The following is a 108,054-nucleotide window of genomic DNA, read 5'->3' on the forward strand; positions in this document are numbered from 1 at the left end:
TGAAGCTTTACGTCGCCTGACATTATGTTGTCATTCAGCTGACTGTATGTCGCCTGAATGACAACAAACTCCATCTGTTAGGGAATAATTATAAAACTGACTTTCACGTTAAAGGGGAAAGAAAATGCAGTGTTTTCAGTTTTGTGTATTTTGTGTTCAGTTTAATTAAGTTCAATTCTTATTTAAATAACGCCAATTCACTATACATGTCATCTGAAGGCACTTAACAAAAAGGGACAAAAAGTCCAATCAATCCCGTCATGCAGACAGTTTGCAAGTCAAGTACATCCATTTCAATTGATCCTAGTTAGCAAACAAGGAGTACTCACTTGCTAATCCATTCACTGAACTAGACCATCCTAACTCAACGTACATCTCATTGCTCAGAAATCAACTCCGTTTCTCCACTCTGCAAATTCCTACAGGCTCAATATGCCACAGGCAAACCTTCACACCATGGGCTCTGCTGCGCCTCGTCTGCAGAGCTCTCTTCCCAAACCACCTGATGACTCTCTACTGAAAGCTTTAAGAAAGGACTGAAGATAATTGTAGCATTTTGAGAATGAAAAATCTGAAGTATGTAACAAATTCAATAAATTATCAGCATCATCGGTTTAGTTTATTATTCAAACTGGTTAAAAAGGTTTTATATAAACCCCCACCCAAAAAATGCGGACTGTTGCTTGCATTGTCTTGTTGACTTTGCAACAGTCCCTCATAGTGAACATGCATGACAGAAATAAGGAAATAAGAAACCTCCAACAGGTCAAGAATAGATTCAATTTTAGGCTAGGTCCAATGTTTTCTAAAATATTAGATTCATTTTTATGAATTTAATAAAATACATTTGTGTCAGAAATACATTTCTTTGTTGAATGAAAATTATTTCCTGTTTTGATCTTTTGTTATTGTCCTGGACTTCATGTAATGAGAAAACAGCCACACAATATTTTATTTTAGATTTATTTGTTTATTTTTTATTCATTCATTTACAGTTTAAAATTGACATGAACAAAAGTTTTGAATGAAAATAATTACTTGCAGAGAAAAAAAATCTTTCGTTTGGTTATTTCAACACCCATTTAAGTCCATGTAAAAATTAGGTTTAAAAAAAAGTCATTTAAATCAGACACAACGAATTGGTTGTTTCTATACTGAACCATTTTTCTTTTTCAGGAAGGAAATATTGTCATACATTTGGGTAAAACATCACAGCAGATTCTTTATGAATGAATGCATCAAAGTCTCATCAAAACAGCGCTGAAGTTTTTGTAACAGTGTTGAATCATTGTGAATGAAAACATCTTTCCAGTCTAGAAACATCAGTGCTGTACTTTGTTCTACTTAAAGTGAAGGGATGTTTAGGTCAGATGCTTAAGCAGCATGTATGATAAGCTCTTTAAAAGCTACCAGACAGCTGTTGTCCGGCTTACAACTTCACCAGTAGCTGCCATTGTAGGACTTTGGTTGATCCCAACTCAACAGATCCTTGGAATCTAAGCCCAGCAAGATTTCCTCACTCTCATCATTTCCACATGATATTTAGGAGAATCCAGTTGCCTTGTAGGGTAAATATGGATGCACGGTGAAATTCAGTGGCTCCCCCTTTGCCAGTATTTCACCAGTATTGATAATTATGTGCTCTATTATCAGGCAAATTGCACTGAAAACCTGCCTGCAGCTTAAATCTGGGCTTGGCTGAAGACTTGATGATCTGATTTTTTGGTGTTGTTTGGGTGAATTGATAATTTACTCTGAATACATTCCAGAAACAATAGGTAAAGGTAAAGGTAATTTTATTTATATAGCACATTTTCAGCAACATGATAATACAAAGTGCTTTACAGGATTTAAAAGGAAATACAAACAAAATAACAAACCAAAAGAAAGAGCAACAGGAGGGGGTGAGGTGGAAAGGAGTGTTATGTTTACATATCTTCAAGGAGATTGGAAACATGCAGCCCTTCCAAAGCAACATGGGGAAAGCCAATTCAGATACAGAATGTCTTAGGTCGGGTAGATTCTAAATTTCAATCTTCCCTAAAGTCTCTCCGATACATCTCCGTTCCCAATCATTCAAATTAGTTTGGTCACTCCACTGAGCCGAAACTAGCAACTTCTCCAAGATCGATTCCATTCTGTTAGTGAGTTTTGGAGTCCTCAGCTGGGCTGCTAGTCGCAGCAAGACTGACATCCAACTTGCCTCGCAGGACAAGAGGGCTGTCCTGTGCCCAGTCTTCTCGTTGAAAAAATTTGATCAATTGCATTGTGAGACCAGTTGACCAGATCCATAATTTGTAGATTTGGAAGATGTGCAAAGAAAGGCTCCAAAAATATAGAAAAAGACAGGATAAAAAAACGGCAGATTCAGTGAATCTTCAAAAATGTTTGACCAAAACTAAATATATTTTTTAGAACATTCAACAGAAATGTGCTACAGTTTGCACTCCACAATCAACACTTTTTTTCTAGCCTTTTTTGATTGGTGGCTGAGTATAAATGCTGGTAGCTGTAAATGGTCATGATTTATTTCTTTGGATAATAAATAATGGTAAGATGTTTTGCTTTCAATCAGTACTGGAAAAACATCATTTGAAAAGTCTCCTGCAAATGCATAGAGAAAGAAGGATCAGTGTTTGTGTTTGATTGTATTCATCTTTCATTTGTCTTTTCATTTGTTTAGTATGTCATCGAATGAATATAGCGGTTTGAGAGCTGCACTGATCACTATCAGTTACTGTTTCTCTGCTCAAAGTTGCATTTGTGTGCTTTGGTTTGTGAGGCCCAACTGAAGTGGACTATGAAAGTCAAGGCTAAAAATGTACACACACAGAGAGAGACAGGTGCAAAACAAACTGTCAGACAGGTTTCACTCCACGGATCTTTGTCCAGGGCAAATATTTGTGATTTCTGTCCACCTGTACATGTGGGTGAACACCCGAAATTCACTGTTACGTTTTGCTAAGAGAACACATGCAATTCTTCCTTTACTGAAAATACTGCATTAAAGTGCATGCTTTCATAGATTAAAAATGGAGGAAGGTGCCAGTCTGCATTTAAGGATCAGTAAAAAATATATCCAATTTGAGCTGATGATTGCCAAACAAGAAAAATTGTCTGACTCTGCAGCACATTTGTTTTTCTTTCTGGAACATTGGTTTATATTTAATTCACATAACTTCTACTAAAAAGATCCTAGTTTGCCATCAAGGCTAGCTAGCAGGTTAACGTTACTGAAACGTCCCCAGAGTTGTTTTTAAACAAAGGATGACAGCTTTATAGGTCAAGGTCATTTATTCTGGATGTGCCATGAGTTAGTCAAGTTTTGATGTCTGTTTTGTTTTTTTAAATTTCAGCCACTGTTTTATTTCTACCTAATTGCTCGTGTGCAATTATTTCCTTGTGAAATGGTTTTAGTCATATGTTTTACCTGATTCTTTAGTTTTTTTGTGATTTACCCTCTTCCCACTCTTTAATCATCCTTCTCCAAGTATTTGGAGTCCATGTTTTACCAGTCCTTGATGGATTCTCTTGACCAGTTTTGTGCCATGATGTTTTCTCCTTCATATTGTTTGCTATTTGTAAATTTGCTTTTCATGCTGTCCTCCTCCTTGTACTTGCGTCCTTCTAGTCTACACCAAAGTACATGACAGGCCTGTGTGTCTGTCAAGCAGAAGTTAATCTCCAAATTCCATTTATCTACTGCTTGCTAAACCACATTTTCTAGTTTGTCATCTCTTATTGTGTTACCTAAAGACGTGTGGAATTTTTCAACTTATCTTTAACAAAGCTGGACTGACTAACAACATTAACCAACTGGTGATGTGACATTTTTTGGGGGGTAATTTGTTTATCAGGGTAATTACTTTCAAACTTTGTTAAGCAACTTGATAAACAGTTTTAGACAGCCAGAGAAGAAGTCAAAGTTTCCCCAAGATCTTTCCACTGTTTATATTTCAGTGCAATCCTTGGTGTCAAACCAAACCAGCCCTAAAACTCGGACACTGTCCGGTGAGCCAAGGTTTCGATGTACGAGTGGCCTCTCTCTCCGCTTCTGAGAATGACTGGTCAGTCCACGCCCTCTCCTCATTCTCTCTCCCTCTTCCTACTTAAATACTTTTAGCATAAAGAGAGAGAAGGAGGGGAGGGGGATGGGAGATCCATGGGGGATGGGAGCGAAGTGCTACCTCTGTTGTCACTGGCCAGAGAGAGAAGCAGAGAGAGAGTGGGAGAGAGAGACAGGGAGGGAGGGAAAGAGCAGAGTTGTGTCCCATATGTGGAAAAAAAGCATAGCAGTGCACACACGAGTCCGGTCAGCTCCAGGGATTATCCTAGTGCTCTCAGATCTGATGGAGGACATGCAGGCATGAATAGGTAAGGCCGCTTGTCTTCTCTGCATCTCTATGTCGATCTGCTGTCACGGCCAGCTGCTCTCCCTGCTGTTTGCCTGAAATCGAGCTCTTTTGAAGCAGCTCTCTCCTCTCTTCGGCCACTGACCATTTGATGTTTCTTTCCCCCCTGCAAACAAAATCTCTTTCCTGCAAAGAGGTTCTGTTTGTTTGAAGTGGAAGCTGTGGTTTGCTGCTGCGGTGCAGATTGTTATTCTGGGCTGCGAGTGGTAAAAGTTGGCTGTCAGTTTAAAGTGGAGGGTGTTGTTGTTGCTGGAGTGAAGCCTGTTGGCGTCCAGAGACAAACCGAGGGGGTCATTGCGTAATATCTCCTTCATGTGAATGAAGGAATGTAAATAAATGTCTTTTTTGTTGCTATAAGCTGGGTGTCTCTGCATCGATGACAACACTGTTACTTTACTGTGAATTATTGTGGCCTGATAAAGTTCTTTGAATTTAGGGAATAAATAGTGTGAAAATTCCTAAAATGTTCTATAGAAATAAAATGTTTTGTCTGTTCTTTTAATTTTTGATGTGATAAATGCATCTTTTTGCTGTGCATAAATAATTAAGCAAGCATTCCCAAAGCTCTTGTAGTTTATAGAAGAATGAAGCAATAAACACTGAAAGATTAATCTGCCGTTTCATCTATGTATGCTAAAATGATCAAAACCAAAATGGATATTTCCTACAGTATATGCTGACTTGGCTCTTAAAGTCAATTAAAGTAAAATTTGTTTCCCATTTTTAAAATGTATAATTCTACCCTGTCAACAAAATTAACTGAGGATCTTTTATTTACCAGATTGGTTGTTACGTGAAACTTGAAAGGAGAGATCTCTTGGCTTATGAACCTCCAAAAGTATTTGCTGTCTCAAGAATGCAGTCTTTATTGCCCCAGTGCGCGGAGCAATGGTATGCATGAGTCTTTTTGTAAGGCAGATTTAGAAAACCCTCTTTAGAGGCTGGACACAGCTCCACAATCAGCTTAATGCCTGCCTGTAATGAATGCCCTTGTGTGTCTGAATTTGGCTGACTGAGTGTGTGAGTGAGACAGAGTGTGAATTCTGGTTTTGTTACACCGATACGGCTCTCAGGTTGGTCTGTAACTCTATCGTCCTCTGTTTCAGTGTGTTCGGGCTCATCTGAAAGTGTTGGTTAACATTTGTCAAAGCTTTTCACAGCAGCCTCCAACAGCCTCATCTATTTCTATTTTCTATTTTTCTCTGTCTTTCTCAGGGTTGTCCTGTTGTCAGTGCGCGCTCATGCCAGTGATGGACCACAGCCGGACCTGCGCTATCCTTAGCTGGCATTCATGAAACAGCATTCCTCCTTACTGAGACCAGCTCCACAGAATGCTGAGTCCTATTGTCCCTTATAGTGAGTAGGACACTCTCTTTTTTTCCCCTCCTCTCTAAACTACACACCACAGAGGCTTGACTTAGTTGGACTTTGCCTGAATCAATGAGCTCTCACAGAAAAAAATAAGTGGGAGTGGACGTGTGCAAACAGAACGAGAGATGCACCGGTGGCTAAAAGTCGGGCTCAGCGCAGAGACTGGACTTTTCTTTGATACGCAGAGTGGAAACGCTAAACCTTGAGCACTGAATGTTTCATCAGCAGGCGGTAGAAAACAGCTGTGGCACAGAAGAGGAACAGAGGAAGGATGGAGGGATGATGGGTTAAGCTGCACAAACCCCTTAGCTAGGCAAGTGTAATTTTACCGATACACCAATGCAAGACTTACCACCGCACACACTTCCTCCTGCTTCCCCTCTCCTTTTCTCACTTTTCTTCCCGCAACGGTGACCTAATAACTGACATGCCCAGTTCCATTTCTCCCCTGTGGGCACCCTCACACCGGGCCTCTTAGGAGTCCAGTGCTTGGGCTCTCCAAAACAGCATTGTTTGGTGGCCAGCAGGGGCCAGCCTCTGTGGCCTCGTCCTCAAGAGCCTCTTTTTCCCAGCTCTTTAACTCGCCTCAATGGACCATTATTGGCATGACAGTTACAAGAAAGGAGGGAGAATCAAACAGAATAGTTAATTTAAAAAGTATTACTTTATAATTGATGACAGAAACTTCTGTTTGTGCACCGGCATGTAAAAAAGCGTCGCAATGGCAGAGTAGGCAGATGTGCGGCTGTTCTGAGTTAAAAATGCTTGACTGGAACATAAGCTGATGTTTGATGTTTACTTTTATTAGAGATGCACCAGTCAGTCCACTTGAAAATAAACATGCATGTCAAGTATGTCGATATGTCTCAGATGTTCAGCAGATCGAATACTAAACAGGCTGATCTTTTTTGTTCATAAAGCAAGTAAAAGACAAGAACTCCCACCTTAAAGACCTCAAAGAAAATAAAAATGTGACACTGACCAGGAAAAGGTTTGTCGTTACATGTCTAAAATATCTGGTCATACTTCAATGCCTTCCCTTTCAATGGGTTTGGAAGGATGCCGTAGGAAAATAATACTCCAGCATCACCTTACTATACATTTAACACTAAGTCATACACAACTTGATCACCGGGCTGATAAGTACTTTTTATCCATGTTGGAAAAATTTGGCCACATCAGCATCATGTCCAACTCTGACTCAAATATTATAGCAATGACCCAATAGAAACATTATCTGATCTCACACCGTCCTATGCACATGCAATCCCTCACCTTGAAGATGAACTTGAAACTGACAGCATGACCTACTTTCTGATTAATTCAGTTAAAAATTATCTGACCACTTGGGGGGATTTGCAGAACATTTGTATAGATAAAAATGGTCTTTAATCGTTTTTGTGATGCAACATGTTGATGGTTATTAATTCTGTTACAGAACTTGGTCATCATTAAATCCATGATGACCATGGATTTAATGATGCACAATTAAACTATTTCTGAGTTTTGGCTGTGTAAGAGCTGTAAAGTGTAAGCAGCATGAAAAAGGCTCTGAAATTACAGCTTCGTCTTTGACTTTTGGAAAAAAATCTCCTAAAAGGATTGTTTATCTAAGACAACGTTTTATTTCTGTCTTCAAAGCAAAAACAAATTTTTGTGTTTTGCCTACAATTTTTTTGTTTAGAGGCAATATAGTAAATCTCTGACTAAGTAAAACAAAGCATGATAATATAATTCTAATTTACTTCACTAAGTGATTCTTCTCCAGTAACTGAACATTTTTGGGCAATATAAAATAGATTTATGCAAATTGCTAAATATCAGAAAGTGTCTTAAGAATAATACAAACATTTGTGTTGTTACTTCCCTGATCCTTTAATATGAAAACTAGATAAACATAACTGAAATAATGTTCTTGTTCCTGATACAGCAGGACACTGTGAATTCCTCACGGTTAATTCTGCTTCAGTTTTTCACTTGAATACGTCCATACCATGTTTTTCAGTGCACTTTACATACATGCAAAATTGGAAACAGAGCAACAGTAGCTTGTTTGTTTGCTTTTTGCAAATTTCATCCTTTTGATAGGCGCCATATCTATATGGTAGATCTTTCATTCTGAATAAGAAAGCAAGAGGTCTGGAAGTATGTTCACACAAATAAGGTTGACATGTTTGGATCACGCTGAGGATTCCTTTTAGATTGCAACACCAACTTATTTTAACTTATCCAGTGACAAACCTTACTGGTCCACCTTGACGGACTAAGTTGAGTTCTCCTGGAGACGGTAGCTCTAAGAATGTCACAGACGGATGGCTAAAAAGTTAGTCTGCTACCAAACGTCTCTGCTGGTTAATAGGGATCTTCTGAACCTTTGGGGGTGGGGGGAGGCTCATTTTACGACTGGGTGCAGTGGTTTTCTCTGTTCGACAGCTTGGTAGGTTCCCATGTACAGCGTAGCTCTGTTGTCGAGGTCATTTAAGAACAGCCTTCTAGTGTGTGTTTGCAGAAAGGAGCTTCGTATGGTTACACACAGCAGTGTGAGGTAGTCACACTGTTTACTCTCAGACCGGTGACACACAAGCTCACCCATGTGCTTGCTGGTGATACTGCAGCTCTCAGTTAAAGACTGGAGTCATAATTGAGAAAGATTTTGTATGTGTGCAGAGAATGCGAAGACTCTCACCTCCATGTTGGAATGCCACTTTATGGGAATGTGGAGCATTCCGGTTTCCTTCTGCTACTTCTCACTCCTGTAGTTGACTTTTCTGTTTCTGCGCATAGAGAATAGATGCACCCATGGTTACATGACATGACAACAACTTGTATACACAACATGCTGTTGGTCCTCGTCTGTGGCCAGTCCAGAATAGCTCAAGCTGGGTGAAACCACAATCGCCGGACCTGAGACGAAACCTGAGAGAGATTCCAGGGGCCATGGATACTCCTGGAGGGATTTGGTGCAAAAATCTGTAATCTGCACTTCAAACACACTCTTAAATCAGTCCCAGGCCGCCAACCCAGGAGTGCCCTAACTCTTGTTGCTGGGGGCCCCCGCTGGTGGAGGGATACCTTCTCTTTTAAAGCAGCACACATGCTCAGAGAATGACTACACACAAGAGTCCAGTCTGGCCGTTTTTACTGCTCTCCTCTGAGTGACCCCTGTCTTCTCTCTCTCTCTCTCTCTGCCTTTCTGGCTCTGTTTTTATGTTTTACTCTAAGTTTTAGAGCAGTGGATCTCATCCCACGGCCCCTCAAACATTGGCTGGAGGGCCACAACAGCATCTTTCCCCATTGTACGCAGAGTGGTATGAGTGTTGCCGTGGAGGGCCCTGTGAGGTCGTTGAGTAAACACACAGCCTGCTAAACTGTGTGTGAATAAGAGCAAGGATCATTAGTGTGGGTGTGAATTGGCTCTAATTAGCCTCCAGTGTGTGAGTGTGTGCATGTTGTTTTGTGCATGTATTGCAGGGGGGGGGGCGAAAAAAGATGTTTTTAGGGACCCGGGCTCCTGTGAGTCCACGGGCCCGGTGCTTTATTTCTCAAGGGGTTTATCAGCTCATTAAGAAGACCTCCGCTCCCATTAATGGTCCAATTAAGAAGCAAGGGGGTTGAGGCTCACTTGGATGGCTGCACTTCACTGGATTCCTGAGGCAGCAGAAATTCAGGGCTCGACAGTGTGACACGTTTTTCCACACAAACACGGCTAATTAGTAAATTAATGCACCCGAGAAAATACTTTAATGCTATTAGATGCTTGTAGTGTGGAGGATCAAAACTTTGCCAGGGCAGCATGTGTGTTGAATGTATTGAGATTTGCTTAATTTGTCTGCACAAAGTAAGAGCTGGATGCAGAGAAGGTCCAGGCGATTTGGTTAGAAATGAGAGTAAAGAGAAAGGCGAGGAAGATTGGATGGAAATGATGGAGCCGTAGACTGGAAGATTGGTTGGGTTAGACAGATGGAGGGGGCGATTGGTCATCACTGAGCCTTAAGGACAGCTGTTCTTTGATATATTGGTGGACACAATGACCTAAAGCCAGCCTGCAGCCACAGAAAATAGGGACCCTGTGTTTTTTTGCTCTTGAAGAGAACAGGGGATAGGGGGTGGGTGGGCTGGACTCGGCTTCTGCCATTTGTGGATGTGCGCTAGCAGGCTCGGGGGATGGGGGGAGTTGTTTCTAAAATTACGAGCATGAAGTGACGCATCCAGCAATTATTCCTGAGGCTTTCTACTTTTGGAGAGTGCTGAGAAAAGTGCTGTTAAAATGAGCACGCTCTCAGATGAGACCTAGCCTTCCCGCTGCATCATCGTTAGCAATTCCAAACACGTTTGTCAATGAATCAATTGTTAACAAATGCCACCAAGTAGTTTGGCCGCTCTTCTTGTTCGTCCAGTTCAGAGAAAAACAAGCTGTGGTGACAATAACTATTTGTTACTTTCCACTCGTAAAATAACAAATAGTAAAATAATTGTTAAATTTATAACAGTAAAGAGTATTTTAATTTCGCTGTTTATTTTCTAAGCACTTTCTCATCTTTTGTTCTTCCTCTATTAAGTGGTATGATCTCCACACTGACAAAACTCTTCTGACAGCTGGCCTGGAACATTCCCAGCGGAGGTCGAAGCATAAAATAGACTAACTCCAACTGTCATCGTGAGGCACGAAACAAAGATCTCAAGTACAGAGATAGGAAGGAGAAGAGACACACAGAGGACGCCCCTCAAAGCCACTGTAGGAGAGAGAGTTGTTTTTTTCCTCCTGGGACAGGACTCATGATCCATGTTTAAACTCAGGGCAGCAGGTGTGAAAACTCCTCACCAGATCTCTGTTATTACATCTTTTTATGGCCAGTGAAAGAGATCCAGACTGAGGCAGAGCGAGAGTGTGGGATTGTGCTTTCTTTGCGTGATAGTAGGCCTGTGAGTAGTGCTTAGATTCATTAGAATTTTCCTCACTCTTTTATGTGATATGTACCTGTCTTAATGTCATTTAAAAATGCTCTCAAGAACTCACCTTGCACTTCTCTTTGCAGATATTTAGCAGCGCCTCACACAATATTTTAGTATCTTTTGATTAAAATCATTTAGCATATTTGACATTGATTTATATTAACATAAAACTGTAATATAATTGAATATTGTACCATAGCTGTTTTGTAATAATGCAGATGAAAAAGTGTATTTCATACCACAGTGGAAGATTACCGTAAGACAATTTTGTACCGTCTCCTCCAGCCATGTTGTAAAATGCAGTTGGCCTCTCAGGTTGGTGCTTTTACGACTGGCTGGCAGTATGTCACGGCGTACAGCCCAGAAAGAATGTCCTGTTTGATATTAGTATCATAAATCACTGTGAACTTGAAAACAAAGGACTCAGGGGCCTTCTAATGACAAATCAAGATCTAAAACATAAATAATGGATTGTCGGATGTTCTTTATGTGCACGCTAAACTTGTGATGGCAGAGGTTTTTTAAAAAGTTTTGAAAGATTGTTTGCCTGACTTGCTTGTGAACATTACACTTGATTTTTTTTCTAATTGACTAGTTTTATGCAAGCTGATAACATAAAAGCAGGTTCAGTTATTAGATAAATAACATTGCTTTATTGTCTTATGTCTCCTTAAGTCTGTTATTCCCAACTTGCTTTCACAGATGCTCTTAGGATGAAGGATGCCCAGCCAAACTGAGCTTGCAATCAAAAACAGACAATTCTCACAGCTAAGCCCAAAGTTATTCATTTCAAGTAATAAGTTAAGTATTTCAAGTGATATTGACGTTTTGAAGTGGCTAAGTCAGAGTCCCCATTTGAAACTGATCTGTGGAAGGAGCTGAAGGTTAGGGCGATGGTAATCATGCTTCCCAATTTCAAAGCCCATCGCAAAAAATAAATCAAGTTACCACTGGCAATTGTAGCAAATATTTTTCCGTTGAACATTTAGAGGTGTATAAATACTTAAATAAACTAAAATGTAAATCAAAATGTAAATTAGAAACATACCTTTTTTCAAACTAATACTCCTTTTACATTGTTTTATTATTATTTTGAGATGCCTGCCTCATTTCCTGTCGGGCACAAACCAGTTGAAACAAACAGTTTTAAATTTAAATCCAAATCTATGAATAATTTTAGGCTCCACTTTGTGATCATTGGTGATCAGATTGTGAGAACTTCTAAAATCAGATATTTCTGATCAATGGATGCACAATACTTGCACTACCACTTTGCAACACTAAAACACTTTAAGGTGTAGAAAGTGAGTAAGAAAGCTCAAAGCTAGCCATTTTCTTTATCAGTGACGTTTTAAGAACTGTAGCTAGAGGAAGCACATATCCTGATACGTCCGATGTTTATTCAGGCTGTGAGACGGTGAGAGAAAGCAAGACATTCGAGTGAACATGTTACACTGAAGTATCTCTGTTTTATCGTTTTCAGACTCTGTGTTATAAAACTTGCTAGATTTGGTAATGTCGGCTACTGTTTGAAAAGTCAAGGTAACGATCTACAATCTCCAGGGACAAAGACTGATGATTACAGTTACTAATCCTACCTGTGCTAATCACAACTAATATACTAAAGGCCATTTAAATTGTTTACAGCCTAATCATTTTCACTTAGTTTTAAAACAATATTAAAATCAAGACTATGTCTTGCTACATCTTCATATGTTTTACTTTTGAATCAGAATGGGCTTAAAATGGTATCAATAATCAAAAATATCCCGGACTGATTGTTGTTCACAAACAACACTTTTGCTATCTTTACGATAAATACTAGAAAATATTGTTATAAAATTGGTGAGGTTAACATGTGCCAATGATGCACAGTGAAGATGTGTGAGCTTGTTTTGTTGCTAGTCATTTTTCTATTAGCTTTTGTCGCAGCAATAGTTTGAGTTTTACTGAGAATGGGCTTCTTTACGATTTTTGTACAACTGAATTTCCGAAATATTGCAAAAATACTCAAACTGACCATCTGTTTACATTTTTGTAACATTGAAAGAATTTTAGCAAAATGGTTGGTTTTCTGTGATGAGATTGTTTTACCATGGTCAATTTTCAGATAGACCCTTTTTCTTGGATTTAAACAGAAAGATTCAGCTTTCCGCTTTTTCCAAAGATGAATTTCCAGATTTTCATATTCTGCTGAAGCATCCTGTCCTAAAATTGCATCTTGTTTTTCTAACACGTTTGACTCCTGCCTCATTGCGGAGGTGTGTGATGTCGAGTTGTTAGGTTTATCAGTGGACAGAGGTGTAGCTCAACGCCGAACAGACCCTGATTGAATTGATCCAAAATGCTGCTGTTTACAAGCAGCCCCCTTCACAATCTGCACATTTTAATAGCACAAAGTCCCAGAAGGCTTGTTACATCCGTGTATGTTTTGTTCCTCGAGGCATGGAAAATAAAAGAGCCGGGAATGAAGAAGGGGAACGCAACCTCTGGGGAGCAATGAAACGCCGCTGGGTCCCTCCATCTCAGGGCTTCATGCCAAGCTAACTTTTCACCTCGAACCTATAATATTTTTATGACAAACCACAACAGAGCTGGAAGTAATACCTACTTTATGGAACAAAAACTGCTGTTGTGTTCTCCAATAAGCACTGGATGAGGGGACTTTATAGATAGCAGATCTGAGGATGTTAAGGCTATAAAAAAACTCCCTCCTAAAAGTGAAAATTGCTGAAGAAAGCCATGCCGCTGTCTTCTTCTCATACTCCTGCCATAGGATGCAGCTCACACAGGTCCCTCAATAAATCCCAGGCTGACACAAAAGCTGTCAGTGAACTGCTCCTGAATAGATTAATAAGATTTCCATAATTAGACAGGCCCCTGACAATAGGATCCCTTCGGCTTTGTCTCAGGGCCAACTGGATTGTTCGATCCATGCACGTCTGCTGGATGGTTGTCCACCACAAAGGCCGCACAGACAGTAAGGCGGTCAGCAGAGGAACATCTGTCTCTCCTGGGGCCGAGAAAACACACACAAAGAGTGGGAAATTTCACATGCACGGACAGAAGGTTCTTATCAGCCTCCTCACAGCCAAAGAAGTCCATCAGTCAACATAGGAAAGACCTGTTCAATATTAAATCGAAAAAAATATATATGCATATTCAGTGTTTTTTCAGTGTGATCACAGTATGAAAATAGCTTCAAAAATAATCAAGTCTGGATTAAAACTTTTCAAGCATAATAATGTCTCTGCCTACTCCTGGTACAGGTTTTAAATCTATAATCCCCCCATGTGTACGTGAGGGTTGATTTGTTTGAGGCTGGAAAACAGAAAGTAACGGAAGCACAACAGAAAAATGAATTTTTACCTTTAATATTTACACTTTTAACCAGCTCTGTACTCGCCTTTCTTGATGTCTTAAATAATTTGCAATCTAAGCTGACACTCAAGCCTTTACTGAGGTTGATCTAATGATTTTACTGTCGTCACACATTGTCCTGATTTCCTGCTTCTAATCTTAGCTTTCTTACCGGCCCTCCAATGAATTAATCTGTGTGATGGCTCCGATTTAGGCAGAACCGTAGATTAGAGCTCGCTCAAACTGTTACTGCTCTAAAAACCACAATCCAGCAGAAGGCAGCATTTAATTACACAGAAAGGGCTAAACTCTGCTGAAACGCTGCCGCTTTCTTCACAGACGAATGATTCAGAGTCACGTTTTTACAAATAATGACAGTGAATTTGCTTCTATGTAAGCAGCACAATCAGCTGGTGGGATGGGAGAGGTGAGGTGTAGTTTTCTGTATTAGTGCTGATGATGGAGTGGACAGCAGTCAGCCCGTCTCACAGGGTCCTCTAATGTCTGCTACAGTCCCCTCAGAAAGCGCCTGCTGTCCACTCACTCTCTTTTCCCTCCCTCCCTCCGTCTCTGCCTTCTTCCATCCCTCCCTCCCTGCTGCAGGTTTTATGAGCTCCCCTGGGCTCTCATCCATCTTTGTCACACACAGGCCCCATTATTGGGGCTGCTCGCAAACTGGTCCGGCTGCAGATGGGAAGGGCCTGCAGGACATGTACGGTTTCTGTGGCCCGGACAAAGACCAGTCCGCAACAAAACAAAACAAAACCGAAAAACAAAAAAAATGTGGTCATCTGGGTGTGGACAAGTCTGTATTCTGCAAGTGAAGATATGTGAGAATGTCACAGTTTGCTGCAGTGGGTGTGCAGCCGTGTGTGCCGTCTGAAGCTTAGCGAAGCACTTGAACTGGTTTGGCCATTGGGAACTTAAGGCAGTCTATTTGAATATGAAGGACATGATAATCCAACGGCCATCTGGTCTGCTGGTCTCATCTGACTGAATAAACAGGCATAATCTGAAAACACACACGGGGAGGTTTGGAAAGACGCAGGTCAAAGTTTAGCAGCGAGATAGTAGAAGCAGAATCTCGTGCTGTGGATATTGAGATTTGATTTAAACAGCAATAAGAGTCCTGGCTCCACACCTACAGACAGCCATGAATAATGAATCATCAGGCGGCTGCTGGAGGAAAAGGCAAAGAGCTGCAGCAATGACGGCTTCTGCTATATTCCTTTTTACCTCGCCGCTCCTGGCCGGAGTATTTCTCACCTCGGGGTAAATTGTGACAGTTCGATAATGCCAAGCTATGTGTGGAATGTCAAGCTAATGCCTGAGCAGGAGGCAGGGCTAATATATCCTACATCTTATGCTAATAACATTAAAATATTAGCATTGAGCATTTATAGGATGTTTTTGACTTTGTGTTTTTAGGCATATTTAATAAAGAGGCGTGGAGTGAAAACGTTATTTATAGAACATTATTTATTTGTTTTTTCCAAGCTGTTTCGACCTCGCTGAAGTCAGCTAGAGGAGCAGACATTCCCCCATCCCTATGTTCCATAGGACCCTGTGCTGATGAATAGCTCACTATGCTGCACTTCCAGTACACCCCCTTTTTCTTTCTCACTCTCTCTAAACCACTGTCCACACACGCCCACACCCTCACACACACACGTACTCCCTCCTTTTCCTTCCCTCCTTGTGTCCAGCAAGCCATTCTGAGCAGTGGTGTACGGTGGGTGGGTGGATCCGTGGGTGGTAGGTGGGGGTGTGGGGCGGAGAGAGCAGGCATTCACAGCAACATGCACAGGGAGATAACAATAGCTCCTCTGGGAGACCTGCAGATGCTACTAGTAGGGCGAACAGTGGAGGGGTCTTATCGCTCCGCCAACATGAGCTGGGAAACTACAAAACAACACATGCATCCCACTGATTTGCTTTCACTCTTTCTTTCTGCTGCTTTCCATGTTTTTCTGTGCCTCCCTTTCATCTACCCCTCCCTGTTTAAGAAATTTGACACTGTTCTGTTGCCAAACTTGGCAGCAGCACTGAGAAAAGATGCCTTTCCTGACAGAGGAAGTTCACTTCTTGGCAGAGGAGGTGTCCTTGATCACGTCACTTTATACACAATAGTCAAAGTAATGGAGATCCACCAGTTTCTAAGTTATGTTTTTTTGTTAAACATCAACCTGCTGATTCTGTATTCTGTTTAAGAACTACATATAATCATTGAAATTAAAATATTTTTAATAATTGAGATTTATTAATATTTTTTGCCTTCTTGCCAAAACCAGTCATTCATTTGCTCAGCAGGGCTGCAAGATAAAATGAATACACATAGCTGCAATATTTTTGCTTTACAGTACAAACTTGGGGTCAACTCAGGGTTTCTTTGCATGTAAAATTGTATTGTATGTAAAATTTGAAAGTATTTTCCAGATCTGGATAAGACTGGACAAAAGAGTGAGGAAAATATTTCTATTTCAAGACTTATTTCCCATTCCATTACCTGAAAGATCCATCCATTACTTAATGGCAACCAATACTTTAAAATATTTCTAAAATTGAACTTTTAATCAGGAAAACAAAAAAAATGTAAGTGTAGGACATATAATATGTTGGTATATTTGAAAAGGAAATCTGTGATATGAGAAAGCAATTGTACAATTCAGTACAGTTAATAAATTTGAGGATGTCAATAATTAATAAAGAATATTTTCTATTTTCTATTTTCAACATAGAATACATCTACTCCAGAAACAGCATTAGTCTAAAGTTTTTTGGCATAGTTGTATGTAAAATAATTTGATGTTGTTTTGTGACTGTCTTGTCAGGCCTGTTAAAGATGCACTGGAACCCAGAGCATGCCCAGCCCCTCAGCCAGTGGCCCGAGCAGCACCTGGATGTCTCCTCCACCACCTCCTCTCCAGCCCACAAGGGGGATCTCTACTCCGGCCGCGGACGCAGCTCCTACAACTACGCCTGGGCCAACGACGACATCTCTGCCCTCACAGCCTCAAACCTCCTGAAGCGCTATGCTGAAAAGTACGCAGGCGTGTTGGACTCACCATACGACCGACCTCCTACTGTGGGAACGTACCCAGAGCCGGGGGCTTTTGGGGGCCTTAATGGGCAGAAGACAGAGCTGGAACCTTGGCCGCTGACACACAACGCTGATGGCTCTTATCCTTTGGTTCCTCCTGGAGGCCATGAGAGTCTTTCGAGCTCTAAGACTGTTGCTACATCTGCGGGTCCCCCTGGGGTGAGCAGCGTGTCAGTAGTCAACAGTAATCTGTCAGACTCGGCCTACAGTGGCAGCAGCTCCTGCAGCGGTTCAGGCGAGTATCCCTCCAGCTACAACGGCACCTATCTCTCCTCAGGGTTCTGTCCTCAGCCCAGTGCAGCACTTCCCCCCACCTCCCTTCACACTCTGCAACCCACACCCACTCTGGTGCCCAGCTACAGCCCCAACACAGCAGTTTATAACTACCCACCCAGCACATACCCACCCCAGACCAGCCTTGCTCCCAGCTACAGTCATCCTTCCACAACATACCTTCCCTCAGGTCTACCAGCTCCTACACCCATCCCCTCTAGGCCCACAGTGGTTGGAGGCTCATATAGCTACCAGAGCGCCAACCTTGGAGCATCTGAGTCTGGAGGGACATTAAAGAGAAAGGCCTTTGAAATGGGTGTAGAGGAGGATGACAATGGGGACCGGTCACGGTACAGGAAGTACAGCTATGATTCCCTGAAGGCTGGAGGAACCTCTCCCTATGGAGTGAGTGAGAAAACAGAGTGCAGGGGAAATGGATTCAGCAGCTCAGGCAGCTCAGACCCTCAAACCTTTAAGCCCAGCAAGCCCTCCTCTCAGCCCCTGGTGTCTCCTCAGTTTGGGGCTGGAGGGGAGTACAGTCCTCCTGCAGGCATGACGGGGGAAAATGGGGTGACGGAGCAGGGCTTCACCCAGCAACAGCACCGCCCCCAGTCACTCAAACGCCCTCCGTTGTGTTCTGCACCTGTTGAAGCTATGAAGAGCCCAGACCCCCAACTGCTGGAGCTCATCAACGGAGAGTTGTTAGACTGCAGCCCGGCACTGCTCTGGACCGAACTGTTTGGGCTCACTCATGTCAAGGCTGCCCTGGAAGAGGACCTGCTGTGGCCTGTGTTAAGGCCCAGCCCATTGGCGCGGCCGCCAAGAACCGTCCTGCTGTTTGGTCCTAGAGGAGGGGGGAAGACGACACTGATTCGTTCATTGGCCTCGCAGATGGGGGCTTCCTTCTACCGTGTGAGCGGACCTATGTTGGCATCTAAAGGAAAGCTCGAAGCAGAACACATTCTGGGTTCTCTGCTGCAGGTGGCAGGGGCTCGGCAACCCGCCGTGATTCTGCTCAGTCAGGTGGAAGCAATGGAGGAGGAGGAGGGGCTGAGGCAGATACTGCTAACAATCCTGGAGAAAATCCAGGTGGGGCCCACAGGTTTGGTTATTCTTGTGTGTGCCACTGGTAGGCCAGATCTCCTGCAGGACGCGGTCCACCGGAGCTTTGCCAAGAAGTATTATGTGAGCCTCCCAGACATGGGGATCCGTCAGCATGTCCTGCTGCAGGCGCTGACGCCTCAGGGTTGCACCCTGAGTGAGAGGGAGATGACCGCTGTGCTGCAGCGCACTGAGGGCTTCTCTGTGTGGGAGCTGCTGCAGCTGAGCCAGCAGGTGCTCTCCTCAGCATCTTCCCCAGCCGGAGCCATGCACGGCCTCGCCACGTCCCCCAAAACTCCAGACTTTACAGATTTTGAGAATGCCTTTTGCAAGGTGCGCCCACACACCACCACAAAGGACCTGGTCACTTGTATAGAGTGGAGCAAAATGTACAGCCACTGAGAAAGCAGCTAGTCACCGTACTCGGACTGCACTACGACCCTGGTTTTGCTTTGGCATTTAAAGCCTTGGGGATGTTTTGTTGTTGTTTCCTAATTACTGATTATGCAGCCAAAAGAGCCAGAGAATCTCGACGGTAGGGGCAGCGCTGATAAAGTTATTTCACTGGCAGGAACCTGACACGGTATACTGTTTGTTTTGCCCAGAACACTGATAATATTTGATGTTTTCCCAAAGAAAAAGTGAGGTGAACGGGTTTTAGTCATTTGGCCAACAGGGGAAATCAGAGGGGTGTCTCGATTAGCCTGGGTCCAGGACAAAATCAGTTATTTGTTGCTGGGCGATGTGGTCCAACATTATGGATAATCAGGGTTTGGAAAATCCACCCTTTGGCTGCTACTCTCAGGATCCTATTTATTACCAATCCACTTCCATGTTATCCTACAGTCAATGTAGTCATAGGATTGTCGCTCAAAGGGCTTGGGATCAGCAACACTTCAGCAAATTTTTTTTTTTTTACCAAAAACTTGACAAACCAAATACATAATAAAAAAAGCACTGATAATTTCTCAAAACTGACCAGTAGTAACAAAGTAAAAATCACAGCATGTTGATATTCACAATAGCTTTTTACCAAACTATGACACAAAAACCTTCTCGGAGAAAACAAGTGCAGAATAAGTGAAGCTGGGCCTCCTTTGTCCTGGAATACAGCTGTTTAAGTGGAGTGTTTTTATGTTTCGTTGCAAAACCACTTCTCATGCTTCACCCATCTGACTGTGCTGTGCTTACAGTAAATATAGTACGACGAACCCAAAACCTGCTTCACGATTCACATTCCACATCAGGTTCAGTTTCTCACCTGCAGAATAACACCTGCGCATTCAGCTTGTCCCACATCGTGTTGGTTTTCCTGCCTCCGTTCCTCCTTTTTTTTTTTTCTTGTATTATGTGATATTGTTTGAAATGCTCAGGAAGAATTTCTTTACCTCAGAAATATGAAATAAAGAATGTATGTAATCTTAGGGTCTTAGATGAGAGTGAGATAGAAGAGCGAGGAGGACCGTGACAGTCTCGTGAAAAACCCACTGCGGCTGGGCTAGTACCTCAGCAGAGAAACTTGAATATTCTACAAAGAGTAACATTGAATGTAATTCAGGTATTTCAAAGGATATTTGATGCCATAAATCCATGTATTATTATATATGAATATATAAACACATTTTTTTTTGTTTGTTTCAGTTCTTTTACCATTTATTTTTAATGTAGTTTATGGTGAAGTGATGATTGTCTTTGAGAAATGTAGAAAACAGAAAATATTTCTTCTTTTGTTGGACAAACTGCTGGGAAATGCACCGCTTGGTGTTTTCCTCACATATCTACACACAGAGATCCTTTATCAGCAAACCTTGGTAAATGTGTAAAAACCCTTAAAATAAGTTATTCTACTAGCTTAAAGTCGCAGAAATATATTTAGAAAGATCCAATCTAAAAATCTCCCAATTTTGTCAACTTTTTAAAGTTGGTCTGAGTTTTTATGAAGTTCGAGATAAAACTCTTTTAACCTGGAGTTGTCCTATATAAAACCTCTTTGGGCATGAGGTAACATTCCCATCAGTTGTCTGAGTTTCAGCTCATTTCCTGTCAATATGGGCTCCTTGTGTAAATATTAGCTGGGAGAATGACTTAATAAAGGGGCCCATTTTTAACATCTTTATTTTTATTATTGGCCTCTTGGGTTGATGATGTATGTTGCCACCATGGCCAAAGAGCAGAATGATGTGGGAGGTAAAACATCTCCACAGGTCAAAGTTAAAAACTGCAACAAATGTCACCAAGTATCCATAACAACAACTAGATGCTTCCCTCACACTAAATGGCTCCTTAGGAGGCCAGTAAACATGTGGACTTGTATTAACCCTTTAACTGGAACTGTGGCTTTTGGCAGATGAAACAAATATTGTGCTGTTAAGAAATAAACACTCTAGGTGGGACCGGTGTAAAAAAATATTAAGAGGCCTTAAAGTATGATAGAGGATCAGTGATGCTGTGGGTCTCTTGTTTGAGTGCATGGAAACACCAGGAGCCTGTAGTAAAATACTGATTTATTTTAAGGCTTTTTGCACATTTTTACCAGGCATGTCAAGGAATCTGACTGCAACTGTAAGCTTACTCTGTGTTGTGGTTCTAAATTGTATTTCTAAATTTAAAAAAATAAACACAGAACCAGCCCCAATGCACTTACAGTCGAAATCTGAACCCAAAACTTGATTAAAATGGCTTAGAATATCAATCCCAACTAGTAGTTCAGACCAAGGTGTTACATGTGGCTTTCACTACATCTCAAAGATTAAATATTTACAATTACTTTGTGCATAAGCCAGCATGTAGACAATCCAGCAATATATCTCCTTCTACAGCAGGTCCTTTTAGACGCTGGAAAAAACCCAGTCAACGTTCTGCAGGCAAAGCGACTCGTAAGTTTCAGGATGATGTAATATTTCCCTATCCTTCATCCCTCCCTCTGTCGCTCTGTCCTCATCATTCTTTTTTTTTTTCTCTTTTCCCAAATGCAATCTCATTAGACTGGATTGCCCCCGGCCACAGGCCCCAGTGACCATGTGGCGTCGAATCTCCTCCCCAACGTCCCTCCTCCTCCCCTTCTACTTCCCTTATTCTGATTTCTCCGGAGTGGAAGTGGACTGATTGATGCCCGGCAATCCTATATCTCAGAGCAGCCTTCCCTCACCAGCTGGTGGCTTCAGCCAGATCAATCAGAGTGACCCCCACTTGAAAACAATAAATAAATAAATAAACTTTTCCACAATTGCTCACATTAAATTACAGAAATGAAACCACTTCCTTCTCTCTGTCGACAGTTTGTCCACCAAAACAAGCTTTTATTTTGTCCACTTTTAATCTGCCCACCGCAGTAACTTTTTCTCTTGGTTATTGTACATTTTCTGTAACCATTTCTACCTCATTTTTGCAGCATATTGTACATGAAAATATTTATTTCATGTCGTTTTATTTGATGTCTGTTTTAAAAATGATAATGATGTTTCTTGAACTGTAATAGTCTACCTCAGAAAAGACTGTATTTTAAGAGAAGAGTATCACACAATATTAAACAGAATTTGTCAATATTGCAACACGGCTGTTTATTTAGTTCACACTCACATTTGCACAAATAACGAAGGTCTCTGCTTTTCTTAGGCTTACTTTACCTGGTTGTTTATGTTTCATTGATTGCTGTTTTAATTTTATCTATGATGTCCCATGCTGAAAACAAAACATTTTTGTTACACTTTTTTGTTTTATTTTTGCTTTCATCAAGCAAAAATGAATCAAAAAGTAGTTGTTTTTTTTTCATTTATAAACAAAAACAGCTATCCAAACCAACTTGGCCCTTTGTTTAATAGTAATCTATTTGACATCAAGTCTTTGCTATAACTGCTGCTGAATCTCTTATATTCCCTCTTGAGGAATTTTGCTCCACTCTGCTTTGCAGAATTGTATCAATTCAGCTTCAATAGGGGGTTTTCAAGCACGAACTGCCTCTTTAAAATCAGATCACAGCATCTCAATCAGATTTAAATCCAGACTTTGACTAAGCCACTCTAAAATTTTAATTTCTTAGTCATTCAAGGTGGACTTCCAGCTGAATAACCTAACAGTGCCTGAGCTTTGGGTCACAAACTGATGGCTGGTGATTCTCTGGTAAAGGGCAGAATTCATGGTTCTGTCAGAAACAGCATGTCGTCCAGTTCCTGAAGCAGGGAAACTGTCGTAGACCGTTACCACCATGACCCTGTTTAAACTTTTCATGAAGTTCTTTTTCTAAAATGTTGCTAGTTTTGAACCAGATGTAATGTATACCTACAGAAAGTTTCAGTTGATATTTTTTCCAAAAATCTTTGGCAGATTCAAGAAAATGTTTGGGAACTATTGACTGCCTTTTGTGTTCTTTTTGCTCTTCAGGGGTTTTCTTCTTGCAACTCTCACAAACATGCCATTTTTATCCAATTTCTTTTCTACTGATAAAAATGAACATTTATCGCAGTACTTTAGAAGTTACTCGGGTTTCTTGTATGACCTTCTGGCGTGAGTTCTCAATGTGCTCAAAGAGTAACATGGTAGAACTTCAGCACTCCTTTTGTACATGGACGCAGTCTCACTGTCGTTTGCTGGATTAATTAAAAATAGCTTTGTAACATGTTCAATAATAATGTTAGTGACTTTATTTCTCCTCTGTTCTTCAATTAATGCTTTTTGAGAAGTTTTAGCCTATTTCATGTTGTCAGGCCGGTTCTACTGAAGTAATATTTTAATTCTACAGATCAGATCTGGAATAAATCAGGTCTACGTGTGGCTAATGAAACTGAAACTAAGAATTGATATCATCCACTGAAAAGTGCTTTTTCATATTTATTCAGGTTATCTTTATCATATATAAACCAAAATATTTCAATATTTTAAATATTTAGGTTTGACAAAAGAAAACAAAAACTGCCAGCGTCTGTAGGATAAAAACATTAAAGCCCTAAAGTATTTTATTTTAGAGTTCTACATATGCCAACACTTATATATTTGGTGTAAATCAGTGTTGGATGAATTATAACAGGGCATTCATTGAATGATAAAGGTGCAGAGACAAAACTGTCTTGCTTCGTGCTTCTGTGTGCAAATCATTTTGCGTGGCTTGCGTGGACTTGCATTTCATGTTTGTATCTGTGCGTGTGTATGCGTGTCTGTGTATGTGTGCTAATGCTGGAGCTTCCAGAGCGGCCACGGAAGCAACACTGACGTGGCCCCCGAGGCTGCGGGGCCCGGCACCAGAACGCAGAGGTCCTTCGTCCCTGTCACTGTCTGTAAACAACAGCTCGTCCCAGCGGCCTGCCCTCTGCGCTATTTCTGCTCTTTCCTGACATCTTTCAAAGACTCAAAACTAACTGGGAGTTGTAAAATAAATCTAAGCAAAGAAGTGAAAGTTCAGGCGAAGCACGACACGGGATACATTGCTGCAGAGCTGCAGTTCGAAACATCTGCGCCTGCGAATCCCGGCAGAACAGTGGTGCTGAGGGTGCTAATGACAAAAGTAATTAATTGTCTAATAATGATGCATTGCTGTGGTATAATCACAACCTTGTGCAGCAGTTCCCCTTCATCCTCTAGTGAAGGATAATGGTTTTTGCAGCTGTTTGAGAATTTGTCCCATCTTTTCCTGCAGCTATTTACAGAATCGGTTGAACAGCAGACCCTTGTTTGGGCAAAAACGTGACAGACGACAAGGAAAAAATGTTTCAAATTATAGTTGCAGGTATTAAATGCAAGTAAGAAAATAAAAAATGCCAGTGCCAGTTTTATATACATTCATCAGAGGAAAAAAATGAAATAAATTTGGGGCTTTTAAATAACTCATTTGAGTTTTCCGAGATGGAACTTGAGTGAAATTTAATAACATGAACATGTTTTTTTTTTATGCCAAAGGTTTGTTTCCAACCATTTTTTCCAGTGCCTTTATTTTGTATTTAATGTGGATGCACAGAATTGAACGTATTGTGGATTTGATCTATTCTATCCAGAGTCAAGAAGCTTAAATGCATTGTTGCCTGTTAGGTGTTTTTTTTTGTTTCCAGACACATTTATCTTACATTTTTTCTATACTGTTTGATAATATTTAGAAAAGTGTCTCTTAGACCTTGCACAGTGTGCACATGCTGTTTAGCATGTGCACACATGCTATGATGCCAATAGGTTTTGGCATCATACTGACTAAATTAGGTTTAATTATAGTAGAGCTTGTTTAATTTTGCTGGTTTCCTGCCACAAATGTGAGTTTTTAGCTCAGGCTGTAAACCCATAGAGCTGTGTGGTCAGGGCAGTCAGTGTTTGGGATCACTGTCCTGTTCGCTGTTGGCTTTTGCATGGATGAAGCAGAGTAACCTTAAGATCCTGGTATTACCCTTACTGTAGAACTATTGAAATTTTTAGCTGGATCTGTGGCAGGAAATCAGCAAATATAAATAAACTCAACCAATTCCTCCAAGAAGAATGGTCAAATATCTAGTAAGACGTGGACAAGGACCTTCCTCATGGTAGAAAAGCTTGTTTGGTTTCTCTGCTATCTTTTATTTTTAAACCAGTATGAGCAATTTTGTGTGCATAAGAGAAAATTCTGAAAATAAGAAATAATTTCTGAAGAGACTTTAGTTTTTTAAAGTTGTTCAATACGTTTGAAAATAAAGGGTTCAAACGGATCCATTAAGGCCCAAAACTAGTAGAATGTTCATAATGCAAATGATGTAACTGTTTCACCAGCATTTTGCAGAGTTATTTTAATGATGAGGCAGCTGAAGTCTAACATTGGTTTAAAAACTGCAATTACCTTAAAATATTTATGAAAATGTCTTTAAAATACTTTGACAGTGTAACAGAAGCATCTGGATTGGTTTCACTTCCAGTAAATGACAAAAAACCCACTTTGTCCCTTTTTTGTCCCAAAGTGAGTCCTGTCCTCCAGGAAGTCAATCATTTTCTTCTCCCTGCTGATTGGAGGTAATTAGGCGAGCAGGGTTTGTAATTGGATAATAAAAGATGCTAATGAGTTGCCGTCCTATTTACTAGGACTGCGGCTCTGAATAGGAGGACACAGCTCAGTCACACTTTTACCTTGGTGAATATCAAAGGACACTTCCGTATAATTCAGCATTATTTACACACGTTGTCATTTGCTTGCTTGTGAGTGAATTTGCACCATATTTGCTCTCCTGGTTGCAGATATTCTTGATTGTGTCAAATGCCGCTCAGTTTAAACAGCTGTTAATAAGCACTCAACCTAAATATCTGCTGCTTACATTGAACACATGCAGGAAGTGTTTCTGTCAGTGACCAAAAAACCTGAAAGTTATTTATGGCAACAACCTTCACAAAGTAAAAAAAAAAAAAAAAGTCACTGTCTGAATCTCATTTCACAGCGACACAGTCCTCCTCTCTACCTTTGGCCTTCCATTGTGCGGGCCTTGACGCTGACAAGGTTGACATCAGAGGAGAGCTCTGACACCGGGTGAGTTAGGACTGCCAGCTGTTAGCAATCAAATCTATTTTGAAGTCAGGGACACACAGACCCCCAGGGCCAAAGTAGCAACCAGTCCGGCCCCTCACCCTCCGCTAACGCAGCCTGCAACCTCCCAGCCCCTGGTCCTGCAGATAGCAGGCACAGCTGTATTGGTTCCAGATGTAGGGAGGACTCTTTACATAGCAGCACACGGAAAATGGTGGGACTTCTGCACAGGTTTGCCTTAATGAAACAAAGACAACGATGTGAACATATAGCTGAAATTCTTCATAAATCACCTAAATAGATCTATCAATAAAAAATAAGTCTGACAAATATTGATAAATATCTATTAAGGCTTTATAAGGTTTTTCCTCTGGATTGTTTAAAAATTACATATTCCCTTCTGGTCTCCTTCCAGAATAATAAACCCATTTATGATCAACATAAAATAAGAAACTATAGTAAACATAATCTGTCTCAGACTGAGAGCTCCATCCCCTGCAGCTGCATTGTTTCTGCGCTGCTCCATCAAAACTCTCAGGAAATTAGATCTGACAGGTGGAATGTCCTTGCAGAAGGACTTGGGGCCGCCCCCCTCTCCCACATGACTAAAATGTGATCACAAAATAAATAAATAGTAAACAGATACACGGGAGAATAAACAGATAATGTCTAACAGCAATTAAAACTGTATTCTCAGGGGACGGCTGCAGCAGAGACAGATGTTGACCGAGGCAGTTCAAAAAACTGATCTGATTTCAGGTTTAACGCTGTTACGTCAAACTTACCATTTTTGATACAAGTTTATCTAAGACCTTGGCCTCCTTAAGAATGTTGGTACTTTCCTCAAAAACATTAAGGAACCACATTGGTGTAAAAAGTATTTGCTTCTGTTTTTGCCTTTTTCACACACTGAAAAGTTTCAGGTCATCAGATTGATTTGAATATCAGACAAACATAAACTTTTTTTGAATATGATTTATGCCAAGTATTGAGAGAAACAACAGCAGCAAAGCAGCCCAGACCATCACACTACCACCGCCATATTTGACTGTGAAAAGCTTTAAAGTTTGTGTTTGTTTGGCAAATGTAGCACAGGCCTTTCTGTTTCCTGGTCATCATTTGCTCTACTCTCGGGTCTCTGCCATGGAGGTCAACATTACCAAGCCTCCCTTTCTGATTGTTGAATCTTGAAAACTGACCTTAAGAGAGTTACGGGAGGTCTGCAGCGCAGTAGATGTTGTTGTGGATTCTTCTCTCATTTTCTGGATGAGTTGTCAATGTGGTCATTTTAAAGTTGTGGCTTACTGAACTCTCAAAACCATAGAAATTACCTTGTAAATCTTTCCAGTGGTAGATGTTGTTCTTCATCTACCACTGGCTTTCTTTAGGCCGTCGCATGAGGAGTTACACTTTAAAATCTACTTCACATTGTCACAGGTTCTAGTTAATTGATTTTTCTCCATCTCAGCAATGAACAGTTAAAAGAAAGAAAGAAAAAGGGTGTGAAATTAAGGATTAAAAGCCAGAACATTTTTTTGGCATTTACTCAAAATGCCATTTTACTACCAGAGTCTTGGTCTATTGGTAAAGTTTCTCTGAAACATTCAAGGTTAAGCAACCTGGTTTTCTCACACCACTGCATGTTGCTAAATACATTTATAGAAATTGATGTTAAAAAATAGTAAAGATAGAAAAACATTTGTTTTGGTGTTTTTAGAATGCATACAAGAGGTGTCAGTTTGTTTATAATAATTGAGAACAAAAGCATAAAGTGTCAACTATGACAACATAATTCAAGTGATCAATTCTTTACATGAGTTGGTCATGTTTCTAATTTAATCATTCTAAAGAAATGAAAACTTTCTGTTAATTATTTCCTGAATCAGGCTTCAGTGGCTAATTTATTGCATGCAAGGTAACCTGAAGATTACCATGTGTGTTGTTCAAACATATATCAAACACATGGTGAATACTACTATAATTCATCAAATCAAAGTAAAGATGGGTCTAGGAAGGATAAGACTTAAAAAAGTCCAAAAGATTAAAATGCAGGCTGCCAAATATAGATTCATATTTTTTTTAGTTTAGTCAAACTACTGTTTGCTGATTTGCAATGTGAATATTTTGAAAGTGCTAAGGACCCTCAATGAATCATGATTTGATTTTAAAACAACCAAAAACAGCAATATGATGCGCAATATTTACATTGATGCACACAGTTTGTAAACCTCAGCCAACACAGCAGGCTCAGCCATACAAGGGCAAAACGCAGGCTGAGGGCCTGAGGTGGCCCCTGAGGAATCCTCATCTGGCCTTCAAAACAACTTAAAATATGTCAGTCGAAGCTCAAGAAAAGCAAAGAGGAAAACAGTCGGTGTTTGTGCTGAAGAACATGAGAAAGGCTTCAAACATAGAGAAATGTATCAGAATTTCTTTGTTGATTTTTTACCCATGACAGGACGAATAAATAGAGTTTGTTTAGATGCAGTCTCTATGTGCTTAAATGGCCTAAACCAAACACAAAAGCTAAGCTATAAACTTTTCTTCATTGAAAAAGTACATCTGCTGGCAAGAATATCTTCTATGAGGTTTTTTAAAACAGCAGCTGCAGACAGTCCCATTATATGCTGTTCATTTTCCGATAAGACCTATTTTACTTGATAAGTTTTAACAGATAGTTTGACTTCTTATTAAGAGGAATAGAAGTCGGCAGTACCGTGTGTCCATGTTTTGGTTCAGTTCAGTTCTCGCTGATCTCGTTATTTTATCCATGAATGGATTCAGGGGGGAAAAGTTTTTCTTCCGCTTTTTCAGGAGGGGTTGTGTTCAAATGCAGCACGTCAGTGTCCCCTGGTGGCTACTTCAGGAAATCACGGGAAAAAAGGGAAACATCCTAAAAAAAGGTAGACATGGAAAAAGAAATAATTATACATAATAATCGTGTCAATAATGTATTCCCTTCATATTAGATTTTTTAGCCATAACATTAATACATTCTTTGGTCATCCTCATCCTGCGCAAGTTAAAATAAATGGTGTAATGTGGCTTTACTATGCAAGCAAACCAACCAGATGTTAGCAACAGCATTGCTAAGGAAGTTAGCTTTTCACATAGCGTTGAAGCACAGTAATGGAAAGTTGTGTGGAAGGAGGAAATGTAGTAGAAAAAGATGCAGAAGCAACAGGGAGAACCGAAGCCTTGAGAGGATTATGGAACAAATCCCACTGATAGTTTGATTTCATAATTGATCTCATAATTTCTTATGAGAAATTTGTAAGGCAATAATAATAATAATAATAATAATAAATATTTGCGAATCAAGGTCTCAAGGTCTGACAGAAGAGTAGAGATACAGAGAATCCAAGCTGTTTGTATACAGTAAGTTACTGCATGGTTCTTTTGCTGCTTTAATAGTTAAACTATATTGCTCTGTGTGCAATAAATCTATGATAGTTTTTTTCTTTTTCAAGCTATTCAACGTTTTTTTGTTGTTTTGTTTTTTTTTGATGACATCCTAATTAAAGGAGATCTACTTGTATTTGTAACATAGTATTTTGCACTTTTGAGGCAGCAAATGTTTTGGACCTTCAGTGGCTACAGTTGGGAAAAAACATCCGTCTCGCAGGCTCTGTCCTCTGCAGATATGGTATCATTTCCCTTACTGGAAGTTATACGGCGAGCGGCACAATGACTCAACAGTACTCCGCCTACGAGCAGTTCTGTGGAAGTCTACCAACCAAGCCCTCTTTAAACAGTTTCTGTTTCAACGGGAACATTTATTTAGTCCCTGCTGCGCTTCATGTCCTGTTTACTTTCTTTTTTTAGGGACTCATTAAATTAGAGGTGAGGTTTGTTGTATAAAAGAGGGGACAGGTGGAAACCGCTATAAACAAGGAGCTGTTAGATAAGTGTCTCTTAACGGACTCGTTACTTTGCTTCACGGCGGACGGGATGTTTGTAATGACAAGACGTTCAAGTGAGGGCTTGCTTTGAAAGTGAAGGCAGGAAATAACGCACGCAGCCCCGCTCAATGGCACATTGTGCGCAACAGGGAAGTGAACCTCGGCTGCTTTTCTGCACTGCTGAAAGTTCTCTACCCTGTTCTCGAAGTTAACTTTCTCTACGTCACAAATAAGGAAAGAAGGAAACCCGCCTTTACAGCTTTTAGAAGAAACGACGTCGGATCTTAAAGCGAGTTCTTGATGCAGAAGTGCTAGAAAAGGAGGATGGTCGGAGTGTAGGAGATCTTTTGAGAAGGGAGAGAAGGAAAAGGCGACGACGAAAACTGTTTCTACACCCAAGCTTTACGAAAGGTAAGCTCAAATGCGGAGAGGACGTGTTGTACCTGTGGCAGTTGTGCGTTAAAACGCGGGGCCTCGCAGCTGCGGGGGGCTCGTTATGTATGTGTGCTAAGCGTAATGAGGGATGCTGACTGCGTCTCTGCCATGTTGTGGTGACAAAACAACTACTTGTTGCAACAAGACCCTAAAAAACAAAGTGTCAGCGTGAAATACCTCTTTATATCCTTCGCATCTAATCAACTTCCCTCCCTTTAAACATGACCAAGTATTGTTTTTTCACAAATAAGTTGCTATGGCTAATTCAAGTTACGCTACACTTCCACCCGTGCCTTGCTCCATTCTGCTGCTCCACAGCTTAACGATGTTTATGTAACCTTAACACTGACATTAACCAGATTTGCTGCTAATGCACTTCATATCCCACCATAGCAGGTCTATTGTAATCCCGAGTAAACAACCGCTCACTATGAGCGCAGCTGCTCTAAATATGTGGAGTTATGAAACGAAGGCCGCCACCAGCTTGTTAGTCTGCCAAACATGAAATATAGTGTTTGCGTAATAAAACCAAGTCAAGCTGTAAAGCCACGTAAACATGATGGTGGGCATTAGCGGCTCTTACTGAGCCACTAAGATGCCTCAGAGTCCTGGAAGAATCTGGTGGGCTCCCCCCACAGCTGTTCCTGCTCTGCACTGCAGCAAAGAGGAAGACGGAAGTCTCTTGTTTTCTCTTTCAAATCTAATAAAATCTAATAAAACCACCCCTTTATTGACTGATCTGGATTATACGGAAGAGGATTAGGGCCACCGAAAAAAAAAAAAAAAAAAGAATTCTGAGATTAAAGTCAGAATTCTGACTTTCTGATTTTAATCTCAGAATTCTGACTTTAATCTCACCACGTTAAAGCGATGGTTTTACAACCAAAGATGTTTGTTGACATTTCCTTTATCTGCTATCATTTTTAGTCCCGTATATCTATCTAACAGAAGCCTCTATGTAGGCCTATGTAAATGGTATTTTTTTATTTTTTAGCTTCTGAGCTAAATTGTACATGTAATGTTCTCATTGTACAACATTGACTCCCTGCATGAAAATATCACACAATACCCCTTTGTAACATGGATCTAATTACCTGTTAGGTCATTCATTTTATATTTATGAACAGAAAGTGTGAATAGAAATGTAGAATGAAAACATGTTTGGTGCTTATTGTGCTGATTAATGCAACCTTTGTTGTTTAGTCCAATAAAACAGCTCGGTTTCTCATACTTGTAAGTGAGGTACATCTGAATGTAAAGCAGCCTACTTTCAGCCAGCTGACTAGGAGTGTGCAGCAACATGTAGGAGAGAGGATGAACTGTTCTTGTGCTATGCTTCATACATTCAGTAGCAAGTGGTGGTTTGTTAAATGGGCCATACGGCTCTCCACCCAGGGCGCCAGGGTGTCAACTGCATCAAGTTTACTGTTGCCAGATGACCAAAACTGCAAAGGTATAAAAAGATAAAGAGCCAAACAGTTGAGAGAACAACAAGGGTTGAATCCGTCAGGTTTGTTGGCCACATGGCCTTTCAGATTGGCCTATGCATTTTGTGATTGTCAATCCATTCACTTTCTTTCCTAAAGTCCACTAGTTTGGTAATATACTCAGGGTTACTACCCATTTGCAACCAAGTTGTAACTTCCTGGCTTATGTCTGGAGATGTTGTGTCAATATATCCACAGATTGTTATTTTGCTATTTTGTGATTTGCACCAGTTCCTCCTGTATCAAAACCCTCATCCACTCCCACAGCACCATGCTGTGAGAGTGGGTGCTTCTCATACTTTGTAGTTGAGAGGGTGTTCTTACAAGCTTCCCTTTTTCTTATATGTAAAAATGGTCATCATGACCAAATACTTTTACTTTGTAATTGGATCACAGGATATGTTTTAGAAATGTCTTTGTCCCACATTCATCTCTGGTACACGGTACCTACTTTACTTTCTGAATTATATGATGTCTGAAATTGCCATGCTGTTTATACTTGCCTGTTATTGTTTAAACATGGCAGCTTTAGGCATCTGGAAATAGTCCCCAAGGATGAAGAAAACTTGTGTAAGAAGTTCAAATTCTCGATATCTCTGCCAATTTTAGCTTTTTCCATGGTGTTACCCACTGAATCAGTGTGTGTAAGGTGTTGCCTCAACACGCTCCTGAACCTCTACAGTTTGATAATCACAAGTTGCAGCAAGCAGTCTTTATTCATATTTATCCATAGGTCTCACACAATGAATTATTATTAAATCACCTGTTTCAGAGACATGAGAGTTTAAATAACAGCCTCAACCCATTTGTTACAAAACTGTTCATTTAGTTAAAAATGATTTAACTGCAAGTGGAAATTAAATTATGTTGTAACTTATATTATCTAGGTTTTTTCAAAGAATTGCAAAGGATTCTGATGGCTGTGGCTATGAAGGATCTTTCATAGTGGAGTTACAGCGGCTCTGAGGAAGCCTCTGACTAAAGACGTTGTATAATAGTCTGATGAAGAGGATGTACACAGTTCATTTGATGAAGAATCCTTTTACCAGAGCAGTCCCCAAAACAGAGTCAACCTAATTGTTTTCATGTTTACAAAACTCTGGATTTCAATGTGAAAATTATTTCTAAAACAAAATATAGAAAAACTGTGTACAATTTGTAGAATAAATGATGTCCTGAGCACCGAACTTTTGTTTTCAGGAATAGCTGAAGCTTTATGTAATTGAATACTGAAAAAAACAACAATACAATCTGATAAATTACTAAAAGCCCCAAACTAGTGTGACATTCATGTCCATTTTGTATAAATGCATGTATATTTGACCTAAAGTATAATCCAGGAGGAGGAAGAAAAACATGACTGACATTGTTGTTGCCGTTGAACACCGTGTAGGATGTGGGGTTTGTTTTTCTAATTGTATAGTGAACAATTTTTTCTTGGCAGAACTTTTCTGAAAGGCAAAAACCTGTCTGGGCAGTTTTAGGAGCAGCACTTTTCATGTACCAACCTATTTTTAGTTCAAGTACGGACAACTCTTTATATATTTAAAGCGATAATAACAATACTGCAAAGCAACAGAGGCCATTTTTATGTTTGTTTCACCCTTTTAATTTATGTATGCAAAGCTGCATTGTCTACGTTTAACACATTTAACACCCTTGTGGAGAAAGCCACATGTTTCTGGCAATACATTCTGCTGGTTCAGATTTACACTTTATTTAGTATATATATAAAAACTGCTCACAAAATGTACACTTTAGTTTGTTTTAGCTTATTCATGCTTTTTTTAAATGGGCTGAGTTGACCCGTTCTTACATAATAATAATAAAATATTTATTCATTTATTTTAAAACAACTTTCAGGACACTCAAGGTCGCTGTGCAGTTAAAAACCAACAAACAAGAACAACAATTGGAACAAGAAGTGCAATAAAGACTATAAAACATAAAATAAGATAGAAAAATAATAAAACAATATCAGATATCCCATATCACGTAATGATGTTCAAACTGAGTGATGGAGATAATTTGGCATTATGCACGTCAGCGTGACATATGAGGTGAAATGTGTTTTTTATTCATCAATATGCTTTACCTGAATTTGACAAAATACAGGTTTAAAATATTTTCTTAAACAGAGGACAGTAAACTGGTACAGAGTAGATTAACATTTTAAAAAGTTATAATACATCAGTAATTTTATGCAATGCTGTTGCTTTAATTCAAAGTCTTATCAGTCAAAATGCTGAGATGTCCAGATTCTCCTCCAGCTAGTTAGTCATAATCTAATTCATGCTGATGTTCAAAGTCCAACAGATGACGCTGTAGTTGGCATTGTACTTTTGCTATTTAGTTTTTTTCAGCAGTTAATTCCATAAGAACCTCATTCATGCCCAATACATCTGAAAATATATATACCTGGTGTACTGAGGTGTATACGTCTGTCAGACAGGTAGTTATGAAAGCCGTCTGAGTTACTTGCTCTTTAAGGCAACAGCTGTGAGTCTGTTGAATGACGCAGACGCTCATGGAGACATCTGTCAGCACTGAGAACAACAGACAGGACAGGATTTTTTTTTTTCCGTGGAAAAATATCTTAAAACTGTATCTTTATTTCTCAAGTGTCACTTTCATCTATCGTCAAAGTGAGTAATTCAAATGCCACCCTTCTTTTTTTCTGTTCTCTGCACTGGTGTTTTCAGTGTAACCAGCAAGCTTTCACAACTCACCGGCTTTGAGGGAAATAAGGTGCACCTGGAAAGTATTTAAAACGCTTCACTTTTTCCACCTACCGTATTACGCTACAGCCTTATTCAGTGAACCATCAAAATCAGAAATCCTCTGTGAAAATACTTTATTGAGCCCAAAGGGAAATTAAATAACGTCATTTCCTCATTAAAAACATACCCCCCACTGTTGCTTTGGGTCACTTCCGCATTTTTCATAAGTCCTTGAATCTCCGGGGGCAAACATCTGGAGTGCCTAAACGCTTGCTCTCACAAAGTGCCGTCTATTTACTCAAAGGTCTGCTAAGAAACTTCAGTCCTCTGCCGAGCTTACAAAGCAAGATCACAGTTTTTAGCCATCTCTGTTCAACACTTGAAAACAACATTCAGTGTTGTAAAGAGCTTGCACAACTATGTGTAATTAATGTTAGTCATCTTGTGGAATGTGACTTAAGTGTTTGTGTCAGCATGTCACGAAACAAATCAATTTGTCTCAAGGTCTTGTCTTTAGTGAAGCCTTGTCAAAAGCACCTGAACAGAGGAAATTTCAATACTGTGTGGTGAACCTGCATGAGGTGGTAGTTGCGAATCTCATGAGACGACGTTTGAAGTTCTGATGACAACAATGTGTCATTTTATCTTCATTGTAAGCTGTAATATTTCATCAGCGTATTCACATTCGAAAGTGGAATCCTATGCCTGTAAGCGCAAAAACATTGTAAAAGTAGGTCTACTTCTGTTTATGAGAACTATAATGATAAGGTTAACTAGTTGCCTGGAAAATTAAGACAAGCTTCATGTCTCAACACACTTAACATGTGAATATGATAATACAGTAATTGGGAGGACAACGTTACTAGTTTTAATGATTTCCATGAAATAGTTTATGAATGTTTTACAGTTTTAAATTTAAAATTACAAATGTCAAATTTGTAATTGTCAAAAGCACCCTGAAACTTTAAGCATTGAACATTCAGTTACAAAAATGCTCAGAGTTGCCTGTTGAGCACTTGAAAACAAACACCCATTGCACAACGTTGTGCAATAAATGCCAATTGTTTTGTGGAATCTTGCATGGTCAAATTCCAGCGTGTTTGTGTTAGGACATCATGAAACATATAATTTGTCACAAGACAGGCGGATTGGCGCAGCGTCTGCAGTGAAGCGGGCGCTGTATCAATCTGTCATGGTGAAGAGAGACCTGAGTCAAAAAGTGGAGCTCTCGATTTACTGGTCAATCTACGTTCCTACCCTCATCTATGATCATGAGCTTTGGATCATGACCGAAAGAACGAGATCATGGATACAAGCGGCCGAAATGGGTTTTCCCCGTAGGGTGTCTGGGCTCTCCCTTAGAGATAGAGTGAGAAGCTCGGTCATCTGGGAAGGACTCAGAGTAGAGCCGCTGCTCCTTCACATCGAGAGGAGCCAGTTGAGGTGGCTCGGGCATCTGGTCAGAATGCCTCCTGGACGCCTCCCTGGTGAGGTGTTCCGGGCACGTCCCACCGGGAGGAGGCCCCAGGGAAGACCCAGGACACGCTGGAGGGACTACGTTTCTCGGCTGGCCTGGGAACGCCTCGGGATTCCCCCAGAGGAGCTGGAACAAGAGGCTGTGGAGAGGGAAGTCTGGGCCTCTGTAACAAGGCAGCCTTTTGCAGCCGGATTTTACAGTGAGGATAAAAAGTTGAGGCAGAGTCAGGTGGAAACAGCAGTGGTTTACACACAGCATCAACAATCATTTCACAGGTGAAACTGCAGCCTTAAATAGTCCCAGCTGTGACAGACCAAACCACCTTTAATACACAGGGGAATCTCAATTCACCAATCTCCACCTATTTAAATAAAATACCTTTTACTAAATACAAACATTTCCACTTACTTTTTATAAATATTTTATGTTTTATCTTACACCATAATGAAACACCACAAAACCCATAAACAATTCCCCCCCACACTTTTCAATGGCCTCTCCCAGAACCTATAAATAGTGTCTGGAGCGGAAGAAAATGGATGGATGGATAGATGGATTTAGTTCTGTTAGAACAGGGGTGTCAAACTCCAGTCCTCAAGTGCCGGTGTCCTGCAACTTTTAGATGTGCCCCTGTTGCACCACACCTGAATAGAATAATTAGGTCATTAGCAGGACTCTGGGGAACTGATCTACACAAGGAGGAGGTAATTAAGCCATTTCATTCCAGTGTGTTGTACCTGTTGTGGCCATTTATGCTAAATTTTTGTAGTTTGTAATTTCTACCAATTTAGTTTTGTTCTTTGGGTAGTGTTAAGGAAGAATAATTTATAAATTAACTTTGGAAAAAAAGTTTGTCTCTCTCTTCCTCTGGATCCCAAGTCCTCTCAGCGGGCGACGTGCGGCCACAAGGAAAACAACAATGCGTGTTGACGTCACAGAATTACAGAGTTTAATCCCATACAAAGCAACGTATGAATTAACAACAAAACCCGCAGAGGAACAGAGATATACATTCATTACCTGAGACAGGAAAAAAAAAAGAGAAAGAAAAGGCAAAGACGCGTCTTTGGAGAGAGCTGATGCAAAAAGCAAAATAGTGGCAGCTATCTGAATTATTACTCCTGTGCACAAACTCTTATACTGAAGGTGTGTCTTTCCTTTTTAATATATTCAATTAAGGCGTACCACTGGTTGACCAACTGGAAGCTACCTTGGACACTCAGAAAAACTTAGAACTCCCCCTAATTTACGCCAAAGATCAAAGGCCATTTGCTCTCTGGTTCGACAAAAGAGCAAACAGCTGCATCCTGGCCTCCTGGGTTCTACGGTCATTTGGGTAAAGAAAAACATAAGATAAGATTTCACAGATACCTGTGGAATCCGGAGTCTCTCCCGTTATCTCTCCTTACATAAATTCTCAGGACAAACTTAAATCCAGTAATTTGGTTCAAAGAGAGGTTATCTTCACAAAACACAGTTTTGCTCCTCTGCACCCAGCACCTCAAAAGATTGAGTCTTGCCAAAAATAACACATAAAATCAACAGAACAAAATGAGGTATAATTCCTTTTCTAACCTATGAAATATAATATTCAATCCTAAGTATACAGGTTAACACAATCATTTTCCAAAATCCCATTTAGCATAAATCCTGAGCAATTTTCTAATACTAAACAAAACATTTTCATTCAAACAATTTCCATTTGATTCTTTTATTGTCACAGATAGTACAATTTTCAAATACATTCATCATTTACTAGATTAGTAGTTCTAAAATTAGATAATACAATCTTCGTTAAAAACATGCTATTAGTCCTTAGAAAAATGTCTTAGAAATTAAATGTTAGTGGTTTCAACATTCTATGTTGTATTTAGTTTTACACCATCCCAGATGTTGGTTCTGGAAGACTTTTGATCTTCTGTGAACCAAACAGACTTCTCTCCTCCAGGCTCAAGTGATACTGCCCTCCAGGAGATGCTAATTTTATGGCCTCCTGTCCTCTGATAACACAGCAGGAGCCTCATTGAGAGATCCCCTTTGATCTGCATTTGGTTCCTGTACTTTGAATACTTACCCATCAATAGTTTAGTTTTAAATCCTTAACACAAACCTGTTCAAAATTAAGAAATTTGTTCAAAATAAGAATGTTCAATATACCTTTTACACATGCCGTAAGATTAACTGTATTAAGCACTAAAAATAATCATTTTTCCTCAACAGTAGTTAGAATATATTTAAATTAATTTAGAACCAAAATGTGTAATTAATTTTTATATTTGGAATTGTTTAGTTTTAGTTGTTAATTGTTAGACCTTCCCATTAATTTGAGTAATTAAGCACACACCGGGTGCTTGGTGGAGGTCTATAGTTTGGTAAATGTCTGGTGTGGATGGGACATTAAACATTAAATTGAGATTATTTTTCGTTTCGACTAAGTTACAAGAGATTTTAGTAATTATTTTGTCTCTACTTTTACAATAAATAAATCAATTCGGAAATGCGTACAAATCCAAAACCACCTGTTACCACCCACGGCCTTTATTGGAATTTTTGTGTTTTTGGAACAGAAGGCCATGACAGTACCTGTGGCACATCTTAAAACTGCAGGACACTGGCCCTTGAGGAATGGAGTTAGAAGAGCCTTGGGTTATGAATTTACCTGATGCCTTCATCTGTTCTTAATCCCTTATCTGTGAAACCAATCTGCTAGAGTCATCTGCATGGTGGAACTTGTGCTAGAGTTTTATTAATACAACTTGTCATGCCAGTACTATAAAATGCCCCATTTGCTGTTTACAAATTACCTGACATTTTGTATTTTCAGACCAGAGTGATCTGTGGCTGATCTAAACATTTTCCATTTGAATAAAAACAGTATATCACTTCAACTGTGGTTATCAGCCGAAGATAGTGCTGAACAGACCATGAGTAAGCAACCAACACAACCCGTCAACAGTGATGAGCTGAGAGATGGTCAAATCCTCTGCTATTGTAGCCAAATGTACAAATGCATCCCATGTTTAAATCTGGTGCATATTAAAGTTAGGGGGTGAAATTATCTCACTGCATTTTTGTTAATCTGATGCAACTCTTGCAAGGACTTGTTTATAAATAAGTATAACTTGGTCAGACCACCAAAGTATTAATGCTAATATTGGGCTTTGCTGAAGGAGGTTGTTCTCATTATATTTACAGAATTCAAACCACTTCCACATCTTTAAAGCTTTCCAACCTGTTTTGTGAACATTTTGTGGGTTATTCTACCTTCCTGCCCCATTTGGATCCACTTTCTCTTTATTTGGCACTTTGCTTAGTCAATATTGGATTAGATCAAATTGAGGACATATTGTTTTAGTAGTGTTGGTGCTGAGTGATATATGGTTGATTCTCTGGGTTTGTCTGCCAGACCTATCCACCCCAGTGACACAGAACAATCAAGCAATTTAGTAGGTGAAAAACAAACAAAACATGGTGCCAGGATTTGATTTAGAGTTGGTCCAGTTAGAACACAAGGACAAAGAAAAAGGTCTACATTCCAGCCTGTGGTATTTCTACTCTCCTCGAGATCAGCCTTAACTTTGAACCTGATGTTATGTTGCTGTATTGAAAGTGCAATATGGTAGTGGCCTACCTTAAAAGTATGTATCACACAGAGAACTATACTAAAATGTTGTGGAACTGTAATTTTTGAAGTTGTACTTGTTAACACAGAAGAGGTTACATATCGAGTTCTTTTGTAGCAATGCAAATAAATATTTCAACCCTTACAATTCTTCTGCTTTTGAAATTTTAGTGGATTTTATTCAACAGTAAATTGACATGCGTTATGAGGCAGTTATTAATAAGCAGTAAAACTGAGAACTATTTGGCTGGCATTGCCCTGTTGATCAGGTGCACTCAGCAATTCATAGCCAGGCCGACTTATTGTTGCACAACAACTCGAATTGCAGTCAGCAAATTAGCTCCAACTTCCGCTCTCTAACTCTAATGGGTTTCCTTGTCAGTGGAGCAGTAAACAGGGTATTATTGATGGGAAGCTTGGGATGATTTTCATTCTGAGTTCAACACAGAAAAGCCTATGATGAAACGTATGAAGTTAAAGATTTGCATGAGTGATTGAACTAACTTGATGTATGTTGGTAGCCATATTTTTCTATTGTATGTGGAAAAAATTCTTACACGCCTAAGGATATCCTGCAGTTCTGTAAGTAGTTAATTGTGCAACAAACAGGATAATATTATATGGTAGGTGGAAATACTGTCATCACCCTTCATTGTGTTGTGGAACGTTACCCAGAATGTTGTCTGATTGTCTTTAATGAGAAGGTAATGCCATGTTAATGATTTATCGAAAACGGTTAGAGCAGTTGAAGATAAAGAAAGCAGTCATTTTCATTTTTTTACGTGTAATAACTCAATCAAATTCTAAACGACCAAACAACTGACAGCTTACATTATAACGTCACATATGCTTTGCACTTTAGACACCAGTTTACGTAACAATACCAAGCACTGTTTGGTTGAAAATAACTAATCTTGTTTCATATAGCCAGAAGTGGATGGATCTTGTTTATCTTGTTTGTTTCTCACAGTCACTAACTCACGTCACCGTGACATTTGAAACTGACACTGATAGAAGTGGATAAAGTTAGTCCAAGCTTAAAACCTTGTAAAAGCAACAGCGTTCCTGAAAACGTACAACTTTTTTTAATACATTACACTAATTTGTTTTATTGGGATTTTAAGTCATAGACCAGCACAAAGTAGTTTGTGATTGTAGTAGTTTCCCCTTATATATATATACGTAAACCTGCTATGTTTCTTGGTTTCATGAGACATTGAAGTCACCCACAGGTTCATTTAAAAATTAGGTGATTTCCTAATTTGTAACAAGTGTAACAAATGTAACAAATGTAATTTGTTACACTGGATGCTATCTACTGGTGTCAGATTGCAGTTATTTGCCAGTGGCTGAAATCAATGCATGCTAGAGTCATATTTCTATGATGTTGTTGCTTGTAAAGGCACTTGATGTGTGAGGATTTCCTCCTTAAGCTTAACCGGAAATATGCAAACTGAGTAATACTTCATAGAAGACTTAGATTTTCACAACTTACTAAGTTGAAAAGAATGACAATGTGCTTATTCATTTACTCTGACTCAACACAAGCTGCATGCCAGATGCCTTGACAGCAGGGTTGGCTTTACGCCGATCCTTAAGTCCTAAAATTTTAAGAATAGGAGTTTTAATAATTATTCAGAATCGAGCATGTTTACCTTAAAAATAGAAAGGGATTGTTAATAAGATATTAGCAATTCTGATAGGATTGTTAATATACTATTAACAGTAGTTAGTTAATAGTATATTAACAATCCTATCAGAATGATTTAATTCTCAAATCATCCTGATTGTCACTAATCATCCTGATTTGAGAATGAATCATGACTTCACCCTGTGTTATCATAAATGGTTGTTAATAGGACGCCTTAAAGCAAAGAAGTGACACAGAGCAGTTCACCCCTCTTTGTTCAAAGCTGGTAAAGCTTACAGGATGTTCTGCACTGACATGTTGCCAGCAACAGATTGGCAACATCAGTGACTACATCTGCACTGGAATTTGGGATAAATACAAATTCAAAGCCAAAGAAATGAGCAAAATACTCATTAAACTAGTTTAATTGTAAAAATGTTCCACTTTTGTCTGTCCACAGCTAATTTTCCCAAACATTTTGGTGCGCATCAACACGTTTTGTTTTTTTTTAGGAAATGTGAATTGAATCTTTGTGCTTTTTTTCCTCAGAGGCCATTTTTCCCCAGTCTGTTATTTATTGTTGAATGATGAACTCTGACCTTAATTTAGGCAAATGAAGGCTGTAATGCTTTGGATGTTGTTCTGGGTTCTTCTTTGGCCTCCTGGATGAGTTACTGTTGTGCTCTTGGGGTAATTTTTGCAGACAGGCCAGTCTTTTGTAGATTTTCCACTGGTGGATAATGGCTCTCACACCCTTAGAAACGTCTTTTCAAGACTGATTTATGATAGTGAATTTGTTTCTTAGTTGTTCTTAAATGTATTTATATCGGGGCAAGATGTTGTGCTATTTGATATTTTTTTACTTCATGTTGTTAGACTCTGCTCAAGATTAGATTTGATTTCATGAGCCCAGTGGTCTGGCAGTAATTCGCCCTGTGTGGTGAAACTAAAGATGACTTTCAGAAATGTGGCTAATTAAGGCTAATTTGCTGTTGTTTTTGTTTCAGCCATTTATTGGTGATTTTTTCCCTTGTACATCCACCCAGAGTTACTTGTCTCAGTTTTTTCTGTAACTTCTGGATCTTTTTTTTTATTAAATACCTTTTTGACTCTACCTACTGCTTGCGGCTTGCAGTGGATCCCTCACAAAACAAAAGAACAAAAAATGTGAACAGATCTGTTCATAAGGTGAAAATATTTTTCATATGGAGGTAGTGTAGTATAAATAGATTTCTTTGTCTGAGAATTAAGCATAGACCTTCCAAGGAGGCCTATACAAACTGTTTAAGGGAGGAGTGAGAAATGGAGTCAGTTTAGTATCTTACTGTGTATAAGCGGCTGTAGGTAGCATTGCTGCCTTGCAGCAATTTTATCACTTCTGAAGATTTTAGTCTATGTTTTAAAACTAACTGTTTATTCCAAGTGAATCATCTAATCACATACTTATATGTGATTAACATTTAAGAGGTGACTAAACTTATAACACTTAATTTTGTTATATTCTGTTTTCCAGAACTGCCTAATTATGGCCCAGTGGTTGGAGATGAGTTATGTCCTGACTAACATGGACGATGAGCGAATCAACGCGCTCTATCCGCCAGACACCTTCCCGATTGAAATCAGGCATTATCTTTGCCAATGGATGGAAGAAAAAGATTGGTAAGACACTGATGCAGAGATGCATGCTCATAACAGCATATACAGTATGTACAGTATCTTGCAAAAGTACAACCTCTTGAACTTTCCCACATTTAACAACCACAAAGCTTCAATATATTTTTATAGAGTCAACCTGTTTGTTTATTTTTAATCTAAGTGCATCTGTTTTGTCAAGGCTTCAGAAGTTTCGGAAGTTTCTTCAGAGAATATCAATGAAGACCAAGCATAGCACCATACAGATCAGGGATAAAGTTATGGAGAAGCTTTAAAAAAAAAACCAGCAATTTTGAAAAACAGTAATCCAGCTCCTGAATTTCTCACTGAACGCCATAATCTGAGCATGTGAATAGAGTGGCGCCACAGCAAATCGAAAAAGACATGACCATCTACCTTAACCAATAGGCATGGCAAGTAGCTACAGAAATTATAGTAAAGTCCTGTTCATTTTAAAAAGGGCGTTTACTATGACACAGGAAAATACGGCAGAAAAACTTGAGTTAAAAAATCTAGAGGGTGACAAAAGAGAAACATTAGCTTCTTCGGAGCTAGCTGATTTTCACTTCATTGTTATGCACTACATTTTGTTGATGTATCACAATATCTAAAGAACAAAACACAATGAAATTCATGGTTGACAAAATGTGAAACAGTTGTAGGGGTAGGAATGCTTTTACAAGGAGCCGTACTGCAGTTTGCTTGTTGTCTGTGTGATAATGGATCCATTAGTGTGTGCTTACATTTTCTAAATGTACGTGTGTGGTTGCGTCCTCACAGGGAAGGCTTCAACCCAGACCAGTCGGACAAAGAGCAGCTCGCGCAGGCTTTACTGAGCGATTGTATCCTCCTTTTAGAATCTGTTGCTGAGCAGCAGAATATAGTGGAGAGGATGAAGCTGTTGCAGATAACGAAGAACTTGGTGGGTGGATAATCAGATTCTTTCTGTTAAAAAAACAAAACAAAAAAAGTTAAATATTTGATCAAATAAAAACAGTGGTAAGAAAAATGTTGTCATGTGATTTTCATACGGAAGGGTTGAACTAGACATTGCTGGATATGTCTGTAAACATTTCAGCAAAATGCTTAAAGATATGCGCCACATATCAGGTGGAGCTGATACATGGCACATTGAAAATCAGAGCTGCATTTACAGATGACTCGGCCAGCTATGGAGTTTGCTGTGAAGATCAGAAACATTCTCAGGCAGGAGAAGATGATACTCTGTGAGGTAAGAGACCTTTTATATTTCTTATTTAGAATAGTTGTGACGAGCCTTAAGATGATGCAAGATATCCCCCACTTTCCTTACAGTTTTTAATAATTAATTGAACAGTTCTCAATCTAATTTAAGTAGTCTGTATTCTCCTTTTCTTTGGCTAAGCAGTGTATATTCTCAAGTATAAATCAAATCACCATAAGCTGCCTGTTATTTGTCAAAGAAATTGACTTGCAATTTACCGTATTTTTCGGACTATAGAGCGCACCATACTATAAGCCGCAGCTACAAATTTTTTGAAAAAAACCAACAACAAACTGGAAACATACACATATATATAAGCAGGGCTATAAGCCGCTGGTAATTTCCACTGCTGTCTGTTTTCCATAAAGACGCAGCAGAGGGCTGCGTCCTAATAAATCTGCTTGACTTATTAAGGATGCAGCCCTCCGTCCTCAAAGCCGAACCATGGTTTCGTTCACGCGGAGCTTACGTGCAGCGGTTCTATTTCCCTCCTCAACTTAAAAGCTGCATCATGAGAATTTGAAGAAATTTCTCCGTCGTGCCTGCTGCTAGCACGTGCTTATTCTAAATGAAAATTAGCGCTTTCTTCTTTGATTTCCAATTTTGACTTCCAATGATTCACTTCCTGCTAAAGAGCCCCCTGGCGGTTGAAGAAAATCCACAGAAAAGCCGCACCGGGCTATAAGCCGCATGGTTCAAAGTGTAGGAAAAAAGTAGCGGCTTATAGTCCGAAAAATACGGTGCTTTTGATGCTCTCCAGTTCTCTGCAAGTTAAAATAACAATGTTCTGTGTTAGAGGCACACCCCAAAACGGACAGAAGGAAAGACTCCTGACTTTGAGGATTTGACTTTCATGAAGAGTATAGTGCTTCAGCTCCAGGACCGCAGAAAAAGAATCCACAGCTGTAAAGAGGATATGAACTGGGAGATGGTAAACTATGAAGCTTTGCAAGGTAAGTAGTATTTGCTTTTCAGCTGTGTGTTGGTGTATAATGCACCGAAGCACGGGGCTTTCATATTTTCATCATTTCTCTCAAAAACGTTGTATGAATCACTTTAATATTCTCATTATATCTACATAAAACATGTAATTAGCGAATTCATGAAGCATATCAAGTATTATAACCTACATATAATAACAATTATATTTGTGTGCCTTTGCATGTGTCTCTTTGATCTGCTTGAATTCAGTGGACCAAAATTTTCCCTCATTTCAGTAAATAATGTTAACGCTAAAAAACAAAACCAGGAGAAGTGCTCAGGGTCTTGCTTTTATTTTTATCCAAGAAATGTTATCTTGATGCCTATGTAAAGGGCACTGAAATGTATTTGACAGAAATGCAGTCGTATTGTGTGTTCAGTGTGTCACACATGCTAATGTTAATTGTTTGCATCCACAGCCGTTCATGCAAAGACTCCATCAGAACATTCACTCAGAGAACTACAGATGCTCTCGAAGAAAATCCAGCAGCTCAAGATAAATCAAAGCAGTCTAATCCGGGTGAGACAATATTAACGGTCTTTTGAGTCATGAACATAGTGGTATTTAGTTTAACATTGTTTGACTATCCTTATGCTTTCTGTCCTTTTGTTATGTACATCTTCATAAATTAACAGTACACACAGAGAAGATGTAGCTATCTGGTGGAGACAGCGACAGCTATCTTATTATAGGGATGGGTTTTACGGTAAAGAGCCCTGGATTTGCAAGGAAGTACAACAGATCTTTGGTTCACAGAACACTGTCCCAGAAAGTTTTATAATATTTCACCTTTTTGCGTAACTCAGTGATGATTACACACTAAATTATAATCTAGTGTTCCTTTTAATTTAATGAATGAATCAAAATTCATATGCCACTTTCCATGCAAACGTTCTCATTTACAAAACACATACTTGATAATTGTATACTCACACCAATTCATATACGCATGCCATATATGCTTGCTTTGGAAACAGGCAAAATGACATATTCATATGGCTCTCTTTTAACAGTGGCTTTCTTCTTGCCACAATAAAGACCAGATTTATTAAAAACATGAATAAAGGTTCTTCTGTTGGCTGATTTTCCGAGCTAAGCTGTGGATAATCTCAAATTATTGCTGTTTCCTCTTAGTGTAGGTAGACATCCATGTTCGGTAGGTTTACAGTTGCGATGTACTCTTTCCATTTCCAGGTGACAAACTGAACTGTGCTCTGGTAGATGTTCAAAGTTTTGGATATTTGTCTTACAACACAACCCTTCTTCACAAACGTACAGTACAGACCAAAAGTTTGGACACACAGTCGTGTCCAAACTTTTGGTCTGTACTGTATCTCTGCTGTGTTTCTTAGTCTTCATGATGCAGTTTGTTTAGTAATGTTCTTTAACAAACCTTTGAAGAATAGATAGATTTTGTATGCTTAAATATCGCTTGCCTTCCACGTCACAATTATACACTACTTGCTGCTATGTTCATCTATCCATATACAAATTAACATTTCTGCTGTAAAGTCTGTTAGCATATTTGTCTAGTTTTATGTCCATTCCATGACTGAGTAGTATTTAGATTTTGGGTGTTGGTGTCAATATATTAATTTGGTTGTTTGCAGGAATGTTTGGGGGTGTTCACAGAGACTCTGACCAAGCTGAAACAGTGTCAGGATAATTTCATCATAAAGATGAATGTATGGCAGTGGGAGCAGCACAAATCCGTTATAGGATATCCTTTCACTGATGACCTCAGCCATCTGCAGAACTGGTGAGATGTTCCCCTTTCTACTTGTGCCTCTGTGCTTTGCTGACTCTTTCTCTTATCCAAGTGAAAATCATGACATTATGTAACAATATCAGATTCTAGTTCAATAATCCCATGTATAGTTCCTGGTTTCTAAAAATGCGTTTAGAAACCTCTAAACACCTTTAGAAAAGTGAATGTTTTTTCTCCAAAAGCAGATTGACTGGAGTTTGACACCCTGTGTGATTGTCTTTGTGTTGATGCGAGACTGGTGACCTGAGCTGGATGGATGAACATCTCACACATTGTCATGACTCTTTTTGAGATTAGGATTTAAAAAAAAAAAAAATCTATCTTCATCCTTTGTTAGGTCCGAACAGCTGTTTGCGGTGAACAGCAACCTTAGACAGGAGTGGCTGCTGATCCCTGATCTTCCAAAGGAAATCGGAGAAAAACTGACATGTCTTCTTCAGGAACTGATTCAGAGGTACACACCTGTCACACTCTCATATTCTCTGATATAGGATCAAGTATTCAGCTCAGCACCCCCTAAACCTAAAACCTAACTCTACAACACCACTTCTTCTTATAGGGCCCACACTTTGGGCCCTATAGGAACCCATTAGGACCCACTGCTCCTTATTTTAAAAAAAAACTCTTTAAACAGGAGGTGGTTTGGTTTAGCTAAAATTGGCTAATCTTTCTTGAGTGGTCTGTTTTTGTGGAGAGTAGAAATATTGTTTAGCGAACCATTGGCAATTTTGCTGCAGACTGACAGTGACAGTGTGTTGAATGCATTTTTCATTTTTCAGTGTCAGTAACCTATACCAGTTAATAAAAATTAACAACGGATTCAATAAAACAACTATAAAACATTCTTATAAAGCTACTGTCCTTAATAAAATTCCTTAATTTCTGTTAAAAGTGCATACATTGGTGAGCTTTCTTGCATATAGTGTCTAAAGGCTTGCTAAAAGCATGTGGACACAGAGGGAGATGGCATTGATTATTTTCCAGTCAAAGTCTGGTGCTGATCCCTGATCAGGGTCGTCTGACTTGGAAAGAGACACAATAGCAATAATCTGCAAATGTGAACATATGTGTGGCTTTGACATGTTTGTGTATAAGACAAATAAAAGGGGGAAGAAAACCCAGCCGTTTGGTGAACCACTGGAGGAGAGCAGAGCATCAGATTAAAAACATCATTGGCTCTGGCACTTCATCAACCAGCACATAATAGATACACAGAGATTTTAATTTGAGACATAAAGGGCATCATAAATAAAATTATTATTATTATTATTATTATTATTATTACCAGAATCAATAAATTAATGATCAGTAAAGTGCATATGACATCATCAACTCGTCTACACACTTTTTAGCTAGATACACTTAGTGAAGAAGACATGTTGTATTTTTTTTGTCATTGATAACATTTCTGCCTTTTAGCTCTTTCGTTGTGGAAAAACAACCCCCTCAGGTCATTAAAACTCAGTCAAAGTTCTCAGCAGTTGTGAGATATCTGCTGGGGGAATCATTGGTGTCTGGGCAGCCTGTGACAATGAAGGCACAAATTATTAATGAACTCCAAGCCAGAAACGTGAACCTTGCATTGTGGTGAGTATCATATAAAGCCGCACTAGATGTTTTTTTTATTATTATTATTATTTCTCTTCTCCCTAATGTTTTTGTAATGAAGCAAACATATAAAATTGTGTATATAAAACCTGTACTTAAAATTATGCCAAGAAAACTGAATGTGATTGGCTGCTGTAATGTAGCAGGATAAATCAGAGCAACAACCTTAAAATCATGCTGCTCACACTGAAACCCTGTTTTCCAGAAAAACCTTAATTTGAGCGGGACATTTAACGGGAGCCATCTCATGTTCTTCGTTTAAATATTTTAATTTGTTCAAACTATGCAGTAAATAGAGCTTGTTTGTATTGGCATTTGAAATTAAATGAAAAAAAAAAATCGAAGGTCTAATTAAAGTTTAGGTCTCCAGTTTCATTTGGAAATGGTAATCACCATATGCTGCATTTGGGAGGGAATAACCTGAAATCTGTTATACACAGTGACAATGTCGGAGAACTCATAAACCACACAGCAATCCTGGATAGAAACACAGCCACAAAGACCACAAATGCCAACTTCAGACACATGGTATTTAACATTTCTCATTCAGCGTGTCACATACTTGTCGAATTTTCCACCTTAAATATTTTGATCTTTTTCTTCAACAGTCCATTAAAAAAATAAAGCGAGCAGACCGAAAGGGAGCCGAATCTGTGACAGAGGAGAAGTTTGCGCTGATGTTTCTTGCAGAAATTTTCATCACAGGTCATGAGACTCCTTTCAAGATACACGTACGTATATGTTGATTCAGCATATATTCAATCCAATATTGAATATGCATCTTTTTTAAATTACTGCAACTCAATAATGAAAAAAAAGAGGAGGTAAAATTTCTAAAAGGCCACATTTAAGATGACATTTAGGGTCATAATAAAGTTGTGCAAATCCAGAACTGCAACTCTTTCTACCTTAACTGTCACACTGAAAATGCTTACATGTTAACTAATGAGTCCATTAGGACACCAGTGTCCTCATGATAGTTAAGGGGTAAACTCTCACTGAAATAAAAAACTATACACACTAAACTTCATAAACGTTACTGCCATAAACATTACAACTTTGTAAGCATACATGATCTATTATCTGTTGTTACAGATAAACTCTCAGCCTGTGGTCGTCATTGTTCACGGCAGTCAGGACATCAACGCAGTGGCCACCATCATCTGGGATTGTGCGTTTGCTGAACCAGTAGGTGTCAAGTTGTTACTGGATTTCCATTATTCCTTCATGTTTCTATTTCTCAACTCTTCTCGTCCATAAAAATAGTCTCTCTGAATGTTCGTCACAAGTTGTACAAAACTAAAGCATGTTTGGTGTCTTGCCTCTGACAATTGACTCAGGGAACAACCCGCCCAGAAATTATAATTAGTTAGCCAGGAAGGCAATCAGGAACCAAATATTCAAAATATTAAATTCCTTTTCTGTGCATGTTTTTCATCTCTATGAATGGCCTGTAATGTCTACTTTTTAATCTAGTTTTATCTCTTTTTATGTGATCATCCATAAAAAAATTAAAATACATTCTTTGCAGTATGCTCAATGAACTCTGTTGGGAGATACTGTAGTTCCATACAATTTATAGTGAACTATAGAATTGTAGTTCTAACCTGTTTTGTTCCCCGGGCAAACAACCTCTCCAAATGCCCCGACCTCACCAATGGGGGGCACAGACATGCTCCATCGTGACACACCTTTTTAAATCACCTTGAAATCCTTTGATTCAAAAATCTTTTTAATTTTTAAAAATTAAAAATTTAACCCATAGTGAAACATTTATGAAATAATGTGTACTACCATTGCATTTCAAGGAATTCATGCCCCCCAAGATGAGGTGCCGCCTTGGGCAGCTGCCCACATCGCCCATATCAGCCTTGGCTTGCTGCTCAAAGGGGCAGCAGCCTCTAGAAGGTCTACATACTCTTGTCATATCATGTCATATTATGCCTTATTTTCTGTTTCCGTCTTAAGGACCGAGTACCCTTTGTCGTCCCGGACCGTGTGACTTGGAAGATGATGATTGAAACTCTGAATGTTAAATTTTGCTCAGAGGTCGGGACAAATCACCACCTGAATCCCTACAACAAGCACTTCTTAGCTCAGAAGATCTTTGACCAGCCTGAATATGCGAGTGACTTAAGTGACTCTGTGGTTACTTGGTGCCAGTTTAATAAAGTAAGCAATGGTGTGTAACTTTTTTTTTCACAGACATCAGCTGGCGTACAAGTCTAAATGCTATCTTTAACCTTAACAGGAGGTCCTCGCGGGTCGAAATTTCACTTTCTGGCAGTGGTTTGAGGGAGCAATGGATCTAACCAAGAAACATCTGAAGCCCTACTGGAGCGATGGGTGAGAAGATGCTTATTGTCTTTCAGTCAGTAATGAAGGAATCCCATGATATTCAGTCACGATGACCACTGTTTGCTCTTCTAGGCTGATTTTTGGTTTCATTGGAAAGCAACATGTCCACCTGATTCTGAAAGAGTCTCCCAGCGGGACTTTCCTCCTTCGCTTCAGTGACTCAGAAATCGGAGGCATCACCATTGCTTATGTATCTCATGAGAGTAAGTGTTGGCTTGACAGCTTTAATTACATTTATTTTGAACCATGTGTATCATTTGATTAAACAGTTTACTGACAGGTTGTAATTTCAAAAGAAAAAAAATAATAATTAGATCACTATTTGGTCTTGGATAGCAAAAGAAATACCGTAATACCAATATACCGTAATATCCAGACAATGTTGAAAATGTCTGTTGATGTTGCATGTTTATGCTTCCATTTTTTTTTTGTTTTGAAAAGCCATAATTTTTTGCTAAGTTATTGTCCTTCTAATGTGTCAGGCTCTATAGGTTGTCTCTGAAGCTGTCACCTTTTAAAAAAACATACAAAAACCGTTGAACTACGTCTAAACTATTGGTGTATTCACCAACAGCCAGAAATCAAGTTAGCTTTCCTCAGCTGGGTCAAAATAGTTTTAAAAACTTCTGAATCTAGAGTGTCCATCGTTTTTCAGTCCGGTTCACTGATGATGAGTTCACTGGAACTCATCAATGGCCCCTAAAGGCTCGCAGGTGTAAAAGAAAGGTGATTCTACAATGGAACCACCTTTCCAGATGCTGAAGAGAAAAGCACACCACACTTTGCTGATGTTTCTTTAAAAACATTAAAATAAACAAACAACACCATAAAATAAAATTGTTCAACTTTAAGGGGACATACCATTGTGTTGGTTTTAACATGGCAAATGTTAAAAAAAATTAACAAATCTGAATACTTAAACATTTTCATTGACAGATCCAATATTTTTTTCCTCTAGATGGGATACCGATGATTCAGAACATTCAGCCTTTCACTAGGAAAGATCTTGAGATACGCTGCCTCGGTGACCGCATTCGAGACATCAATGAGATCTTGTACCTGTATCCAAATGTGCTCAAACATGATGCTTTCAAAAAGTTCTACACAGGTAAGGCTGTACAAAGTGACCAAAGACAGTTGTATGTTAATTTAAACTGATCGGTTGTGGGTGATTTGCTTTTCTCTTGATTGAAACAGAGCAACAGCCCACCAATTCGGGCTACATTCCCGTAAGTCTGCAGACTAAAGTTGGCACGTAAGTAAAGTCAAGATTTTTCTTTTATTAGCACATCTCGGCAGTTTTGTGGAGATTAATAAATCTTGTTTTAAGGTGAAACACTGAGTCAGTCAAGAACGAATCAAAATGCATTTGATTATTATTGTATTCAATGGTCAAGCAAAGAAAATGAGACTCCCTGGCTAGTCCAGGAGAGTGAAGAAAAGATAAAGTGGATCGCTTTAATATTCACCAGCTACGTAAACATGGAAGTTCCCATCAGCTTATCAAAGGAAGCACATTTTTTTCACAGCTTGTCTCTGCAGCTCTATCTTTGGATAAAGCGGGGTCAGTAGGTTCAGATGAAAAATAACTTCTCAGAAGACTTCTGTAAATCAAGTTCTGTTTCCCCAGTGAATAAGCTAAAGTTGTATTTCGTCATAACGCCGTTCAAAGTGCTTTAGATGATCAAAACACAACACAGCAACCAACCGTTAGACAAGCAACAAATATTTTATTTTGTTGTATTTGATGTTGAATACCATCCTCAAAATCATCAAGAATAACCATCGTCCAACACACATCAAATATATCAATCAGTGTTCCAGCTGTTTTTAATCATAAGCAACTCTTAAAACAGGTAGGGTTTTAGCTTTGATTTAAAGGAAATCAGTGTTTGGCTGTTTTTGAGTTTTCTGAAACTTAAAATTAAATTTGAACAAACTTCTGAATTTTTTAAGCTTGTATACAGCGATGGCCGCATTTCTTGTAATGTGCAAAAATGCTTCAAACCAGTTAATCTTTCATCATTGAATGGAGATGTAAAATGTCTCAGAGTATGCACGCATGCATGGGCAGGGTCAGTGTGTAGAGAAGTGATAAACATTATAAATGTTTCAACTAATTTAATTAGATGTTAAACGATATTTCTTTAATGTGTCACAAAATAAAATGTATTATGTTGTGCCAGTGTCAAATATATCAAAATCTATCTGTTTGCAGGGTACCAGAGATTGATGGAAATCATGTCAGTGGGTAAGTTGTGCCGCCCCCTGATTGTAGGGAACCATATAGGAAACTGATCATGTGACACACTAGGGCCAGTTGCTACATGTGCCGAGCGTTGATCACAAAAGGATGAAATATCTTCAACATCCTCAGACATTTGACCACACAGCATGCAAATAATTTCCACAAACGTGAAGCGTTCGGTAGGTTGCTAAGCAACTTCTGTGACTGTCTTGCGGTTGAAGTTTGAGCATAGTGTCTTCTGCCATAAATGTCACAGGTAACGTAAAAGTCCTGGTTATTGTATTAATGTTAGCACCATTCTGTATGAATAAACTTAATCTCATATTAATATTTACAGTCATTCAATAAATTTGAATATGGGTTCCAATGAGGGTTGCTTGACAGATTACAAGTACACTTTGAAAATAACAACCTTTAGGCAGGTATTAAACATACTGTTCATCAGACCCACATTTCTGCATTAAGAATGTTTTTTTATTGGTCTGATGGAATATTTTCATCTTGATTGTCACGTTTTCATTAGCTTTAAGCAAGAAATCATCACTATGAACACAAATAAAAGCTTTAAAACATCAGTCTGTAGGGAATTAATCTATATAAACTGTTTAACTTGTGAGCTGAGTTACTGAAATATATGAAATTTTCATTAATATTCTAATTTACAAGAATAGAATAGAATATGCTTTATTGATCCCCAAGGAGAACATGCTTATTTGTTGACAAGCTACTCCATCTAAGGTATTAAATACGCATAATACAAATATAACCATGTGAAACAAATCTTATTTATTACTATTTATTTATTGAATCTGACTGTAGTTGACAAGGACCGCCAGCGTAAAGCTGGCTCAGACTAAGCTCTTGCTCTCATTCAGCTATCCATTCATCAAGACAGGGTGGAGTAAAATGACAGAGGCAAAAATAAATAATAATAAATAGCATCTGAGAGGGTGTTTCCATAACTGGACATACCTTAAGTCTTGAACAATCCTTCCTGAAAAGGTAAACGTGCAAATTTGTCTGTACAAAAACTGTGTAAAAAGTTGCATTTCATGCTCATTTGACAAAGGGATTCCTTTTTTATGCCCGTTGTAATTTTGCTTGAATTGAATAAAATATGGTGCATATTTGAAGTTAAACAATTTAAAGAGTTTATTTCCTAATTTATTTATTGAATATGACTGTAGTTGACAAGGACTGCCAGCGTAAAGCTAGCTCAGACTAAGCTCTTGCTCTCATTCAGCTATCCATTCATCAAGATAGGGTGGAGTAAAATGACAGAATAGATTTTCATCAATTAATTGATGAAAATTAATTAGAAAATTGTTAAAGTAATTTCTAATTCTAAAATTCTAATTCTAAAATTGTTAAGTAAGATTGATAATGGCATAGGTATGGCTAAATTCTTATCAATTCCCGTCACTAGAAAGAAAACAATGAAATTATTGACACAGCTTTTTACAAACAGGACATCACTTAGTCCTCTCTTATAAAGTGTTTGTGTACACAGAGAAGGATCCAGTACAAACTCATGTTTGTTTACACCATGGCTAATTCTCTGTCACATGCTGTTTTTCAATATGGCTTGGTTTTAATAATCCTGTATCTTAAGTTTTCTACAACTTTTCATATATTTGTTCAGCAAGAAACTTCATTACAAAGGCTAAAATTATCTTGTTCGTTATGTGTGTCTGTTTCTGTGTGTACAGTGAACTGAGCGCGCTGAATGTCGAAGACACCTACTCATTGTAAGAGTCATTTTATGTGCCAGCTTCTCAGTCTGTTCGCACAGACAGTTGTTGAACTGTAGCCACTTTTTTGTGTGGAAATTCAAATCTGATTTCCGTTTCTACAATACAGAAAGTTCTCTTAGTTTTTATTCAACCCTCCCGCGGTCTTGGTGTGTCACGGTCGGACAGCGGGCAAAGGGGTGGGGTACACACACCAAAAAAAATTGAACGTGGGATCAGTGCGACCACGCCGGACTGCTCATTGATGTGTCCAAATGACCCAATGTCTTAAGACCGCAGGAGGATTAAATTGATCAAATTTACTTCTAGAAACTAGATTTTAAAAGCATTGAAAATCTCAATTTATTAAACCACCTGTCTTTTAATTAAAAGCTTTATGATTTGCACTTTGCACTGTATTCCTTTCTGGATGATTCAGTGTTCAGTGATAGTGAAATGATTCCTCAGCTTATTGGATTAACTGTATATATTTTGTTTAGATATTTTCAGGTATCTATGGTAAATTTTAATAATAATAAAAATAATTTTGTGGCACAGTTGTCAACACTTGCTTTGCAGCAAGAAGATTGTGGTTCTGCATGAAGCTTGCATGTTTCTACGTTTTACCCATACATGTGTGGATACTGTATGGGTACTCAGGCTTCAGTCCAAAATCATGACTGTTAATTGGTCTCTCTAAATTATCCTTAAGTATGAGTGTGTGCATGCATTCCTGTTTGTCCAGTGTGTCTCTGTGTTGCCCTGTGATGAATTATAAATCTAACTATCTGCCTAACGACCACTGGAGGCCCTTCAAGGATAAATTCGTATAGATCATGAATAGATGTATTCAGCTGTACATACCGTTTGCTTGTAAACACAGACTGTAACCTGCTGCCCCTCCTGTTCTATCAACACAACTCAAACCACATGTACTGATCAAAATGATCAGCTAACAGACACCGAAAAAGGACAAGTTGTGCTAAGTTTACAATGTTAATGCAGGGTGTGGTTTTATAGTATCATAACTAGGATGGATACAAGATGGGTAGAACTATAGATCAGGACTTTAGGCTAAATATCCATCGGCATATAAAGTCAAGCACATTTTTATGGAGTTTTATGTCAGAACAAAATTATTTGTGTATTTGGTTCTTTGTTAATGTTTTACCATTCCTTACTCCACTAACTTTATGTTTCCCTTGATTTAACATCTGCAGAGATGCATTACCAGACTTGACTGTCCTCTCCATGTAAGTGTTATTTCAAAGTTTTTTTTCTCTGTCTACAGTTTTGTTTCACTTCTATTGACTATGCATTTACATTTCTTCCACTTTTGCAGGGAAGCACACTGCGACCCCGTGTAAGTGCAACCTTAAGATTGTCAAGTAAACAGTGATGTCACAGTTTCACAACCTTTAAGCTTTTAATAAATTTGTGAAGTAAACTTCATGCAACCTTACCGCTAACGTAGCTGTACTGTGCTTTTTACAGTACACTAATTGATGTTTGTAGCAGGCATAGATAATAAAATTCACTTTAAAAAATGCAAAAAATTATTTATATGTTTTAAAAAAATATGTGAAATAATAAAAAAAGTTATAAACATCCTTCAAGGCATTAAGGCATGGTCAGTTTGGTGCTGACAAACTGGTGCTGACAATACCATTTTTAAATACCACTTGGTATTTAAAAATGGTATACCAAGTGGTATTTTTTAAATACATCTTGGTATTTAAAAATACTATTATTTTAAATACCATTTGGTAAATGAATGGCCTCCCTTTAGTACAGCTTGATGAAGCAGCCTGTCTTTTATGCATGTGGAAAGACAAATGTTAAATGTCTGAAGACTGGATTTTAAAACCTAGTCATTTATTTACATATACTGTAGTGGCATGTTGTTCAATGTTAAAAGTTGTATTAGACTGCGCAAAACACTAATTATGTGTTTTTTATCTTCTAGTCCCGCAGATGGCATGGATTACGACTTTTATTTCAATGATTTTCCTAAGAACTCTACTTGATATTAGAGACCAAGGCAGATGCAAAGTCAAGACTCAAGACTAACTCATCGTTTATGACTCAAGTGATTGTGCTGTTTTCTTCATCGGGATCTACAGTTTGATTTGATTGTAAATAGAAACTTTTTAGGGCTAGAATTAGCCTTTTCAGGGCATTTTAGGCCATTTTAAAATGGCCACCCTTCTCAATTGAATATGGCAATTAACTAATTATGAGTTCAGTATCGGGCGAGCATCAGTTTAAAGTGTCCAGCAGCAGGATTTTTAGCACTACAGGGCTAAAAAGGGCTAGAGATTTCCTAAATGTTGAGGTGTAAGCTAATTTAAGCGTTTTAGTCCAAAAAATAGTAATTTTAATAACATGCGTTCTTGTCACAAATATTATTCTAGAAATCAAACTTAAAAGTGATAGGCAAAGGGCTTTTTTAATTTTTCTGGACTGCATTTTTTTTTTTTTTTCTTTTCCGAAGAGCTTTTTTTTTTTTTTGCGGCGCTAGTGGCTCGTATTTTTTTCCACAGTAGGCAGACAGGAAGGAGGGTGAGGAGAGGGGGGAAGACATGCGGTAAAGGTCGTTGGGACCGCGTCGAGGACTAAGGCCTCCAAACGTGGGGCGTGCTAACCCCCTGCGCCACCACAGCACGCCCCTGGACTGCATTTCTGTGTAGCTCAAGATTTAAATTCTAAGGCTTTAACCCTGTGCAAATATCACAGCTTGCTAATTGGTTGCTGCTTTTGAAGACAAGATTAGCATTTGCTTCTGAGCTCTCTGCTGGGTTTTTACATAATCAGTAGAGCATTTGGCAAACTGTGATTCAAAAACTTGACACCTTAACTGGATAACTATTATGTGCCAGCGCTCATTTTGTGAACTCTATATGGGCACTAAATTAAGAGGGTATTCCACATTTTTATTGACTGCATTAGATCATCTCTGGATCAAAATTCAAAACATTTTTGTAGGCAGTTATTTTAAATCTCCTACACATCTAGATTATTTTATGTAAAGTGGAGTGATTTATTTCAATTTATTTGAGACTCATCAGCTGCCACAGCCGTCTTTACGATGAACACTGTGTTAATACCACAATTGGCTAACCATTATTAGCCTCTGATGTGGTTCAAATTAGCATCTTATACAAAAAGGCCATTTCACTGTTTCAATGCTGTACAACATTTGATCTATTTTTTTATTCTAAATTACTTTATTTACTAATCTTGAACTAGATTATTCTACACTTGGCATAGATTATTTTAAAACAGGATTTGTGAATCTTGTCTAATCTCGTTCTTGTGAAGGCACTGGATGTATCTTCCAATCCCGATTTAAAAGTAACACCTCAAGATAAGAATATAATTTGCTTATGGCAACAATTTTAATGTCTATCTTAATTTTAATCGGTGTAATATGCAGGTAACATGGATTCCTTAATTAGCATCCAAAAATGTGTTGCTAGCTTGTGGACTCCCACTGACAGGTAAGAGGGAAAAATAAGCCCTTTATGTAAAGAAAAGGAAATTGTATGAATATTGAATACTAAAAATGCTAAAAAAATAGCTAAAATCTTCATGGATGCTTTTTACTGGTGCTGTTGCTTTAGTTATTTTATTTAAATTCAACATTATGTGAGCCACCCTTTTCCTTTCCAGTATTTATCTCTACCACAGCAACACAACATGACCGGTTCACTTTGAATACTTTAAATTGGAAACCCATCTGAATTAAAGGGGTTTTCTTGTCATTTGTGTTTTTATGCTTAATGGTGCACTTCTTTGAAAAACACACACACATACAGTACAGACCAAAAGTTTGGACACACCTTCCAATTAAAATAGGTTTTCTTTATTTTCATGACTATTTATAAGGGAAGAAATCCCACTTATTAACCTGACAGGGCAGGTTGACCTATGAAGTGAAAACCATTTCAGGTGACTACCTCTTGAAGCTCATCAAGAAAATGCAGAGTGTGTGCAAAGCAGTAATCACAGCAAAAGGTTGCTACTTTGAAGAAACTAGAATATAAGAGGTATTTTCAATTGTTTTACACTTTTTTGTTTAGTGCATATTTCCACATGTGTTATTCATAGTTTTGATGCCTTCAGTGTGAATCTACAATGTCAATAGTCATGAAAATAAAGGAAACTGATTGAACTAAAAGGTGTGTCCAAACTTTTGGTCTGTACTGTATATATATAACATGATTTGTACATTTGTTAACTCCTCATTCATTTGTTTGTTTGGTTTGATTTAAGCTAAATAAGTGAGTTGTCAGTTTATTGGGTGTTATGTTTTGGTAGTCCTGCTATTTTTTTGAGACGTTGGGGGTGGTTTTAGTGACATTGTATTTTCTCAGTTGTATAATCTGTCCTTACCTAAACACTTCAGTTACTGCATGCTGAACATTTAACCATACAATATTAGACAATATTTATGCTGAATAGTCTGATAGTTCGTGTTCTTTGTTGAACATGGGTTCAGTCACAACAGAAAACAATAATAAACAATAATCATTTTGGTTTTTTTTCATTACTGCGGACTGCAGTACTATACCATGGTGATGGACGCTCATAACAGCTGGCAGATGCAGTAAAGTTGACAGTCAAGACTTTAGTTATATCTATGAGCTAAATTTTTTTATACTATTTTTATATATGAAACTCTAGTTGACAGTATTTTCAAAAAGCTTTGGCAAACACTGTTACTGTACATTTGTACATTTATCTCACATTAAAACCCAATAGTAAACATGAGGCAAATCATCAGTATATTAGAAAGACACAGAAACTACACCAACACGAGGGCTAGCATGTTAGGCCAGTGATAACGTTACAAATGCTAAAACTGGTTGTCCTTCTCTTGCTTGTAAATACAAATCTGCAAGTTGAACTGCTTCACTTTTATTTTGTATGAAAAGTTGTGTGATTTAAATACTTTATTAGCTTATAAGATAGAACGAAATGTAGCAAAAGTTCCAACCAAAAGTAAAGGGATAGTGCGCAATTTATAAAACATTCTGTTGACACTGTACAGTATGTTGTTATTGTCCTATCCTCAGTTGATAACTAGTAATCTGTCAGCAAACCCGTTTTGCAAACATACAGATTTGTTTTTCCCCCTCAAGACTGAAGTTAACTGCTTATACGAGAGATCCGCCTTCTCAAAACGACTCATATTTTGAAAATGCAAGATGCTCATGGCAGTTTTTTCTTATCAACATGTTCGCATTAGATGATTATTTTTAAAGAAGGTGATGGATGTTTAAGCAGAATGCCAAGATTTTGGAACAATCTTACAACTGAAGAGATTATGAGAAAATGTGGTTATGTGACTGAAAATATTATTACCCCTTGCACTGTCTCTGGGTATAACATGGGTTGCAAATTAGTAAAAAGGTGAAATGACCTAATACAGAAACATTCAAACCACAGCAAAATACTGACTGCGAAGTATGTCTGTCTAAAGAAACCATGTGTTGATGAAGTAAGGCAGCATTAAAGAAGATAACGATCGTGTTAATTTGAATTGCAATTAATTTGAATTACAACATACCTATACATCGCTGTTGTATTTTTTCGACTGTAACAGATTGTTGCTCTGGCTGGAAACGTTTTGCTTATTTACTGCAAAAATAGTTTCTGTTTACAGGTTTTTAAAGGAACATTTGTGGGAGCTGGCAGGGGACCTTTGAGACTGGACTAATTTTAACATGGCATAAACCCCTTTCTTAGACTCCAGTCAGATTGTCTGGTAGCTTCAGCCTTCTGGAAAAACAAATCTGTTTATTAAGAAATATATTAGCTACCTGTAACTGCTTAAAACAAACCTCCTATGAAGAGTACAGTACTGAAAATTCTCTTTTAAAAACGTATTGTAAAAAATATATATAATTTTTTTTTATAGTTACTCTTTTTCTAATTTAAGCCTTATGCAAATCAATTCTGTGTAAGCTGAATAAATTCAGTTTTTAACATTGCTTCCACTTTAAGCCATCCCTTTTACATATTTCTATATATGCCAATATTTTTAATGTTCCTTGTCACATGCATGTTTCATGTTTTACACGTCATGCAGGTTTTTGGTACAAGTCCTTGATTGTTGTGATGTATAAGATTTCAACTGCCATAAAATTAAAACTGCCAAAATAATTGGGTGAATTTATTTACAAATGCATTCATCTACACATGTATTATTTCAGAATTTCAAAAACACTGCAGTTTCCCTACTAGAAGCAGCAGCACATAGATGAGTCACAGAAATAACCTCTGGGTTTTGTTCTTGTAAATAGAGCTGGGACCAGAAACGTTAATCCATCTTATTCTTCCATATGTCTAAGATTTTCCATATGCAAATGTTTTGTCTTGTAATTGATTGTATACACTCCAAATAAACTCGAAAAGAACACAAACAGAAATTGCAAACAGATTTTTTTTTCTTTACATTTAAAGCCAATTATGCCCCAAACTATGCCTGTTACCACAGTGGATGACCAGTTGAATGTTTGTACATAGCAGGATTTGTTTAATCTATGATAACATGGATTAGCGAGCATCTTATACTATATCAATCCACTTTTCGTCCATTTTCAACAGCCTTTTTTTTTAAGAAAAAAAATCTTACACTGTACATCATAACGTTTCCATTAGAAAACAATCTAATTTAAAAAAAATTTGAAAATGTAAATTCTACTCAACCACAGCCATGGAAATCACTCTGGGAGTAAAAAAGGAAATTAAGTGAAGGTGTTATGTAAAGGAAGCAGAAACAGAATCAGTTTACAAAGCTTGGTTCAAGAAATGTTCTAGCAAAACTAGCAAAATGCTAACTTCTCTCTGAGCCACGTCCCAAAGACAGGAAGAAGGGAACAAATACAATTTCAAACTTCAATCTTCGTCTTGAAGACTATGAAAATCAAGATGCACTCTGTTAAATTTCAAATTTAACAGAATTGAGCCTTTCAACTTGAACAGACTACAGCTGTCCCACCTCATGGAGTCTGCCTTTATTAACACAAAATTTAAGTTCTCTGATGTATAATTTACGCAAAGTAGCACAATGCCAATGAAACAAAAAAACACCTGATCTTCAGGACAGCGAGTCGAGTTTGCTCTCCTTGTTTTTCCTTGGTAGGACTAAGTAAATAAAATGTAATAACTCAAATACGCCTGTACATGGGTCTTTGGTCAGCGCTGCTCTAAAGCTCTGGGTACAAAATTTTGTCAGAAAGTCAAAGAAAGCATAAACCAACACAATTACTGCATATGATCCAAATGTGGATGTTGCGAACAAATTATTTACTTATAAAGTAATATGCTACGGTTCTGGGTAAAATAATAAAACTTAATATTGGCACTTAAAAAAATCTGCCTGAAAGAAAAAAAAAAAAGTTAATTGTGGATCTTTATTTTAAAAATAAATAGCATTTTATAGGGGCTTTACTACATGAGACACAAATGCTCAAGTGTTTGAAAGGAGCTTTAAGCCGTGATTGAAATCCAGATTTATCCCCTTAGGAGAAAGATACAATTACCCTAAACATGCAAATTTCTTGGAATTTTACAGTAAATTATACTTTTTCATTTAGGGCAAAAAAAAATGGTGACACATCTCTAACGTAATGTGACATTATATAACTCATTATACAAACAATTTTAGCAATGACATTTCAGGGAAAATATCTTGTAAAACAAGCATACACATACACACAGACGAGCAGGCGCACTCAATTTGTCTTTCTCACCATCACTCTTATCACACAGGCTTGCATATACACACACATACAGCTAAAAGAAAGAAAAGGCAAAAACAATACCAATACATATCTTGGCCAAAGTTTGTGAAACAAAACACAGAGCGAGATCACGCTCAATCAAAATTGGAAATGCAGGCGGAGGTCCTTTGTTCTACTGTAGCTTCACTCCTAGCGAAATGAAAGGCAGGGAAAATAAACAGAAAGGGAAGTAAAGATGGAAATAGCACCACTATCCCTGGCAGTTATAGCTGTCTGGTCAGCAAGGAGTAATTGATTCACCCTGCTACAGGGCATGGGGTGCTTCCTTTAGCGGCAAGTCCTCCTCCAACCCTCCAACTTTGGGAACAGGAGAAGGAAAAATGGGCGTAGGTGAGATTAAGTAAGTTAATCGGGGCAGTGCATGCCCTTTCTATAAGTCCTGTAGGGAGCACGACAAGGATGACAAGGGGGCTCTTTGCAATTGTTGAGGAACGAGAGGAGGCATGCGTGCAAAAACAGTGTGTGGGCTGCGGATGGACCAGGAACCAAGGGTGCAGAGTGTGGCGCTACAGGTGGAAGAGGTGTGAAAGAGGTTGGGGGTGTCAGAAAGCAAATGTCCAGATTTATAGGGCCTGTGTCTTAAGCTCAATGGACTCTCCCCTGGTCTCCTGCTGGGCCTCGGCCTCTGGGGGCCGGGTGCCCTTCAGCGTGGCCAGCCTCTCGGAGAGACCACGCATGCGTGGGAACAGCAGGAAGTCATAGAGCAGAGCACCTATGGCACCGCCGATCATGGGTCCCACCCAGTACACCTGGACAGGATGAAAACCAGCATAGCTGATATAGAAATACCACAACAATTTGGTTTGGATTTCTTTGTAGAGCAAACGTATTTATACATCTTACCCAGTGGTTAACAAAGTTCCTGACAAGGACAGCAGGGGCGAAGGACCTTGCTGGATTCATTCCCGCTCCTGTGTAGTACATCTAAGCGACAGGCAGATAAAGTGGTTCAGCATTGTTGCTCCTTGTCTGCTCATTTAACACTTGGTGGTCACTAAATCTAACATACTAGTCAATGTTGTTCATTTATAGTCTTGATGTATTGATTTTACGTTGAAAGGGTGTTAGAAGGAGCTGGAGATAGGCACCAGCACCCCTCCCGACCTCAGTAGGGACAAGGGTGTTAGAAAATGGATGGATGGATGGATGGATGGATGGATGGATGGATGGATGGATGGATGGATGGATGGATGGATGGATGGATGGATGGATGGATGGATGGATGGATGGATGGATGGATGGATGGATGGATGGATGGATGGATGGATGTCCTTCATAGTAGAAATTATGTAACACTGGGTATATTCTGCCTGAAGTGTTTGCCATGATTTTGACTATATCATTTAAGAAACTTAAATAACACAGGAAATATATTTTTAGTTCTCTAATAGATTAGTTTAATCTATTTTTAGGCTATTGCAATTTAAGTTAGCAAAACAATACCTATGAGGAAGATAGTGGAGCTAAAATTTATGTGAGAGGAAGACAGTCCTAGCAACCGCGATCATGAATATCATCCAGAGAAGGACAGGCCGTTGTCCTGCATGTTTTAGATGTGGCTCTGCTTGAACCCTCCTGAGTCAAATAATTTGGTGATTAGCAGGTTTCTTCAAAATTTGTGGTAGGCTGAGGAAACACAGTCAAAGCCAAACATTTTCATAGCCCTGATACATTTAGATTTGAGGTGTTTTCATTCAACCACATCATTAGAATTTATGCATGATGCAGGTCCAATTCTTTGAGGATGAAAGCTCTCCTTGCCATTACCCTAATTTTTACCTAAGATGTACTTAAGTCATCTGTTTAAACCACTCCAAAACATTAATATTACTTTCAGTCAGAAGATTCATGTTGGTAAAATTTATTGATGACTTTAATCTTAAATCTTATAGATGTATAAATTGTATTGGATTTAATGTATTCCTACTTGTAATGCTTTTTATTGAGGTGAGCGACCTGTAGCCGGACCGTTTCTAAAGCACTGCAGGACATCTGCCTTCAACGACGGAAATCATCCATCTCAATAGGATGTTAATGAAGATCCGGTAGTAGCTACGATGCTGAGGAAGTTTGAGGTTTTCCATGTTACAATGCTGCTGATCCAGCAAGTTTAAACCCAAAACATGGTCTATCTTAGTTTATCTAAGCTTTGTTTTTGTGCTTCTGAAAAACCTAATTCATGCATCAAAAGGCTAGAGTTTGCTCTTTGATTAACCTAAAAAATAATTTTGAAAACATTTGCAGTCTGAGCTGGCTTCTTACCCCAAACAGATGCCCAATGAGCACAGAGAAGCCGATGGCAAGAGCAGCAGAGCCCAGGCGTCCGTTGCGCCTCTCATCTGTCACAGCAAAGACGCAGATGACAAGCTGGAGGGTGAGGAAGATCTCGATCGTGGTGGCCATGCCAAGGCTGATGCCTGGCTGCAGCTGTAAGAGACCGTTTAGAAAGAAGACAAGGAGAAAATTGAAATTAAAGAGAAGGTGTTCTATATTTGGGACATATGTCAGGTTATTTTCAATCTGCAGATTGGGTGGTCCCGTCCCATCTTTCTTCATTACAGTGCAGAAGTAAAAAATTTCATTCCCACTTGACTACTCTGGTCACCTTACCGTATTCAGTGCCAAGTTCCCCCTCATGTTGTTGGGTGTGACGCCGTACAGCACAGCAGCACCGGCCAGCGCTCCGAGACACTGGGCTATGATGTAGAAGAAAGCCCGGAACATGGACATTTGGGATCCGATCAGGTAAGCGAAGGTGACAGCTGGGTTGATGTGTCCCCCGCTGATGTGACCGATGGACTGGATGAAGGTGGCAGCCGCCAGTCCAAAGCAAAAGGCAACATGAAGAACATTGTGGGGGCCTGTGGTCCAGCGGAGGGCCGCTCCCAGCCCAAAGAATACAAAGAACATGGTGCCATAGAACTCTGCGAAGACCGCTCGCCAGAAAGACATAGACCTGAACTCCCACATGATCGTACAAAGTCAAAAAGCAGCGTCTAAACACCTGGGGACTAACTAATCAACCTAAAGGAGAAAATGTCCAAAAAATACAGACCAAAAAGCACTCAAACAGAAACTGTCTCTCTAAAGCTAAATGTAACAACACATAAAGGCCTCAGCATGTAGCTGTGAGTAAAATGCACAAATTCCTTCTTAAATCAGATTTTTGTCATAAAAAGCTCCTGAGTGGAGCAGTAAGCCAGTCTCTGTGCATCTATATGCCAACTCTCGCTGGTTGTTAGAAGAGTAACATGGATAGACAAACGTTAAGCATGTCCTGCAGACATTAAGCCTCTTTATCAGAGCGGGGGGACCTCAGAGGCCTTTTTATAACCCACCAACACCATGACAGACTCATTGAGCCAAGGGGAGGGGTCAGCGGACAATATCACAAATCAAAACAAGGTTACTTAACCCTTCTTTTGCTAGTTGGTCCTTTGGACAAACAGTTTGACACATGGAGGCTGAGGGGAGCTTTCTACTCCAGGAACACTCCTGGGTTTAGTTGTTATAAGAGGTGATTTTAAAATAATGATTGATGATAAAAGTCACACTAAGTAATAAAAATCTTTTGGGAAGAGCAACAGTATGTCTTCGCCAAACATTAAACTTTTTATTGGGGATTAATTACCTTAGGATGAAAAAAAGTCTAACAACCTGGTGGAAACCATGATGGCAGTAAAACGTTTTTCTATAGAAAAAAATGTCTTTCTTTCCACACCAGCATCGCAAATTTAATGTGACGCTGATTCGATTTTGGATTTTCCCATTTGTTTGCCGTAATTACAAGGTTGGAACAAATAAAGAAATTTAAGAATGAATAACACCTGAGTAAAACTTCAAACACAGTAACAATAACCAATTTCCTTTGGTTTTGTACTTACAAAAAAATATATATTTAGTAACTTATCTGTTGTTATTGCTACCTTAATAACTTATTTTTTATTCTTAGTTGCTAATGAAAATATGAAGAGAAAAAGAGGTCTTGTAACCACGTCTACAAGTGCTGCATGTTCTCCCGGTTTGGACACACACTTTTCAGCACGTTTGACTTTGTCCAGAACTTTCCATTTATTATTTCACAGCCAGTAGTTAGTGTATTCACTGTTATATTTTAGATTATCGTCACAAGTTTCTGTTCTGCTTCAGCTTTAATAGTCTCTCATTTTCCTCCAGCAGCATCGGTAATGTGGTCAGCTCATGTTGGTGAGCTGACCAGTTCCTGGAGCAGCAACGCCTCCCCAAACCATGACACTTCCACCTCCCTGCGTGTTTCATTTCACAATCACTATTTTTTCTGGAATGCATTTGGTTGTAAGTCTGTTGAGAACAGATGACTGCTTGAGGTGACTGCTTTTACATTAAAAAACTTCTTTCTGGCCTTATTTTCTTCTTACATGCTAAACATGTAAGGGTGCCAGTCAATAGCACATACAGTATAGAAACGACTGATCTTCCACACGTTTATGGCCTTATTTTTAAAGCAGAACTCAGATGAACTCTAATCAACGCTGGAATCCATAAGGCTCCAGTAATTTCCCAGCCTTATGCTCTGAATAAAAAAAAAAACAGTTCTGCAGCAGAACTGATTAGACAGAGTTATGCATTGTGTGCTGTGGATTGGTTTGTAGGCTCAGGTCGGATAAAGCGGTGGAAAATCCACGGCCACAGAGGAAGAGGGGAGAGCAGCCGTGGTATTGAGCTTCTGCACTGGAGCGTCATGCTGACCAGGACAGCTACAGGGACGGCCGCTGCTCTCTGAAAGGTTTATGCTGACCTTACTGCTTTTTGTGCCTTTCACGCATGGAAACAAAACGCTAGCAGTAACAGTTTCTGCTGGTTTCTATGGTCTGTTTTTCTTGCAGTCATATTCAGATCTGCAAGTTCTCTTCCCTGCACCTGTGAGTGGCTAACTTAGTACTTGTTTCACTTTTGATCTGTACATGGTCCAGATTTTTATCAGTGGCGTGAAACATGTTTACAAATTCAACTGGCAGATTTTTGCCAAACAGCAAAAAGAATTTGGTCATTTTGATTTTGACAGCTGTCTTGATTTTGGAAAAATTAAATAAATAACTAAACAAAACATCGATCATTTCAAAAAGTTCATTAGTTAACAGGTTGGGAAGTTTTGTCCTCCCACTCCCCATGTCTCTCTAAGCCAGCTTTTGTACATTTAAGCCTATAGTTTTGTTTGGAGGGTGTTGGAAAAGATGCTTGCATTGTGTTTTTCTGTTCTCTTGGTCCAGACTGCTGACGCACACATAACCTGCAGCCCCTAAACATCTCACACTGGGGCAGACAAGCTCTATAAAAACTGTACAGCAGTAAAGACTTGCCAGAGAAGAAGGAAATTTAGACTACATGATTAAATTACAATACCTTTGAGAAGCCCTCTGCTAGCATAATTGTGGACTGTATAATTGTGTGTGTGTTTGAAATTCTGAGTTGGGCTTTAGACTAGATTTGATGAGCATCAAATAGTGTATAAAAGCTAACTAGTTGTATTTCCCTGATGTTAAGGGAAGTCTAAAATTGAAGGTCACCGTTTGAAAATTCACAGACAGCAAAACTGAACCACAACTAATTTACACCTCAAATATTCAGAAAAGAGGAATGAAACTGGGTATTTCCCTTTTTAGTCTGTGTGAAAGTAAAGACGGTAACTCCCTACCAGCGGCTCCAAGTAAAAGGATGCAGAACAGGACAGAGGTCCTTATAAGGCAGCACAGTGACATGCAAACTATTCATGTTCCACTGAAGTTCGCATAAAGTCATCACCAACACTGCTACCAGGTTAAATTTCAATCTTTTCCTGAAGTTAATCTTAGAACCGTAACACATTTTTAAAGCGAAAAATGAGTATACAGGTTTTAATTTAAGCTATAAAAGCTCAAACATCCACACACTCCTCCCACTAATATCTAGTTAAATCTCCTACAATCAGTTGCACCTGCAGCATTCACTTTATGTAGCAAATGGGAGCTTCTGTCTCATTTCTGGTTAGATAGTTGATGACTTTAGGTTTCAAAAATGGCGTAACTGATTAAATTGGAAGATTTCCGGGAATGGACATGTGTATGAACAGTTGTCCATGAGATTTGAATTGGTCTGCGGTTGGGGTCATTCCAGAAGTTTCATTTTGCCCTGCTTTATCCATTAAAAGACCAGTCTGGTGATCGTTCTTATGTTTATGTTTGATTTTAAGCCATTTAGTTCCTGGGTTATATACAAATCCCAATCCATTCCTTTTCATCTGGAGACGGATTTTTTTTTTTTTTACCCCTCCAGGGGGTCTTTTGTGGGCTCTAGTGTCCCTAATGTGAAAGTAGGTTGACAGGAAAGGGGGAAGGAGAGGAGAGAAGACATGTGGCAAATATCGTTGGGTCCGGGAGTTGAACTCGCGACAGCCACGTCGAGGACTCAAGGCCTCCAAACATGGCTATCTGAGCTACCCCCTACGACACCACGGCATGCCCCCTGGAGACAGATTTTGTCCGATGAGTGAAACTGGAAATAATTGGGAGAATCAACAGGAAAATTATATCAAAGAATGAATAAAGTTGGCTAATGAAATTTCTGAATTTGACTAAATAAACTCAACTAAAATGTTTTTAACTCTGCTTAACATCCAGGTCTCTTCTCACATCTCAACATGACTGTCTCAATTTTTATTTCTTTTTTCATAAAACCAACTAAGAAATGGACGCTTGTACTTATTTCCGTGGTCAAATATTCACAAGAAATTAGTTTGTGAATATTTGAAATAAAAAGCTTGAGGTCAAGCTTAAGTTTGCCAGTGGAGATTTAGTCAAATATTAGAGTGGGCATATGCATGTTCTTCATTCAGTGACTACACAACAAATTTCATTATAAATAAACATGTGCAGTGAATTATTGTTTACACTATTTAATTGAAGTTGCATTATAGGTCCACCCTGGTACAGGAAGCATATTTGTAGTAAAATAGTTTGTGACTGCTGTAGTGTACGGTCAGTGATCCAATAATTTGGATAACGTAGAGCATCTCGACTCTGGATGGATTTTAAAAAATACCAAATAACTAATAACTATTGTCCCGTTTATGACGAGTGGTCAATGGTAAAATAAAGTTGATTAAAAATATTTCTTAAAATCCCACTGCCTACAATGAACACATTTGACACCGAGAATCGAAACATGTGCATTCAAAGCATATTTGTTGTTCATGTTATGCATAAGTTATGCTTAACTTTCAGAAAAATGCAATTTATCTTCTCACTTCATACGATAAAAAAAAAAAAAACACTTATCTGTTTTATTTGCAACAATGAAAGATCTCTTTAATGGATTGCATAAAGAAAACAATGCCTTTCCAAGATGTGAACACATAAGATCGTAAACTCAACCGCCATATTTTTAACAAATCTGTAGTTGTACAAGCATGTTAATTTTAAATGCTGCGACATATCAAAAAACGTGAAATTACTGTTAAATATTTGCATATGACCAAAGACATCAAAAAACCAATTTAAAGCAGAACTCTTGCCACTTAAATTAAACATAAGTGCAATTTACAATACAAACATTAAAGAGGGGAAAGTCTGTCATTAGAAAATGTACTTCTTGGAAAATAGGCATTTTCAGTTTCTTTTTTGTCATTAAAAATCACAATGTGTTTACATAACCTGACACCAGAAAAAAAAACAAAAAAAAAACAACAAAACAGAAGAGAAACAGGGTATAAGACATCAGCACATCCCAATAGTAATTTAAGCCAGGGAACAACATTTTCATTTGAACAGAATCGTCCATGCAGAACAAAACAGCAAAGCACAGCACTGTATGTTGTTATGGACGCCTGTGCATGTCTGTATCCAACAGTCACCCCCCGTCGCTCTCTGCAGGGATTTCACTTTGGAAACAGGGTATAGAGAGAGGTTCTTCTTCAATGTGGCTGCCAACTCATTGCCCAATTTCGTTCTTCAGACTCACGACTTGTTTTGATCTCTAGTGAGGTGGCAACCATGTTTGCCTACTCGAGGTCTGGCATCTCTGCAAGAGACAACAATTCCAATGAGGGGAACATTGACAACAATGACAAAGGCAGAAACAGTTTAAAATTAAGTGTAAAAAAATATCTAAATTCAGTAATCAAAATACAATAAATGACACTTGATTTAGTATAGGGCACATCCGCAAAGTGTCCAGCAGATAGACATTGCCATCTTCCACAAGGTAGCTAAGTCTTAAGAGGTCACTGCTGTTCAGAGTCCTGTGTGTTAGAGGAATAATGGTTGAGTGGAAAACTGATAAAGTAGCACAAGCACCTGTTACCAGGAGATTTTAAAGCACTAAATTCTTCCCTCTGCTGATGGGCTTCATGGAGATCCTGATTTAATTTTTCAACAGGACTTGGCATCTGTCCATAATGACAAAAGGTACCAAACGTAACCGTTTGAACGCAACAGTGTCAGAGTGTTCGATGAGCCAGCAAACTCCTCTCATCTAAACCCTGCAGAGACTCTATGGATTATCATCAAGAGTAAGATAAGAGAAACCCTGAAGGTCATAACTGCAGCAACCATAACTTAACACCTCAGCAGAATCACAGGCCTTTCTCCTCTACGCCAGACTTCATTGGTGTTAATGAAGTTAATGTCAAGAGTCTCGACCATGTACTGTACAGCACATGGACATGCTTTGTGATAGACTAACTTTTCTGTGTTTGAATTCCTTTTAAATTAGTTTTATGTACCATTTAAATTTCCTAAGAAACTGAATTTTCAGCTTTTCATTAGCTGCGAGAAATATTCATCAACGGTAACATAAATCACTTGAAATGTTTCACTCCCATGGTAATGACGTTATACGAGTTTCACTTTAACTGAACTTGTCATATACTGTATGTGAACCTTTCAAAGATATTATACTGTGATATTCTTCTACATATAAAGAATGATATTCCTGTGTTCTCAATAAAAAAAAACTACAACTTTGCTGTTTTTTTTTAAAAGTCATACTTACTTTCATCATCTCCGTCTGCAGAATCATGCTGAAACACAAAAACAAAATTATGGGAACTCGAATTTCACCTGGTAAACTTCAAGAAAATCATCAGAAAATAATAAACATAACTAACTTCTTCTGCACCATCAAAATCGGGTAAATCATCTCCACCCATGTTGTTCATCATCTGAAGAAAAAGGGGAAAAAAAAGATGCATGACGTACATAAATCAGCATGTCTTTTCGTAATGTTTGTAAAACATTATAACTGTTGGAGTTGATTTGAATTTTGTGTTTAATTTATTTTAGTTTGTGTCTTAAGGAATACCATTATGTCTTTATTGTAACGTCTGTGAAAGAATAATTAATTGTAGTTTTTGTTGTCGAGCCCATTAGTTTCTACTACGGTAAAGGGGATCTTTGAATAAACAAATAAATGCTGACAGTTTTTCACTCAATTACCTCAGAGAAGTTGTCAAAACTTGACATGTCCTCATCCGAGTCATCGTCCCAGTCTCTCCAGTTGTTGAAATCCACACTCAACCATTTAAACTAGGGGATGGAACAGAGTTATACAACCAAAAAATACTATTTACCTGCACGTAAACAGCATTTTGTCAAATTCTTAAATTTAGATTCATTAAATGAATGAATAACTTTGTTTGTGTAGGGCTTACACACTGTACAACAAAATTAAGATCTTTTAAAAGATCACACAATGTAGAAAATAAGTGGAAAAAACATAAGAGGAAAGACTTACAGTGTATTTAATACAACATTTAAAAAGTAATAAAGCTCCATTATCTAACTGTCTCACTACAATTTAATTGAATAGCATCAGATTTCTTGCACATTTGTACAAGAAGATGTCATGATCTAAACACCTGAAGACAGCAGAGCTTATTTCCAAAAGACAATCACTTTTCTTTTTTAAGTTTATGAAAAGTACTTTTGAACAGCAGTGTGAAGATGTTTGTTTGACAATAAACAATTAAGAAAAAATGCCTTAAATTTAAAGTTACCTTTGCTTTTTCTTTGGTAAGTCGTGGCCATGGTTTCCCAACTTCTGCTTTTTGTAAACAACACTGCACAGACCTGTCTGTGCGGCTGTGTTTTGATTGCTGTAAATTACATAGATTATCAATTTATTAACAGCCCTTGAGAAGTAAAACTCATCCTAAAACTTTAACTAGTTCTGCAGATGTTAATCTTACTTTGGGATCAATTTCCCCAAAAAGCTCAATGTCATTGTAGTATTTGTCTCTTCTGCTGACACAACTGTAAAATGACAGAAAGGGAAGTCACCATACAGTACACCCAGTTTTTCTTAAATTTGGTCCACACAGATGACTGGATTTCACAAAACACATCACATTTTTATACAAATACAAGGAGACTTACCATCTAGTGCACTTTAAACATAACTTACCTAAACTCAAATTTTGACTTGTCAAACTGGACATGTACATCTTTACTGTCTTCCACGCAGAACTCTACAAAAACAAAGTCTCGTCTGTCATACCATTTAGCTATGGCACATAGGGTGGGAAATGGGCCATGCTGTGGCAAATGGGCCATGCTATTGATGAACAGAAAGAAGGAATTAACGACAACATATTTCCTTTTCACATTAGACTGTCAACCTAGTGGTTATTTTGATCTGCTGGGTCGCGTGTGCAGGGTGAAGCTATCCGAGTTATGTTACATTTTATTACAGAGAGAAAATATCATATAATCACATCTTTAAACCATTTAACAGGGCAAGACTGAGTGCTTTCGGTTTTATACAGGAATTGTAACCAAGGAAGATTTCTCTGCAACCTAACTAGGTGGCAAAACGGTTGTGCTTTGACTTACAATTGTTGTAATCTGTGTTTTTTTGAATGTCAAATATTTGTTCTGAATTACACGTACTGGCTTTGAACGAGTTTTTACTCGTTTCACTGGTTTTACTCAAAGTGAAATCTTCACACCATGACAGCATTCCTCCTCGGTTCTAACTTTAACCTAGTACTGTTAGTTGACTTTAGCTTGCCAGCTAATGTTAACTTAACTGATAATATGGGGCGCATACAACGTAAGCTACAATTAAACGTTCGGGGCTAGTTGGAAAAGGTTATGTTAAGCTACAAGGATATGTAGGTTTAACTATTTGTGTTGGTTTTTAGTCCTGTAACAATAAATGTTAACTGCACAGCTAATGCTAACTCGTGTGCTAGCTCAATGAGCTAATGTTAGCTAGTTGATCCGCATTACAGCACTTCAAAGACTAAGCGCATATTAGCAACAATCGACTGCTAGTACACATATAAACAAGACTTACATCTTTACAGTATAGCAGATGAACTTCTTCGTCTGACTACGGGCTACCTAGCGGTGTTATATAATAAAAATCCGGGCAAATGTGATGACTGAAACCTAAACCTAAACTCTGAGGTTTTCAACCGAAACGTTGAAGTCCCTCAAAGTATCGCGGAGTTTTCTTGATATCTCGAGAGGACGTTACCCGCTTGCTTGGAGCGTGGGCACGCGCTGTGAGATAATTCTAGAAACAGTGTGTGGCTCAACAGCGCCTACTGCTGGTTAGCCACAAGTAATTCATGATAAATTCAAACGTCCACCGGATTATTTCGAAAAAAACAAATCCTAACCCCTGCGATGGACTGGCGACCTGCCCAGGGTGTATCACCCGAAATGTCTCGCTGGAGATAGGCATTAGCACCCTTCCCGACCCCACTAGGGACAAGGGTGTAAGAAAATGGATGGATTAATGAATTATCCCAACCGGTGTGCATTTAGACAGTGAAGAACCCGGAGAGAAACCACAGAAAGGAGAACATGGAAGTCCATGTAGAAAGATCCCTGGAGGGGGTTCAAACCCAGACAACAGTTTTATCAACTATGACACTGTTCAGCTCTGACATTGAACAACAAACAAACAACAAAAACTAAAACTAATAAGCTAACTATTATTCAATAAATTACAATATGTAGATGGATGCGCTTCAATTGAAAATAACAACCTTTAAGCAAGTATTACAATATTTGTCATTAAGTCACAGTTCAGTGTGGACTTTCAAATGTATTTTTATTAATGTAGGGAAATATTCTGATCTTAAGTCTTCCATTTTCATTAGCTATAAGCAAAATCATTTTTTATAAATAACACAAAGGGATGAAAACATTAGTGTGTAATTGATTTGTGTAGCGTTTCATTTACTGAATTAAGTTACCGAAATAAATTAGTTTTCTAATAATAGAATTTATTGAACATGACTGTGTATATAAAAAAAATTTCACAGGGGACCATGCACAGGAGTTTGTATCTCCAAATCTCTTGCAGGCAAGAATAAATTATAAAACAATAAAAACGCATTATCTTCCAGTCCAATCAGGTCTTCTGGTTCTAGTGTACTCTGCTTCCCCAGAACTAGAACCAAACATGGGGAAGTAGCATTTATTTTCTTGAACAAACTTCCAGACAACTGCAAAAATGTTGAAAAACTGAATTTCTTCAAATCAAGACTAAAAAACCCGCCCGTTTAGAACTGCCTTTGAGTTAGTGAAACATTGATCAACATATTTGATATACATTTGGTTGCTGATGTTGATGATGGCATTTGACAAAATGTAATGTTTACTACTTCATAATTGGCTTTTATGTTTTCATGAAGTAAAGTGTTGATGCTCAAATGTGCTCTATATGAATACCCTTTCCTTGACTTATAATGAAACTACATGACCTTCTGAAAGCGAATTATCAAGAGACTAAAATGAAAACATTTTAAAGCTTGAGTACATCTTTTATTGGATACAATATTCAATTTTATATATTTCTAGAGCAAACTGAGTCATAACAGCCCAGTTTTCTAAACGACAGCTGGATCCCATAGAGACTGAATGCAATTCTTGAGCATCTTCAAAACTCAAGTGATTTTGTTCAATAAAACCACTCAGTAGCCTCAGAAGCCAAATCATGTAAAATATTATGCACAACTAAGACAACTGCACATTTAGTTAAATACCCCCAAAGCATAAAACATTGTTAAAATTGTACAATGGTAATGTTGGTTTCACTTTTAATTAATTATGTTTGATGCATTTCTTACAATTATTTATCTAAGAATTGTTTATTCAGAATAATTTTGACCTTGTGAAAAACTCAAATCGCAATATTGCATATTACCACAGCCATTTGATATTTGTTGATTCTTTTTCTGTGTTTCATCTTGTTTTTCTGTCTCTTTCTTTTCAAACATCCCACTCACTTGTCAAATTCCCTTTTATTGATAAAGCAATTCAGACGTCATTGTGGGAAACTACAAAAACGATAGAGATGGCAGACAATGCAGTGGAACTGTAATTATTTACTTACTTGAAATTTGAGTTGCTGCTGGGTCAGCACCATTAAACTATTGCTTCACAATGAGACAAAACTTTATGGATTCATTAAAGTATAATGACAAATGTTAAAATTACTAGTGTCCCCCCTAAAAGCACAGACTCAAAACCAAACATATTTTATCCATACAATAAAGGCACTAGGTTCTGTGCATTTACAACCAACTAATCTTTTAAATTAGCCATTACTAAAGAAAAGAAATACATCAGTTAAATCTAATTTGCCTCCAGGAGCTTTCTGCAGTAGCTCTGTAATTAGAAAGGGGGGATTAACTATTGCTCACTGTGGTGCTAAGTCGTTTCTACCAGTCTCGTTGCACAGTAAGCCATAATGTGGTTGTATTGTTGTGATCTTGGCACCTAATTAACTTTTCTTTTGTGTGGTCCAGATGAGTGAACGTTACCTACCGCTCTGACTATAATTATGCCATTTGTAGAATTTGAAAAGTGCTTTGTTGCAAATCTGGCTTCGACTTAGGTGCCATGAATACAAACAAACAAAAATGGATTAATCTCACACAGCAAAGCACTTGATGTCTGCAGAAATCTTTGTGCAATGCAAACAGCATAAGAGGGGCTCAGGTAGTACTTCAAAAGAACTGCCTTTTTTGGTCAATTGTTGAGTCACACGTTGCAAAAAGGTTTGCAAAAGCAGTTTTTGATATCACTTATTTTCTCCCAGCCTACCCAAGGAACATGTCATTTTTCCTGGCTAAAAACTCTTTACAGGATTTTCTGTCCAACAGAGAGGAAAGACTGCAATAAAGCCCGGCACAAATCCAATAGCTGCTCCATTTCCAGTGAGTGATGGAACAATCTAGCAGACAATGCATGCAGCCATGGGGGTTTTATGACAATAAGTGATCATATTTCATATATTTAAATTTAACAAAATATCCACAGAGGACAAAGTGAGTCATTGAATCGGTTTCTGTGAGAAGATTGAAGAAAATTGAACAATTGTTCATATTCTGGTAATCTATTAATGGACTGGAACTGTTTTTGAAAAAAATAACCAGATATAACAGCTGGCCTTTTAAAGGGTTTAAATACATATGGAGAACCGTTTAACATAGAAGAATAACATTTCAATGTGAACTCAAATAGTGTCCTTGGTCTTCCTCTGAGAAAAATACAATTGTTGACAAACCAACAACTAATCTAATATAGACAGTCAAAAATAGATAAATTAACGTAGGTTGCAACTGCTATTTCCAGAAACTCTAAATAAAACCCAAAAGAGACACAGATTGCATTAATATTGCCACTTTTTAGTGGCACAGACTTGAATTTGACAGGGAATCTGGGCAGGGAGCTAAAGATCAGTGTGAAGACATGGAGCCCTTCCAATCTCAAATACATGGAAGTTGTTGCAAAAGACAAATCATCAACATCAACTGGCCTTATGTTGCTCTGCCTTCCAACACATGTGACATTGAATGAATGACCAGTAGGGTTTAATATTATGTTGTTTATTATTCTTCCAGAAGCACATTTATGTGGTCAGACACTGTTGTTGGACAAGAAGGCCTGGCTCAGATCCTGTACAGTAATTCATTCTTCAGGACTTTGTAGACCATCAAGCTCAAACAAACATACAAGTATCAAATCAACACTCCAGGGATGTTTTTGATTAGGTATAACACTTTAGTATATTGTAAAGCAAAAAAATAAAAAATAAAATAATAATAAAATGATTTCAATACCTACTTAATACTTATACATGTTAGTGTTGGTTTCATATGTTTCTTGTTAAAAATATGTTTTCTCTGCCTAAATCTGACATTCTGTAATTATGTTTAGTTGTATTAATTTTATTACATTTTATTTGCATACAACTATATATTTTTGTCTGTTCTGACTTCATTTTCAAATATTAAATAAGGTGTTATGATCAGATAATTTGTAAAGAGAAATTGCCTTACGAAATATTTCTTTACTCTTACATTAGTAAATTTGAATGGGAACTATACCAGATCATGTGCCTCAGTTTGGCTTCACGATGTCCTTGGATTGTCTGGTTGTTAAGGGGTCGTATTTCCAGTGTATTTAAGATCTCTGTTATGATATTAACAGATAAAAGCGGATAAAGGTCATTCCGGTATTGGAGTGGGTATTCCCTGTGGGCTCATGTCTTTTGCGGGGATTTTTTGTGCACTACATCACCGCTTAGAGTGGAAATAAAGGCAACATGAAACCACATAAACTATGTAATCCACCGTTTACTGACCAATCATGTCATACCAATGACGAACTTCCTGGTTACATTTTCATCATGTAGTTCCCTATCCTCCCCCTTCCTTTTCCTCCTCCTCCTCCTTCTCCTCCTCCTCCTCCTCCTCCTCCATGAAGTGAAGTCTGTTTGCGCCGCGCAGCTGACAAAAATGACGCGACCACGATTGGATGAAAACAGGTTGGAGTAAAAGAAAAAAGGCAGAGTAAATTATCTGAGAGGACAGCGCAGGCTCACAGCTCAACGTGGCGGAGGCTGATAAACGGACAGCGTCGGTGAATGTTTTTTCTACTTTGTGTTGACGCCTACAAGGACACAGGAGCGCAGACGAGACCGAGAACGAGAGGAAGGAGGTTGTGGATTCAAATGTTGTTGTTTTTTTTTTGTATCTTAATCCGGGAAAACATTGGGATATCATGGCTTGACCACAGCAGGCTCTTCACCATCCTCCGCCGATAAACTGCAGTGAGAAATAACGGCCCTCTCTCTCTCTCTCTTTCTCTCACTCCGTCTCCTTCCGCAGATGGAGCTCAGAGCTCTTTAATCCAGCCTCACAGCTCCCTGACAGGCAGTGGAGAACTACTCAGAGGGGTGAGGTGTGCAGAGAAGAAAGCGCTTTAGTGATTCATGTTGTAAGAAATTTGACGCTAATGTTGCCACATCGCTGAATTCCCCGTTCGCCGCCACCTGTATATATATATATATATATATATATATATATATATATATATATATATATATATGCTCCAGACCTTCAGTTTCTCTCTTTACTTCTGTTCAACAGGACGCTTTATTCGCACTTGGAGGAATTTATGGGATCACAAGGTAACATTGTTGGATCGATCATGGTTCTGTCCTTTTCGGATGATTCTGTCAGTGCATGCTTTCAGGGTTTGTTTTTCTTTCTTTCCTGTACACGTCACAGGCTTTAGTTTATTTTGTTTATGGCCTGAACATCCCAGCAGCTAATGTGTTGCCATCAGCCTTTATGTTCCCTGAAGCAAATGCTTGTTCTTCAAACATTTAAATTGTCACCCTTTGATGAGCCGCGGACAAATTCCCTGAATTTTGCACAGTTTCTCTCTCAATATCAGCAGATTAAGCAGATATGAATGCAACAAAGCCAGAGAACTCTTGGAGCTATATTTGAGCTAAAGCTAAAGTAATCCCCCTAATACATGTGAAAAGCTTCAACCTGGCTTGTGCATCACTGCATCTATCAGTTTAAAGTGCAAATGACTGTGAGGAGGACCTACACAAAGCTGAATAAGGCCCTAAGCAGAATAAAATTTTGTAACCTACTTGCAGGTTTATTATTATTAAACAAATTAGAAATGAGGCTTGTTAAAACTGTCTTTTGAACATTTAAGGAGCTATTAATGATGCTTTTCATTTAGCCAACATTTCTGTATTGAACCTTTGTATTGGCGTGATGCAATACTTTAATCTTAATAGTGTTTTCACTAGCTGTAAGCAAAACAAACATAATTAACAGAAATAGAGGCTTGAAAACATTAGTTTATATGACTGTAATTAGGCTTTACTGACCCCCGCCCCGCCAGGCTAAGTATCATTTGTAATTTTATTTTAAATAGGTTGTTTTACATACCCGTCACAGTGATAGCACAGAAAGGTTAAGCTGTATAGTTGATGCGTTGAACTGGGCACAAGGGGTTGCGCGCCAATCGTGACGTACCCGCCCCTACATGTTGGCCTTGTGGGCTGTCATGGTGCCTATTCACCTCAGAAGTTTTGGAAATTGGCATGGATCAAGTGTGCCACCTTTCACTCAAAATGGTCTGTTTGGTCAGCTTGCACGTGCTCAGTGCAAACCTCTAAAAGCGCTATTATAAAGGCTAAGGTAAAATTGTGCTTTTAAAAGACTGTGCAGTGTGACTGATGTGAGCGCATATATTTTGTAATCAAAGAATAATGAGTAGTGTGTGTGTTTACGTCTCACACTTGTTCACTCAGTAGGTATTCTGCTTGAATTTCTCTTATATTACTTTTATGTTACCTATATTACATAGCTGGTTTTAAGATCCACTGGCTGATTACTTTGTTAAGATTTAACTATAGTGCAAAAAATATATTTATTCTAATAGCATTTTTTGTGTTTGCTATTATTTAAGATTCTATACTTCATGGGCGTCAAACTCATTTTCATTTTGCCATATGTCAAGATCATGGATGTCCTCAGAGAGCCAGTTGAGGCAGAGTGTATTGATAAAACTACCCATCAACAAACTGTTGAAAGTATTATTAAATAGCTGTCTCTGAATTCAAGGAGTACGTCTTAAAATTTTAATACTGAACATCTTTTCACACCGATATAATTTGACACTGTACAGATATAGACTGCTTCGATTGGCCCGGGGGCCATAGTTGTGCTGTAGTTGGATAAAATAACTATTAACTGATATGTAGATCTCATATACGATCTATACATCAGGAATAGAGGCTTGAAAAGATATTTATTGCATAATATAAGCAGAAATTCAGGTGTAGTTTATATTCAACTGGTGAAAGCTTGTAACCTAAAAGCTTCAAAAATGCTTACAGTCAGTTTTTTTTTGTACTGCCACAAATGTTCAACAAAAAAATCTGGAATCAATGTTTTATCTGTTCAGTGGTTAGAATAGACACCAATTAAATAACTTGTAGCAGCCCCTGTGTTTCAGCAACATTCGTAGTTGTAGAATGTTCACCTTAAGCAGGAGCTTACTTCATTTATCCCTTAAACCAGCTGCGGTCAAGTGAATAAGTTTTATAAGCTGTAATGACTTTTATGTGCTCCTCTGTGCAGTTTCCTCTGATGAGATGAGTGTGCGTGCTGGCCAGGGCAGTGATGAGGTGCTAGTTTCTCAGGCAGTTTGGGATTACCTGGCTGCAGCTGGGCGGCCCTGGCTCATTGACTTCCAGCACAAGCAGGGGATGAGTGCCGGCATCATCAGGCGAGGAGAGAGGGGGGGCTGCTGTGCTGTGCGGCTACAGCCGGTGGAAGGCTCGAGGAGCACCAGATCTGGGATGATGGATGGACCTATCTCTAGCGAGACGCGTAAAGCCTTCATTGACTTATGCCGATGTGCCCGCAAAGAAATGAGCAAACAGGAGGGAGGACCCAAGAGGAAGAGGGCTCTGCTGCCTTGCGTGGGGGTCCTGGAGCAGAACGGAGAAGGGAACCTCCAGGCTCCACCTTCCCTGCCACGGCGCTCCCAGAGACAGCAGCAGAGGTTCAGGAAACCTGCTGATGAGGAGGTGTGCGCCATGCTCCACGAGGCCTCTCTGAGGAAAGACAAGGACTCTGGCATTGGGTCCCACAGTGAGGCCGAGGACAGTGGCATTTGCTCAATTTGCATGGGGGACATAGTGGAGAGGACCACTCTGGAGAAATGCGGCCATTCGTTCTGCCGCTCATGTCTGGAACGAGCCTTTAAGGTGAAGCAAGCTTGTCCCGTGTGCAGACTGGTTTATGGCCAGCTGGTTGGGAACCAGCCTGCCAATGGTTCAATGATGGTGGAGCGGGACCCTGATATGGAGCTTCCTGGCCATGAGGGCTTCGGATGTATCTGCATCATCTACAGCTTCCCTCCTGGAGTACAGACAGTAAGTACCGTCAGGTACGGATAGAGACTCTGAGCAATGCAACTTATTCAAAAGCCTAAAACACAACCTTCCTCTCTTGTCCAGTTATTTTTTTTCCTCATTTTTTCAGCTCTATGAATTTAGGCTGAATATCTATGCACTCCACACTTTTCAGATTTTTTATCTGTAAAAGATCAAGCAAAACAAGACTCATTCTTTTCATTCACTTCACAATTATGCATTTTTTTTGTTTTTATCTTTCATATAAAATCCCAACAATATAGACTTTGTGGTTGTAACATGACAAAATTTAAAAGAGCTTATCTTTGCAAGATACCATGCATTAATATTCTCTTGAGTTAGATCTACATCTAGTATTTTCAAACGTTAGACAGAAAATCCCTAATTCAAAGTTGCAGTCCTCAGTCTTATTGTAACACCTCATGGATAGAAAGAGCTTAGATGACTGAAGATTGCAAACGCAAAAAGTCTGCATTTATAGCCTTAATATTTTATACAGTGCTGTTGCAAATTAATTTTCCATACATTTTATTTAAAACAAAAACAAAGTCGTATTTGTGCTCCATTAATGTCATTTTCTCTGACATGACCATGAAACACTGTCAGAAACTAAACACTGTGTTTTCCCTTTGACGTCACTTTATCCTCACATTTTTGATCCAAAGCCAAACAACATCTAGTGAGTTAGACAGCATTGTTCCCACACTGGAAAATCTGCTCTTCATTTACAGGAAGTGAAAAAGGTTTTAAGCTTCAACATTCAAGATAATGTCTGGATGTTTACATCAACATGTAAATGTGACTGATGTTCACCATGATCCTCGCCTATTAAATCACCTCTAAGGAAGTGTAAAACCCCCATGTCGTGTAACATTTGTTGTTAAGTGAATAAACTTAAAACTACAAAGGAGATGCTAAATAGGCTTGGAAAGTGAAAACAAAGTAATCACCCACTTGCAGATCTTAGTTTTGTGTTAATCTCTTGACTATGAGTTTCACTTTAAGGAGCCCTTATTCACATCATATGTACTATTTTCATCATTCTGCTGATCTACATGAAGTACTTCTCAGATTAGTTGGACGTTGGAGGATCAAACGGCTTGCAAAGTGTTTGAATTGCTACTGCTGCTGTCTTTATTTTGTATCGTAGCATTACCTCTCACTAGTTTCTTCTCTTCTTTCATCTTCTGTTGGCTGTTACGGCAATCAAAATGACTTTCACCTTTTTTGCACTTTGATACAACAAACCTCAAACTATTTTGTTTGAATTTTATGTGATAAACCAAAAGAAAGTGGCTTATCCTCCTTTTATTCTGATGCTTCTAAATTATGGGTCTTCAAATGCAGGCGTCAGGGGCTAATTTTCTGTAACCTTGTGATGTGTCTCTGGTCCAACTCACCTGAATCAAATGGCTGAATCACGTCCTCACAGTGATTCAAGTTTTCCACAGTCCTACTAATGGCCTCATTATTTGAGTCAGGTGTGTTGAAGCAGAGGCGCATCTAAAAGTTGCAGGACACTGACCCTCGAGGCCTGCATTTGAAGATCCCTAATCTAAATTAAGATCTGTGGAGCACATGTTTGTTGAGCAGAAATCATCTATTTAATACATAACTAAAGCCCAATATCAGTGCAGCTTGTTTGGTCACAAAAAATCACCGAAAAATGCATAAATTTAGGTTCATGTGTATAACATTATAAAATAAAGTTCAAACGGTATGAATACTTTTGCCACACCAGGGGGTTAGACATTTCATGTTGGTGCCTTTAAGCTGATCATTGAGGCATACAGCTCATGGGTAGATCTTTGATTAAAATGGTGACGTAAGATGATTTCAAACATTTTACTCTAGTGGCCGTCTCTTTAAGGCCTGACCATTTAAAAGATGGATTGTTTTGCATTTGATTCATGAAATGACTGATTCCATAACAAACGTTCAGCTTTTATTTGACGCCTTCTACTTAGTTGGCATTTTTTAAATGATGCACGAGGATGTAAAGGGAAAAACACTCCGTACTGATGGTGCAGTTTCAAACAGTTTCTGACTCATTTTACCCACAGCTCGATCACCCAAACCCTGGCATTCGATACCCAGGAACAGACCGCGTGGCCTACCTCCCTGACAGCCCAGAAGGGAACCGCGTGCTGGGCCTGCTGCGTCGGGCCTTCGAACAGCGCCTTATCTTCACCATTGGTACCTCCATGACTACGGGCCTGCAAAATGTCATCACCTGGAATGACATTCACCACAAGACATCCATATTCGGCGGGCCACCCTGGTACGTATCGGTTGTCTGGTTTTTGGAGAATCCTTGGCAAGGGAGTTCAGTCTATAAAGGCTTCGGTGGAAATGGACGGATTAAAATGCAGTTACATGGTACTTTTTGTTGCCAGTTGAGCAAACAAAGGAACTTTAGCCACTTTTCCCTTCTTTTTACAGCTTTGGCTACCCAGACCCCACATACTTGGTGCGCGTGACAGAGGAGCTCAGAGAAAAAGGTATTGCCATGAACTGACCACATGAGACCTCCAGGACTTTGTTGGACTTTTCCTTGGACATGTCCTCACTGTGGACCAAGCTGCAGGATTTGCTCTGAGACTGCCTGATGCCTAAAAGATAGCTGAAGATTAAAAAAACAAAACAAAAATAAAATCACCTCATCAGACACACGTCTATTGCTGCAGAAGAATCCATATCTCCTCCACTGCTGTTCTACTTTGGTTATTTTTCTCAAGCGTTCAAGTCATTCAGTGCTACATGTGGAAGAGAATACTCTTAAATGCAGTGCAAATCCTCAAAACCTCACTGCTGGCACCAGGCCTAATTTCTGATGCACTTATTTAGGAGCTTGTCAGAATTAATGTTACAAGATGTTATTTAGATAATTTAAGTTTAGTGACATTTAAGTTACATTCTATTAATGTTCATTTCCCTCCTTGGGGAGTACTTTTAAGTCTTAAAAGCACATGTTTGGTTGTGTCTCCCTGAAATGTTTGTTGAGCAAGTTTGATTGTTATTAATTACCTGTTGTAATGATTGTACTTGGTTCGTTCAGCAGAAGAGCACTGCTTTTAGCAACAGATTTACAGTTCTGATGTTATTGCAATCTTAAGCACTCACAGGCACTTTGGTAACTATTATTTTTGTTTTAGTGAAGTAGAAGTAATGGAAATCTGCTTCCTCTGAATGAAGGATGCGCAAAGCAAACAGGTTTATGCAGCCATCAGCTATTAGCTGGCGACACGTTCATGTCAGTTGCTTAGAAAACGCTACGCGTGACCTTTATCTCGGGATGTACTTTGATTTTTAAAATAGGAGGAATGTTAAATGATGTCTCATGGCAGCACCTTTCAGCAAGTGTTGGAAGTTCCCACTGTGTTTTTTCCAGTTATTACTCCTGTTCTTTCCAAGATGTCTTCGAGGGGTTCGGCCCATTACCTCACTTAGATAGGAACACACTGGTCCGAATTAGCAGATTTATGACGATGTCAACTTTGAAGGGCATACAGATCACTTGAACCAAATCAGAGGCACAAAAGCTCTTTAAATATCTATGCCTCAGTTCCTTTCAAACTAGGAAATTTGCCTATTTAATCGTTTTATTCGAAATGAGCTAACTGCTGTAAATCTATCAATATGTGACAAACAGTAGGAGAGTTTAGTGATTGATTTGATTAGAGGTGAGTCACTGATCTCATTTTCTTGTGCCTTCCTTATATTCATATTTGATTAAAAAATCAGCCATGAAGACTTTGGCGAATGTTGAGGATTTTGAGTGCTTTTGCAGTCCTGTTTGATTGTATAGAAGCCTCCAGTGTATATTAGACAAATACTCCACAGGATTAAATGTAAAACCTAATCTGGTCCAAAAAATATCACCCCCCTGCTGTCCAAGACATTTGCCTACATTAATTTTAGAAATAGATCCTAGTCTTTTAGTGTGAATGTGCTTGGCAAATCCAGCAGCCTTTTTGTTTTTGGTTGAAAATAATTACTGATTTAAATAGTCATAACGGCACATCAAATGCTTTTGTTATGTTCTTGCCCCCTTTGTATTTTAGTTAAGGGACCAATCAATACATTTTTGGGACACAGGATTGTAGTTAATCAAAGCTACTCTGCACACCTTTCTATGCATACTGAACCTGAAGAAGGGGAAAAAGAAGAAGTAGATGGCTGGATTCCATATTTTGCAAATCGAATGTTAAGTAAAACAAAAATCTGTTCTGCTTTTATAATTGTGTTGATTTGTACTTCGTTGGTATTCAGAATGATGTGGCTACATTTTAATACTTGAATAAAAGTTCTGTTTGGGTTTGTCCACGATGTTCAGTGTGGGTCCTGAATAAACGGTATGTATGTTTTATGCTGCCGAGTCCCAAGTAACTGATGATTCACTGGGAAATGTGGCAGCTGAGGTTATTACTTTCAACATTAACAAAGTCCCAGAGGTATTATTACAATTTTTTTTAGGCTTTCTATGACAACAAGTTTCTATAATATTTTAATATCTTACATGTAAATTAGTAATTTTACGCGCAAAGTATTTAGTGTTTTATGACCAAAGCTGTTAGTGCTCTATCCTCAAGAAGTTAAAGTATAGAAAATACAAAATTATTCCGGGAAGTCTTGCATTTTAATGTTTACTACTGCATTGTTGCAAACATTTCAAAGCAATAAATGATACACAGTGTTTAAAGGAGTTTGAACATGTAGCGCGGAAGAACAGTGCACATGAAACACTTTCATAATATTAAAAAAAGTACCTTAATTTTGAATTCCTTCCTTCACGTTGAGTAATCTAGCACAATTATAAGGCCACAAGAAAATTTCTGTATATTTCTCATGATTATAATACAGTATTTCTCAAATAAAAGCTACAATGAGATGAACCCCAATTAGGGATTATTAAAAAGTCAAAGTAACTTTTAACTAATGTAATCAAACTAAAATCTATTTACTATTTAGCTGAGTAAAAATAAATACAAAGATAACAACAAAAATGTTGACTCAATTCTTTTGTGAGGTACTTCTAAAAAAGCTAAAAGTTAGATTTCTGAGTACTTTTTATAGAAACATTACTAACCATTAAATATAGAAATAGGTAAGGCTACTTAGCTATATCTATGTGTCAAACAATCTTTTCCATCTTCTTAATAACATACACATTTTTGATAGCAATAATAAACACCTATTTTAATAAGAAATTACTTTTTTCTTTTTGCTTTTAAAGAGAGGTTGTTCTAAAGAGGAAAAAAGAAGAGGATAAGATATACCTCTGGCTGGAAGCAAAAGTCTAATTCAAGTTTTCAGAGTATGCTGTTATATTCTGAAGAGTCTGGAACACATTCACTTTAAAAGCTTGTTGATTTGTAAGCCTGTGTTCAGTTTGAAGAGGTTTGGGTCCCAAAGGGCAATTAATGTTTGCAAGTAAAAAAGAAAAAAAAAAAGGTGAAAAAAAGAAAACCTAAGAGACATACAATCAAAGTTCTAAAAATGATGGACAATAACAATATAGTTTGCCACAACAAAATCAAATATCAGTCCATACAAGATATGAGTACCACCAGCAGCGTATTTCCTCAACGACCAACAATATAAGTACCATATGTGGAATAACTAAAATTCAGTTCTTTCTATGCATTCAAAATAAACAGTTTCTGATCATAAACTGCATAGTTTATGATTATAGTCTCAAAAGACAACAACAACAACAACAACAACAATCTTTAAATTTCTGTGCTTCCTCATTTCGGATTTTGGATATGATGAGTATTTTTCTTGAAGAAAATCACAGGAGAGTGACGTAATGTTCATTGTAGAGAGAAATGTCTCTCCGTATTTAACCCAATCTAAAAAGAGAACTTGTCTAACTTGTCTTGGCTCTGACCCAGTGTGGAAAAACAAACCTTGACTCATCAAAGAATGAGTCAGCAAGCAAAGGTCCTGGGGATGGAGACGTCATGAGGGACTGATCAACCAATCCGAGGCCGTCATTTCAATGTCAGTATTACACAGCAAAGGAAAATTGATTATTTTAACAAAACCAAAATGGCAACAAACTAAGATAACAAAACATCCTTGCTGGATACTCCCATTTCTTTAATAAAAACTCCTCATGACTAGAGGTGGTTTCACATCCAAGGTTCAAACATACTCTATTAAATAAAAAGGCAGGTTCACGTGTCAGATTTCAACACAATATTTAAAGTTCCTACTAACTGGCAGATGTTTTAAAACTTTGAACTAGCAAAACATGATTATTTGGACATTTAAGTTTGGCAACGAAACAAAGCCGCTTTGAGCAAAGCACTTGTCAAGGTCTTAGAAGCATTCATATGTTGGAGATTCGCTGACATGAACCAGGTGGGGAAGAAGGTTTTATTAAAAGTATCCAGCAAGGGTGTTTTGGAGTGACTTGTAGGATGCAGTTAAGATTTTTGCATCTTTAGTGAAAACTAAACATACCATAAATTAATATACCAGCCAATGTAATTATTCTACTGTGCTGTCACCAGAAATACAGCAATATGTTGCTAAAATAAGGTGTAATAAATTCTTCTTGAAGACAAATTGTACTAATATAAAAGTTTATTGCAGGGAACCACACTATGCTCAAACTGCTTCAATGTCTGTGAAAAAGTATTAGCTCCCATACAGTTTTCTTCTGTTTTTGCTTTTTTAGCCACCCTTGTAAGTTTCAGATCATAGAACCAATTAAAGTTTGAACAAAAGCAAAAACTGAAGAAACCAGTACGGGAGCAAATCCTTTTTGCAACATTGTAATTTTGGAAATAACCATTGTGCCTTTTATGTACTTTTTCTGTTCAAAAGGGATGGACAGGATACCCATTATAAAATCCTGGAAATAGAGGTGAATGAACAAAAGTCATCACATTTTTCACATATCCAACCAGCTTCTACAAATTTATCAAAACCCTTGGTAACAAATGGTAACATTAAGGAAACTTTTATAGCAAAGACATGCTTTTTTGTCAGTCTCTATTGACCTTTAATTATTAATTCATGACTTTCTGTCTTTCAGGTCTAGAGTTAATGCTTAACTGGAACCATCTGACTTAACTGGATGAAGGTTGAGCATGTTTGCAAGAAACACTTTGGGCAGATCTGGTGTGAAAGATGTGATGAATGTGTGGACCAGCATCTCTCCTACACAGTGTTAATGATGGTGCAAACTGCTAAGGATGGTGGGGAATCTGTGATGCTGTGGGCTTGTTTGTTTTCCAAAGAACCTGAATATCTTATATTAGAGAACATGGCATTATTACATCTGAAATATCAGGTGATTTTGAATAAAATGGGGTGATGTTTTAACAGGACAATAATAAAACCTAAGCGCTGTCCTGTTGGTAGAATGAAGTTCATATAGTAGAGGGAAGTAGTTACTTCTTAAAGAGCTCAAGGTCAGATTTTCACATGCATATTCTTTAAGAATGAAACCTTGTTTTAAAAAATGTTATTTATTCAGGTTATAGAAAACAGAAGTTATAACAAACGCACAATAAAGCTGATGTCAAAAGCACAAATGTGTAAATCTGAAAGTATAACGCGAATGATTTAAATGTCATTTAAATCACATTGCGAGGTTATGTTTTAACATAGCAGCTGTTAAAACATAACCTGGGCAGGATAAATAATAATGAAAAAACATACAACCAATCAGAGACAAGTTGTTTACCACTTCCTGGCACATGGGATGTTTCTCATCCAGTAGAGATGAACTAGACGCCCCTTTCCCTTCGTCACAGGTCTGAAGTATCCAACCCCTAGGAGTCAGACCCAGAGAGGAAGCAGAAGACTGCTAAATGTCTGACATTCCGTGGAAATTATGGAAAACCCGGCAAACAACACCAAGCACGCTGATAGCACGGGAGACTGCGCCATCTGTTTGGAGAGGATTCAGAGGAAGAAAACGCTCAAGTGTCAGCACTCTTTCTGCTCGGAGTGCATCGACTCAGTTTTCAGACTGAAGCCCGCATGTCCGATATGCAACACATTCCACGGAGTGTACACGGGGACCCAGCCGCAGGGCACGATGACGGTGACCCACAGCTTTCTGAAGCTGCCGGGCTTCGAGAACTGCGGCTCAATCGTCATCCAGTACAGTTTCCCAGGGGGGATACAAGGGGTGAGTCTGGCGGCTTCCTCACGCTGCTGCTGTTATACTGTTACTTGTTAGGAACATAGTTATCCAGCAGGGGGTGCTGTGTTTCCTTCTTTAATTACTGGAGGGAAGTTCCTTTTAAGGCATCCGAGTAAACGCTTCAAATTGACGTCATTACATTGTTGAAAACAGAGTGTGGACGTAATGATGTGAAAAGAACCATAATTTCTGCCTGATTTAACATCAATATAGTGTAGAGCTGATCTGTTGATTATTTTTTTTTGGACTAACCGATTAATAATTTCCAGTAAAAGCAGATAAATAAGTGGATGTACCATTAGTTGTTGAAACCATTTTACGACTGTATACTTTTGGGATAAAGGTGGAGAGCAACCATGTCAAATGTATTGTTTATTGATGTGCACAATGCATTGTGGCAACCCATAAAGCATGTCCTTTATACATGGCAACAGTGGATGTCAACATGATAACAATACTGTGGAAAAAACTGTTTTTCTCAAAGTACCTGTATTAATGCAGACTGAGCATTTACCTTTATCAAGCCACTTATTTAACTCATGAGCTTATTTCAAGCATTTTCCAGTCAGGCAATATTAATGCAAAACAAAAACAAGAAACTTTGCAGCCAAATTGCTCAACTTTCTGCATATTAAAGTTGTTAGTAAGAGGAAAGGTTCAGGTATTGTTTGTGTAAAGGCCAGTGCTGTACATTGTTAAACATAGATGACCTTCAAGCACTCTGGCAGCACACCATGAGAAACTGGGATCAATGTGGCTACATTTACTCAGGAGTATTTAGGCAGATGATTCAGTCTACTGCACCAGAAATGTAACCTGAAACTGGATAATGTGAAAGGTACCAGTATATCAACTCTGCACCAAGATGCAAGGCAGTGATTAACAACAAATATTGTTATTGTTAAAAAAACATAAGATTTCTTCTGTTACTTTGAAATACTGTTTGTCTTATACTACTTAAGAGGATTTGTGCAGTTGGTGAATTTTTCAGAAAAGTGAAAAGGTTTTTTTTTTGTCGTTGGTGGTGAATATATTATAAAACAGACATTCAACTCAAATGTAAAAATCAGATTTATACTTGGTGGCAGTTCGTTACCAGAGAAAAAAATTCCTTCTCTTAACACCAAATGAATTATTGTTTATTAAACGTAAGCTCTTTTGAAATACTGCTTATCTGCTTAGGCACAGGAAATTTACAGTTGGTAAATTTTGCAAAAGTAAAAATCAGATGTTTACTTCATGGCACGTGGTTACCAGAAAACGCATTCATCTCTTAGCAACAAATTAACAACAATTATTGTTATTGTTCAAAATTGCAAGGCATTTCAATGCTCTATGCTCTGCTATGGCAGGCCCCAATAATTCTTGTTACTAATTAGTTCATGGTTAATAATGAGATTTCAGAACTGATGTCTAATTTGATTGGAGAGAACATCAAGACAATCACGGCTCAGAAACTTATAAATTTGCAAAATGAATGTTTGTTTTTTGTATTTTTATGATGAAACATTTTGGTGCTCAGCTAAAAAAAGGTTGTCTTTATTCCAGGCTGAGCACCCAAATCCCGGCGTGAGGTACAGCAGCACCTCTCGTATTGCCTACCTGCCAGATTGTGCAGAGGGACAGAAGGTCTTGAGGCTGCTAAGGAAAGCATTCGACCGAAGACTTACTTTTACCGTTGGACGGTCGGCCACCACAGGCCTCAACAATGTCATTACCTGGAACGACATTCACCACAAGACCAGCATAAATGGCGGTCCAGAGAGGTAGGCGATCCATTTTTTTGGCTGACATCTGAAACAATTCCATTATGAAATGATCATACTAGAATCGCATTTAATAAAAAAAAAACTAAAAAAACTAAAAATCTGTATAAATAGAAGAACTGTCTCTTGATATGAAAATCTATTTCCAAAAGACTGTAGTTATTCTTTCTTCAGGAAAGCATCATTTCAATGCTTTGTCCAGGCTCGACAACGATGCCTGGTATCCTTCTCTCATCAGAAAAGCACAAAAGTTATTTGAAAACAGAGAGGTGCTTAAAGTCAGTCTTCTTTGTCTTTGTGTTTTATAAGGTAGCTTAGAAAATTCTTAAAGTCTGACAGCTTCCTTTTTGCAGAAGTGTCATAAAGACTGTTCTTAGAGTCTTCATAAGAGTTTTTTTTGGCCACTGGACAATTGATAATCCATCATTTAACAGAGTCAATAAACAATAACAAATTAGTGGCAAAGAGCTTCTTAAAAAAGACAAGACTTGTTTCTAAGACATAGATGAAGGACTGCAAAGACCTATCTTGCTGTGCTGTTATTTTCTGTCGACAAAAGGTTAAAAAACATTACACTCAAATCAACTTGAGTCTTAAATTATACATCTCCTTAGGCCTCCAACTCTCATAAACCCTCATTTTCTGCTTTGCTTAGCAAGCTTGGTCCCACTTCAGGGTCTTTTTTAATGCACTCCACTATTTTTATCTAACTGTTTATTTATTTATGTTGCTGCCTACTTTTTCAAACATATTTCTATAGTTGTGTGTCATGCAGAGGAATTAGATTATTTTCAGATAATCTCACAACATATTGACAGACTTAACAAATATGTACTTTTTGTTCATAAAAGTTACATACTGCAGTTTTAATTTCACTGAAGAGGGGACGGGGTAGGAGGGATGGGGCAACAGATATCTGGTAACAATTTAAATGCAAGCTAGGGCAGGACTATCTATACTGACAAGAGGCTGTTTTTTATTATAATTTTATAAATATTGTTTGAATTTCTGTCACTAATAAATATATTGTTTTGTTGTGTAATTGTCAAAAGAGAAAAAATCTACATAGACTCCCTGGAATGATGCTAACTAGCTTGTCACTGAACACAATGTTGCTCACCGTTTTCACTGGGGCAGGGATGAGGGATTATTCTGATGTGGTGGTTAGAGCTGCTGCTGACTGACTCATCTGTTGTTAAGTGTGGTAAAAGGTACAGGGACAACTTAAATATGTGATTAAGTTGGTTGATTTTTTTCCTTCGTTCTTTAAATGCTGGTGAAATGGAGGCAAACAGTCTGTAGCTAAGCTAACTATGCTAAATGGTTGCTAATCTCACATAGTGAACCCCCTTCTCTTGGAGAAAAACTGGGCTACAAATTGACACTCTTGTCTTTTTTCTCTCTCTCTTTTTGAAAATCTGACTTTATTATTTTTCTTGGCAGCATAGTTACTGCCACAGTGTTCTTGTCTTCTACTGACTGCTGCTGAACACCGTCACCATTTCATGCAGATTCAAGGGGGTTGGGGTTCGGTGTAAATTTGAATGTGTGCGTTTTGGTCTGGGAGTGGTAACATTTATTTTTTACTGATAAAAACAATTTAAAAAACACGATATAATTAATTTTGTAATTGACAAGGCCCCAATTTGTTTTCTATTTCTATGAAGAAAAAAACAAAAAACTATTTTGTGGAGGGGCCCTGAGGCCTAGAACAGTTATTTTCTGCATTTGGTGCATTAGACATAGTGCTGACATTTTCAGTGAAAGCTTCTTATGGCTGGAATAAAATTCCTGAGAGCGTACGAACGTAAGAGTCTTTTAAATCATTTTCTATTAAGTTAAAAGTATGGCTCTTAGATAATCAAATATGCAGACACTGATTATGTGATTATTATATTGTTTGCATTGTAGTAAACCGTTGTGCTATATCGCTTTTTATTCTTTTTAGCTGTGTAACTTGACATGCCTCTTTTAGATTAAAAAGTGCTTTTTATTTATAATAATAATAATAATAATAATAATTTGTTTTTGAAGAAACTTGTCTGCGTTCCACGGCAGGACTATCATATAAATACAATATGTTGTATTTATATTGATTGTACCTGGAGGGACTAAAATTAACCTCTATGGCTAACTCAAGTTTATTATGTGACATGCATTGCCCCTTTTGCAATAAATAAACCACAACAACTTCAAGGTTAGACATTCAGCTGTCGTGACAAAGCTCTGTGAAAGTCCAGCAAGTCCGCTTCAGAAAGAGTGTGCAGCTAAGAAATCAGGTTTCCACCACTGCAGAGCTAGCTCAGGGACGGCAGCAAGTAGGTGTGAGGTTTTGGCACATGTATTTCTTCTTATTCAAGAAAAACATCAAAAGCAATTTGACACTTTACAGAAAAAATGGCAAACTCTGCCATGAGACCTGTATTATGCTTATAGTTATATAGGCTTGCCTCTTGTGCGAAGTAGTGGACTTACTTTTCAAATAAACTTCTATGAATAATAAAAAACAACAAAATGTCCTCTTAGAGGAACTTTGTCCAACCATCCAGCAGCTGTTCAATGGTTTTCCCAGCATGACGGAGAGATTTATCTCAAGGTGCCTCAAGTGCATCAGGAATCAAAATGTTCATATTTTGTTTACGTAGTTAAGAAGCTCTTTACATCTTCATTCTTATGAAAACCAACTCTTGATGCTTTGCATAAATGTGATGTATTTTTCAATGAAATCGTTTAAGACCAGATTAACTTCAGTGATAAAAAGTAAAACAGGTAAGTTTGTGAAAAAATACTTAATCAGTCCCAAGAAAACAAGAAAGCCGGGTTTTCCAGGTACATCAGGAAAACTAGGATTACCTTAGTTATTTGGGCTGTTTTATGGGCAACACTGGCTGCTAGAGGTAAAGAATAAAACAATGAAGATTATTTATGTTGCATTAACTGTTGCATGGTTTTGCAGCAGGCCTGGAACTCACAAAACCAATGAGATCTCTTTCTCTGCTCATCTCTTTCTTTTACAGTTTTGGTTATCCAGATCCAGCGTACCTGTTCAGGGTTCAAGAGGAACTTCGTCTTAAAGGTGTAACAGAGGATGCCTGATTGTTCGAAAACATTTTTTAGACAGACTTAGTTCTGCTCTTAATAAAGTTCCCAGCTGCAAATCTGCACTTTTCAACAGTAATGTTCACCACGGATACTTGAAGATGTGTTTTTGTTTTTTTTTGTATATGACCTGGGCTAAACTGAGGGAGAAGTTTAGCTTTTCCAAAGACTTTTTCTGCTTTATTCCTGTTATGTAGCTGATTTACTTTAAGCCAATAAGCAAGACGAGTTTGGTATTGATTTCATTAGTGTATACAGCACCGTTCACATTTTTTAGCAGTCTTGGTAAAAAAGTGTGGAAAGTAGACAAACTAAGTTAATCTTTTGTCACCTTATTCTGATCACACACTGAAAAACATCCTGTTTACCTCATTGAGTTCTAAGTGTTTCAAGCATCACTCAGGATGTAGTGGAAAAGAGGCTTTCCTGGAATGGCATGCATCCATTTTGAAGAATGGCTAGGAGAAATGGACCTGTATTTATTTACCTATTTATTTATAACTCTAGCAAACAGAAAAATGTGGATTAGATTTTGAACAATACAAAAAAGTAAAGTAGTCATTCAAAAAACTAAAAATACACTTAGGAGTTGAACATAATTTTTAGGTGAAGGTTGATTTTTTTGTGGCAGAGGGGTAGATTAGTTTATTTAAAGGACTTTTACACATTTCTTTTTTTTCCTCCAGGGATGCCAATAAAATTAGAGAGTGCTTTGTTTGTAACAATTTATTTGCACTGGATGGAAACATAATATGAATGAAAAGCGATTGTTTTCTAGGGTCTATGTCAGAGTCAGATAAATGATCCTGTATATTATTTTGTTGACAATCAGTCCTGGTTATTGAAAACGCTTAAAATATTTTGCAAAATAATTTTTGTTCTTTTCCAGCTTCCTTCTTTAAAAAGTGTGAAAGCATGCAAACGTTTTTTGTGAAAATATATTTGAACATAACATTTCCCATAACATATATTTAACTAAATTTACATTTTATTTTTAAATAGGTGTACCAAAAAAACTAAAGAATGACCGTGCCTGGCTAACGACTAATTAAAAGTAAATTACATTGTTTTTTTAAAAGTAGGTTTATTAGCCTTTCTACAAAAACAGAATTTTGGGTGATATTTTTTATTTTTGCAGTAATACACCTTAATTGATTTCGTGCCTTATGCAATATCAGATAAGTTGGTGCCTTAAGAACGAGTGAAATGTTTTTATGCCCTGACATCACCACGCTTGTACACTAGATGGCGGTGTTCTCCTAGTAGAAGGACTGTTACATTTCGTCGTCATTCTGTTCCCAGCTTTCTCTCCCCTCAAAGTTTCCTACTTAATGTGTTTGGGTCAGTTTTTACTGCAACAGTTAGAGAGGAGGTTGCTTTGTCTTTCACTAAGATATGATGTTATATTTTGGAGGAATGTATACTGCTGTGTGGTGATGGCTAAATGCTGAAAGGGAAGTTGCTGTTCTTTGTTAATTGTGTGAAGACCGACTAAATCAATGCTGGACCAAATATATCCTATTTAAAACTCGCTCTGAATGTTTTGGTTACATTACAGTGCATGGCATACTAAGCTGATTTTTCACTTTGCAGACACAAGCATCAGTGTGTTTTTTTACCACGATTATATGGGATAGACCAATGCAAACTAGCACATAATCCTGAAGTGGAAGGACAATCATTGATGGTTTAAAACATTTTTTTCCCACAAAAACACATTTGGAAAGTATAGTGCCCAACTTACATTCAACTTCTCCCTTACATGTCTGGTGTTTCTTGATCTTTATGATTCTTTTAGTTCTCTAACAAACCTCTGATACCTTCAAATCAGCTGGATTGATTTAGAGGTTAATTTACACAACAAACTATTGTGTAAACTATACTATTTACAATAGTAAATTTACACATTTACTATTGTGTAAATGCTTTCTGAAGTGACTTCAGATTTTGCTCGTTTTTATTTAGGGATATCAGAATGAATCCAGCTGAATAAAAATTCACACCGCAGTTTGAAGATTTTATTCGGTATTTTTCAACCCATCATACATGATCCTCTCCTCCCTACTCTAGTTTGTGTCTGTAATGTGACAAATTGTAAAAAAAAAAAGTTCAAATTTGGTTTTGGTCCAAAAAGAAAAGAATAGTCTCGAAGCACGTTTAACGTTTATTTAGTTTGAAAGCGTGCACGTGATGTAACAGAGTCAGATAGTGGCCTGTTTTCCACTCTGACGTCAGTGTCTGGGGGCATTTCTGTGGCCTGTAGGATCTCAGGGCATCTGCTAACCTCTAATCAGAGTAGGACCCATCTGCCACCCCACCCTGTGTTGCCCCTCTTTCTGCAGTAGTTCATCAGTAAAATTCATCCACATGTCATCATCCGTCCATTCACCAAATAATAATAAAAAAAAGGTTTATTTGAATTGTTTTGTGTTTTAAAAAGTTCTCCAACATTTTGGTTCTCTGACATAGAAAGATTGCCTCATAATGCAACTTACATTTCAATAATAATCCTAGAAACCCTAAATGCACTGAGTAGTGAGGCAGGATTGTGTGTCATATAAAGCAGAATCTAGTGAAAGTAGCACAAAGTAGAAGCATGTCTGAAATTACTTTCACTTCATTGAATCTAACCTACATTTACACATGAAATACTTCATGTGAATTTGTCTGGTTTGTTACTATATGAGGACGTCTCTCTGGAGTAAAAGCACAAATGCATTTTTTTCTTGCTAAAAATTCAAATTGAGAAAGGTTGATTTTTGTGTGTGTGCTTTTTATTTTATTAGATACATTTTTTTTGTTTTAAATTTTGTCTCAGATTTTCCTCCATATATTCTTCTGCACGTAGGCTCAAAAGTTCAGTTCTGGTCTCATCTGTGCAGAGCAGCAGCTTCCATAAGTATTCTGTATCCCCTATGTTTGGAAAAAACTGCAGAAGGGATTTTTTCAGACTTTTTTCAACCGTTTTGCTGCCTTAAGGACCAGATCTGTTTAGAGCACGACTAATAGTTGGAAACAGATTATCCCTCCTGAGCTGTGGATCTCTGCAGGTCCTCCAGAGTTACCATGAGCCTCTTGGCTGCCTCTTTGATTAATCATAGTCTTTTCATTACCAGATAATGGATTGAACAAGGCTCTTTCAGATGTTTAAAGCATTGGATTGTATTATAAAATTGTATCTTGCTTTAAAGGTCTTCACAACAGCTTATGTTGCATATTAATGACATATATTTTGTGTTTATTGAATATTGTATTTTGTTTTTCTGCTTTAAAGCGTTTGCGAGTTAGTCTCTCTGTAATCAGAATGTTTTAATCTCTGTGACTTATACTTGAATAAATAAAAACCATAATGATGATAAACTCTGCTGTGTTCCTTGATCTTCATGATGGTGTTTGTTCACTAATGTTCACTAAGCAACATCTAAGGCCTTCAGAAACAAGTTCATACTCTGTTGAAATTACACAATTACACACCAGTGGACTCTATTTACCAATTGGGAGACTTCACTGGGTTTTATTTGCAACCTTCTGGAAAGTTTTTATAAAAAGATATTCTTAAAATGGAAAATGTTACACACAACACCAAGATATTGTCTTTTATCAACTATTTTTTGCTTACTTTCATACTATTGTCAGTAAACAGAACAACTCAAAAGCATACCACCCACGTAGATGGTTTGGCGAAATCTAAGAAGTGTTTACAAAGAATGACTCTGCTCTTCTTTATAATAAGCCTAAACAATTACGTTTCCAGTCTGAGAAAAGAAAAATAAATTGTAACAAAAAATTCAGGAATTATATCCATTTTTAAGAAAAGGCAAGATCCTTTTTTGTTTTCAGAATAACAATCAAGTTTTAATTGACTTTATGCAAAAGTTAGATTTGCTACATAAAATATTTCATATTTAGTTATTTACCGAACAAGTAGAAATAAGTTGGTACCAATTTTAACTTTACTTTAAAAGTGAAAATTATTTTTTAACTTTAAAAATATATTAAATTTTTCCGTGGCCAGTGAGTAAAAAGTGTGGACACCACTGATTTAGGGGTGGTCCAGTAGAGGGGAGGGTCAACTACCCACTGCACAATTTTGTTTAGATTGTAATTTGTTGAAAAATCTAAAACCACAACTCCTTTTCGCAATTATGCAAAACACTGTGTTGGTCCATCACAAAAAAATCCCAATAACATACTTTGAAGGTATATTGAAGGAAAATAGTGCCTTAGATTCCTAAGAAAATTAAAATAATTTTGTGCCCCTATGGACAGGTACTTTCCGTCGCCATCTGGTCCATCTGGATAAGAGGGCAAAAAAATGACAACAATGCAAGCAGCTCCATAAATATGCACATAATTAAAATTTTGCAGAGCAGTAAGGTTTCAAACAACCAGCAATGTAAATGTCCGTGAAAAACCTCCCTCTAAACGTTAATAATCACCTGAGCTCTCGGCATATGTTTTAATATGGGTGGTAGCTGCGTCCTCTGATGCTTTCATCGATTGTTGCTCTCTGCTGTTTTTTTCTGTTACATCCTGCTGCTGCAGAGCAGTAAAAAATAGCACTGAGACTGTTGCTTGCATGCTTCTTGGTGCAACTAGACGTCTCCTTCTGAGACGCTCCTTGGAAGCACAGAGATGCATGCGTACATCCATCAGATGAGAGGCACGCTGCATTTTCTGTGCTGCGGTTGATAAGAAAATCATTATGTGACAATGCAGAGCTGTTGTTCTCGCGCTCTCTCCGTTCCGTGCTCCTTAATTAGAGGGTTTTTGGCTGTGAGGAGGGAGAGCCCTGGCACACTGCTTTCCTCCCTTCCTCTTTCCTTGTCTGCCGACTCATCATGCTAAAGGTGCCCAACTACAGACAAACTACCTGTGAATTGTACACTTTTACTTTTATTTCCTCTTCTCTGTAATGAGAATCGGCTCCAGCAGATGTAACCTACTTCTGCATGGCTTTGAAGGTATTTTATATCTTCACCCAGTTTTTTTTTTCTTCCCCTGTAATGTCAAAGTTGACAGAAGAAAAAAAAATGGTTTGAGGAATCCAAAAAATGTCTATCTGTGCACCACAAAGATGAAGTAATGAGACACGAGGCGGTGCTGGCGTGTAAGCCGAAACGCACAGGGGTTGCTGAAGAGGCATGTGCCTCCATCCGCTCTCTTTGTGTGACAGAATGTCAGCCCACACCACTGACATGCTCATCCTCTGAGCCTCAGGCTGTTTGCTTAAGAACAGCAAAGTGAAGGTGGGTGTGTGGGTGCTTGCTTGCGCTTCTGCGACTGTTTGTCTCCCTGCATCTGTGCATGCACTGTGTACGGAGATGCAATACATGAATGTACAAGTCTGTGTTTGCGTGTGGCGGTCAACGATGAGTCTAGCATTCTGCTCTCTGATTCATAGCCGGGGTTACGTGGCTTTTTGCCTGCCTGATTTAGCCTAACAAACCCTCAGCTTTTCTTAGTAACGCTGACAGATTTACTGACTTGCTTTCCTGACAGGACACAGCAGCAGAGACGTTATGCATCAAGGTTTTTGGGCCAGGCTGTTGCAGATTGAAGTCTTGCACTTAAGCTGTTGCTCATGAGCAAAAACCACAGTTCCTGCATGACATCAAAACAACAGCTCCAATAATAATTTTCTGTAAAAAATTACTTTTCTTCTAACATCATGCAAAAACTGTTATTCTTTAGTATGCAACGAAAATAGCAATAAAAAGCAAAGCTGCAGGCTTTGCCGGGTAACATTTTGTTGTCCTTCCTGTCTGCAGCTCGTCCATGGCCGTCCATTGTCAGACATCGTTGTGTTAGAGCAATTAGCTTCGGCTGCCATGACAACTAGCATGACCTTTTATGCCGTTTTACAAACAGGAGTCTTCTTTACCAAGGCCTTTCTTTTCAACGACCACAACAACAGCTGTCTGTAGCACATCGGGGGACAATAAACGGGCTTTGTTGATGAAAGAAGCTGGCAGAAGCTGGCTGAAATGTGCCTCTGTTAAGAGACTGCATCCATCACATTTCCATTGGTAATAAAACAATTTGTATTTTACTAAACACAAGTTTGAAGCTGCGTCTTAGTGTGAAAGAGTCACACTTGGGACACAGTTATTGTTTAGATTTTGACAGACATTTTATTTGTTTTGTTTCTGGTTTTCCACTTGGTGGGATGCACATATTGAGGAGTTTTAATTTTTCTTTAAGTTCTGAAATTGTCATTGAAGAAAGCCATCACATGCAACCTCATTTGTTATCTCTTTTACAAATATTTTCATGATTGGTCTCTGGAAGTGAATGACTTTGTTGGTCTATGAATATTGCACTCTGTAAATTGTTTGTTCCTTTTAAAGATCCACTTTAACATAAAACTATTCCTGTACATCATGAATGTTTGACAGGATTTAGAAGTGTGTGTCGGTCATTCATTGCGGATGCTTGTTTAGTTTATCACTGCCTTAAATGAATGAATTGCACAGCCAATTGAGACAAACTCTAAATATGGATGGAAACAGCATCTGAGCACGGATTTCATCACATTTGTGGGTTGGTGTTGAGGGATTAAGAGAATTATTGTTAACCTGTTTGTTTATTTTAATTAAGCCGCCAGATTGTAACATCATGATGTAGGCTTAAGCACAATCCTGTGCACAAGCTGCTCAGGATCCGCAAATTGAACAGAAACGCTAAATATAAACCTGCTCAAGGAATGCTTAGTGTTTGCACAACTGCTTATTTTGTGTTGAGATGCCAAAGTGTGGGCTGCTTCTGCTGCCTCATTTCTTGGCCAAATAACCATGGGCCATGCAGTGGGGTTATCTAACAGAACAGGAAATACTGTAACCCTCTTACACCATAATGCCAGGTGTTACATCTTTGCAAATACCTCACAGACAATCAGGCAGTGATCAGGGATTTTAAAATACACTGAAAGTTAAGGTTGAAGAGATGAAAAAAAGAAACCCTTATGGTAAATAAAATGCGCCTTACTTCCCTTGTGGTTTGAGGACATGTGTACGTCACACTTCCAGAGGGTCTCAGTGGGGGCTCTGATGATTAGCAAATGAAAACAGCTGCACCTTATGGCAACAAACAGCTTACGCAGCAGTGCAGACGGTGAATCATGACCACAAACAGAAAGCTTAATCACATCAGATAAATATAGAAAGAGTTGTGACTGTTGTAGGCTCTGCTATACAGTATGCTGCATAAATCAAAATGAGTCATACCACGCATATGGATACATACTGGTTTTAGTAGAGCACAGGGGGAAGGAGTAAAATTAAGTTTGTTGCAGATATAGGACACCAATCACACACACACCCCCCTGCCCCTCTCTCACCCCCTGACACACACTGAGGCCTTTTGTAAAACTGTGCAACTCTTACAAGGACAATACAAGTGCTTAGAAGGTGCTTAAGCTCTTAATTTAACCAAAACATAGCAAAATGAGTGTGAAATGAAAACACAACACTGTAGTCAAATGAGATGAAAACATTGTCACTTTCTAGTTGTTCTTTCTGACAATGCAGACCATGTCACTAATTAGAAGGGATTCTGATAGAGTCGGTGTTTGAAGAGCAGGAGACTGATTCCTGCCACAGAGACGCCTCTAAGCCTTTTACAGTCAACATATCAAGGCAGGACGGATGGCAAACTCGGAGAGAACACATATTTACTTTTCCTGAAAAGCACCCCACCATTTCCCAACTGCTCAGAATCAAAAGCTTGGGAATATGTGAGCCAAACAGAGGGGGGAAGAAGAAGAAAGAGAGGAGAAGAAGAAGCACATAGATTTTCAGAGAGAGGGGGGTGGATGCGGGCAGATGGCAGATGAAAATTCTCTACGGGAATATCTTTGCAGCTGATGTGTTGCGTAGTAACACACTGCTTTCCGCCATGTAGAAAACACATTCATTAAGCCGCGTTCCTTTATTTCCAAAGCAGTCGTTCTTATCAAAAACAGAAACTAATGGAGGAGGGAAGGTCAGAGTAAGGTAGCGGAGAACAATGAGTTCTGTGGCAGGTGTTTGAAATATTCAGTCCATCTCCATCTCTCGCAACAAGAGATCTTGTACAAACTCACCTGCTGTGTTGTTATTAATGCATAGTTGCTCTGTCTTTATTAAATTCGATCTGTTGGTCTTGTAAAGTCTTGTAAGATGTTATTTGTTGTCAGCTTGCGCTGTATAAATAAACTGAATTACATTTTAATTGAATTGATCATCACTTTTATAGATGCCTTAAATTGCAGTTAAAATGAATTTTATGACATTTTCTCCTTTAATGGCTCTATCTGTCATCAAACTGTGTATGGTTGCTGGCCACCAGTTCAAAGTACAGAAGTATAGTTGACAATTAAAACTGCTGTGTGACTTAGGGACTGGTAATACAGCAAAAATGTCACATTATTTATCATTTCTTTTTATAGGTTTATGCTAAAAGTAATATTATTCTGTTCATTTTCACACTTTAATCTGTCTTTTTTTCTTTGCTTCTTTTGGAATAATGGCTTCTTCTCAGCTGGGAGGACCATGCTTCTAACTGTATAAGCACACTTGCTAATGCTACCTGCCTTTTTTCTACATTTGAGTCCTTCATCCTTACCATTTATGATAATGTCTCCAAAAAGTAAGAATGATGCTCTAATATGTCCATAAGACTTACCTCCTAATTGTGTTTCTGATCTAAGACATAAAATTGCTGTTGTTTACATCTTCAAAAGGTTTTAAAGGACTGCTATTTGTCTCAGAAATCCTTTGATCATCTTCTTTTCACTGCATCTGGGATCCCTCCAACATCCTGCAGATATTGCCAGACAGTAAATACTTTCCCCCAGTGCATGACTTATGCAATCTGCACTTGCATGCTCCATTTCCCCCTCAGAGCCTGTACATGTTAGGGTGTCCTATCTCAAGCTAGTATTCTTGGAAATTTTTCAGCTCACTGGTCATTAACAGTCAGCATCATTACTCAGGCCAGTATTATCCCTCAGATTCAACGTGTTTCTGCAACACCGTAGTTTCCTTAATGGCGCAGAAAGAAATGAACACATCAGTTCTTTCTTCATGTCTTCTAGTCAGATCTTAGTAAAATTCAAATTAGACAGTGAGCTGGTGAAGATGTTTTCAGATTTATGTGCTCTCTGTCTCTCCCAGACCTTGGTAACTCCTCATCTATCTTTTTGCCTAACCCGCCTCTATGGCACCCTTTCAAGTAAGAGCAGGGGAATTAAAGCTCAGTGGGAGGGCTCTTTAGTCCCAGAATAAGTTGCACATACACATAAGTCTCTCTTGGACCACTGAAAGCACATAGTTTTGCCTGTAGCCATAGATGTTCCCTTAAGAGAAGTGGCGGAGATAAAAATGAGCAGAGTGCAGCTTTGAAGAAAGGCTCGCCGTTCTTTTGTCCGCCTCCCATCTTTCGCTTGCACCGATATTCCTCTGATAGCTGCAGGGAACTTTAGGGTAACACATGGACTCTCTCACAAAATGCACACACACCGATCTCTTGTGGACGATCTCCCTTTGTTGAGGAATTCTCATTCCTGTTAATGGCTGCTTTCTTTAAGTTATGCAATGAAACTTTCTGCCAAATTTGTACTTAAGTTGCAACTGACCCTGGAATACAAAGTAGAAATGCGGCGGTAAAACACAGCAGACACATTGTGGTGCAATTACAGAGTAATTATTACTGCTGTGCACTTAGTCTGCTACAGCTGACCTAATCTGGCATTTTAATCAGCATGAAAGACACAGAGTTGAAGCCAGCTTGTTTCTCCGCTGGTGCTGCTGAGGGGATGGTGCTTCCAACCACTGCATGGGATCTCTCATGTTATTTTGGTTTGTGCAGACACATGCTGGACATGGCCTGTAGCCAGATCCACAGTGTGTGTGTGTGTAGGTGTGGGGGGGGTGCACTGGCATTTGTGTGCGATCAGGGTACAGCTCAGTCCTCCTCGCTAACCCACTCATGCACAAAACACTGTCACATTGGGTGCAGCAGAGCAAGCAGAACAAACTCTGGGTATTGTGTTTGGTTGCCCCAGTGATCGGAAGCAGGGACATAAAACATGTTCCTGGTGCATTTGTGTGGGTGTGTGTGTTTCGCTACATGAGTTGATGAAAAAAAAAAGGATTACCAGGACTCAAAAATGTTATTCGAACTTTTTTTTTTTTTTTTTTTTTTTTTTACATTAAATTTAATGGACATTGAAATATTATTTTCCACCCCTCACTGAGAATTAACATATAAAACATTCATTTAACTTTAAAATAGTTTTAGAAATTCTCATAACTCCTTTTTTTTGTTTCAGGGTGTAATGTTTGGATTTAGAAACTAAAGAAAAGATTTTATGAAGATGCTAAAAAGAAACCCTAAGATACAGAAAACTATTTTAAAATGATCTACTTTCAGTAGAACATATTATTGCAACATTTCTATCTTTGTCAGCTTTATAATGACAATTATTTTCTGTTTTTATTTCTTTATTTTATTTTTATATTTTGTTAGTGTTCTGTGTTACTTTGGTTTTACACAAGAGTTTACGTTTGACTGAATGGAAACAAACCCAGCCCATATCATCATCCCCCCACCATTATGCTTGACAGTCAGTGTCAGGGGCACATTGATCATATATGTTTGTTCATATATGATTAATTTTTACCAGGTAATTAATGCATTTCGGTGCTTTAATCTAACAACCAAAACAACCCAAGTAAGCCATAAGTCTTCAGCTTTTCTGATTGCATCGTCATAAACTTTATAGTTTTTAGCTCTGAGCATTGCACAGTTTGACCTTGGAGTTACATTTGAGGATGATTGTTGAGGAAGAAATCCCAAATGAGAACAGGAGCGCGGTATTTGGTGGAGAATGGAACCAAAACTGAGGAGCGTCACTGTGGCGCCTGCTAACACTGTACCTGTCTGATTGATTTAGCAGTTGGTCTACGTTCCTCCCCTCAGCTATGATGGATGGAGTTGACCTCTGGAGATAGGGACCAGCCCCCCGTGACCCTGCACGGAAAAAGCAGGTGTAACAATGGATGGAAGGGGTCCATAAGGCTGGAATCCAGCTAATCTAATGATTAAATACATTGCTGACGGCTGGAACCTGAAGGCAAACCCTCCTTGACTCTTTCAGAGTATTTGAAAAGATGAGGCGGACAGCCCCTTGGCTCTGGCCCCCCTCGCATAACTCTTGAACATGAGGCGGACCCCCCACAGCCAGGCTGGACCCTCCTGGCAGCTTTGGAGAACTTGGAAAGCGGAGATGAACCCTTCAGGCCCTGTTGCATAACTGTGCAGCTTGAAGTGGACACTGAAAGCCCCTTGGAGAACACAGGAACATGAGGAAGATCATGTCTAATTCTCACAGCATGAACTGGAACCACCAGTGAAACCCTGCGACTACAAAATGCTAAAGGAGCAGATGAAGTTCTGTCCTTCCAGTGGCACCAATACTATTAAAAGCATGTTTTGCAAGGTGGGTTTGCTTCTCACTGAATAATTGAAGGCTGAATTTCTCTGGTTTTAGTTACCAGGAGTGACGATATAGGGAAGAGATTACTTATGCTTTGACGTTCATGATGATCTTTCAGTTTGAGTCAAAGCAGTGAGCAATTTGAAACAGAACTCTACAAGAACCAAAGTTAAAACAACATAGTGTTTTTAAATTGCTATGTTAACATTAAAGATAATCTGTTTTAATGCTAAAAAGGATCTTATTCTGTTAAATTGTAAGTAGGCATGTTGAGCAGGAAGTTGATGTGTTTGGTTATTCTGTCCATTTCCCTGCACTGCGGCAGAGGCAGATGATCTGGTGTTGGTGTGTCTGTAAGCAACAGAGAGGGAGACACAGAGACGGGGCGCTTGCTGCAGGATCTGACACCTCATCACACCTCATCAGTAATCAAAGATTAGCACATAACTGCGCAGATGGCTGTGCATGGATAATGTGTGCAGATTATGTTTTTGTGCTGCTAACAGTTTTTTTTTCTAAGCAATACAGCAGTTGTTTTTTTTCATCTCCATGTGTACAAACAGGAAATCTAGAGTGACAGGTTGCAGCTGAGCAACATTTGGAGACGCAGAACATGAACGCTACACAGGCGCACTGAAAGCTGTCAGTCCTGTGTTATTTCCCGTATATGACCTTTGGCAGCCCAAACCTGCAGTGCAACTGTTCCATCTTAATGTGAAGCTGTTGATTCTGCTGGATGTACATTGTGACAGCTTGTTTGTGCATCTTATTTTTCTTCTTCTTCTTCTTCATAGTACTTTTCCGAAACTTGATTTAAATATCCAGATTTGGGAATGAATGCTACAGTTGTGGATTTGTTATCTGATAAAATGAAATAGAGTGGAGTTGGGATTAATCCAGTGTGCTGTACATCCCCATAAATCCTGACTTTTTGTGTTAAGGTGGCTGTGGGTGGCGAAGTGATAACACAGCGGTAGGAGAGGTGCTTAAAGAAGACTGAACTATGTCCTGACACCACTTTTCCTCAGCCGAGCCCTCCAGGTACAAACTGCAGCTGAGTGGGTAACTACACTCTCAGCGCCAGTCCAGATGTTGGCCTAATTTACAAAGGCGAGTAGCGTATGTGGCCCAGTTGTGTGTCCTCGTGGCCACTGTTTGTGTATGCATGCGTGGATGTCAACAATGTCAGCATCTACAGAAATAGTTCTACATTTCCCTAACGGTAAGCTCTGGAGACCTTTTTAAACCTCGCTTGCTGCTCACTTTGTGTAGATGAAACAGAAAATATTCATCAGCTGTTCTAAGCTTTTGGTTAATGCTCCTTCTGTGAATATGTCCAGGTTTATGTGTGTAATTATTTTTCTACAGCCATTTTTCTGATTTATGAAGATCAACACACACCTTTGTCCATCCGTCAGCTATTTACCCAGTTTTTATTTCAGTTAACTATGAGGATTTTCTGCTCACATTTAACAAAAACATCTAAGACTGGAACATACCGTCAGATTAAAGACATGTTTGTACATAAATGTGGGCTTCATGTAAAGTATGTTTAAAAATGGCTTAAAGGTTGTTGTTTTCAAAACGTACTGAAAATTGTAGTTACTTGA

At 38.4% G+C, this 108,054-nt stretch overlaps 6 protein-coding genes across 12 annotated transcripts; 4 read left to right on the top strand and 2 right to left on the bottom strand.

Annotated features, from left to right (window-relative positions):
- Positions 1–4,208: 4,208 nt before the first annotated feature.
- fignl2 (fidgetin like 2) lies at positions 4,209–22,118 on the top strand. 2 transcript variants are annotated; one of them, XR_004340658.1, is made up of 4 exons: positions 4,209–4,374; positions 5,628–5,768; positions 16,928–21,446; positions 21,555–22,118. XR_004340658.1 is itself a non-coding variant. In XM_032573668.1 (3 exons), the coding sequence occupies exons 2-3, from the start codon at positions 5,744–5,746 to the stop codon at positions 18,970–18,972; spliced, it is 2,070 nt and encodes a 689-aa protein (XP_032429559.1). In that variant the 5' UTR covers positions 4,209–4,374; positions 5,628–5,743; the 3' UTR covers positions 18,973–22,118. The 2 variants fall into 2 exon arrangements, 1 of the variants encoding a protein (XP_032429559.1); XM_032573668.1 differs by having other exon boundaries at positions 16,928–22,118.
- Positions 22,119–29,765: 7,647 nt separating this feature from the next.
- stat6 (signal transducer and activator of transcription 6, interleukin-4 induced) lies at positions 29,766–57,309 on the top strand. Of its 2 annotated transcripts, XM_032573673.1 has the most exons (22): positions 29,766–30,345; positions 42,819–42,964; positions 43,739–43,880; positions 44,115–44,189; positions 44,998–45,154; positions 45,602–45,702; positions 46,794–46,942; positions 47,289–47,405; positions 48,371–48,538; positions 49,000–49,087; positions 49,168–49,290; positions 49,655–49,747; positions 50,528–50,731; positions 50,811–50,905; positions 50,990–51,120; positions 51,876–52,025; positions 52,115–52,172; positions 53,136–53,168; positions 54,875–54,913; positions 56,116–56,148; positions 56,238–56,258; positions 56,862–57,309. In XM_032573673.1, the coding sequence occupies exons 2-22, from the start codon at positions 42,831–42,833 to the stop codon at positions 56,920–56,922; spliced, it is 2,172 nt and encodes a 723-aa protein (XP_032429564.1). In that variant the 5' UTR covers positions 29,766–30,345; positions 42,819–42,830; the 3' UTR covers positions 56,923–57,309. The 2 variants fall into 2 exon arrangements, with proteins under 2 accessions (XP_032429564.1, XP_032429572.1); XM_032573681.1 differs by lacking the exon at positions 54,875–54,913.
- A 4,029-nt stretch (positions 57,310–61,338) lies between these two features.
- Positions 61,339–66,150, bottom strand: mipa (major intrinsic protein of lens fiber a). The gene is made up of 4 exons (XM_032573690.1): positions 65,317–66,150; positions 64,969–65,133; positions 63,550–63,630; positions 61,339–63,455 (listed from the first exon to the last, which is right to left on the bottom strand). Exons 1-4 carry the CDS (start codon positions 65,674–65,676, stop codon positions 63,270–63,272), a joined length of 792 nt encoding a protein of 263 aa, XP_032429581.1. The 5' UTR covers positions 65,677–66,150; the 3' UTR covers positions 61,339–63,269.
- A 3,849-nt stretch (positions 66,151–69,999) lies between these two features.
- Positions 70,000–74,181, bottom strand: ptges3a (prostaglandin E synthase 3a (cytosolic)). The gene is made up of 8 exons (XM_032573749.1): positions 74,017–74,181; positions 73,123–73,272; positions 72,908–72,971; positions 72,716–72,814; positions 72,156–72,245; positions 71,828–71,881; positions 71,713–71,740; positions 70,000–70,740 (listed from the first exon to the last, which is right to left on the bottom strand). The coding sequence occupies exons 2-8, from the start codon at positions 73,269–73,271 to the stop codon at positions 70,721–70,723; spliced, it is 504 nt and encodes a 167-aa protein (XP_032429640.1). The 5' UTR covers position 73,272; positions 74,017–74,181; the 3' UTR covers positions 70,000–70,720.
- Positions 74,182–78,407: 4,226 nt separating this feature from the next.
- On the top strand, positions 78,408–86,264 carry dtx3 (deltex E3 ubiquitin ligase 3). Of its 5 annotated transcripts, none has more exons than XR_004340695.1 (6): positions 78,408–78,680; positions 78,851–78,959; positions 79,112–79,152; positions 81,134–81,947; positions 83,997–84,214; positions 84,376–86,264. XR_004340695.1 is itself a non-coding variant. In XM_032573702.1 (6 exons), exons 2-6 carry the CDS (start codon positions 78,955–78,957, stop codon positions 84,449–84,451), a joined length of 1,140 nt encoding a protein of 379 aa, XP_032429593.1. In that variant the 5' UTR covers positions 78,414–78,680; positions 78,851–78,954; the 3' UTR covers positions 84,452–86,264. The 5 variants fall into 5 exon arrangements, 4 of the variants coding, with proteins under 4 accessions (XP_032429593.1, XP_032429606.1, XP_032429598.1 ...); XM_032573702.1 differs by having other exon boundaries at positions 78,414–78,680; positions 81,134–81,933; XM_032573715.1 differs by having other exon boundaries at positions 78,414–78,680; positions 78,851–78,923; positions 81,134–81,933.
- Positions 86,265–89,447: 3,183 nt separating this feature from the next.
- Positions 89,448–98,329, top strand: LOC116726849 (probable E3 ubiquitin-protein ligase DTX3). Its single transcript, XM_032573733.1, has 3 exons — positions 89,448–90,085; positions 91,649–91,866; positions 94,884–98,329. Exons 1-3 carry the CDS (start codon positions 89,786–89,788, stop codon positions 94,960–94,962), a joined length of 597 nt encoding a protein of 198 aa, XP_032429624.1. The 5' UTR covers positions 89,448–89,785; the 3' UTR covers positions 94,963–98,329.
- The last annotated feature ends 9,725 nt before the right edge of the window (positions 98,330–108,054 follow it).

The sequence above is a fragment of the Xiphophorus hellerii genome, chromosome 1, assembly GCF_003331165.1.
Source record: "Xiphophorus hellerii strain 12219 chromosome 1, Xiphophorus_hellerii-4.1, whole genome shotgun sequence".
In the NCBI taxonomy this organism is placed as follows: domain Eukaryota; kingdom Metazoa; phylum Chordata; class Actinopteri; order Cyprinodontiformes; family Poeciliidae; genus Xiphophorus; species Xiphophorus hellerii.

What these genes read in the sequence shown, in the direction of transcription:
- stat6 (XM_032573673.1), top strand. Translation starts at nt 42,831, where the DNA reads ATGGCCCAGTGGTTGGAGATGAGTTATGTCCTGACTAACATGGACGAT. An exon ending in ATCAAAGCAGTCTAATCCGG is followed by an intron (nt 45,703 to 46,793) that starts GTGAGACAATAT and finishes GGTTGTTTGCAG; the next exon opens with GAATGTTTGGGGGTGTTCAC. An exon ending in AGACTCCTTTCAAGATACAC is followed by an intron (nt 49,291 to 49,654) that starts GTACGTATATGT and finishes CTGTTGTTACAG; the next exon opens with ATAAACTCTCAGCCTGTGGT.
- ptges3a (XM_032573749.1), bottom strand. Translation starts at nt 73,271, where the DNA reads ATGGCCCATTTGCCACAGCATGGCCCATTTCCCACCCTATGTGCCATA. An exon ending in AAGTCAAAATTTGAGTTTAG is followed by an intron (nt 72,972 to 73,122) that starts GTAAGTTATGTT and finishes GTCATTTTACAG; the next exon opens with TTGTGTCAGCAGAAGAGACA. An exon ending in ATTTTGATGGTGCAGAAGAA is followed by an intron (nt 71,741 to 71,827) that starts GTTAGTTATGTT and finishes TTTGTGTTTCAG; the next exon opens with CATGATTCTGCAGACGGAGA.
- dtx3 (XM_032573702.1), top strand. An exon ending in GGAATTTATGGGATCACAAG is followed by an intron (nt 79,153 to 81,133) that starts GTAACATTGTTG and finishes TCCTCTGTGCAG; the next exon opens with TTTCCTCTGATGAGATGAGT. An exon ending in ATATTCGGCGGGCCACCCTG is followed by an intron (nt 84,215 to 84,375) that starts GTACGTATCGGT and finishes TTCTTTTTACAG; the next exon opens with CTTTGGCTACCCAGACCCCA.
- LOC116726849 (XM_032573733.1), top strand. Translation starts at nt 89,786, where the DNA reads ATGGAAAACCCGGCAAACAACACCAAGCACGCTGATAGCACGGGAGAC. An exon ending in TCCCAGGGGGGATACAAGGG is followed by an intron (nt 90,086 to 91,648) that starts GTGAGTCTGGCG and finishes TCTTTATTCCAG; the next exon opens with GCTGAGCACCCAAATCCCGG. An exon ending in ATAAATGGCGGTCCAGAGAG is followed by an intron (nt 91,867 to 94,883) that starts GTAGGCGATCCA and finishes TTTCTTTTACAG; the next exon opens with TTTTGGTTATCCAGATCCAG.
- mipa (XM_032573690.1), bottom strand. Translation starts at nt 65,676, where the DNA reads ATGTGGGAGTTCAGGTCTATGTCTTTCTGGCGAGCGGTCTTCGCAGAG. An exon ending in GGAACTTGGCACTGAATACG is followed by an intron (nt 65,134 to 65,316) that starts GTAAGGTGACCA and finishes GGTCTCTTACAG; the next exon opens with CTGCAGCCAGGCATCAGCCT. An exon ending in TCATTGGGCATCTGTTTGGG is followed by an intron (nt 63,631 to 64,968) that starts GTAAGAAGCCAG and finishes CCTGTCGCTTAG; the next exon opens with ATGTACTACACAGGAGCGGG.
- fignl2 (XM_032573668.1), top strand. Translation starts at nt 5,744, where the DNA reads ATGCTGAGTCCTATTGTCCCTTATA. An exon ending in GAGTCCTATTGTCCCTTATA is followed by an intron (nt 5,769 to 16,927) that starts GTGAGTAGGACA and finishes CTGTCTTGTCAG; the next exon opens with GCCTGTTAAAGATGCACTGG.